Genomic DNA, 143,606 nt, shown 5'->3' with positions numbered 1-143,606 from the left:
AGAGGATACAGGGATCCAGAACAGTCCCTAGGGACACTCAAGGCTGCTGGTCAGGCCATAAAGCCATGCCTTGTACCCACAGCTCTCCCACCTGCCACCCTCCCTAAGCTGTCATTTGTATGCCAACAGCTGCTACTATCAACTAGCATTCTCTAGATTCCTTTGTCTGAGTGACAGCTGAGGCCAGAGTGTCACCTCCTGGGAGTAAAGAACATGAACTCTCTGATAGCTGTCTGCAACTCAGGGGCATATTCGGTTACTTCGAGGTCCTTTAGTCCAGAACCAGTATGACTTCTGCCAAGGTTCTGATGGCCGTGGCTACTACCATCTATGGTGCCAGATCTCCTGCAGTGTATTATATAAGCACTAATATCGGAAGAACAACATGAAGTAAGTTTCACCTTCCTGATTTTGCAGACAGAATGAAAAAGGAGCAGAGAGATTAGAAAGATTTCCTAAGGTCACATACCTGCAAATAGAGCCAGGAGCTGTATACAGACCAAGACCCCCATGCTTAATTCACACATATGTACATTGTATGCATGTAAGGTACATGTGTGAAGACCTTAGCTCTGGAGGCCTGTCACGTGCAAAGGCTCTTTCAATTCGGGAGTGATCAACTAAAATGGACTCAGTTACCCAAGTGGGCCCTCTTTCATCAGCAGGAGCAGCTGCCCCAAGTCCAAAAGTGTGAAAACCACCTGGCAGCCAGAAGCCCAGCCTCCGGGACGTCCTCTGAGGACCTGGCTCCATACCTTGGTGAGAGATGGAAGAGGGAGGATAGCCCTCAGGTCCCTGCTGAGGTAGGTATGTGAGCTTCCTAGAGAGGTCTAACATCTGGACGGACCCCGTCAGGAGTGTTGGTGCTGTAGGAGAGGGCAGACTGCACAAGGCTGTGCCCAACTGCAGGACCATCTCCCAACCTCTGGTGAATCACACCAGGCTATGCTGCTCCACTCAATCCTAGCTAGTTGTAAGGATGGGAAAAGAGTGTGGGTACCGCAGGCTGTAGGACCTGGGCCAGCTCCTGCTCTGGAAGCCTTTATGTCTTCATCTATAGGACTGCATACAGTGCCTATATAGCACTGTGTGTAGAGCCTATATAGAACATGTGAAGTGCCTAGATAGGACGGTGTGGGGTGCCTATATAGAATGTGTGCAGCACCTATGTAGAATGTGTGCAGTACCTATATAGAATGTGTGCAGCACCTATGTAGAATGTGTGCAGTACCTATGTAGAATGTGTGCAGTGCCTATACAGAATGTATGCAGTGCCTATACAGAATGTATGAAGTGCCTATGTAGAATGTGTGCAGTGCCTATGTAGAATGTGTGCAGTACCTATGTGGAATGTGTGCAGTACCTATATAGAATGTGTGCAGCACCTATGTAGAATGTGTGCAGCACCTATGTGGAATGTGTACAGTGCCTATACAGAATGTGTGCAGTACCTATATAGAATGTGTGCAGTGCCTATACAGAATGTGTGCAGTACCTATGTAGAACGTATGCAGTGCCTATACAGAATGTATGCAGCACCTATGTAGAACATATGCAGTGCCTATACAGAATGTGTGCAGTACCTATATAGAATGTGTGCAGCACCTATGTAGAATGTGTGCAGCACCTATGTAGAATGTGTGCAGTGCCTATACAGAATGTGTGCAGTACCTATATAGAATGTGTGCAGCACCTATGTAGAATGTGTGCAGTGCCTATTTGGTAAGGTTATTTGGAAGCCTAGATGAGAAACTGCTCGTCAAATGTTCAGTTCCTGTCTGAAATGGAGTAAGTGCCCAGAAAATGACAGCCAAGAAAAAGAGGACAAAGACAGTGAACAAAGAGAGTCAGGTAATCTTTCAGAGACAACAGTACGAGTCGGGGGTGTTCCCTAGGCGGGGGAGTCTTCCCGGGGATGCCCCCCTCTGTCTTTTGTCCACAGCATTCTCTCTAGCCAAAAGCAGCCTGGGGTGGAGGGAGGCTGTCTCCAGGTGCACAGCAGAACTGACAGCCTCACAAAACCCGAGCAGGGAGAGCACTCAGCTGCAGGATGCTGGGGGATGTAAAAATAGACCGTGGTGTCACTTACAAACCCTGGGGGAGAGTCTCTCTGCAAAGAGATGCCTATTAAGTCAGCATCTAGGGGCAAGAAAGATGGTTCAGTCGGTAAAGTGCTGGTGGGTGTGCACAGGGACCTGACTTTGTACCCCCAGCACCCAAGTCAAAAGCTGGGCTTAGTAGTGCACCCCTATCATCCCAGTGCTGTGGGGAGAGGGGCAGAGACACGGGGATCCTTGGTGCTCGGTGGCCAGTCTAGCCAAGTCTTCCATGTTCCATGTTCCAAGTCCGACCTCCACATTCAGTGGGAGACCCTGCCTTTTGTGGAGATCGACTAAGGAAGACGTCTAACTCTAACCTCAGGTATTCACCCACACATGCATGTGAGTGAACGTGCACCCTCACACAGTCACTCTCACACATGACACACACGCAATGTGCACACGTGTGCACAGGTATTTAGGGTGGTTTTTGTTGTTGTTGTTGTTTTGGGGGGGATTTTTTTTGGGGTGGGTTGCCACCACTATAAGAAACTCAGGACATTAACTTGACACCTCGGCCCCTGGGTGACAGCCACTGGACTTGGCCAAGATAAGACGAACACAGTTCACCCACACACACAGGACTTATCGAACCCTTCAGTGTGAGGAATGTCAGCTCCTGGCTTTGAGCCCAGGCGAGGCTGACCACAGCAAACTAAGATAACAGAACGGACTGAGACGAAAATTGGGTGGGGGTTGTGACATTCCGCCTGTGGTCCTGTTGTTCGATGGACCCCCTGGCTAGCCTTCCTTACTCCCTGCTTTCTGTACATAACTCCAGAGCATAGGTTTTAATTTTGTTTTTGTTTTCTTGGCCATGACCCTGGCCAAGCAGGGAGGGGTCTGTCGGTGACAGATGGGGTCCCTCCCTACCATTTGGCTCCATTAGCCAAGCGATCAGGTTCGCTAACACTGGCTCCTAATTGAATTCGTCTGGAGACATTACAGGCCAGCGCTGCCGGGAGGAGAGCAGGGCCCCACAACACAGCTCCCCGATTAAATATTCAAATGCATTGAAAGCTGAGCATCTTTATGGCTGTAATTATGGTGTCTCGGGCCACTGCCAGCTCTCCATCATGGCCTGGAGGTTTACATCCCGGCTTGGCCAAGCCGCAGGGCTCCACGGGGAGCATTCGTGTCCGGCCTTAGGTGTTGAGTCCTAAACACACGAGGATGCCAAAGCAGTGGAGAGCAGAGCCAAGGCCCTGCAGGGGCTTACCTTGCCCTTCAGGGACCCAGCACCACCAGACAGGCAGTGACCATGTACAGATGCGCCAGGTTCTTCAAAGAGCCACATTCACTGCCCCAGCCTCTGCCTGCAGGGGGTGGATGACACAAGCTCCTCCGAAGGCAGCACCGTGGACTGCCCGGACCCAGAGGAGATCCTGAAGAAGATTCCTGAGCTGGCAGATGACCTGGACGAGCCCGATGACTGTTTCGCTGAAGGTACAAGAGCAACGGACCTCCCCATGCTCATGTTAACCAGGGTCAGCATCCCGTCCAACACTTACCTAAGAACCTCTGTGTCAGGAACCATGACCCGGCATCCACAGGAACCAAACAAACAGGCTCACGACAGTTGGGACATCTGTGCCCTCCTCCCTCCTCACCCCAGGGGACGGCTTGAGAGATTATAAACCAGCCCCCTTGAGCATGAACTGGCTGGGGATGTGAAGGACCCCCAGAAGGGCCATGGGTGTCTGCTCCCTTAAATCTTTGGTGTCATCCTATACAGTGGGTCTATACTTATAATGGTAAATATTAATCAATGTAAAAAGCACCCAAGCACCATGCCACACTAGCGCCAGCTACTTTCTAGACTCATGGCATTCTTGCTGCCATGGCTAGACCCCAGCAGTGACTGTCCATCTACTTCCTATGCCCAGCCCTTGCCACACCAGCCCCAAGTAGAGACTGCCTACCTTACTATATTGCGGCTCTCTTGCTGCTGACTCTACTCACATTCCCAGCATCCCTATAAAAACCAAAACTCTAGAGGCTTGTAATTTATCAGATTTATATCAGTAAATTCTCACTCCACAAAGCGTCCACACAATGAACTCAGAGCCAATTGATATTGGTATAAATTGCCCACCTAGATTAAGACAAATTGTCCTGTAATTATCCACCCCTCATAAGATATTCATAGCTATTGTGGCTATTTAAAGCCACATGGGGGTGGTTTATCCTTCTCTTCCTCCATCTTGGTTTCTTCTCTATCTCTCCCGCCTCTCAAAAATTCTGCCCGTCTTTCTTTTTCACTGTCCAATCGCAGGTCCTGCCTTATCTTGTGCCTGCCCTCACCTGCACATAGACAGCAACCCACAGATACTGATCCACTTTTCCCCGTAGTATTTACAAAAATGAGGCACATTATGTTCTCCGTAGACACTTGTATGGTGGGTGGACAGACAAATACTTCCACTGTGATGGTGATTATGGCCTTGGTGGTGGCTTTAAATACATAGAACTTGTGGGACCAGCATTCCGCTGGGGTTCTACCTCCACTTGAATTTAGCTACGCTGGATCCAGGCCCTATCCCAGCTGTGTGGTGGTTCCCCTGTCCAGCATGGGTCAGGGCTGTAGCCTCCCAGATGCCATCAAATTCAGGGCTTAGGAGGCTCCAGAGATATAGAGGCATGAGGATGGAGACAACTAGGCTCATTTAGAGTAAAGAAGGAACCTAGGGAAGGCATTTGAACATCAATACCATGATGAGAAGTCCCCCTAATGGGCTAGATCAGAAGACATGCTCTTGGATGCCTGAAAAGGAGTCTTCCCCAATGGTGCAGAAATGCGTTTCCCAGCACAATGGTTTCTCTTCAGGCCAGAGCAACATCCTAGCACATCATTTGTCACTTTCTATTCTAGTTTACTTTCTGTCCTGCGGAAAAAAACACTATGACTAAAAGCAACCGAGGGCAGGAAAGGATTTATTTGACTTCCAAGTCACAGTCACTATTGAGAGAAGCCAACGCAGGGAGTTCAACCATGAAGGAATCATGAAGGAATACTGTTTGCGCTCGATCACAGACTCATATTTAGCTTTCTTATAGAGTCCAGGACCACCTGCCTAGGGAAGACTGCTGTCCACAGTGCTGGGTCCACCTACATCATTGATGGTGAAAGCTAACCAGGGCCCTGTCCACCATCTGTTCCCCCAGGCTGTACTCGCCGCTGTCCCTGCTGCAAAGTGAATACCAGCAAATTTCCTTGGACCACCGGCTGGCAGGTGCGCAAAACCTGCTACCGCATTGTGGAGCACAGCTGGTTCGAGAGTTTCATCATCTTTATGATTCTGCTCAGCAGTGGAGCACTGGTAAGGAGGAAGTGGGGCCCCTGCCTCAATGGCCTCCAACTGACCTGGACTTCCATCCAAAGCCATTGGCGCTAGAGCTACCTCAGTGGACTCTCAAGGCTTGAGCTGAAAGTCCCCAGCTATAGATGGGGGAGAAAAGTTTTAGCCTGCTCACCTCATGGGAGGTGCTCAGCGTCCCTCACATGGTGGTCTAAACCTACATACAAACTGTTCAAGCAATGAGGGCATGTCTCCCACTTAACAGATGGAAAAACCAAGATTCAAATGATCAGAGGACTCTCCCAATGTCACCAACTGAGCAGTAGCAAAACTTAATTTCACCCATAGTAGATCCCTAAACGCTTGGCTTTCTACCCCCTAACCTCCAGGGCACACTGCCTTTTCCTGAGGATCAAGACCATCTTCCCTTGTCTTAACCAACTGCGTGCCTGCCACATCTTCAGGTCTCACGGTTCCTTCCAGTGGCATCTCCTCGTATCTGGTTATCCAGGAATCTTGTGGAAATGCAGGCCCAGTCTGAGAGCTTGGGGACTGAGCCTGAAAGAACAAGGAAGAAAGTCTTTCTCCCATGCCCTCTTCCTCAGGGCAGTGTTGTGTGCCCATCTTACATAAACAAAGTGCACACAGACACCAGAAGGAACCTTCTGTCCCCGGCTGGTCATGCTTCATACGTGAGGACGCTGGCACCAAAGGCTTGGCTGGGGTCCAAGCTAATCTGTTTAGGGGCCTGGACTAGCACCCCACTCTCCTGCATCTCTACCCACACCCCTGTCTGTGTGTCTTGCTTTTCCTGTGTCATTTGCCCTCTAAAAGGAAAACAGTCTACTGGATGCTTGAGTCTGACTAAATGCCAGACCGCCCGGGAGAGCCAGAACTGTTCCATGTGCGGCCTCCTGGCTGTAAGGAAGGGCATTGGGAAGAGACAGGAGGGGGAAGGGAAGAGAAAGTGTCCAAAGCTGCTCAGTGGATCCCTTCCCCAGCACCCCATAGCTCCTTTCTTCTCACAGGCATTCCCCCAAAGGTTCCCCTTTTTGTTCTCTGCACCCCATTGCTGCAACCTCCTTTCTCCTCTCTCTACAGCTGGGCGCCAGCCTCCCTGTTCCCAAGGGGGTAACTCCAAACCTGAAACAGCTGTTCTGCCCCAGCCCCACCGCCAGCAGCTTCCCAGCAATCCCCGGCTCTTTTTCCTATGGGACCAAACAGACATGCACCAAATTTAGGCTTCTGTATGCTTTTACTTTGAGTGCTTGGGAAAAAAGAAAAAAGAAAAAAAAAAAACATGAATTTTCATCTGACAAAGTAAAATGAAAAGAAAAGAATTGGAAATTATAGAAAAAGGTAAAGGGGAAAAATCAGCCATTTTCCTGTCACTCAAAGAGAAACTCACTTTGAAAACAATTTGGGGTGGCTCTCCCCAGTTTTCTCATGAGTAGAATATATAAATATTATAAACGTATGCGTGCATTCTCTAATTTCTCAGGAAGTTTCCTCGGGAAATATGCTCATACAAACTCACTTAACAGCCACAGCATTATGGGAATGCGTCCCCATTTATTCGGTTAGCAGTCATATTCACACCTCACAGGGACCACACGCCTTCAGCACTGCCTCGGAGAGACCGAGTAGTCATTGGAGATTTTTGAATGGCAGTCAGAGAATGATTGCCAGAAATATGGAGTGAAACTGAATGAAGGTCAGAGATATTTAATGGCTGCCAGGGATAGCTAATGACTGTCAAGGATATTGACTAACATAGCAAGCGATGACCAAAGATGCTGAATGACTGTTGGAGATGTATGAGTGCCCGGCTGACTTAGGTTTGGTCCAAGATGCAGATGTTGAAGCCACGTCTCCCAATCCATCAGCTTACGGAGGAGTACTTGTGGATGAAGCACAGAAGGAAAGCAGGGTGGGGCAGGGGAAGGAGCTGAGAGATGGTGTCCAGCCTCAGCTGATCCCACAGGAGTCACCATCCAGGGCATCTCAGTGTTGTCCTGAATGTAGACAAGCCCAAGGCTCCCTGTGGATGCCTTGGACGGTCCAGGTGGGCATCTAACCTCTTAAATAAACACTTCCCAATGTGGATTCAATTTGATCCAAACCAGGAAGCTGCTCCCAGCAGCTGGGGACTGAAACCTCAAGTGAAGAGTCATGCAGACACCGGTAGTGCCCAGTGTCTTTAGCACAGCCTTAGAGATAAGTTGACTAGCTTCCTGACACCCATTTGGCTCCCAAAGACTGGCTGTCTTTCACTCCCATCCATCATCCCTGAGAGGGAAAACCCAACAGACAAATACGCCAGTGCTGGGACTCTCTCCGTTCTTTTTCATCTTTACCCCCCCCCCCATAAAAAGAAAAATTGGCGTCTCTCTCTTTTTAATATTTGAATTTCCTTGATTACCCGTGAAATAAAACGCTAACTTTCAGAAGTTTCCTGTCAATTTTTCCCTCTCCGGTGGACTGCCTGCGGATATCCTTCTCTGCTTTTATTTTTAAAACAAGTCGCCGTGAACATCCCTTTGGTTTGCTTCCAAAATTCAGCTTGAAGTTTCTTTTCTCACTTACACTCAGCCCTGTGAAGTATCGGGGCTAGATGTCCCTGCGGGCTGCAAAGTCTCCGTTTACAGCCCGCTGCGCCTCCTCCACTTTCCTGCTGAGGCTGTTCCCTGGAGGCTGTGGGCAGGATGGGCTGGTCCTTGCTAGGGGTCAGGACTCCTGTAATCCTGATCATTCTTCTCCCTTTCCTGCAGGCCTTTGAGGATAACTACCTGGAAGAGAAACCCCGAGTGAAGTCTGTGCTGGAGTATACAGACAGAGTGTTCACCTTCATCTTTGTATTTGAGATGTTGCTCAAGTGGGTAGCTTATGGCTTCAAAAAATATTTCACCAACGCCTGGTGCTGGCTGGACTTCCTCATCGTGAATGTGAGTGCTGTGGGGGTGGAGGTGGGAATCTCAGCAGAGGCAGGTGGCTAAGGCTAGAACAGATGCAAGGCTGACTGGTCTCCTATCAGGGGCTGCTTTGAGCACCGAGTGAGAAGTCAGGATAACATTGCATGTCAGTGAGTGGGAAGCTCCGGGAAGCTCACAGTTCAGACATGATGGTGACACTCAGGTGAGCCTTCAGGTCTCCGGCTTCTGCTGACAAAAGCTACTACGGCAAGATAACGTAGGCATCCGGGCTTTCGTCTTCCTTTACCCATCGCCAGGGATCTGGATCTCAGAGCCCTGTGGTCTTCAAACAGAACCCGTCTGCCTGCTAACTTCATGATCTCCATGACTAAGCTAAAGATACCCATGGAACTTTTACAAACCACCCTGGGCAGGCAGGACATGAGGAGAGTCTGGCCAGTCATTTCCAAGGTGCAACTATGCCTGGGAACCTCTGAGCTGAGGACACTGACTCCTCTTCTGTGGCAGAAGCAACAGAAGGTTTCGTTGGAGCTGCTATGTAGGGACTCTAACTGACTGCTAACCCCTGCCTCAGTGCACCGGCCACGAGCTCTGCACGCAATCCGCCATCAGTCCACTGCTCCGCCCCGTTGCATCCCTTCTTGGCTTTTCAATACGCCAAACCGTGCCATTTGCCCACTGCTATCTAGAGAGTTCCTGTGAGCAGAGAAAGCCGTGGGTTGTTGGTCTGTCTCCTCCTTCAGCATCCCTACCTGCACCAGGGCCTTGCACATCAGTGATATCAGGAAACATGTCTGTGTCTGGTATTTGCCTCCTGAATCTGGCTGGGCTCCAGGACAGAGCATTCTGTCTAGCCTAGGTTGGCAATACCTCTGTAACATGCAACTTCCTTCCTTCCTCATGCCAGTGAGCCAGTGGCCACCGTGCATAGAGACCCACTGAGAGGGCCAAAATCAAAGTCACAGGTGACAGTTCTGTGCATGTGAAATGATTATTCACAATAAAAAGGAACTGTTTTCTTCTGGCTTGCCACCTTCTGAGAGACCTCCATTATGTAGAGTTCATTGTTTTCCAGTCCTGGTCACCCTAAAGTCTCTTCTTAAGCTGGGTGTGGTGGCATACACCTTTACTTTTCTGTTGCTCTGTTAAAATTCCATGTCCAAAAGCAACTTGGGGAAGAAAGGGTTTATTTGAGCTTATGGTTCCAGAGGGAGAGAGTCCATTACCGCAGGGAGAGATGGCACAGGAACAGGAAACTGGATGGTCACACTCTCACTCTCACACAAGAAGCAGGGGTTGTGTTTCCAGGAGGGGAGAAACAGGAAGTGGGGCAAGGCTGTAAACCCTCAAAGCCAGCCCCCAGTAATCCAGGTGATGCATTTCCTCCGGCAAGGCTTCTCCCTTCAAAGGGTCTGTAACTGGCCCAAACAGCATCACCAGCTAGAGACAAAGTATTCAGATACATAAACCTGTGGAGGGCACTTCTCATTCCAACCACCATGATGAGCTTTACCACAGGCACAATGAAGGGACATCAGCTCCCCAGATCTCTGAAAGTCAATCAAAATGTTAAGGTTCTTAGGGCCCTTGGAGGGGAAATGACATTCAGTGGCATGTATCTAGGGATAGCGGTGATCGAGAATGAGTTTTCTTGCCCAGAACTCCATGCACTTAATGAATAGGTCTTGAGACCATCACAGAAGATGGGGCAGATAGAATGTAGATCTGGAGGAAGGGATGGCACGCTGTGGAACGCTGTCTTTTGGGCATGCTGTGGGCTTTGCTCATGAACTCCTGGCAGCAGTGATTACTTGCACACCATTGGGCCCATTGCTACCCTGTCATGATTAAGGAGGGGTTCAGGAGGCCCCACCCATCCCCAGGGATCTATAGACAACTAGTGGTTGAAGGAAGAAGGAGACACATGTTCCTGGTGGTGTAACCACAGTTAGATGCCCAAGCTCCTGTAAGCAACCGTAATGAAACTCACTGGGTGTCTTCTAAAAATAAGATATGAAAATAAAAGGGACTAATTTGATGAGGGAATGGTCAGTAGGAGGACGCGGGAGACAACAGAGAATCATGGGAGGCAAATATGATGTGTGTGTGTGTGTGTGTGTGTGTGTGTGTGTGTGTAAATATAAAATCCATCATTATGTATCATTAATAATCACTCATAGACATCTTAATTCAGTAAATGAAAAGGACATTCAGGGGTTCAGAAAAAAGGTGGGAGCCAGAACCATGGGCTAGCGAGACAGAACAGGCAGGAACCAGGAGGCTGGGCATAGAGTTGCTGTCTCTTTCCACCAGATGGCAATTCTAGAACACTAGGATAATGCTTTGGTCTCTGCCTGCACCAGATCTCTCTGACAAGCCTCATAGCAAAGATCCTTGAGTATTCTGACGTGGCATCCATCAAAGCCCTTCGGACTCTCCGCGCCCTCCGACCACTGCGGGCTCTGTCTCGATTCGAAGGCATGAGGGTAGGACCCGTTCTGGAACTTCTCTGATTGGCAGAATTTTGCAAACCTTCTCCACCTTTCCCCCAACCCCCATGCCCTCCATACTGCTGACCCAGAGTAACAGGTCCCACTTCAAGATATCAGCTCTGTGTTGTCCCTTCCTGATCAGACTCTGGCTGACGTGACGGCTAACTCTCTTGTCTCCCTCAAGCCTGATCTTAAGAACCTCTTTTCTTGTCACCCACAAACGCCACCCCTTACACCCTCAGGGAAGTGGTTCTGGTTTTTCTCTGCCTTTTGGTCTTATTCCTTAGTAAGTCCAGAGCTCCTGTTGTCCCAATTCAAGTGACTCTTTTCTCTGACAATGGAAATGTAGAGAGAACCTCTGCCTAGCACTTCATGCCAAGTCTACCTGAAGGTGTCCTGGCTCCAGACACAGCCTTTATGCCCTGTGGCTCTTTCTCCACCCACGCCGCCCTTAACTGCCCTCAGTCTCCTCCCAGTCCCACAGCCACCAGTGCCTCCAAAGCTGTCACCATAGCTTTGCAAATCACAGTGGAATTTTTAGATCATCTGTGGGCTGGAGAGATGGCTCGGTCAGCACAGAGCTCACCTTGCCAAAAAAAAAAAAAAAAAAAAAAAAGAGGATCTAACCCAAACCCCAGACCCCATGTAAAAAGCATAGTTTTGAAGGGCAAGCGTGGAGGTGCATGGGATAACCTCAGTTGGGAGGTAGAGGTGCGCGGATCCCTGGGGCTCATTGGCAGCCAGCATGAGAGACTGCCTCAGAGGAGGTGGGTGGGGTTTCTGAAGATGACACTGAAGGCTGTCTTCCAGTCTCCACATGCAGGTATGTGTGTAAGCAAAGACAAGGAACACTGGGGAATTTCAGGTCCTCTTCCATGTCCCACCAGGTAGTGGTGGATGCCTTGGTGGGCGCCATCCCCTCCATCATGAACGTCCTCCTCGTCTGCCTCATCTTCTGGCTCATCTTCAGTATCATGGGCGTGAACCTCTTTGCCGGGAAATTTTCGAAATGTGTCGACATCAGATACAACCCATTTTCCACCCTGAATTCAACAATCGTGAACAACAAGTCTGAGTGTCACAATCAAAACAACACTGGCCACTTCTTCTGGGTTAACGTCAAAGTCAACTTTGACAACGTCGCCATGGGCTACCTCGCGCTTCTCCAGGTGGTAAGTTGTCTGAGATCGGCCATGTCTGTTCCTGTAACTGCTTAGTAAATGGAGCGCCCAGATTCTTCCAGAAGGCACTGCATAGAGATCCTACAAGAGTTAGCACTGAGTGTGAGATGAAGCCGTTCTATGTTTCCACAGTTGATAGCGCTAACTGAGAAGCTCTTACTAGTGAGTGTGAGCTCACAGGGCTACCGCTGGCTGAGTCTGACTAAGATAAGAAGATGGATCATCCATGAGACTATGTTGAGAGATGGCTTATGATAGGGTGTACAGAGCAGGCATGCATACACAGCTTTACCTTTCGCTTCTTGTTATCTCCCGTATGATAATCAATCACAGCTAATTAAGTGTGTGCAATGATGGATAACTACTGGTGGCAATGGTCTAGTGTGCTCAGGCTGTACACTTGTCTATAGTCACACTTTCATTCAGTCCTGTGTTCACTGTAGTGTGGTTGCTTATAGATCTGTTACATCTATTTGCCTGTGAGTTCCTGTATTCCACCCTTTGTTCATCCACTCAAGCAACAAGTACCCTCTGTGTATCTGTGCTCTATCCGGCACTATGCTCAACCCCTGGAGATTATAGTCAGGACAGGATACAGGAGATGGGCCTTATAAGAAAACTGGACAAATACGTTATTCCAATAGCCTATCAAATGCTATAACAGGCTGGAGAGAGCAAAGTCTCTTTCATGCCTGAGATATGTTAAAAGCACATCTGCTTTTGAGGCCTCAAGGATGCTGAAACTGGGCTGGGGAGGTGGCTCGTGAGCAATTACTATGTAAGCATGAAGACCTGAGTTTAGATCCTCAGTGCCCGTGTAAAACTCTAGGCATGTCTGCACTCGCCTCTAACCCCGGTGCTGGGGGTGTAGAATCAGAAGCATCAGGAGAGCTGGTTGGCTGCCATCCTAGCTGAAGAATGAATCGTGAGCCTCGGGTTCAGTGAGAGAGCATGCCTCAAGGGAATAAGGCAGACAGCAATAGAGGAGGACGCTAGACAACTTCCTCTATCTTCTACACACACACACACACACACACACACACACACACACACACACAAATGCTATAACAGGCAGGGGGACTAGACGGGGAGGAGGGAGAAGAACTTGGGTTCAGGATGTAAGTATACAAGAGAAGAATAAATTACATTTTAAGATAAATGAATAAAAAGTAGATTTTAAAATCATTGACCTTTCCAAAAAAAAAAAAAAAATGTTAAAACTGGAGAGAAGAGATGCGGCCTTGTTCCCACTTTCAGATGCGTTTCTCATCCTTATGTCTCGTGACTTAGCGGGGAGGTGATTGAGGAAGTGTAGGCCCAGCAGAGCACGGAGCAGCCTGTAGCTGTTGTCCCTATAAGTGACAGCAGGGTCCCGGCTCAAGCTGTATTCTAGGAAGTTCCATGTCTTCTTCACTGCGCTGTCTGGATTACTTGAAGTCATGTGAAATTAGTCAAGTCACCGAAAGACTTTTCCCTCTCTTCCCTTGCTGCCCGAGCTCTCTCCTCCCCAGCCTTCTTGACTCAGTGTCTGACTCTCTCCCACTGAGCTACCGTAGAGCCAGATGGTTCCGGTTAAGCGACTGACACTGATTGTCTTCTGTCTTCTTGTTTCCAGGCAACCTTCAAAGGCTGGATGGACATTATGTATGCAGCTGTTGATTCCCGAGAGGTGAGTCCCTGCTCCCCTGCCTTCCTGTCTGTGCACCCTGCATGTCTGCTGCTCACTGTGAGAATCTGTGTAGAGGTGGTTGGATTTGTTACTTTTCTTGTTGCTATGACCAAACACCTGACAAGAAGCAATGTAAAGAAGACATTTCTTTGGCTTACAGCTCAAAGGGCATATGGTCCCCCATGGCCCGGGAGGCATGATAACAAGAGAGGGAGGCAGCGGGTCACATTTCTGTCCTAGTCAGGAAGCAGAGTAGACAGGAAATAATCCTTGTCTTCCAGCCAGTGTTTCCATCACAAACGTTCTACAACCTTCCTGAACCACCGAGGAGCCCAGTATCCAAACACTAATGAACCCCGGGGGAGACAGTTCACATTCAAACCCTAACCACGGTGCTGCTGATGGGACACAACTGATGTCTTGCCAGTGTCCCCTCGCCCCTGAGTCCTCTGGGATTCCTATCCTGTTGGAAGCCTTTCTTCACCTCATCAGATCCTCCTCGGTGGTCTCTACCAGGCACAGGGGTGGGATGTTTCTGGACAACTCTTGTTAGGGGTTCATAGACAAGCATCACAACTTCCTGACTCACTGGCAGTCCCACTGTGGGGTACGTTCTCAATCAGGGTGGAGCTACAGTGGTCTAGGGCAGCCTAGTTAAATAATTCCCCCTTCGGCCTTTCTCTTCTGCAGCTTCCTCCCAGCCCCTCATTCCCGCTTCATGGGATAAAGTACCAGGGTCTTGTCTCAGCGTTGGCTTTTAGGGAAACCTAAGCCAGGAGCCCTCCTTACATCTGTTTTGTTTGTCCGTTTTTTCGACCACAGATCAACAGCCAGCCTAATTGGGAGGAGAGCTTGTACATGTACCTATACTTCGTCGTCTTCATCATTTTCGGTGGCTTCTTCACGCTGAATCTCTTTGTTGGGGTCATAATTGACAACTTCAATCAACAGAAAAAAAAGATAAGTGGACCCCTGGTGTGTCCACAGCAGTAATGAATCTCATGCTTCCCATCCCTCGGGCAGCTGTGGCCTCATGGCTAAAAGCCAGTGATACTATATTGCAGCCCTTCCTGCTGTAGCACCAAGCTGATATTCCACCCTTGGGTTTGGTCCTCACAGCTGTCTGGTGCCTGCTGCCACTACTGCTAGGGGAGCTATATTTGCAGTGTTAGCAATGTTCCCCAAAGTTCCCATCCTCCAGTAAAGTGACCTCGGTCTCCTCAGCTGAAGCCAAATATCACAGATGAAGCCTTAAGAAGGGAGAAAGAGCTCTAGCACCTGCTGCTCTAGAGCTTTAAGTCCCCAAGGGACAGAGTCAGGACATCTCATCAAGGGCCAATGGCCTTAGGCACTCTCAGAATTCCCAACCTCCAGGAGAGAAGAACCTTCACACTTCACATAGCTTCACAGGAACCTGATCCCAATGATTTAGCTGTAGTTACAATACAAATTATGAATGTTAAATGTGTAAAATGATTTCCCATTGTGCCTGAACCTTCTCCTGGAGTCCTGTCCCCAAGCCCTCTCCACCCTCAGTACTGCAGAAGCTTTACTTGAGAAACCCGAGCTCTGGATTTTATGGGCAGAGGCTTTAGTGGGCATAGCGCTGTGGTAGAGCATTTGACTGTACAAACAAAGCCAGGCAGGGAGTCTGCAATGGGCCATTCCCTTTCAAGCCAGACATTCCCTGATCCTTCCTGCAGAAGAGATGAGAAGGCTGGAGTGATCCTTCCTATACAGAACACTCAGGTTTTGGCTTCTCTCAGGGAGGGAGGGGAATCTTGTTATTTTAATAACATCACTGTGTCCCTCTCCTCTACCTAGGGGGCCAGGACATCTTCATGACGGAGGAACAGAAGAAGTACTACAATGCCATGAAGAAGCTGGGCTCCAAGAAACCCCAGAAGCCCATTCCACGGCCCCTGGTGAGCCCCTGGGTTTCTCTCTCCCTGAGCAGGTTTGTGAATTAATTCAGCCTAAGCCTGGGCTGAATGGAAGCCGGGCCAGCACTGTATGGGGGAGATTTGGGACAAGTTTAGAGGTGGAAGCGATGAGGCTCCCAGGCCCCAAAAGTGAGAAGTTTAAAGGAAGTGAACGCAGCCCTGGTGGACACTTCCAGCAAGCTTGTCTGATGAACTCTGCATCTCCCAACAACCTCAGGCTTCAGTGGTGGCTTTGGAAACAGTAAGGGTGGCTAGATTTCTAACCCGTGGGGTGCCCCTCATACAGGTTACTCCAGAGAGTCCAGACTGTCAGGACATTTACAGGGAGGAGAAGAGCTGTCATCTTCAATACACGTGTGTCAATAATGAGATGGAACGGTTGCCGTCTAGATTCTGTTCAGAAGTGTTGGGTCAGGAATAAATGGCAGGGGTTCCAGACCCTGGAAGGGCAGGGGGTGGGGGGGGTTCCAAATCCCATAACTGGGTTTGGATGAGTCTGAACAAGAGTGTGCAGGGCTTCCTGAGGATAAACACACACATACATACACACATGCACACACACACGTACGCACACACACACAGGCATGGACACACACAGGGCTGGGGAGGTAGCTATTGCTGAAGTACTTACCATAAAAGTATAAGGACCTGAATTCAACCCCCAGAATCCACACTTATAAGGCTAGGTGTGATCATATCTCTTGTAATCCCACTGGTAGGGAAGCAAAAATGGGCAGGTCCCTGGGGGTCATTCAGCCAAGCCTGTTTCAAAAGCCCCAAGCCACGAAGAGACTCTGTTTCAAAACAAGGCAGATGGCACCTTAGAAACAATACCTGAGATTGTATACACACACACACACACACACACTCACACATACACACCACATCACATACACATGTGCACAAGCACCCCCCCACACACACACACATAAATGGGTGGGAACAGTCTCAAAGTGAAAAGATTCGGGTCAAAAGCTGAGTCCAGCCAGTGGGATTCAAGTGAGAAGAAGCAAACAGCTCAGTTCCGTGGCCTTCGCTGGCCTCGCACCATTGCTGGGCTGCGGGGGAAACCACGGTCCTGGGTTGGAGCCACTCTTTAGACTCAGCAAGCCTCTGCTGCCTCTCTCCAGCCTCTTGCCACTTACAAAGCAGCCCCAGGCCACTGGAGCTTCTTTCTCTCATTATCCCTGGGATAAAGTGGACTCCATCTCCAAACTCACCCTGCAGATATGAGGCATGGAGAGCTACTGTTGAAATGTCCAGGCAACACAGTCAGAGGGGGAACTGTAGGGGAACGCCGTTGCTTCCTGTGAAGTCTCAGCCAGGATTCTCCACATCCTTCAGCGGTGGCATAGGGTGGATATCCCTCGGCCATGAGGAGGGAAGTGGCTTCACTGCCTGGCTCCGTGCCAGGATCCTGGGATTCTCCATCTGTTTGGAGGAGAGCTTAAACTACTAATTGACTACACCGGTAATCTTAGTGGGGAGGCATGACTCTCTCCTCTTATTATGGTCCAAGGCTGGTGCACATTAGCGCTTGTGTTTCCTAATCAAGAAAAGCTGAGGCAAGGTTGGGATATTTCAACAGTGCCTTGAAATCCTAGGAATCCGTTAGAGTCGTGTCTAAGCAGAGACTGTAGATGGATGCTCTCCAGGGCCCACAGTCCACGGTCTGTGCTCTGGCAAGCATTCATAATCTGATATCACCTGCCCAACAACATAAGCCTGATCCTCCCTAATGTTTAGAACCAAGAAGGAAACACAAGGGAATTTTTTCCCCTCTACTTTATCTAATGTTGCTGGAGATTTTAGGGTTTAGTGGGGCTCGACCTCCCAGCCCAAAATGCCAAGAAACAAGTGAGACTGACAACCAGAGAAAGGATATTATTCAACATGGCCACTTGGGTAAGAGGAAGGAATAAAGAGGTTCCGGATGCCCAAGTCTATCTTCCGAGTCCCGATGCGAGCTTTAGGTTTAAATAGAGAGACAAGCTCCTGGTCAAGTGTGGTCCTGCCTGTCACTGGCCCATCATTAACTCCCCTCCAGTTTATCCTGCAGGGAGCCTGACCAGTTACCAAAACTGTGAAAAATCTCTTCCTGGGATTCAGGCTCCCCTCTGGCTGGTACGAGGCTTTAATCTTCTATTTCTTCACCCAGTGTGAGATTCCTCGGGAAATTCAGTTGTTCAGGGTCTGTTGTATCCGTAGTCTGATGGTCCAATGGCGGGGCACGAAGATCTCCACTCCTGCCAGGACAGCTGTACTAATGCTCGGTCCTCCCAGGACCAGCTTCCTTTCCATCCGGCATCTGTCCCTGGAGTGTTCCACCGATGTGTTGGGAGTCAAGCATGCACCCCCACCACTTACCTCTGGTAAAGCCCACACTTTAGATCCTGTCTTAACCGTTGGGAAAGGCTAAAGGCTCTACAAGACTGGGTGGTTTCGTTCTATAGTGCGCTCTCTCTCACAGAAGTCACTAAGAGCAGGTTTCACATATTCCACATTGTAAGAAAAATAATAGACTCCAGGTTGTCATAAAATCAGCCACCTGCACCATCTGAGGGCACAGAGGGTAATGGAGACGTGAGCCCTGCCCACAGGCTGAGCTGGGAACAGACAAAAGTTGGAATGCCTCCCCTTATCTGACACTCGCCTGGTTTGATTAGAAGTCGTGTAACCGTGAATGGGACTCTCTAGTTTTCTCTGCATTTTCAGTGATGACAGGGAGGAGCTTAGCAGCTCAACAATACCCCTCCACACAGAGCCAAGTCCTCCCTGGTCTGAGTCTCTGCTCTAACCCAGCAGGGTAGCAACCCCCCCCCCCCCAGTGAAGGATCAGTAAGGATCAGATTAGCAGCAGCCCTTCCCCCCACCCACATGAAAGCTTCTGGAAGCTTCTGGTATAACTGTGGCAGCTTCTTTTTCCAGATCCTTGTGGCCATACACGTGGGACCCTGGACACAGTATCCATCCAATATGTCCCTCAGTACAGAGTGAGGTATGATCAACGCCAGTCGGTGGCTATCAGATGTTGAGCTGTCTAACTCACAGCTGCTCATCCTACCTTCCAATTCCCTCAGGTTCCTGAGGGCCTACTGCACAGAGGGCACTGTGCAGATGCTAGGATTCAAACTGTGAGAGAGGTGGACCGGGCACAGGAACTGCTGTCAGGGAGGCTGCAGTTTGGTGACAGAGGCAAACGACTAGCAAAACCCACACACACGTCAGCTCACATGGTGGAGAGCTTGCAACGGGGGGGAAGAATGGAGGGAGGAAAGACGGGAACCTGAAGGGCCTCCAGTCATGGCTAGGAGTCAGATGCAGGAGACGGAAACAGCCGGGCCTGATGCTTCCCCTCTCTCTCTCTCAGAATAAGTACCAGGGCTTCGTGTTTGACATTGTGACCAGGCAAGCATTTGACATTGTCATCATGGTTCTCATCTGCCTCAACATGGTGACCATGATGGTGGAGACTGACAGTCAGGATGAGGACAAGACGAGGGTCCTGGGCAGAATCAACCAGTTCTTCGTGGCTGTCTTCACGGGCGAGTGTGTGATGAAGATGTTCGCCCTGCGCCAGTATTACTTCACCAACGGCTGGAATGTGTTTGACTTCATTGTGGTGATTCTGTCCATTGGGAGTAAGTGGCAATGAAATTTCCCCCACGCTTTGGGGTGTGTGTGTGTGTGTGTGTGTGTGTGTGTGTGCAGGTACATATGTACCATGATGTACATGTGGAGATCAAAAGACTTCTCTGGAACCAACCCTCATCTTCCACATTGTTTGAGCCAAAGACTCTTACTGTTCTCTGAATTTTACACCCGGCTAGCTGGCCTACAGCTTCTGGGGATTCTCCTGTCTCCACCTCCCATCTTGCTGTCAGAGCACATGATCCCAAAGCCCACTTCATAAGGAGTCTTACCCACAGAGCCACCCCCCCCCCCGGCTCAGCTCACAATTTCTAGCACACGGTCTAGGTTAGAAGAGCCCGGTGTGTGCAGCCCTCAAAGGCAGCAGACTTCAAATACCCCCTGGATGTTCCCAGAAGAAAAAGGTGCTCAGTGGGCTTCGCCTTGTTATCATGAGCGACAAGGTGGTGGATCATACATTGAGATCAATGAGAGCCATAAAGACACTGGGTGGTGGCCAAGACTACATTTTGGGTGCAATGGTATCTGGGGTTGGAATCTGATGTGAGAAATGAAGCCACTGTAACTGGCTACTTAAACTAACCTTCTTAAAAAGGGACAACATGAAGTTGGTGAGACCATAAATATACACTGATCAGTTATACCCTGGGGCCACCTGCTTCCTGTGGGTGTAATTTCCCATTGATTTGCTATCAGGACCTGGCGGCCTCTACATACAGCCGACAGCAACCCATCCGCCTCAGACTCCAGCACTAAAACAGAATCTTGGGTGACGTTTGTTTGGGATTTTAATTTTGCTTTATTTCATCCTGGTATCCCTGCTGGGTTGCTGCAGGGATTTTTAAAACTGTTGTTTAGTTAAGATCGACATACAAAAAGAAATACTACAGGAACTTAACAGACACAAGCCGTCGGCCTTGGGGTTTGTCGATCCATGAAAGCACTTCTGCAGCCCACACCGGAAGGGGACCCACGGCCTCTGAGCGTCTTCTCCCTTCTAATTAGACTGCTCAGTAGTTGTTCAGTGCTAAGATTTGCACTATTAGCTGGGTATGGCGTCCCACGCCTGTGATCCAAGCACTTGAAAAGCTGGGGCAGGAGGAATATTCTGATTTTTGAGGTCAGCCTGGGCTACAGAGAATTCATAGCCAGCCTTGGCTACAGAGTGAGATTTCCTTTAAAATAAATTATACAGCAAACTAAAGAGAACCCTCCCTCCAAGGCTTATGTGGCTTAGCACAACAGAAGATTTTGTGGTCTAATCATTGGTAGGATTGGGGGACATAACTGACCCTGAAAATGCCTGTCTCTGGGCCCTAACATAGAGTTCAAGTACAGCTGGACATGAAAGAGATCAATTAAAACCATTGTGTAGACAGCTGGCCATTCAGAACCTATCTTGTTCATCTGTCAGCAAGTTACCCAACTCCTAGCCTCCCTTATAATTAGTGTGAGTTCCATACAATTATCTGTAGGCCCGTGTGCCAGGAACTGAGTCAATCTTCACAGTAGGAGAATGAATCATAGGGGGTCCTGGCCTATGTGGAGCACAGAACCAAGAAGGAGCAGTGGGCATGGTGGTGCTGTCAAGTGGGAAGCAGAGCATTATGGGTATGTGGACTGGACTGCAGTTACTTCCAGCTGGACTTGGCTATGAAGGAGAGGGGGTTTGTTGTGATTATTGATACATATTAATTGAACAAATGATATTCCTACACAGGCTTGTAGGAAATGACTGAAGAAGACAGGGTTTTAACCAAACCATAGAGGCTAACTGTCTTAGGTAGGGTTTTACTGCTGTGAACAGACACCATGACCAAGGCAAGTCTTATAAATGACAACATTTAATTGGGGCTGGCTTACAGATTCAGAGGGTCAGTCCATTATCATCAAAGTGGGAACATGGCACCATCCAGGCAGGCATGGTGCAGGAAGAGCTGAGAGTTCTACATCTTCATCCAAAAAAAGTAAGGAACAGGCAGCTAGGAGAAGGGTCTCCAAGCCCATCCCGAGTGACACACTTCCTCCAACAACCTTCTAATAGTGCCACTCCCTGAGCCAAGCATATGCAAACCATCACACTAACTAATAAGATATTCTGGGTAGGGAGAAAGAGAAGAACATAGTAGTGAAGTAAAATAAAAACCACCGAGGGAGGAATGGTTACTGCAATGAATAGTATGTTGGACCAACTCCTAGACCAGGCTCCTAAAGCCCGACTCCTGGGATATGGATGCTTATACTGAGAAGTGTGATCACAGCCAACTTAATCAGAGCTCATGGCTTGAGACACTAATTAGATCATTCTCTGCCCTGTTTCACAGGTCTGGTGTTTTCTGCAATCCTGAAGTCACTAGAAAACTACTTCTCCCCGACACTTTTCCGGGTCATCCGTCTGGCCAGGATCGGCCGCATCCTCAGGCTGATCCGAGCAGCCAAGGGGATTCGCACGCTGCTCTTCGCCCTCATGATGTCCCTTCCGGCCCTCTTCAACATCGGCCTCCTCCTCTTCCTCGTCATGTTCATCTACTCCATTTTCGGCATGGCCAGCTTCGCTAATGTTGTGGAGGAGGCCGGCATCGACGACATGTTTAACTTCAAGACCTTTGGCAACAGCATGCTGTGCCTTTTCCAGATCACCACATCGGCTGGCTGGGACGGCCTCCTCAGCCCCATCCTCAACACAGGACCCCCCTACTGTGACCCCAACCTGCCCAGCATCAGTGGCTCCAAAGGGGATTGTGGGAGCCCAGCAGTGGGCATCATCTTCTTCACCACCTACATCATCATCTCCTTCCTCATCGTGGTGAACATGTACATTGCAGTGATTCTGGAAAACTTCAATGTGGCCACAGAGGAGAGCACGGAGCCCCTGAGCGAGGACGACTTCGACATGTTCTACGAGACCTGGGAGAAGTTCGACCCAGAGGCCACCCAGTTCATTGCGTTTTCTGCCCTCTCAGACTTTGCAGACACGCTCTCTGGCCCTCTTAGAATCCCCAAACCCAATCAGAGTATATTAATCCAGATGGACCTGCCGTTGGTCCCCGGGGATAAGATCCACTGCTTGGACATCCTTTTTGCCTTCACAAAGAATGTCTTGGGAGAATCTGGGGAGTTGGATTCTCTGAAGACTAATATGGAAGAGAAGTTTATGGCAACTAATCTTTCCAAAGCATCCTACGAACCAATAGCAACCACCCTCCGGTGGAAGCAGGAAGACATCTCAGCCACGGTCATTCAAAAGGCCTATCGGAGCTACATTTTGCAACGCTCCTTGACATCCTCCAACCCCCTGGATGTGCCCAGGGCTGAGGAGGATGGCGTGTCACTTCCCGGGGAAGGCTATGTTACATTCATGGCAAATGGTGACGGTGGGCTCCCAGACAAATCGGAAACCACTTCTGCCACATCTTTCCCACCATCCTATGACAGCGTCACCAGGGGCCTGAGTGACAGGGCCAACATTAGCACATCTAGCTCAATGCAAAATGAAGATGAGGTCACTGCTAAGGAAGGGCGCGGCCCTGGGCCTCAGTGAAGACACTCTGGCATGCATGAGGCGGGCTCTGCTGTCTTTCTCTGCTGTGCCTGCTCTTTCCCTATAGAGGTGACACCAACCCACAACCTCATTGATGCATGTCACTGGTCATGGTGTCAGACCTGAATGGGGACATCCTTGAGAAAGTCCCCAAAGGATACTGCTCCACTTTGACGTCTATTTCAGATTTCCAGAAGATGCCATTGCTCTGTTCTCTTTGTGACCAGAGATGTGATTCACCAACTTCTCAGAGCCAGAACTTCCAGAGACACATGGCAAGGACATTTCTGATAGTCTCAGGCAATCTTAGGGGTGGCACTGCTAGTTAGGGTTTGCATGACTGCATGCTCACAGCTGCCAGACTATACCTGTGAGGCTGCCATTAAAATTCATATTTTTAAAGGTATAGCAAGAGTAACATATCTTTTATGTGTGTGCGCGCATGCACACATGCGTGTCTTATGTGTACACATGTACATGTGCATTTGGAGACCAGCGGTTAATTAATCGCTGGTGTCATTCCTCAGGCTCTTCTTGAGATGAGGTCTTTCATTGGCCTGGAGCTGTCCAAATAGGTTATGCTGACAGGGCATGAGCCCCAGGGATCTACCTACCTCTGCCCTCCCCAGCTGTGAGATTACAGGCACACTCTCCAAATGCCTGGCATTTTTATATCGGTTATGGGAGGTCAAATTTAATTTCCTCATGCTTGTTTACAAACCAAGATATCGCCCAGACCCCTAGCATTATACCTTGAAGTATCATTTTACATCCCCTCCTTACATGTATGATACTGACTTCTCTTTTACTCTCAGGGCTCCTGGTGCTCTACGGTCAGAACTTGAAGATGCCGACCCAGGAGCTGGAGAGCCGAGTCCTAAATTTTTAAAGTTTTTTAAAATGTGCATATACATGGGAGTGTGTACGTGTGAGCACCAGTGCAGAGGCCAGAGATGGCACTGGGTCCCCTGCAGCTGGAGTTTACAGATGTTTGTGAGCCACCTGATGTGGGTGCTGGGAACCACATTCGAATCCTCTGCAAGACTAGAAAGTGCCCTAACTGGCTCTATCTTAACTCTGTACTGATTACCTAGCTAGAGCTAAGACCTTCCCCTGTGGACCTCAGTTTTTCCACTTTTAAAGTTTGTAGGAATCAGAGACAGATTAGGCAGCTGTCAATCCCATGCTTAAATCTCAGTGGTACTCCGACCCAGTGGATGGGGAGGATAGCATTCCCTCTATGTCTGGCCAAGGCAGATTTGAACTATGTTCTCGATTCAGTTTTATATCTCATAACAGAACTTTGAGAAGGCCTTCATAGTCCCATGGGATCAGGACTCCATAATTAGTATAACTAAAAGCAAATGGATATTTCAAGAAAATTCTGGTGGATAAAATATTATAGCCAGTAGGTTTTCATCTATCCAACGAATGTTTGGAAGTACCTGTTACATGACAAGCATTGCCCTAAGAACAAGGAATGAAACAGGAGCTAGGCTCCATAGATGAACTGCAGCTTCTTTGGTGTATATCCTGGTGTATATCCTGGTATATCAACTCGACACCACCAGGAGTATCTGGGAAGAGGAGGTCTCAACTGAGGGACTGCCCAGATCCAACTGACGTGCTGCCATGTCTGTGGGGAATTATAGTGATGGATGACTAAGAGTCCGTCCAGCCCACTGTGAACAGTGCTGTCACTGGGCAGGTGGTCCTAGGTTATGAGAAAGCTGGCTGAGCATGAGCCAGAAAGGCAATCCAGTAAAAAACATCCCTCCATGGTCTCTGCTTCAGTTCCTGACTCCTGGTCCCTGCAGTGGCTTCTCTCAATAAAGGACTATAATCTGTAAGCCGAATAAACCTTTTCATCTCCAAGTTGTTTTGGGTCATGATGTTTATCACAGCAATAGAAAGCAAACTAGGACAGTGTGTTAGACTCTTTGCTTATTGGTGTAACAAAATACCTAATAAGACCACTCAAGGAAGCACCATATGTATGTATGCATGCATGTATGTATGCATGTATTATCTGTATGCATGTATATTGGGTCACAGTTTTAGGGCACACCATCCAGGCATGGGTCACATGATATCCACAATCTGAGGCAGACCCAGGTGAATGTCGGTGCCCCACCTGGTTTCCCCACATTTGATGTGAGACTTCCCTCCTTAGTGAAACTTCTCTAGAAACATCCTCACAGGCACACTCAAGAGATGTGTTTTTATGAAGACTCTAAAACTTGTCAAGTTGACAGTGAAGATTAGCCATGGCATGTCAACATGGGACGTAAGACATAAGGAATCTTCACAGGACTCTTGAGATGTTCCCAGCCGTAATCAAAAGCTCAGGACGATTCACTGTGGCCATGTTCTGTGCAATACTATTTACAGTTGGGATACTTACAAACCACAGAGGCTGATTCACCTTACATCTCTCACAGATGCCTATCCCCCTTTTCTGACTGACACCGTTGGCCCAGCAGTGGCCAAAAACTTTTAAGGTTCTAGCAGGGGATTGCCAGCACCCACAGGTGCGTGGGAGCACCCACAGGTGTGTGGGAGCACCCACAGGTGCATGGGAGCACCGTGGTGACAGGAGAGTGGAGAACGAGCCATCCCAGCACAAGCCAGACTCTCACATCACATCTGAAAGATGAGTTCAACCCAGCGGCGCTTACTCCTGGGTGCCACTGATCGGGGGACACAGACCGCAGAGTACACTGTCAACATCTCAGCCCCATGCGGTCAAGGCCAGAAGCTATCTGAAATTACATTCGCACAAGTGTTTACAAGACAGTCGGGTAGACAGACAGCCTGGGGACTGGCTTATTTTCACAGTGTAATATGGAAGAATTAGAAGTAGCCAAAGAGCAGACTGGTTTTTATTTTTACAAAATCGATGATGTTATTCTCGGAGGTATTTGTTCTAGTTTGCGTCTCTGTTGCTATGATAAAACACTGATCAAAAAAGGCAATTTGAGGAAGAACAAAGTTATTTCGTCTTAGCCTTTCTAGTAAGTTCCATCATCAAGGGAACCAAGGCGGAAACTCAGCCTGGAAGCAGGAACTGAAGCAGAGACCATGGAGGGATTTTGCTTTATGGCTTGCTCAGCTGTCTTTCTTATACAACCCAGTCTGCCTGTGCCTACCCAGGAGCGGCACCACCCACAGTGCGCTGGATCCCCTTACGTTAACTAGCAATCTAAACAGTATCTTACAAACATGGCCACAGGCTGGTCTGATGGAGGCGGTTCCTCATTCGGCATTTCTTCTTCCCGGATATGTTGACAACTGACACACTGTCTCTGACAGTGTTTCTTATCCTACCTCCTACCCCAACCTGTAGATTGAATTGTATCCTCCCTAAAGATCTACTGAGGCCCTAACCTAGGAGATCTGTTAATATGGATTTATTTGGAAGTGGGTTCTTTGCAGGAATAACCAAATCAAGATGTGGTCATACACCAGGTCCTAACGCTGTGTCTCGTGTTGTGATAGGAGGGCGATTTGGGCATCCACAGAGGGAAGGTTCAACAGGAAAATGCACAGGAAAACTCCATGTGAAGACAGATCCAGCTGCTGGCAGAGGGTTGTAAAAACTTGCGACATTCCTCAGAAGCCCAGAGATGGTTAGAGAGACAAGGGTTCTCCCCTAGACATCGGAAAGAGTGTAGCCGATGCCTTGGTGGTTGATGTCTAGCCTCCAAAAAATGCTAGACATAGGAAATGCATGTCTGTTCTTTAAGCCACCTAACCTGTGGTACTTTGCTAGAGCATCCCTGAAAAGAAATGGACCCTGTGTTTATTCCACACAAAGGCATCTGTCAAGGTTCAGTGGGAACCATTGAAACAGGGTCACAGCATGAACTGAGTCCTTTACAGTTCTCAGGAATGTGCTCAGTGCAGATGCAGAAACATCTCTTTAAAGGTTCATGAAATCTTGCCTCAGTGAAATGGCTCTGTGCACTAAAGCACTTGCTGCCAACCCCGAGCGGCATTACCCAGGACCTACCTGGGGGAGAGAGACAACCAACTCCTGGGTTGGCCTCTGACCTCCACAGGTGTGCTATGGTACATTCACCCCCTACCCCGACCTACGAAAAATAAACCATTGTAACTTTTAAAACATCACTAAACCCATTTCTGAAGTTTTCCCAGCCGCCCTGTTACAAAATAAAAGCTAGTCTGAGCAGACAGGGAGAATGCAGACACATGGAAACCCAGCCTCACACCACACAGGAGATAGCACTAGAGCATCTTTGAACAGAGTATGCGAGGATCCCTCAACTCTGGAGGAGATCGGACAGAGCAATGGTGCTGACCATGCAAACACCCATAAAACCTGCATCTTTTTAATTTTTTTGTTTGTTTTTAAAGATTTATTTATTATATATATCTGTCTTCAGACACACCAGAAGAGGGCATCAGATCTCATGACAGATGGTTGTGAGCCACCATGTGGTTGCTGGGATTTGAACTCAGGACCTCTGCAAGAGCAGTCAGAGTTCTTAACCACTGAGCCATCTCTTTATTCCATCTTCCTGAGACACAGCTCTCGCTCTCACACAGCTCTTGCTTTGGCAGCAGGAACAGACCATTAAAAAAACCCACTAATGGCCAAAACCCAGAGAACAACTGTCGATGAGCTGTCCAATCCCAACTGATACATCTACACCTAAGGCTCAGGGAATATCTCAGATGAGGAAGTGGAAAGATTGTAAGAGCCAGACAGCCAGAGCATCTCACAAGCATGGCTGCCTAAGCAAGATTTACATAATATTAACACCAGTTGGCATGCAGGGGTGGATGGGGGAAATCTTAAAAACCTCCACCCTAGATGGAGAGCTATAGGCCATTAATGGCTGCTGGGAGCAGGAGGTACAGTCCTTTCCAGGGACACCCGCTCTTTGGTAGGTATCCAGCCCCAAAGGGGTTAGTCCTAAAAACATATATATCGATACGACACTGATTGGACTTAGCAGGATATAGTTGTGTGTGTGTGAGAGAGAGAGAGAGAGACAATGACAAAAGAACAAGACAAAGGTTAAGACACCTCCCTCCGTTCTATGGTTGCACCATCCAACAGAATCTGAGTGACTTGTTGGAACATGGGCTGAAGACTTCACACAGGCAAGTGAAAAGGCGGCTCGTAGGTTCCAGGAGGGGCGGGGCAGCATAGTTAAACACTCCTGCCCCCAGAGCGTCGGCAACACTAAACACCAGACAAGCAACAAGTTGGGAATGCCCTGAGTATCGCTCAGAAAGCCGAGTTGTTAGCCAGGAGGAAAACAGCGGTTTTTATTATGTTTAGACTCGGGGAAGTTAAGTGTGTGCGGCTTAATTACTAGAGTCACCACTAGTGAGCGGAGAGAGTATATAATTTCCAATAAGACAGGGAGGAGTACACTAAGAAACAATTAGAAAAGAAGCTAAGAGGGCTGAGGAGATGTCTCTGTGAATGGATTGCTTGCTATGTGGGTATGAGGGCCAGAGTTTGATCCCCCAAAACCTACATTAAAAAAACAAAACAAAACTCCTAGGCATGGTGGCCTATGCTTGTGACCCCAGCAATCTGGAGGGAGAGGTCGGGGACAAGGGGTGCCTGGGGCTTGCTGAGCCGCCAGCCAGCTTATCCTAATAAAACTAGTGGTAAAGGTGAGAGAGCCCGTCTCAAGCCAGAAGATGAAGAGCAACTGAGGAAGACACCCGAGATTAATCTCTGGCTTCCACATGTATGTGTACATATGTACATGTGTGCCTTCGCACACATGAACATATGTACACACACAATATGGTAAAAAGAAGAGGAGGGTTCATTAGAAACACAGATCAAGAGCAACAAGAAGAAAAGAAAGTTATGTAGTGTTGTGGTACACACGTACTGCACATGGGTGTGGGAGACAGAGGTGTTGTGGTGCACATGTATCTGCACATGCGTGTAGAGGCTGACAGAAGATGTCCTCCTGCCTTAGAGTTGCCATGCTGTGATAAAACATACTAAGGGCAACTTGGGGTTGGGAAGGGTTTATTTTATTTGCTTACAATTCTATGCCATAGTTCGTCACCGAGGGAAATCGAGGCAGGGGCTGATGCTGAGGCCAAGGGCGTGGTTTGCTGACTTTCCCCCCATGCGTTGTTCAGCTGTTTCCTTGTGGCACCCTGGACCACAGCTCAGGGGTGGTGCTGCTCACTGTGAGCTAGGCCTGCACCTACCCCCACCCCCAAAAGCAGCTTGGGTTTGTCCATGGGCCAGACTGGTGGTGGGTATTATTTTCTTAACTGAGATTACATCTTCCAAAAGAGCCATAGTTGTGTCAAGTTAACACAAAAGCAGCCAGCACACATTTTCAGCTGTCTCTACCTCATTTTTTGAAACACAGTCTCTCACTGTTTGGGGGTTATAGATACACACCGGGTGCATCTAACTCTCTCATAGGTCCTGAGGATCTCAACTTGGGTCTTAAAGTTCACACATCAAACACCTTACCAACTGAACTATTTTCTCAAACAACTACCTAGTACTTTTATATACAGATATATCAATGGTTCCATTAAATAAAAACAAGCTAACTGTTCCAGAAAATAGGCAAATAATGTCAGACAAAACCTTAACACTTCATATAAAGGAGGCTGGAGAGATGGCTCAGTGGTTAAGAGCACTGACTGCTCTTCCAGAGGTCCTGAGTTCAATTCCCAGCAACCACATGGTGGTTCACAACCATCTGTAATGGGGTCCGATGCCCTCTTCTGGTGTGTCTGAAGATAACTATAATTATACATAAAATAAATACAATCTAGGCTCAGCATGGCTTTGGCAGGCATGAACTCACAGCTATAGCCACCTGCACTGGGCCCCCACAAGACTGGCCCGGTTGACCATCAGTGGTGAAGGGGTGTGACCTGTGGGCTGTATCCTTCACTGCTGGACTATTGATAGATATTGAGAAATCATTGTCTTTTGTTGTGTATCCACCACTGAGCCCACCAAAATCCAATGATAGCTCCCAGGCTGCCCAGGCCGCCCTGTTTAAACCTAGTGGTTCATAAAACAAAACCAATACGAATGTCCAGGAGAAAGAGATGTTGAGGAAGATGAGAGAGATCTGGTGTACTAGGGAAATGGGGGAAAATGAGGGTAAGAGTGGTCAGTGTGCTTTATATACAAGTGTGATTCTGTCGATGAACAAATTTAATTAATAAAATAGAAAAAAATAGATTTGAAGAGGCCCTTCATAATAAAGGAAATCTGAATAGCTAATAAAATATATAAAAGGGTGCATAACCTAATTAGCAATCAGAAAAATATGCAAATTAAAACCACAGTAAAATTCCATCATGTGTCGACCGAGTCTACGAAAAAAATGTTAGAGTCTAATAAAAACCAAATGTTGGCAAAAACGAGAAAAGATAAGCACTCTCATGTACTTTGGGGAGCATGTAAATTGACACAGCCGGTTTCAGAAAACAGTGCCGCTTTATCTAGAGAAGTTGAAAGCATACAAGTTCATTTCTACCTTGAGATGGGCACCCAAACACATCCATAGACACACAATTCAAAAGATGTGTGCACTGTGGCAGTTTGTATATGCTTGTCCTATGGAGGTGGCACCATTAGGAAGTGTGGCCTTCTTGGAAGAAGTGAGTCACTGTGGGGGTGACCTTTGAGGTCCTGGACTTTGAGGTTCAACCCAGGGTGGAAGCCAGCTCTTCCTGGCTACCTGTAGATCAAGATGTTGAACCCTTGGCTCCTCAAGTATCATGTCTGCCTGCACACTGCCATCCTCCCTGCCATGACAGTTGTGGACTGACCCTCTGAAAGTGTAAGCCAGACTCAATTAAATGCTTACCTTTGTAAGAGTTGCCTTGGTCATGGTACCTCTTCACAGCAATGAAAGCCTAGCTAAGACACACACCAAGGTTTCTTATGAAGCCAGGCATAGTGGTACATGCCTGTAATCCCAGCACTTCTGAAGCTGAAACAGGAGGATCAGAAGTTCAAGGTCATCCTCACCTTTAAGGCTTAAGGACAAACTGATCTATATGAGATCTTGTCAAAAACACAAATAAGCTAGAGAGGTGACTCAGCAGCTAAGCCCATTGGCTGCTCTTTCAGAGGACCTGGGCTTAATTCCCAGCACCTACATGGCAGTTCACAACTGACTGTAATTCAGGCCCACCCTCTTCCAGCCCCTATAACCAGGCAGGCATACATGCGGTACAAAGATATACATGCGGTACAAAGATATACATGCAGGCAAAACATTCTACATGTAAAATTTCTTTAAAAATTAAGACAAAAAATATTTCTTGTGGATTTTAATAGACCTAAATTAGAAGTCATTCACCGTCTGTCGGCAATAGAATAATTTAATAACGTGTGTCGTTTTTAAGAGTGCAGTCTTCTGCAGCAATAAAAATGACTGAGGAGAGGCTCCCCGAAAGTCTATAGATGAATCTTCTAAGAGTAATATTGAATGAGAGAAACAAAACTATACTATACGACTCTTGGTGATTCTGGAACAGGCTGAATTAAACTGTCCTGCGTAGGAACAAATACAGAAGAAACAAAGATTAGTTATGAAAGCCAGGGAGGAGTTCCTGCCAGGAAGAGGGGTGCTGCTGATGGCTGGCAGCATTCTGATTACACCTCTCTGTGAGTGTCTTCATGTCAAGCATGTTTGTCTAGTGGGTTTTCTGTGTTTTCACCCCACAATTGCAAAAATAAGAGAGAAACTTCAAGTGGCTGGGCTTTAGCTTCTCCTCCTCCCTCTTTGCAGAAGTAATTACTGTCTACTGTTCTCTCGTGGCATTTACATCCTGGACTTAGGTTATCTGCACCTGGAGGGCGAGTTGGAGCTCAGGAGTGGGTAATTAAAACAGGAAATTCTAGGGAAAGTGAATCAGAGCTGCATTCAGCACGGGAGATGTGCAGGCAGCCGAAGCTGTTGTGAAGCAAGCCTGGCAGAGGGAGGGGGAGACTGGGTAGAATGCTTCTGGTGCGGATGAAGTTTGGTATCCCTGGGTTACTTCAAACAGCATGGCTGCCACATGAGACACCATTTACTACCCAGGATGAGATTGCAGGAGTACTTTACACAGCCCAGACATTCTCCGATGGTAACCCTCAGTTATGTGCTTGACATGGTTCTGAACCACACGGAAGAATCTCCATAAGTGATTGTCTAGACACACACACCAAAAAATAAAATAAATCCTTTAAAGACAAAATCTACCCTAAATTAGTTCATGGGGGGGGGGGAGAAAAAAAGGAAATATATTTTTCTGACTAAATAGAAAACCCAAATTAACTGATTATATTGTTCTCTCGTCTCCCATGAACTGTTTTCTTCCTTCGCTCTATCCCCGTAGCAAAGACACCCCATAAGCCCTTTGTGTCTGTGATCTCTGAATGAAAACTTGACTTTTCCCCAGTAGTCCCAACCCAAGTCTAGGGCTGGGTAGTCATCATGCACCATGAGTGAATATATCATAGCCCCCATCCTAAACAAATATTGTTCCCAACGCAGCAGCTTTCTAGGATCATGACGTCAACCTGGCAATCTGGAGCTATACTACCAACAGAAGAGTTCTATGACCATTTGAAGAAAGAATGGATACTGGGCATGTTAAAAGAATACCTACCAATCCATCCACCCATCGGCTGCCTGAGTTGGTATACAGTCTCCTCACCAGACGAGCAAATAATTTCCTAGCGTAATAAATACAGCTATTTAAGTAAAACCTCACCCACGCTCTCCTGGGAGGGAGAGACTCCTGAGCCCTGTCCAATCGCTGTGTCTTTCTTTAAAACGGGCAACTCTGTTAACCAACCACTGTTTCTTTCTTTGAGACAGGCACCTGTGCTTTCAAATTACAGGTGGGAGTCACCAGGTCCACAGCCTTTATGGAAAGTGCCAACACGATCCAAGTGGCCATCTGCTTCTATAAGTATTATTTTGATTTCTTTCCAACCAGGCCCATTTCCACTCTTGTCTCCGGTAGTCTATTTTCAAATAGGAACCCTATTCAAACCTCACTGCTGGTTCTGAGGGGCTGTCAATACAATGGCTTTACACATAATCTGTCCCTCTCTCTTCTCTGACCTTCCCCCCACGTTCTCTTCACCCTCCTCCTTGTTGGCTGCTTGCTGTTCCTTAAACCAGACATGCTCTTGCCTCAGTGCAGAGGTTCTTGAAATGCGCTACACCCTCAGCAGAACGTGGATGCCCTCCTCCCACACGGTCTGTGGTTCCTCCATGACCAACCCGTCCAAATACAGGCATCTGGCTGCGCTTACCATCTTCCCTTGAATAGCAGTTTAGCAGCCTGTCTGTCTTTCCTTTTAGGACATAAACTCTCAAGCACTCTGCCGTACTCTTAGACATATCACTAGCAATGATGCCGGAGTTAAGGTCACCGACATTTGTCAAACGGATGACAAATAGCTGGCTCATAAATAGCTCCTCACAGCCCAGTACCCCAAGGCCAGCTATCTAATCAACGTGCAAAAATATAGGAAAGATATTGGTCTTGCTGCGTGGAGGAATGTCTCCTTAACCGTCCTTCTCTTGTGAGACGAGAGCACAGAGAAGGAGTGAAGAGGTTAGGGGTGGAACCAGAGGGAAGAGGAGAGCAAACAGAAAAAGAAGGGAAGGTGAAGAGAGGGGAGGGGAGGGGAGGAGAGGGGAAGGGAGAGGAGGAGAGGGGAAGGGAGGGGAAGAGAGGGGAAGGGAGGGGAGGAGAGGGAAAGGGAGGGGAGGAGAGAGGAAGGGAGGGGAAGAGAGGGGAAGGGAGGGGAGGAGAGGGAAAGGGAGGGGAGGAGAGAGGAAGGGAGGGGAGGAGAGGGGAAGAAAGGGGAGGGGAGGGGAAGGGAGGGGAGGAGAGGGGAAGGGAAGGGAAGGGAGGAGAAGAGAGGGGAAGGGAGGGGAGGAGAGGGGAAGGAAGGGGAGGGGAGGGGAAGGGAGGGGAGGAGAGGGGAAGGGAAGGGAGGAGAGGGGAAGGAAAGGGAGGGAAGGGGGGAAGGGAAGGGAGGAGAGGGGGGAAGGGAAGGGAGGAGAGGGGGGAAGGGAAGGGAGGAGAGGGGAGAGGACAGAGGATGGAGGAGGGATCAGGGGGAAATACAGGGGGGGAGGGAAAGATAAGGGAGACTAAAAAGATAAAGAAAAGATAAAGAAAGATAAAAAATAAAAATAGAAGGGCCTGGGAAGGGAAGAGGAAGGGGAAGGGAGGGGAGGGGAAGGAGGAAGGAGAGGAAAAAGAAATTTAATGAAAGAGGGACACTGGCTAGACCCAGTTTCAGGACATTACAAGTTACCAGCTAGATTCTTGCTTCATAAGAATCTAAATTCTGGCAACCATGTAAAAGCCAAACAGATTGAACTTGGAGTGAGGGATGCTGTAAGCATTGTGCCTGTGAAGACCAGAGCTATGGCCTCTGGTTTGTTGGTTGGTTGGTTGGTTGGTTGGTTAGGGGATTTTTACAATCTCAAGCAAACTGACTAAAAATAATGAAGCCTGCTCAGAGAGGATGTTCCTGGCACAAAGCAAGGCGCCCACACCTACATTCTTCTATGGTGAAAGTCAAGTCTTTTTCTTCTGGGTAAGTGCTTCCCTGACTATCAGCAATGAACTCTGCACCAGAAGATTATTCACCCATCCCCTCAAGTGGAAATACTCTGAAGTGTGTCCTCTTGAAGCACTCTCGATGAGTCACCCCCGAGTGAGTCCAGGTAGAAAAGCAGGATTCACCTGTACGCATCAAAGATGCAGCCCAGACCGTCACGGCCACTGCTGACATTTAAACACCATTCCAACAGCACAACCAGCAGCCAAAGCTGGCCACTGCCCTTTTCTGTGAGAGAGCTGTGGAGGCTGAGGATGGAGAAAGCTCATTTCCAGAGTCAAGACTCCGTTAATTGATGATTAGAAATTTGGCTGTTCTCTCTTCCTGCTTCCAGATGTAATTATATTAGAAGGTAAACTAGAGGTGTGTGTGTGTGTGTGTGTGTGTGTGTGTGTGTGTGTGTGTGTGTATGCATTGTGTGTGTATGCAGTGTGTATGTGTATGTATGTGTATATGCAGTGTATGTATGTGTGTATGCAGTGTGTGTGTGTATGTGTGTGTGTGTTTGTGTATGCAGTGTGTGTATATGCAGTGTTTGTATATGCAGTGTGTGTGTATGCAGTGTGTGTATGTGTGTGGGTATGTGTGTGTGTGTGTGCAGTGTGTGTGTATGTGTGTGTGTGTGTACATTGGGTAGTGATGCTTCCTGTGTTTGGAACAAGGAGCCTCAGGAACACTTGGCAGCTGAAACTGTCTGAAGATGATCCTGCTCAGCTCATTGGCTAAGCCCTGTGATGCCCTGGACTCCCTCTGGGTGAGAAGGAAGAATGAGCCAGTTTGACTCTAGGCTTCAGTCAGAACCTGGACTTTCACTGGCTCTGCACTAGGAGTAAAAATGTCTGCTCTGTAAGCTTCTTCTGGTTTCTGTTTTAGTTTGCTTCTCTGCTGCTGCAAGGCAACAATGCTCAGAACCAGTTCGGGGGAGGCAAGGGTTGATTACATCTTACAGATTAAAATCCATCATCAAAGGAAGCCAGGCCGGAGCTCAAGCAGGAACCTGGAGGCAGGAACAAAAGCAAAGACCATGGAAGGATGCTGCTCACTGGCTTGCTCCTCATGACTTGCTCAGCCTGCTTTCTTATGGAACCCAGGACCACCGGCCCAGGGATGAGATGGGCTCTCTTACCTCGGTCATTAATCAACCCCCAACACCCCCCTCCCGCACACACACCTACCTACAGGCCAATCTGATGTTTGCAATTCCTCAGTTGAGGTCACTACTCTCCAAGTGACCCTAGTTTGTATCATTTCCATAAACCAAACAACATACACATCAACCCACAAAAGATTCAAGGAAAATAAAACTGCTTTATAAGTCTTATGGGGCTTGGGGTGGGGCTGGGAATGACTCCTCTGGTGAAGCAGTCACCACATGCACAGACCTGCACACAAGTTTAAGGGGGTGCTCTTTCTTTTCTTCTTTTGCATGTATCTCTGCATCATGTGCCTGCAATGCCTGCGGGGACCAGAAGAGGGACTTGAATGACCTGAGGCTGGAGTTACAGATGGTTGTGAGCTGTCCTTTGAATGCTGGGAATTAAAACCTGGGTCCTCTGGAAGAGAAACCAATACTCTTAACTACTGAGCCATCTCTCCAAACACTCTTTTTTTAATTTTGAAAATATTTATTTATTTTATTTATATGAGTACCAGAACAGGACATTGGATCCCATTATAGATGGTTATGAGCCACCATGTGGTTGCTGAGATTTGAACTCAGGACCTCTGGAAGAACAGTCAGTGCTCTTAACCACTGAGCCATCTCTCCAGCCCAAATCTCAAATGCTGTTTTTGAGCTTGCATGAGCCTGACAGGATATCCTTGAATTCATCAACATGGCGGCTCAAGGGCTTCATCTTTGTTCTGGACCCAATGGCCACAGATCCCAACACATTGGCAACGTCTGTGGATTATCAGCTGTAACAGGTGTGTTCATCAAGGCCGAGGTCTCTAGCTCACGATCCATATTTCCTAGTTTGTGGATCATTCATCCAATAGACATAGGTTCTTCACACCCAACAATTGTCCTCTGCCCAGGTCCTTGTGTCCCCTGTTTACTGGAATTGCCCATCCCATTTGACATTTATTGTCATTATTATACGTTTCAATACTAAAAGGTGTGCCACAATATGTCCATTACAGCATTAGTTTGCCCTTCCCTAACTATCAACAGTCAATATATTTTCCAGGCTGGAGAAATATCATGGCAGCTGAAAGTACTTCCAGCTCTTCTAGAGAAACTAGACTCAGTTCCTACTCCCAGCTTGGGGCCAGCCCTGGACTGCCTCTAACTTCAGCTCCAGCTGATCTGACACCCTCTTCTGGGGCCCAGGGGCATCTACACACACATGCGCATACACACCCACAGACACATGTTTGAGAATAAAAATAAATCCTTAAAAACAGTGAGCCCTTCGCCGGGCTTGCCAGAATTCGGTAAAGCCTACCCGTGTCTGCTCCACGTTGAGGTTAGACATTACTTCAGTTATAGATGGTTGCCTTTCACTCGGTAGGTGACCAGCAATAATCCCGCCTCGATCTTGTTTGCCATGTCTGCCTCTAAGCAGAGCCTCCCACAATCTCATGGCAGTGGGTACCACTTGCCAAGCTTCCCTTCTGTGGATCATGGTTTTGGCATAAAGCCTGAACCCTAAAGTTTCTCCCCTTTGCTTTTCTACATGTCTTGAGGCTTTTTGTTTTACACTAAATCATGTGGTCTTTTGAGTTCTTTTGGTTTTTGACAGCTCTGGGGATTGAGCCCAGGGCTTCTGCATGCTAGCCTCATGCATGCTAGCCTCATGCATGCTAGCCTCATGCATGCTAGCCTCACGCATGCTAGTCTCATGCATGCTAGTCTCCTGCATGCTAGTCTCATGCATGCTAGCCTGGTGCCTCGCTGTTGAAATTGTGTTTAGTGCTTCACCGTTGAAGGTGAGGCTGGGATCCTGTTCTTGCCTTTAGATACCCAGCCACTCTTCATTTTGAAACTCTTACCTGTGTCCATTAAATTGCTTTGAAGATTTTTGTAGGAATTCAGTTGGGTCTGTTCTGAGCCTCTATTCTGTTCCTTAGATCTGCCTGTGTTTTTCGTCCCTGAGGCTGTACTGTCTCAAACTCACAGCCCAGTGTCAGAAATGTTAATGTTGAGTTGAGCGATTCCTCTCAGTTCTTTCTTTATCAGAATTAACCTAGATATTTAAAAAAAAGCAGTTTTTATTGATTCTTTGTGAACTCTACATCATGCGCTCCAATCCCACCCAGCTCCCTGTCCCTTCATATCCACCACGTACCCTTGCAAGCTCCGTCCCAAAGAGAACAAAAAACTAAAAATTAAATTAAAAAATAAAAAATAAACAAAAAATAAACCAAAACAAAAAAATCTCACTGTTGAAGCTGCAGTGTGTCATGGTGCACCCTTTTTCCCAAACACACACACTCTCTCTCTCTCTCTCTCTCTCTCTCTCTCTCTCTCTATATATATATATATATATATATATATATATATATATATATATATATACACATATATAATTTATTTTTACTTTATGTGTATTAGTGTTTTGCCTACATGTGTCTGTGTGAGGGTGTCAGATCTTAGAGTTACAGACAGATATGAGCTGCCATGTAGATTCCAAATATATTGTTATACATAAATATATAGACATATATATACATATATGCATATTGAACATGTCTAAAGTACAGGTAAAGCAACTGAAATTGGGGATGGAGAGATGGTTCAGTGGATAAAGTGCTTGCTACATAGCAACAAGGGTAAAACCCAGTAATTGCCTGGTGGGAAAGGAACCAGGCCTGCAATCCCAGCCTCAGAAGGCAGAGAGAGATAGGATCTCTGAAGCAAGCTGCCAGGGAGGCTAGCCAAACCAGAGATCTCTGAGTTTAACTGAGAGACCTTATCTCAGTATGTAAGGTGAAAGAGACAGACAGAGAGCACACACGCATGCACACATGTGAGACAAACACACATAGGCTTGCACAGCACAAACACACATACCAAAAGGAAAGATCTCAGTAAATGGAGACCTATTATCATGAACCGAAAGGCTCAACACAACTAAGAAGTCAATCCTTGTCTGACATACTCTGTAGATTCAACAAACTCTCAATTAGAATCCCAGCATGAGTTTTTTTAATTGACGGAGATCCACTTGACAAAGACTGTGCATGTCCTTAACTCTAAAGCCTAGAGTCACAAGCCTCATGGGAGAACACAGCTTTTAACCTTAAATTAGGCAAAGCTCTCTTAGATGCACCATAGAAAACAATGTCCATAAACACTGGGGGCTGGAATGGCTAAGTTGCTCCTCGTTCTTGCAGAGGACCTGGGTTTTATTCCCAGCACCCACATGATGGCCCACAACATCTGTAACTCCAGTTCCAGGGGATCCAGTGCCTTCTTCTGGCCTCTGTAGGCACAAACATACATTCAGGCAGAATGCTCATACATATAAAATAAAGAAATCTAGAAGAAAAATTAAAAACACTTGATACATGGGTCTTCATTAAAAAATTAAGTGCCAGGCATGGTGACAGAGGGCTCTAAACCCAAGCGCTTAAAGGAGCCAGGCAGGAAGGTAACAATGTTAGTTCCAGTCAAGGGTATGCCTTAGAAATAAATAAATAAGAAAGTTTCTGCAAAAGGTTCTGTTAAGAAAATGGAAAAATCAGAATTGGGTGTAAGGGCTGAAGGGATGGCTCAGCAAGTAAGAACACTGGCTGCTCTTCCAGAGGTCCGGAATTCAAATCCTAGAATTGGTACACACCTGTAATTCTAGCACTTAAGAAGCTGAGCTATACAGTAAGTTCGAGACCAGTTTGGTCAAAGCTAGACTTTGACTCTTAACAGCAAGCATGTGTGAGTACAGAGAGGGAAGGAGGAAGAGAGGACAGGAAAGGGGGAGGAAGAGAAGGGGGAGGAAGAGAGGGCAGGAGAGGGGGAGGAAGGAGAGGGAAGGAGGAAGAGAGGGCAGGAGAGGGGGAGGAAGGAGAGGGAAGGGGGAAGGAAGAGAGGGCAGGAGAGGGGGAGGAAGGAGAGGGAAGGAGGAAGAGAGGGCAGGAGAGGGGGAGGAAGAGAGGGCAGGAGAGGGAAGGAGGAAGAGGGGGCAGGAGAGGGGGAGGAAGGAGAGGGAAGGAGGAAGAAAGAGCAAAAAATAAGAAGGAAGACACATCTATGGGAAACGCATTGACAAAGGATTTGAACTTGGGAAACACAGAGTGTTCCCAAAGCCTTGGGTCCATTAATGCATAGTATAGATGATATGATATAAACATGAACTATGATAAATATAAAATCTATAATGATAGGTATAGAACATAAAGTGTATAAATGATAAATACAGAAAGAGTAAGTGGGAAAAGGGTCGACATTCCATTCACTGAAAGTAAACGTGCAGAGCTAATGGCTGCATATTAACCAAGCTGCTGGACTGTGTGCGTGTGAGTGGTGTGTTAATATAATTCCAGTCCTTAATTACTGACCATAGTGGGTGTTGGGGGCAATGAAGGAGTTATCTCTGATGGTGGGAGTTACGTAACCACTTTCAAAGACACTTTGAACTGCTTTTCTTTTATATAGGGTCTCACTTAACACTTAATGACCCAGGCTGGCCTGGAACTCACAGAGATCCACCTGCCTCTGCCTCCCAAGGACTAAGACTAAAATCATACATCACCACATCCACATTTTTTGGGGGGCGGGGAGACAGGATCTCACTTTAGCCCTGGCTTTTCTGGAGCTCACTATGTCAGCCAAGCAGGCTGGTCTTGAACTCGACAAAATCTTTCTGCCCACACCTTCCAAATGCTGGGAAAAAGGCATGAGCCACCCACACCATAGTACTCAGTATGACCACGTCTTTAGACCAGACAGACATCTCTCTCCAGATCAGCCACTTGGCTGACAGGTACTCAGACAAGAGGAAAGCTTCTTCATTCAGAGACCCGAGGAGAGCTTGCTGGGAACAGAAAGTCGTTGAGGGCAGCCTGCTGGTATCCATCTGCCTGGGAGGAGCATCCTAGATTGCGAGGCTGGCTTTGGAGCGGTGGTTCTCAACCTGTGGGTCGCGACCCCACCAGAGATTGACTATTAGATATTTGGTGTCTCTGATGTTTACATTACGATTCACAGCAGTAGCAAAATTAAAGCTATGCAATAGTCTTATAGTTGAGGATCACTATAACATGAAGAACTATATTGAAAGATCTCAATATTAAAAAGGTTAAGAATCGCTGGTGGGCGCTTTTGAAAGAGCAAAAGCCATGTGCAGAGTTTCACAGAGTCCCTTGGGAAGACACGCGCGTAAGATGTGGCCCTGCGGTGGGAAATATAGTTAAGCTGGACCCCAACACTGCTTTATCAGAAACGCTGACTGCATTCAATGAAGAGTTCCAGTGTCACGCCAACCACCCCCTCCAGACCTTTCCCCAGGGTTCCCGCCACAGCACTGCCATTGAAAGGCCCTGGGCTGGCCTCGCATGGGGCGGTGGCTATGGTGTCAGCACGTCTGAGCCTAGACAGCTGCGCGGGGGAGAGTGGGAGGTAGCGCTTCTGTTCTGTCAGTGCTCACTTGAGAAGCCTGCTCTCCAGCCTCTTCTCTCATCTCCTCACAGCCCGAAGCGCTCCAAGACAAGAGGCGGCTTTTGTTATCCGATGCCAGTTCTGAGTGTTTTCTGGCTCTGAGCATTGATTTCCGGGGGTGGGGGGCAAAGTCTTCCGAATTCGCCGGTCCGGCCTGGCACCTGGCTCCCCATTCATTCCTTTAAACATGCCGGTCCAGGGTGGGAGGAGACACTCGGGACTCTGCGCTAGACTGAGATGAAGGGAGTGGTCCTGGAGCAGGGAGGGCACTGCCGAGAGGCCAGCGAGCTTCCTCCCAGTGTTAAGGCGACACTCTTCCTCAGCATTAGCTGCGAACAGCCCACCAGAGGATTTTAGAATCGATTGGATTTTTCCTTAGGCACCAGGCCACAGAGGCCCAGACCAGCCTTCCAGGGAATCAGAGAGTTGTGGAAGTTGAAGGCACATTTGTCCTTTACTGCCTGCCGTGAGGTCTAGGATTTAGAAAACATTGGGTTCTGTGCTTCTCTGAGGACCACACACCTCACCAACTTCCAACAGGGCCTCCCCAGAAAGCATGGACTTATGCACCCACACACTCTGACCAGGAGCGCCATTTCCATCCAAAAGGGCAAAGATGCTTACATGTTTTCGTTTTTTATTTATCTATATTTTAACTGACACTCAGGCAACTTTTTGTTGTTGTTTTGCATACACGCATCCGTGAGTTCCGAGAAATACTCAGCAGTGTGTTCAGCATCCAGCCCCCTGAGACGCTCCCGCCCTCAAGCCAGTGGTCCTGTTATCTTCACCGGTCCCTGGCAACCGCACAACTACTTCCTGCCTGGCAGCTCCTGAGTGCGCAGGACTGAAGCCACACACAGACAATCTTCTCATGCTGGCTTCTTTCCCCTAGACTTATATCTTTAAAGACTCCTGTGTGTTCTGCATATACAGAAAATGCTTCTCTGGGTGTGCACGTGTGCATTTGTGTTTGGAGAGGTCTACACTGGTGTGTAAATGTGTGTGTATGTGTGTGTGTGTGTGTGAGAGAGAGAGAGAGAGAGAGAGAGAGAGAGAAGTCAGTCTCTTTCGTTTTCCTTTTACCTTAAGATACCACCTCTCTCTAGATCGGACCTTGACGTATAGTTGATGTATAGGTTATCCAGCCAGCAAGCTTCCAGGACCTCTCTCTCTACCTTGCTAGTGCTGAGAGTCACCAGGTCAGGCTTTTCTAGGTGGGTTCTGGGGTCAAATCTAAGTACTTTACTGGCTGAACCATCTCCCCAGCCTCCCACCCCTTTAAAAAATGTTTCTTAAAGGTACAAAATAAAACTCTTCTGGGAACTCAATGTCCACCCAGAATTTCTAGCCTCTGGCATCCCCCTAATTTCCTCTACCTTCCAGTAATCCTCAGCCCAGCCCCATCCCTGACCCTCTTGCTCTAATTGCACATAGCCTACCCAGAGCTCCAAATCCTTCCTCCCAGGATCCACCTGCTCTGAGTACAGCTACTCCGCATGGCCACACCAGGTGCTCCAGGGTCCCCGAAGGCAGCTGGCCCCAATCCAGGTAAAAGGGTGGACATGGCCATTATGAGAGCCCACTAATAAGCAAATGCAATCTGAAGAATGCTCATTGCAGGCAGTCAGTCACATGACCATGCAATGTACCTGACACACACACCCCAGTACATCTGTGGGCTGAAGTCCGGCGCCAGCACTCCATCTGCAGTCTGACCTCTCACCCTGACCCTCTTACTCTGAAATACAGCGTTAAAGTGAAACAATACAGTGGGACCACAAGGTGACAGAACTCCGTGTTGATGGCAGAGTCCGGGGTGGCTGTGTGTCCCCACTGGAACATGGAGGACCATGGGGACACAGGTGCCTAGCATGGGCTTCTGTGGGCTGTGGTTGCTGAGAAGAAGGAACCCTGGGAGAAGCCAGCAACCTGTCCCAGCATCCAGCGCTCTCAACCACAAAGCCAAGCCTGAGAGGCATTGTGCATGCAGAACCATTTTCTGGTTCTTGTTTCTTCAGGCTGCTGCCACCAACGGCAGCTCAGTCTAACCCAGACAAGGGCTGAGGATAGGCTACTGAGAGATGCTCAGAACCCTTGTTGGCATCCAAGTGCTCTCGGTCCTCCAGCCTTTAGCTGCCGGCTTCCAGATGAACCTCTTCCTTCACAGTGCCCTTGCTTGAAACAAGACATGAACCCTGACTGACAACCCCTCCTCAAGAGCATCACAGTGCCTGCTGGCTGGCTGCAGGAGAGGTACAAAGGCAGCCCCATTCCTCTTAGGCTTCTGCTGCACTAAGGGGTCAGCTCTGGCTCACAGGGCTTCCTTGGAATCTTGGATACCGGTATAAAGAAGTGTTTGTTGGCCTCCCCCTCTTCCCAACCCTGATACCTTCTCGGTGAGTGTGCTCAGGAGACGTCTCTGTGTAACGGGTGGGGATGTAGCTCAGCTGGTGAGTGCTTGCCTAAAACAGGCACAGAGCTCTGGGTTTCTCACATCATAAACTAGCCACAACTGTGCACACCTGTAATCCCAGGACTTAAAAGGAGAAGGCAGGAAAATCAGACATTCAAGGTCTCTTACATAGGTAGTTGAAGGCCTGCCAAGGCAACATGAGATCCTGACAAGAAAGAAAGGAAGGAAGAAAAAAGAAAAGTAAAAAAGTGTGTGGTGGGGAAGAAAGCTTACAAACAAATCTCTTCCTGAGAGTCTGGGGTTTGTTTGTTTATTGAGTGAGCGGGCTTTAGGTACCAGGATGGTCAAATTTGATCTGTAAAACATGTATTCCGTCTTTAAAATATTTTGCCGTCTTACTTCATTTTCTCTCACTAACTCATGAGGCAGGTAGACAATTATCCTGTCTCCTAAGTGAATAGAAGATGCAGAAAGATCAGGCGCCTGACATAAGCTCACATACCCTGCATGAGATGAACTGATCTAAGCCCCTGTCCTTCCCCCTCAAGCTCAACACTCTGGTTACTGCAATAGACACAAGGCAGGTAAAACTGAGGCAAAAGGCAGAGCTCGCTACACTGACTGGATGGTATACTTCTGAAGTCAGAGCTTGTCTATTTTCTCTGGAGTTCACAACAGGTCACCATGGAATCTTGAGGAAGAGGCATCCTCTGGGACAAATGGACATCTGTAGACATATGTGTCTGACTTGGGTGTCTACAGGAAGTAGTGCAAGCTTCCTCCTTGATAATGGTCTCTCAGATAAAAGCATACCTGTATCTGAGAGATAGGACTAAAAGGGGGGGGATCAAATCAGCATTCCTCTCTGGTGGGGAGACATATTCTTGTCCTTGGCTGTGAATCCCAGGTCCTCTCTCCCTCCCCCTCTCCTGGCTGGGAATGAAGCAGGAGTTGGATAGCTCGAGAGGATAGCATCCACTGACTCTGTGACGTCATCTGGACAAGAGAGTGAACTGGGTGTTGCAGTAATTATTAAAAGGAATGTTTAACCTTTTATCAGCCCCCAAAACCACGGATTCTGCTCTAGTGTGGAGCCAAGCACACAGACTCTGTCACACGGTCTGCAAACCACCCTCTCCATGTGGTTCCCTTCCCAGGAGGTTCACTCCATCTACCCTGCTGCTTCTGTCCTGGGTGGTTACAACTGCCCTGGTGTGTTTCTTTCCTCCACTGCCTAGTACAAACATGACTCCAAAGCCCAGAAGCTTATCAAGCAGGTTTATATATTAAATTCTCAATCCACAAACCCTCTACACAATAAGCTTACAACCAATGGACAAAGATACAAACTGCCCTTCTGTATGAGATAAAAAGACTATAGAAACCCTTAAAATACTCATATCTACCTATCCCAATTAAGTCCACCTGGATCTAGATCCTCCTTCTCCAGCTCCATCTTGATCCCTTCTCCTATCTCCTCCTCCTGCTTCCTCCATTTTCCTACCTTTTCCCCGCCTACCTCTCCACTGTCCAATCATATATTACCTTAGCATCAACCCACAGGAGGGCAGCTTTCAAAACCAGTGGCATCCAGAAACCTCTCTAAGATGACAATGAAGTATATCAACGCCATACTAACTCTTTGTGGACAAAACAAAGTGGGGGCTGGAGAGATGGCTCAGCCTGTAAGAGCTGGCTGCTCTTCTAGAAGATGAAGGTTCAATTCCCACCACCCCCACGGCGGCTCACAACTGTCTGTAACTCCAGTTTCAGGGGATCGAATATCCTACAGATACAGGCAAAAAGACCAATGCACATGAAATAAAAATAGATCGTTTAAAAAAAAAAAAACTAATGGAAGAGAGGGCCAGAAAGATGGTCCAGAGCATAAAACACTTGCTACACAAATCTGACCACCAGAGTTCTCTACCAGGAAACCCTGGAGAAAAAGGACATAGAGAACCAACCCCACAGAGCTGACCTCTGACCTCCACACACGCACCGTAGCATGGTGCCACCCATGCACGTCACATACACAGCCCCACACACTAACAATAAACAACTTTAGAATTCTATCATGTATATGTACCATGTTGAATAAGAAGAAGAAAAAAATGGAAGAGGGACCAAGGGCAGAGGAAAAGGGAACCTTCTGGATGTTTGAATCAAAATCTCCAAGGAGGGAGAGACACTGGGTCTCTGGAATGAAGTTTGAAGCTCAGTCTCAGTGGTATCAGGGTCTTTTCCCATCGCCTGGCAGGACCTTCATGTTGGAGAGGCGTTGTCAGCTCCAAGCAGGAAGGTTGGGCAGAGGGAGGGTAACCAGCTCCACAGCTGAAGGGCTCCTCTGAGGGAAGTTTCCTTCTTGGCCAAGGTGTGCTTTGGACTCCACCCTCAAGTTCCATGCCAATACCGAATCCAGGGTGTCTAAGAGCCAAACTCCAGATGCTTCAGCCTTCGTGGGCGGCATGGGCAAGAAGGGTGTGGGTGGAGAGGGCAGCACTGAGTGTCCAGAGCGCTGCCGAGGAGAGTCACCAGCATAAGAGGTCTTTCCCCACCAGCTGAGCTCTCACTGTGCATGGGAGTACATGTTAACCAGGGGAGGTGGCTTGGCAGTTAAGAGCACTGGCTGCTCTTCCAGAGGTCCTGAGTTCAAGCCCCAGTGCCCATATGGTGGCTCACAACCATCTGCAATGGGATCTGATGCCCTCTTCTGGTGTGTCAGCAACAATATACTCATTCATAAAATTAACTAATGAATTAAAAGAACCAGGCTTCTGGGGCTGGAGAGATAACAAAGAGGGTTCTGTGCAAGCATGGGGATCTGGGGTCAATTCCTAGAACCCATGCTTAAAAACATAATAAATCCAGATGTAGAGTATTTATTTGTGAGCCTAGGACTGGGCAGGCGGGGACAGGAGGATCCCTGGGCTCACTAACCAACCAGTTTCAGGCCAGTCAAAGATTTGTCTCAAAACAACAGCAACAATTTTTAGAAGTCAGATGGCTCATGAGGAACAACACCTGAAATTGTTCCATAGCCTACACACACACACACACACACACACACACACACACACACACGGTGGAGAGTTCTGGCACCCAAGAGGAATCATGGCATTCAGAGGTCTTACTAAAACCCCTCCCTTCCAGGACAGCTCCTGCCTCTAAGATGCTGACAGCCCATCCAGAGCTCAAACCCAGCAGGCTTCATTTGGGAGAACTAGTGCCGGACATCAAGTCAGTGCAGCCACTGCCTTGTGTGGACCCTGAGCTGGCTGCCACCGTGCACTCCTTCTTCCAAAGCATCTGCTAGGGCGGTGTTCAGGGTTCTCAGACTCAGCATCCGCACTTCTTAGCCTTTCTGCACCTCTTGAATTAGCAAGGAGATGGAAACAGACACAAGACGGTTGCTGTTCTTTCATCCTTGAGACAGCCCGAGCCTTGCAGTCATGGGATGGAGAGAGAAAGGGACATAGAGGATTCGCACATTGCAGCCAAATGAGGCAAGGAGCTAGCTGCCCACACAGTGCCATGGATTGAGCTCAAAAGCAGAACACATACACACACACACACACACACACACACAGAGAGAGAGAGAGAGAGAGAGAGAGAGAGAGAGAGAGAGAGAGAGAGAGAATAGGGGTAGCTAAGAAAATAATGGAATCTTGAACAATGCCCATTTATATAAATGAAAAGTCCAAACACACAAATGGCCAACAAACCATGAAAAAGTGCTCAGTTTCATTAGTCACCAGGGAAATGTCAATTAAACCACAATTCAAAACCTCTGCACACCCACTCAAGCAACTAAAGCAAAAAAAAAAAAAAAAAAATTTACAAAAATACCCAATGCTAGAGAATGTGGATGAACCAGAATAATCACTGTGTGGTGTGGACCCCAGTAGAACAAGTTTGAGAAACTGGCAATGTCTACAAAAGGCAGTCAAGTTCAAGGGCACAGGTAGTCACCTCAATCCATGTCCCAGAATGTTCATACTAACCCTAAACTAGCAGCCACTCAAACATCCATTAGCAGTACAATGATGAATGTATTAACACCCAGGGAAGGATCGACAAGAGCAAAGACAAAATGGCAACATGGATGGTCTGACAGATACATACTGATTTCGAAAGGTGAGACATCAAAGACTTTGTACTTTGTGGTCCTTTTCAAATACAAAGTCAAAGCAAGACAACTTCCGGGGGGGGGGGGTCCTCCGGTAAAAGCCTTGCAGCTTCAGCCTGCAATCTGAGTTTGTCTCTCTGAGGCCATATGAAGGTGGAAGGAGGGAGACAACTCCATAAAGTATGCTTCTGACCTGTACAGTGGGCCACGCCCTCTTCACCATCATCAATAAACATTTTTACAGCAAACAGAACCGACAAGATGGCTGAGTAGTTAAAGCCACCTGCCTGCCACCAAGACTGGGAACCCAAGTTCAAGCCCTGGGACTCACTCACATGGTGAAAAGACAGCACTAACTCTTGCAAGTTATCCTCTGACTCTCTCTCTCTCTCTCTCTCTCACACACACACACTCATGAGAAAAATGTTTTTTAAAAATAATAAAACTAACCAAGAGAATTTGATGTAGTTAACCCTGGGGCTAGAAGTAATGACCTTAGAAGACTGTGAAGGGATTTCTGGGGTGTGGTAGTGTTTGGTCCCCATGTGCTGGTTATAAAGATTTATTTGGGGGGCCCTAATATTTAACATTTAAGGCGTGTGTACTTTACTATGTGTAGGTTTGATAGACAGGGACACAAAAGCTAGAGCCTGGGGCAGTGGGACATAAATCAGAAGCTCCTAGCGTGGGCCCTATCGAGAGAATACCTTTTGAAAGGGGCATGTGCTTTCTTGGGAACTCCCCTTTCTATTAGGGAGGATGCTTGGGGAAGGGACAGCAGTGAGCCGGTGGAAGCAGGGGAAAGGGAGGAAGCCCCTGTGTGGGTTAGTTGTCACTGTCAATGTGGCAGCACCTAGAACCACCTAGGAGACATACTTCTGCAAATGTCTATCAGTATACCTAGAAAGACCCACCCTACGTGTGGACAGCATCTTTCCCTGGGGGGAGGGGTCCTGCAGCGAACTAAGTAAAGAGAGCAAGCTGACCACCAGCCTCACTAGTCTCCGCTTCCCGACCGCAGGTGCAACATGATCAGCAGCCACCTTACACCCCTGCCCGGGCCTCCGTCATGGCGGGCAGACGCCACCCTCACACTGTCAGCCTTCCTTAAATTGCTTTTGTCTGGTGTTTTGCTTCAGCCATGAGACAAGAGACCGACACCGTCATACAAGAGAACAGTCTGGAAAGACAGTGTGTCCGATCCAGCTTTGAACCTGGGGAGGGGAAAGAGCAGGATTTTAAAAACAATGAAAAAGAAAAGGCCTTGCTGCCTCCAGGTGCTCAGCGCATAGTACTCGTTCACTAAATAGCTCTGGACAAAGAGGGGAGTGTGTCCTGGATCTGGCAGGCTTTCTGGCAGGTGATGGTGGCACCAAATACTCCAGATACCTGCTGCCCCTTCTCACGCTGTGCATCCTGTCTCAGAGGCCCAGATGTGTGTTCATGACTGAATCTCCAGTGGGTCTGTGTCTGAGTCAGGGTTTCTTTTCCTGCGCAAACATCATGACCAAGAAGCAAGTTGGGGAGGAAAGGGTTCATTCAGCTTACACTTCCACATTGCTGTTCATCACCAGAGGAAGTCAGGACTGGAACTCAAGCAGGACAGGAAGCAGGAGCTGGTGCAGAGGCTAGTTTCTTACTAGCTTGCTTCCCCTGGCTTGCTCAGCCTGCTTTCTTATAGAACCCAGGTCTACCAGCCCAGGGATGGCACCACCCACAATGAGCAAGGCCAGGGATGGCTCCACCCACAATGGGCTGGGCCCTCCCCTCTTGATCACTCGCTGAGAAAATGCCTTACAGCTGGATCTCATGGAGGCATTTCCTCAACTGAGGCTCCTTTCTCTGTGATAACTCCAGCTGTGTCAAGTTGACACAAAACCAGCCAGTAAAGTATGGATTGTCATTTTTCCTTCCACAGGCTTCACACACACACACACACACACACACACACACACACACACACTGGGGGGGGGGAGTTTAAACCTAGTGTATTGGTGTACTGTGTAGCCCACCTCTCTGGGTAACATCCCCTGGCAGGAACTGAGGAGAAAGGATAAAACTGCTCAGAGTTAGAAGGAGTAAGGGAGACTGCCCTCTAATTCCCAGTACCTTTAGTTTCAGCCTCTCTCCGTTCCGAAAGTCCGTTTGAAATTCTGAATCTGAATTCTGGATCCAGAAGCTGATGGTTAAAGATGTCAGGGAGGGCGAGTCGTTCTGGCCCTTGATTTGCCTCTCCGCTCCGCCCCTGCACCATGGGTCAGCTCCAGCCCGGTGAAGGTGAGTCCCACAGAGGGATCAGCAACGGGATCATTGAGTGCACCTCTCACTTTGACCACTAGTGGGAGCTGCTGGCCAACTTCAGGTCTGACAGGAGGAGCTAGAGGCCAGCAGCTGAGTGATGATCGATCAGTGGTCCATCTGTTAGACCCTACAGAGTCCATCCCATTCAGTCTGGACCGTCGCTGTATACTGACTTCTTATCTACCCTCCAAGGCACCAAAAACTCCTGGAGCCACAAATGGACACTCAAGTCCCAAATGGACAACACCACTAGCCCTCAATCACCTCTTCAAAATTCCAGTAAAGTTGCTGGGCAGAGAAGAGGACACAAGCTTTCAGGACTTGGGAGGTAGAGACAGGCGGGTCGCAGTGAATTCAAGTCCAGCCTGGTCCTTATATCAAATTCCAGAGTTACATGGTGAGACCCTATCTTAAATTAAGTCTGCCTCTGGTGTGTGTGTGTGTGTGTGTGTGTGTGTGTGTGCACGAGCACATGTATGTCCCATGTGTGTCCTAGCTCCAAAACTCAGAACCTCAGTCCCTTTGAAGGGCAGCACCGGCTTTACCTTCCCAAGCAGGGTATTTGTTTCCTAGAAGCCTGACTATACCGCCGAGAAAGAAAACTCTCGGGACAAAGGACAAAGTGTGTGTGTTTGTGTACACCTCTGCGTCCCTGTGATAGCCCTGGACACTGAGGCACTGTCCTTCACAATGGTCCCAGTGGGCCTTCCCCGTGGGTCTGCCTGGCTATCCGAGGAAATGTATGACTCTGCACTAACATGTATGAATCATGTATGAACGTATGGATGTGGTTCTAAGTGTTCCCGTGTCAATGTGTCGATGGCTGTGTCTCTAAGTCACATGGTAAAATTAGGTTTATCAGTATGTGTTCCTCAACGCCACTGTGTGTCAATAGTGACTATGTCCATATCTGTGTGTCAATGTCTGTATGCATGTGTGTCAATGTAGGGTACATGTATGTCTCAGCATGGATGTCAAGGCTTGCCCATGTCCACGCACGTGGATAAGTAAGTGAGATCTAGGGTAGGGTCCCCAGATCATCGAGGAGGGGCGTGTCTGTGTACTCTGGCTTGGGTGGTGTGTGCCAACGTTTGTCGGCGTGTGCCGGTCCAGGTCTGCGTGGGTGGCTTTCTGTAGCGAGGCGTCCGCAGGTCGGCGTGCGTCCGCGTGTCTGTCTGTCCCTATCCGCGTGGGCGGCCGTCTCCAGCAGGGCGCGCCCGGGGTCAGAGTGGTGGGCGTGCGCCCCGCCGGGCAGGGTGGCTCTCCCCGGGAGCCAGGCGGGCGCAGCGCCACGTGCGGAGCCCCGGGCGCGTCGCTCTGGGGCGGAGCCAGCCCGGGGCCCCGGAGCCCCAGGCCGAGCCCAGGCGGGGCCCGCCCCCGACCCCGCCCCCAGCCCGAGCCCGCGCCGCCCGCCGAGCCCGGGAGCCCGAGCCGAGCGGCGGAGCCGAGACGGCGGCGGCGCCCGTGGGATGCGGGGATCGCGCCCCCGGGGCCGCTGAGCCTGCGTCCGCTGCCCCAAGCCCTACGCCGAGCGGAGCCCGCGCCGCGCTGCAGCCGCCCACCCCGGGGCGCGGGCCGGGGACGAGCAGGTGAGCGATCACCCCCGGTGTCCCGTAGCCCCCCGCGCCCCTCCGCCCGCCGCCGCCGCCCAACTTTCCTCCCCGATGGCCCGGAGCCGCCCGGCCGGATCCCCTGCCCCCGCAGCCGCTGTCCCCGAGGGGGGAGGGGCGGGAGAGGCGCAGGTGGCCCGGGCCGGGGTTCCCTTGGTCGTCTCTGATCGCCGCGGGTCTCCTCCCGTCCCCTCTCCTTCCGGGTTCCCCGTGCGCTGTCGAGGGCCGGGGGATGGGGAGCTTCGGCCCAGATTCCGGGACCATCGCAGGCGCAGGCTCGCCGAGGGGCTGGAATTGGGACCCGGATTCCCGAGGCCGGAGACCCCAAGGTCAGAGCAGCGACAAGGCGCGCAGAGAATGTGGCTCTAGAGAGCTGAGGGTGAAAGGGCTGAGCGGGCAATGACCAGGACTAGGGAGCAGGCCGAGCGCTCGTTTTCCCTGGGCCCCAGTGGTGGAGGAACCCGGCAACCGGGTTGTGCCCTCGGTTAGACGAGATCTCTGCACCCTAGGAAGGAATCTGAGCGCTCTATTGGGGGTCAGATCTAAGAATGTGCCCTGTCTTTGGGCACTCCCACTACGCCGAGTCTTGGTGCCCCGTTGTCGTTGTCGCCTTAGAGCGGTCGAATCTCCTCTTGTCTCTCTGTGCACGCTGAGAGGGGAGAGATCTCTGGACTTGGAAATTTGGGAGAATTCTCTTTCCCTCCTTACTATGGCCTGGACAGACTCGCGCACCTGGACGGTTCTTCTGCGTTATTTGGTCGACTTTGGAGGTGCCCTGAGTGGAAATAGAGGTGCCTAGCCTCGTCTCAGTACTGGTGGGGACAGGACAGCGATGTTGTGGAGACTGCTAGTTGGATGCTCATGGTGTGAGGAAATGCTCAGGATGAGGCCTGGCTGTGGGCAGGCCTTCCAAACACCTGTTGGAGGGCAGTTTACAAGGAACTCACTCTTGTCTCCTTAGCGACTTCAGTCTAGTGGTACTGTGGGATCAGTGTGCCCTTGGGGCCCTGAGCTGCCCCTTCCAGCAGTGACCCCTAAGCACAACCCAGAGAGGCACAGAACAGGACCTCCATGAACCCCAGACAGTAGAGCCACTGTTCAGAACTAAGGCCCTGCGAAGCCCTACTGTGGACCAACCCTTCACTCCTCTACCCGCCCCTTCCCACGTAGAATTGGCCTGGTGCACGTAAATCCTGGTAATCCTCAGGAGAGGAAACTGAAGGTAGTTCAGGCGGCTGGAGCATGGGACACTGGGTCTTTTCTAGAATGTCCAAGGTTCTGAAACTTTCTGTCTTTTACCTCACTACCACCACATGTACTGAGGCCCAGAGGGGTCAAGAACTTATCCAAGGTCACACAGAATCACTGGACTGGAGGGTAGAGGGGAACCCTCAGGGTAAAAAAAAATCCCTTGGAGTCTATTTCTTGGGGTCCAGATTGGCCAAGAACTGACCTAAGCGGGTCTAAATAGCAAGAAGAGTGGCCCTCGGGTGCTAAGAACCCATCTCCAAAGCCTGATGTGACATGTGGCTGTCATCCTCTGTGTCCTGTGTGTGGTGGCCATCAGAGCTCGCCTGGAAGGAGTCCAGGGTTGACTCACTTGGCATGAAGAGCAAGCGTGGGGGTGGGGGACAGTGGGAAGTACCAGAGACAGCTGGGGATGGGAGAGTGGAGAAGGCCCAGGCAATCCACAAAGAAGAGGCTCCTAGGGCAACCTGTGTCCGTGAAAAGCCATGGCCCCTGTCACAGGAGACTCATTCCTGTCCTTGAGACAGCTTTTGGAAGAGTGCAGAGGCAGAGATGTCTCCCCAGAAACACAAATGTGGTCACAGTTTTGATTAAGAGAGTTGGGAGTGTTGTCCTAGCCTATAGAACTTTCCGCCTGGGCTTTGGCGCATGCACAGAAGTTTTCAGGTGAGGACAGTGAAGCCCTGCCCTAAGTCAAGCGGTACAAACTACAGAGGGATAAACCAACACGTAGTCTAGAGATCTGTTGGGTCCCATGTTGTGAGGAGAAGCCGTGGCCTTGGTCATGGGGGCCTTTGCAAACTCTTCTCATGAATTGGGAATTTATCCTCAGTAACGCTTCTAAAAATAGCTAGAGGCACTGAGTGCTTTCTGTAGACCAGAGCCACACCAGGTGTTTCCTAGGGTTCACCTCCCAGAGTGTCCCACATCAGCTCAAGAGTGGGGACCTCAGTCACAGCTATTCTGCAGATGATGACACTAAAGGCCAAGGAGAGAGCCCCTGGGTCATGGCACATGCCTCCCGAGTAGCCAGGCTTTGCTGCAGAGAGCCACTGGTGACACCCTGTGGTGTCCCCCACTGGGAAACGTTCCCCTGTGCCACCCATGCCTTTACCCTGTGTATACAGTGAGGGGCATGGCTGGGTGAAGTCTGGGTCGTCAATCTGAGCAACTTGACTTCAGTTGGGCATTAGAGGGAAGGACCCAGGAAAGAAACTTCCTGAAGGAGCCTGAGGCTGGAGGTAGATGCTCTGGAAAGGTAGCAGAGGCTGTCTGTTAGAGCCAGGGCCACCACCACAGGACGTCACTTCGGAAGCTTTACATAAAAACATCTGCTTGGAGCTCCGCCTCCAGGCATGCTAATTCTCCTGGTTCTGGGGTGGAGCAGGCAGTGTCCTTCTGAAAACAAGACAGGTGGTTCTGAGGGTGTTAGAGGCTGGAGCAGGATGCTCAGAGACACTGGACAAACTGGTCAAAAGGGAAGCAAGGAGGGTAGGTGGCACCGACCAAAGGCAAAAAGGGCCCCTCCCCCAGGAAAGGGAAATCCCCCATTTCTGCCGAGAGATTTTTAGAAGGTACCGTCTGCGCCGTTCATGGACAGATGAGCAAGAATGAATAATTTAGAGAGAAGTGCCCATTAGATTGAGCCGCAGCAAGGGCACTGGTGACCTCGGCAAGAGAAACAGCACTCTCTGAACCCCCAGGATGCGGTGCCCTGCGTGGATGGGTTCTGGTGAATGAACACACTGGGCATGTGAGCTGGTTTGGAATGGGTTAAGGCATGAAAAGATGATGATCTGGGGGAGCACGGTAGACAGCACCCTGGGGGGGTCGATGGTTGGAGAGGGAGCACGGGAGGGGTGGGTCCAGTTTGGCTTTAGGTAGAACCTGAGTAGATACTGTAGACTAGGCAGTCCTGCAGTGCATCATGGGCCAGGGCTTATGGAAAACATCTGAGTAAGGGACCTGTGTCTGTGTCTCAAGACTGCGCTTGAGAGGTGCACACACCACAGTCTGCCCATTGGGCCAGTCAGGAAGGCCAGGGCAGGGTGACCTCTGCAAGGAAGGTCATGGCAAGAACTGATTCCCGCCTCTACATGGAGAGTGGATCCTTTCTATCAAGGAAAAGGGGGAATCCCAAAAGCTGTGTTTAGAGACAGGGAGGCAGGATGGGCTTGCCTAGAGCAAGGTGTCCATGGCGACAGAATTTGGACGAGAGGGGCTGGAATCAAAGTTTCAGAGCTAAATCCTGGGAGGGGGGTCAGAGAGAGAGAAAAGAAGACACAGAGAAGAGAAGACATTTTGGGAGCAGGGCAGGGTCTGAGAGCCACCCCTTCTGACAGCCCGGCGAATCACACACCAGTTCAGAGGCGGTAGAAGCCAGCCTGGACAGTGGGGTGAGCGGCACAGGGAGAACATTCAGTGTCTGCTTATCTCGAAACAGGGAGAGGGTCATTTTAGGCAGTGAACCAGGATTCCTGCTGAGGGGCAGTGAGTCCATGTAGCCTAGCTGACCAGGGAGCTTCTGAAGGAGGCAGCTCATCTAGGACCAGAGTAACAAGAAAGATGTGGGGAGAGCGCGCCGAAGAGGAAGCTGTCTGTGCAAAGGTCCTGCGGCAGGAACTAGCTCAAGATGCCCTGTGGCTGGAGCCGAGATCAAGGAATGGGAATGAAGAGGAGGAGGGCTTCCCTTCTAGCCCCACCCCCTCAGTGGACTGCCCCTTCTGTGTGCCTACACCACTCTCCTTGGGCTGGCGCTGGCTGCAGTTCTTGGGAATGAAGCTATTTTTAGATACGACTCTCCTCTCCTGTGGGCCCAGAACATACCGTGTCTTTTAAAGATGATCAATATGTGCTGGCACTGTTTATAGGGACCCCATGTCAACTCCCGGGGCCTGGGACCCCCAGACTTTGGGGACAGGCATCACAGCACAACCTTAGAGACGTTGACATAGTCTTCTACTCTCAAGGGGCAGACAGGGGCACTGAGGACCTTGGAGACTCCCACTGTCACCCCTGAGCCCGAAAGACCTGTCCAGGACAGACAGGAGACAAGCTTGGAGGCCAAACTCGCCTCTCCAGAGTTGGTCAGTGTGGAACAACAGGAAGCCTGCCTGGAGGAAACAGGCCGGGAGTCTACTGGGGGAAGCTGCAAGGGAGGGCTGGGTTTAGTTCTGGCCTGTAGTCAGCGTTGGTAGGGAGAGGGTGTTTATGCTCTGGGCCCGAGTCCTTTCTCTCCTCTTCAGTGCAGTCTCATTAAATCTCCTAGGGAGTCAGTGGAAAGTGGAGTCCCCCAAGGGGTATTTGCTGATGGTAGGGGTGGAGCTCTTCCCTCAGTGTCTGTGGTCCTGTGTTTCTTTTGCCCATTCATAGAGCCCTGTGTACTGAGTACCAATGGCTACTCTTACACCCCCGGAAACAGGGACAGCATTGGCTACCCTGAGCCACCCATGGGGGACACAGTCAGGCCTTAGCTGGTCAGGACCTTGGTCCTGTTTGCCACTTTGTGAACAGCAGAGGCTCATCTCGGACGGGGAAGGTTGAGAACGCCTCTCCGGCAGGGATGGATTCTTGGAAGGACCTGGTGCTGGAGGTGGTTCTCAAAGAGATTATAAGGCAGGCAGAGGCAGCCTGGCAACAGAGTCATTTGTAGACTGTACCTGAGGCAGACTGGGTGGGGAGGGCTGATCTCGGGGCAGGGGTACCCTGCCAAGGGAGCAACCAGCCTCAACAGTCAGTCCCTCTGCCTGACATTAAAGCCCAGCCTCGGTGATCCAGGCAAGTGACTAAGGCCAACCTCTTGGGCGACCCAGCTCAGCTAAGAAGCCCAGCTTATTCCTTCCCTGACCGGGGCCCCACCCAGTTAGCACAGTAGTGCAGGGAAGAGGGACAGAGGCCAACCCACACAGCCAGAGCCCTGAGCAGAAGGCCCAGGCACCCAGCGCCCACCCCACAGCGCACTTGGGTCGGATGCAGCACAGACTGCCAGTTAAATAAAGAGACAGCTAGTTGCCAACAGCGCTGGAAACCCAGGGAAAGCCCCCACTCCCTCACTGAGCCCGAGTGCCGATTAGATGTATAATTGCTGAGCTTCCGTTTCAGAATCTGTCCAAGGCAGGGAGACAAGGGGGGAAAAAACCCTTCCTAAGGAGGCTCTGCCACCTACCATCCCCAAAGAGAGCAGACACCAGGCACCTTCTAGTCCTCCTTCTTATTTGTGCCCACATGGGTCACTTCTAGTCTCCGTGAACAGGTCGTTTACCGTGTCCTCACCCACAAATGAGACACAGCTTGCCAACAGCCCACATGTATTTGAGATGCTCTACAAGAGGCTGCGTGAATCTGTATGCCAGGCATTAAACAGCCGACTGAAAGGGTCAGAAGCAGGGACCTTAGGGGACAAGAACGTCTTAGTTGGGTAGCAGCACACACCTAACTGTGCACACTTGATGCGTGTGCTTCCTGAGTTTAAATTGTACTTGGGTTGACAAGTGCGTTCAGTGCATTCTATGGTTATAGTATGTACGCGCTAGATGCCTTTGTGGCATAGATTCGGTGTCTCCTGGGTTAGTCTATCTCTCTCTGGGCAGCAAGACACCCCAGAGGGAGAGCCTCTCAGGTTTCCCCGGGGGCAAGAATAGTTCCTTCGATGTACACAGTAGGTGCCTCATAAATGCCTCGGTTGCCATAGCATCAGTACACAGTTCCCCTGTGAAGGCTTTTTCAGCTCAGGTATCAGAAAGATGAGTTGTGAGACACTGGGCAGTCGGGATGCTGATGGCTGTCTTCTGGCAGGGTGCACTTTGAGGGTCTGCAGGGCACTGTGTGTGTGTGTGTGTGTGAGAGAGAGAGAGAGAGAGAGAGAGAGAGAAAGAGAGAGAGAGAGAGAGAGAGAGAGAGAGAGAGTGTACTTACTCTGAGTCTGGGATTGACGGCCCCTTTGTGACTAAGCCAGTCCTCTAACCCTGTCCCTTTATGGTCACAGGGTGTTAGATCATCCAGCTCCCTGCCCTGGAGATCCGGTGGCTGGACGGTGTTGGGCCCTTGGAGAACAGCACTCCGACACCTGTCTTAGAGCTCCTGTGTGCACGAGCCCATGAGAAGGCTGACAGGGAAGGCTGGGCATAGGGGTGCTGTGTTCACTGGGTGCTGCAATGTGCGTGTGTGTTTAGGGGAATTCTGCAGATTCTGTGGTACCCCAGACCCAGCATCTAGACTCTGTCAAGCAGGTGAGGGAGTGAAGGGGTCATTGCCCCATGCTTTCTGTGGGGGAGGGGGAAAGAAAAGGTAAGGTTTAGAAGGGAAACGCCTAGCTTGACTTTGGCAGGTGGGTGAATCCAAGGTAGGACCAGATGCATCAGACTCCACCTCTCGCCCAGCCCTGGACAGAGCCGGGTTCCATCCCGGCCAGGGGCTTCACTTCTGTGGAACTAAAGCTGATAGGGTTTTCCTGTCAGCAGAATTAGCTGGCTGCTGGAATAAATGAGATGTAAATGTGTGTAAATTAGGGCATCCCCATAAGCTGGGGTGGGCGTGTTCTCCTCCGGAGGGATGGGGGGTGATTGGGCAGGACTTCCCCCGAGATTTTTGGAGGTGAGGGGGAGCGGCTCTGACTTGCCCTGCTCCTCCCCGTGGCTGGACCTGACAGGGTTAATGCCTATGCTGCAGCCTCCGGAGTGGAGCCTGCATGGAGCAGGTTAGCTGAGGCTCGGGTACAAGGACCTGTCAATGCGCCTTTGATCTGGGAACAGGGACCTCTGAATGCAGAGGCCCGGGCACCAGCTGGCACCCCCGTGGAGCCTTTGTTGAAGCAGTTACCCTGGAGAGCTGGGGTTGTTCGGATAATTGCCTGGGCGGAGGGGCGGTATGAACGCTCTGTGGGCCCTTCCCCCTCCCTCCCCCACCATCCCAACCTGTGGCTTTAGCTTCCGTGACCACCTCCTAATCACTGCCAGAAACCAGGTGGCTACTCTCTGGTCTACCAGTACAAGTCTTTCTCAGCAACTTCTGTGCCTCCGTCCCCACCTCCAGGGGCCTGATGGCCAGAGCACGCGGGGCCAAAGTAGATTCACTTTGCTGAGCAGTGATGTCCTGCTGAATGGGACAGTACCCCTGGATGCCAGCCACGGATCTGGGTGGGGGAGGTCCTCTAGTATTTATTTATTTATTTATTTATTTATTTATTTATTTATTTATTTATTTATTTGCAAAGTGAAAAAAACCCAGAAGTTATTTTAACATGTTTTCTTTTGATGCAGTGTTTTATCAAATTAAATACACATTTAACAGTAATCAACATTAGAGATGATTGGTGGATGGGTCAGCATTCTTTACCTCCTGTTAACTAAGCCTTCACAGTGGGTCACACACAGGGTCTGTCCACTGTAGCCCTGTCCTCGGCCCTTAGAGCCACACACAGCGAGGGAGTGACAGTTGGGCAGTGCCAGAAGCAAAAGAACTGCCAGAGGTTCACTTAGGTCAGAGGAAGTGCCAACACTGGGCACAGGCAGAAACCGACCAAGTCTCCTTAGGTGCATCCACCCAGCCTCCTAGAAGTAAACTGGCCCTCTTTACACACACCCAGTTCCACTGATATCCCTTTCAGCTCTGGCCAAAGATGAAGGAGACGGGTAGTGCAGTGGTTAGGGGCTTTCCAATGTATGAGTATGAGATTTCTCATCTAGAAAGGAAGGATAATGCCCTCCTCCCTTTTCAAGATTGTAGTAAGAATAAAATAACCATGTTCTAAAACAGCACGTGCAGACACTAATGAACATGTGCACACTCACTCGAAAACACACATGCACAATGCCAGGCTCATAAAGAACACCAGACAGACAATTCTGGCACGACTCTTAGCCCCATGTCCACCCCCCCTCCAAAAGGGACCAGAGTCAAAGCGTGGCTTCTTGAGTGGACAGCATTTACCCAAGTACTTGTTCCTTCACCCATCCAGTTCTGTTCGCTCTTCTCCGAGAGCTTGGGTTAAATGCTGGGGGGAAGATGTGTGTAGAAATGAATTCTCTGCCAGGTGATGTAGGCAGTCAGGTGGATCAGGGACTTAAAAGGAAAGAGACAGGGTGGTCTGGTGTGGAAGGAGGCGAACATTAACTCAGCTACTTGCTGTGTAACAATGTAACACGATACTGAAGGGCCACACAGAGGACCATGGTCTCTGGAGATTCTAAGAGAGCTGCAAAATACCTTCCACCTAGCAATGCTGTAGCTATCCTAACCTCTCAGCGCAGAGCTGTGTGTGTGTGTGTGTGTGTGTGTGTGTGTGTGTGTGTGTGTGTGCTCTCGAGTGTGTGCACACGTGCTGTGGGAGTGGACCTATATTGTGAGCATAAAGTATATGTGCAATTATGAATAGTGTGTGATATTTGGCAACAGTAAGCAACTATGTTATTAGCTTGTGTGTTTTATCATTTGTACACAAGGGTATGAGCCTCTGTGAGCTTGTTTCTGTATGCAGGAGCCCAGGGAGACCAGAAGAGGGCGTCATCACATCTCCTGGAGCTGGAGTTCCAGGCAGTTGTGAGCTACCCACCATGGGTGCTGGGAACCAAATGTGGGTCTTGTGCAAGACCAGAACACGCCCTCAACCAGCTCTGCAGCTCTGCCTTGTGCACCTGCTGTGCTGTGTTCTTACTGTAACTGTGCAGTGCACTCCTGCTTACACAGCCGTGTGCATCACCGCTCCAGACCGCACCGAGGCTGCACTGAGTTTAGGGGTATTCTGCTCGGGGAGCTGTTGTGTTGCAGAGTAAGTGCTCGGCGTGGGGAGAAAGTAACCACATTAAGTGACGCATTTGCATCATATAGGACTGTGCAAATGCACACTCATGTTCACAGGACAAGTGGGCCTAAAGATGTAATTTTTGCTTTAAATGACAGCAAAGACCACAGGGACAACAGAACTAGTGACCACTGCATTTATACTGTGGCCAAGACCTGGGGCAGGAACAACGTATGTACACAGTGCAGAACAACCCTCTGAAATAGCAATGTTCTCTCCACCTCTCTCCCCTTCTCCGTCGTTACCTCTGTTTCCCTCTCATTCTCCGCCCCTTCTTGATTTTCTTTGAGACGTGGTCTTACTAAATCACTGTGTAGTCATGGAACTTCCTACGTTAACCAGGCTGGCCTCAAGCCTACAGACTGAGTTTAATTAAAGAGCTGAAACTAAAGGTGGGCACACCTGGTCTCCAGGAACAGTTTCTCCTCTCGACTTAGACATAGAGAAACAGAGAGTAACTCACCCTGGGGCATGCGGCAAGCATGTACCAGGGCCCAGGCTCACCTGCATGGGCTGACTTCCAGCCCACAGCCCTGACCACTTCCTCATCCCGTATAAGAACAAGACATCTCTAAGAAGGAAATGGGGGGGGGAGGAGCCATGGAAGAGGAGACCAAAATGGATATGTGAAAGGCTCTCTGGACAGTCTCAGCAAATCTGGAGGGGAAAATGTCCTTTTGGGTCAGCCTGGAGTCTGTGCTGGCAGACTATCCGACCACAAGCAGTTTGTTTGAGAACCATGATCTGGGGAAGAAACGTTCCCTTTAAACCATTGGGAGACCATGCATACACTGGGTGCCAAATGCGTGTTCATTGGATCAATTATCAAAATGAGCAGGCAGAGGTATTCATTAGTATGTTCTCCTGAAGGAAGAAACTAAGTTGCCTGGTGCATGCATGGGCCACAAATCTTGGGTGGGGGCTGTCACAGTGGACAGGGGGACATCCTACGTGAGTGGAAGACAAGGGTCTGGGGTGTGACTTGTCAATGAGCCACGGTGTCCTGGCCTCCCTGTCTGGGGTGTAAGTTCCTGCTCTGAGGTTACCGACACCTTTCTGTAGACATATTCTTTAGCACCTAGGGGAAGGCAGCAGGGGAGTGCCTGGATCAGGAAAGATGAGCCTGGGTAGGTAAGATGGCTGCCAGGGGTAGTGGGTCACCCAGCCAGAGGTCATGGCACTGGGAAGCAGGAGAAAGAGAATGCCAAACAGAGGAAGCAGGCAGAGGTTTCCCAGGAAGCCTGGGAGCCACTTCCACTGAGGGCTGCGCATAAATTTACATGGCAAAGAATATTCTTTGCATGCTGGGTTCCAGAGACTCTGATTCCACAAAATGCCAGACATGACTCAGGCAGGAGGCTGGAGTGAGCCTGCCTTCAGGCTCTGGGATTGAAGTAGGCAGGGAGGGGCTGCACGAAGCTGGAACCTAGAGCTGTCTCCTCCTCACCCCTCTGTGGGCATCCTGAGAGTTCACCATTAAAGCAGGCCAAGCCCCATGCATACCAGGACCCATGAAGCCACCTGACATTGCCCTCCTTCCCTGAGGACAGGGCACAGTACCCACAGCTGCATTCTAGGTTGCTAGGATGTGTGTTCACATCAGTTGTCTTTGGCCGCTGGCATGAGCTACATCCATTCGGGGAGGCTCAGGAAGCCCCACGCACAGGGTGGTCTCCCACACAGTATCTCCATCTTAAACACCGCGGGTTAGGGTGAATCCCTGCTTGGGACATCCGGGCCAACTGGGCAAGATAGACTTATGAGTGACCAGCCAGGTCTTGAAGGGGAAGGGGTCAGGCTGGAAGTGTGAAGGAGGAAGGGACGTCACATTGAACACAGGCCATGCTCGGTAATGTCCGTCACAGACTGGGATGGAAGGAGAGGACGGTGGCCGAGCAGGGACATGGCCATTGCACTGGTTAATGCGTTTGCTGCTGTGGTGGTGAGTAGGGAAGAAGCAGGGCAAGGAAGGAAAGAAGGGATAATTTTGGCTCACAGCTCATGGGATACAGCTCATTTCAGAGGGGGAAGCGCGGTCACAGAAGCAAGAGGTCACTGGTCACATTGCATCCGGAGCTGGGAAGCAGAGAGGTGGGGTTGGGGTGGAGTGGGGTTCTGGGGGATCCCCACTGGTGTTCAGCTTGCCTTTCTCCTTTTTATCTAGTCTAGAACTTTATCCCCTGGGGTGATGCCACAAGCATCCAGGGTGGGTCTCCCCGCCTCAGTTAACTCAGTGTAGAAAATCACGCGTCTCCTGGGTGATTTTAAATGCCGTCAAGTTGACAATATGAACCGTCACAGCAGCGATCCAAGCAGGGGTTAGGAGCCTGTCCAGGGCTGTGATGTCGGGGATGGAGGTGGGAACATTGAGTGAAGGTGCCTGGCATATGGCCAGAACAGACACCAGTATGAAGTAGTTGGGAGGAGGGCTGAACCATTTGCTCCTGCTAACTCCAGAGTCAGTGGGACAGAGGGAGACACGTACCCGTGACCTGAGGTAGAGGGATGTAGTTTGGATGAAGTAAACTCCTGGGGGCTGATGGGGGGCTGCCAGGACAGAAGGGGCAGCTAAAGGACTGCCCTGCTGACCAGTAGGGACCTCCATCTTAAAACCAAACCTGCCACAGCCTTCTGGCATCCGGAGTTGAACGATGGAGGCTCTGCTGTTTTCTTCCTGTCCTCCGCAGCCGTGGAGGCCCCCACAGCCTCAGCACACTCTGGTGCCCACCTCATCCGGGCAGCCTGGGATCCTGCGGCTGGGCTGCACCAGGCATCGCAGGGTGTGGCTCTGAGCTGCTGGGGGAGGGTGTGGCTCTGAGCTGCTGGGGGAGGGCGGGGCCAGAGCCAGGTGCAGACGAACTGGAGAGAAAGCCGATCCTTGCCCGCCCACCAGGAGTAGCCCAGAACACAAAGGCCACTCTTGGCAGGTTTACTTTGGAACCTGAGGCATCGAAGCTTCGTCTGGAATCTAGTTTCAGACAGGCCTCTGATGCCGAGGGCTTCCAGGCTGTGAATGCTAACTCTCCCTGGGACCCAAAACCCTTGGCCAGATTGGGGCGGAGGGGACAAGAGCAGGTGGCAATGCTTAGACACGTCCTTTAACCGTAGGCTGTTCCTGAGGTTCCCTATCTCCCCTAAAGTGCTCTGTCTCTCACTGTGGAACCAAGTTCAAGGGTGGGGGGCGGGGCTTCCCAGGCTGTCCTTGAGAGTCAGCAGAGCTGATCTCCAACCCTGTCCCCAAATCCCAGTGAGTCACAGAGAGGCTGACACTCACCATGGTGGATCCCAGGAGGACTCTCAGGGTCCTCCTGCCCACTGCAAAGGAAGCCGGACTCCAGGCTGAATCTTGGAGTTCTCCACCCACTGAGATCTCAGTTTTAAAGATGTAGCATCAAAATGGAAATCAATCGTATTGAATAAAGTTGTTGGTGGACTTAAAGACCAAATTCCAATAGTGCGTGAGCCTCTCTAACGGGATCAAGCAGGAACTGGAAGCATTATGAGGTTGAAGTCGGGGCAGCAGTGGTGTCTGACAGATGCACAGGCGCCATGTGGACCAAGGATGTGGGGACTGAGTCTCTGGGTCACTTAGTCACAGCGGTTCACGCCGCCATTACAGATAAAGGAAGTACTGCTGTCTCTCCTTCCCAAATTGTTTCTCTGTCTCTCCGAGAACCCCCAAACTCTATAAACAGGCCACCTTTGGTGTCGTCTTCTGGAGGGGCACACAGGGTGAAGGGTGTGTGAAATTTCACCCACCTGTGCAAGCCCTGGCATCTGTTTGCATTAATCCTCTATTTCAACAGAAATTACAAACACATCCTTACCGAGGCAGATGCATGAGCGGGTGCACGCTTGTACACACACAACAGTGCGTGCGCATCCCTGGGCTCCCACGTGTCTCTAGAAGCCCTGCAGGCGTGTGGACGCAGGTGGATGCCCTGATCCAGAGAACACTATTTTTAGCAAATCGTCCTAAGCTGAGGGGTGGCTCCCCGTTTACAGAAGGAGCAATTGCTCACCATGGAGAGGGTTGTCCCGCCGGTTGTCCCGCCGTCCTCGGGCTGGGCTCTTTGTTTCTCACACGAAATGAATAATGACTGTATCGTTTTGCAAGCTCATCACAGCAGATTCAAGCAAAGAGGGAAGGTGCAAAGAAAGTTTTAAAAAGGCCCAGATCCTCCTCAGCTGGGAAGGAAAACCAGCACTCACGTTTGCTCATAAGCGCTGCAGAGATGCCTTTTGCTCAGTCAGAGGTGGAGGCTAGACAGGGAAAGGCTCTCGTGAAGTGGGGACCTACTCTCGCCTGCTATTTTTAACAAAGATGGTCCTTTAGTTTCGTGTGAATCAAACACAAAGCCACAGAAGGACAGGGAGGCTGGAAAGGGCATCTCTGTCTTTCTGGTTCTATGGCATTTATTTCATACTGTACTTGCCCGGTACACACACATGTGCAGACCACATGTGCACACACACCAGCATACACATGCACATATGCCACGCACATAGATACATATACACCATACACATGAACAATACCACACACAAAAACATAAACTACACACACACACCAGCATGCATACCCTTGCACACACATTGTACACACACTGTACACACACACACTATACACACACACACATATGCACCATACACACATACCATACACCCACACACCATACACCATACACACACAAAGACCCCATATACACATGCACACACAAACCACACACACTAGCAAGCACACCCATATACACTCACATACATCATACACATAGATACATACACACCATACACATGCACATACACCATACACACACACACACACACCATACACATGCACATACACCATATACACCATATACGCACACATATATACCACACACACACACAAACACACACACACACCATACACACTGTACGTTCCTGTCTGTGTGTGTGTCCCAGTGCAGAGACACATATGTGCCAGCATGTGAGACCGAAGGTCAACTTGCAGTGTCATTCCTCGGGAGCTGTCCAACTTGTTTTCTGAGACAAGATTTTTCTCACTAGGACCTGGGGCTATGATGGTGACCCAGCGGACCCCAGGAATCTCCCTGCCTCTGCTTCCCCCCGAACTAGAACCACAGGCAGGCACTCCCTCGTGCAGCCTTTCAACTGAGATCTTCACACTGACGGCAAACACTGTACCAACTGAGCCACCTCCCCAGTCCCTAGAGGTCTCCTCTCTATTTTCTTCGTTTATTTACATTCTCATGTGTTCTCCCCCCACCTGCCTCATGTGTGTGCATGTATCTCCAAACATGTGGAGGTCAGAACAACCTCAGGAGTTATATCGTTCTCTGCTTCCACTAATCTTGTGGGGATCCAAGGATTGAACTCGGGTCGTCGGGCTTGGCAGTGAGGGTTGGAGCATCTCGGCAGCCTGTGCCGTGTTTGCTCATTCTCTCCCTGGTGTTCGGGCACCTGAGTCGGGGGTGCTTGTTGGCCATGTGCTGGTATAGGTGCTTCTAGGGGTCATTGATGACATGTTCCATGGAGTGAGATCAGGGCAAAGCCCTTGGCTGACAGGAAGGGAGTGTGTCCCTGGCAGACATCTCTAGCAGGTGTCCAGTCTGCCCTCTTGAGCCGGTGCCCAGCCATTCCAGGGTTTGATGTGGTAATTAGCGGTGCAGCCTCCTGGCTTGGTGTCATAGTCAGGAGCCCTCTGGCCACATCCTGTTTTGGTGAGCCCGACAGAAATGCATTCTTCTGCCTTGCTGTCATAGACAAAGTGTGTTTGCACCAGGTTCTGAATCCTTTGAGGCCACCAGGGGCCACATTCTCCCTATTTGACGTCACACACATGTGCCTGTTGGAAGTCCTCTTCAGCCGTGGTCACCGTCTTCCGGTGCTGCTGTCCCCTTGGGGTTTGCGCTTGTTTGTCCCCTTTTATGGGAGAAGAGGGGACAGTGTGATGAGCCAGAGACCCACCTGTCACATTTCCCATCTTTAGAATTACTCTAGCTAGGGATGGCGCTGCACCCAGAGGATTCCTTTGAGGTCCTCAGCAGGAGGTCTGCACAGTTGGGCACACCAGATACCAACATCTGGATGCCAACTCCTGTGTTCCTGTCGGGCCGTCCAGCCATTTCTGAAAACCCTGCGTCCCTCCAGTTGCCGCCTCCTATGCCTCAGGTTTGGTTTGCTTCTCTTGTATGAGGGCACGGGGATTGTGGGGAGACTGGACACCACTCGGGCTGGGAATGTTCTCTGGAGAGGAGGGGTAAGACCCTGTCCCATGCAGGGCCAACTCCTGACATATACGTGTTTCAACTTTTATTTGGTCAGGTCTGGATAAAATGAATGTCATCTCTTTCCTGCCCTGTGGAGGCCAGGGAGCCAGATGTGGTAGAATGTCTTAAAGGGGGATCAGCTGAAGTGTTTTCTTTGGAGTGAGCAGGGTAACCCCATCATGATGGTACAGTTTTTCTTGACCACTGATGTTCATACGCACACACATTGGGACAGGAGTGCTCTCTCTCTCTCTCTCTCTCTTTCTCTCTCTCTCTCTCTCTCTCACACACACACACACACACACACACACACACTCTTTCACACACACACACACACACACACACACACACACACACACACACACACCTCAGTGGAGGAGAGCATGAGGGTTTACCCCAGCTGCTGTCAATCATGTGTGCCTGTGCAGTGATTGGCAACAGGGGTAACTGTACACTTTTGTGTGTCTTTTTTTTCTGCCCCAGCCTAGCTGCCTGACTACCCTGCCCTCTGACTGTGGCACCCCATCATACCCCCCTGTCTTTGTTTTCCAGCTTCCTTCCAGGCAGCCTGAGGAGAGCCTGTGCCCCCAGAAGCAGGATGAGAAGATGGCAAACTTCCTGTTACCTCGGGGCACCAGCAGCTTCCGTAGGTTCACCCGGGAGTCACTGGCGGCCATCGAGAAGCGCATGGCTGAAAAACAAGCCCGAGGTTCGGCCACCTCACAGGAGAGCCGTGAGGGCCTGCCAGAGGAGGAGGCTCCCCGGCCCCAGCTGGACCTGCAAGCTTCCAAAAAGCTGCCAGATCTCTATGGCAACCCACCCCGAGAGCTCATTGGGGAGCCCCTGGAAGACCTGGACCCTTTCTATAGTACTCAGAAGGTGACTGCCACCCCCTCATCACCCTCCCCACCCTTTTAGGTAGCTCCTAGGAAGCCAGCAGACAGATGGAGCTTTGCTTATGTGGAGCCAGCTCCCCTGAGCCTTGCGGGAATGATTCACCATTAATCTGTATTCTAGTCGCCTTAATTTTGGAGTTCTGGGGTAAAGACATAAATCATGCTGTTTGAACCCCTAACTTGGGGGTGGGAGGACTACTGATAGGTTGTCTTCATTTGTAATCCTCTGGTACACACCTCTAGGGGATTCCCCTGGGTGGTCCCCTCCTACTAAATGTAGCATGGGTTCCTCCAGTCCCTCTGGCAGCTCAGAGAATTAGCCAGGCATCATCCTCAGAGCCCGCTGCCTCAAGCTGAGCCACAGTAGTAGTTTCCTGGGCCTTATGGCCTTCCCTGAACCACAGAGGTCATGGGAAGGCTGAGAGGGTGAAGAGGCCCTGACTGCGAAGGCATGGAGTGTGAGGAAGACACAGGTCTCCCACGGAGGGACAGGTTGCCCACAGAGCTGTCCACACTTCTGGGCCTTTCCAGGAAGACAAGGCACCAGAGACCAGGGTGGCCACTGGAGTTCCCGTGGCCAGCTCCAAGCTGAACTCAGGGCAACAGGAGGACCAGAAGGATAAGTACAGTCAGTATATTCTTTTTGTCAGTGTGTCTGTCCATCGCCATGATGGTTAGAGGCAATGTTCAGGAGACTAAGAGTCTGAGGCGCATGTGTGATTAGCTATATGTGTGAAGGGACACACACACACATTCTGTCTACACAGACAGCAGGAGAGCTGACCTGCTGACCTGAACTCTGAGGGACACACATACATCCCCCCCCCCCCTCTCTCTCTCTCTCTCTCTCTCTCTCTCTCTCTCCCCCCCCCCCCCCACGGTCAGGAGAGGTCCTGGGTCTGGGTCCTGAAGGACACACACACACTCCATCTACACAGACAGCAGGAGAGCCTATGTGAGCCCTGAGGGACACACATGCACACACACACACACACACACACAATCTACACAGACACAGAACAAGATTGCTGATCTGGTCCCTGCTCTTAGTCTGAGGATCCAGAACTTCTCCCTGGATCAGGTGACTGGAGTAGGGTCAGGGTGGGGTGTGGTTTGAGTTGTGTAGGTTTAGGTCATGCTTGTTCGGAGCTGACAGAATTGGGAGGAGGGTTAGGGACACGGCTGAGGGTGAGTCTAGATCATGGAAGGGAACAGAAAGGACTAGGTAGGACTCAGATGAGACCAGTAGTTAGCACAGCAGGTGGATCGAAGGACCGAGTCCAGGCTTAGATGCCTTGCCCCGAACTGAGCACAGGTCATTTGGGTGGAACCAAGGGCACCATCTTTTCTGTCTGTATATCCGGGATGCTTTGTTTGCAGAGTGCCCTGAGTTGCATCCTGTTTCCCTTGCTCTCCCTGCTGGCACCACATGGGACTTCTAGTTCTGATGTGTCTGAGCACTTTGTCCCACCAGCCAAGGTTAAATCCACTCAGCCCGTGCAGATGAGTGCTCTCAGAGCCTGTGGCCGCCATGCCTCTGGTGTGCAGCTTCCTTTGGCTCTGACTCCCACTCTGCAGTCTCACAGGAGATCTTACAGCTCCCCTGCCCCTTCATGCCAGACACGCATATCTTCTAGAAGCGAAGGGAGATCCCCAAACCCCAGGTCATGAGTACCATTCGATTCGGACAGAGGCTGACCTTTGACCTTAGGCAGGCAAGGTCCCAGGGAAAGCCTTGGGTGGGTGGCTCTTTAGCTTTCCCTCCTCAGCCAGAAGTCTCTGCTGACCTAGCTGTGAGCAGGACTCTGTTACAGTTCTATGCAGGGAGGGAGAAGGGGTGGGAGAAGAGGTGGGAGAAGGGGAGGGAAAAGGGGAGGGAGAAGGGGAGGGAGAAGAGGTGGGAGAAGGGGAGGGAGAAGGGGAGGGAGAAGGGGAGGGAGAAGGGGAGGGAGAAGGGGAGGGAGAAGGCCTCCCTGGGCCTGACAGACTTCTGCTGCAGAAGCAGCAGGCACAGAACTGGGGAGTCTTCTTGCCTCAGCCTCCCAGGGGCTGGCGAAAGGTCCCTCGTTGAGAGGTAATCCTGAAACTAGACCAAATATAAGCCAACCTGACATCAGCCAGACTCCACCTCCCCGTTCTGCACTCATAGCCCAAGCATGGGTATCCCTCTCCCTTCCCTCCTTCCTCATCCTGTAGCCGTGTCCTGCGGGCTCTAAGATGACAGCTGTCTCCAGACCTAACAGTCCCCTCTGTCCACAGACCTTCATCGTGCTGAATAAGGGCAAAACAATCTTCCGGTTCAGTGCCACCAACGCCTTGTATGTCCTCAGCCCCTTCCACCCGGTGCGCAGAGCGGCCGTGAAGATCCTGGTACACTCATATCCTTTGCCTGTACCCCCTTTTGTCTTGGGGTGCACACAGGTGCAGAGCTCAGGCCAGGGTGGTGCGGGGTCCCCTCACTGCTCCCACGACCAGCGGCCATTAGAAAAACAGAGCCCTGACCTCCACCCTAGACACGCTGAGTCAGCGCCTGCATTTTAACAAGATCCCTAAAGGGTTCTCGGGGTGTAGAGAAGTTTGAGAAGCCCTCATACCTCCTCTGCTTCTTCAGGAGGAAAAATAGCCTTGAAGCCAAGGAACTGGGGTTTAGAAGAATTGATTTCCCCAGCATTCCCTAGTCTCTGGTGGCTCCAAAATGTCCCACCCACCACCACCCCTGGGCTCTTGCCTCCTGCTGCCCCTTGCAGAGACTCAGCCAAGGAAAAGCCATTTCTTGTTTTTTCTTTTTTTTCTTTTCTTTTCTTTTTTTTTTTTTTAATGTCTCTAGTTTTTTTCTCATGGGGGCATCTTTCGAAGGAGGCAGCACTTTGCTTCTGAACTAGGTGTTGACAAATGTTTGCAGCTTGAGAGCTTCTCAAAGAACTCTGGTTAGCGTCCAATTACATAAACTGCGGCCCAAAAATGCTTCCCGCCTGCTGACAGGGCTGTTGGGATGAAACAGCAGGAAAACAGTGCAGAGCCAGGGAGCCAGCACCGGGGTCCTAGTTCAGGCAGCACCTGAAGAGGGTACCGCCTTCTCTGGGTCTCAGTTTTAAGATTTTGTGTGTGTGTGTGTGTGTGTGTGAGTGTGAGTGTGAGGACAGGGGTCAGAGGGCAAGCTGCAGAACTCAGTTGTCTCCTTTTGCCATGTGGGTTCCAGGGTGGTCAGGCTTGACAGCAAGTGCCTTTGCCACTGAGCCAACTCACTGGTCCAGTCATCTCTGGATATCAGAGAGGCAGACAGACAGACAGACAGAGTCACAGAGAAGGATGGTACAGTCCACCAAGGCAGAGGACCTGGAAAACCCTTTCTGTGGCCACCAGTGACCTGAATGAGGGCATGCTTGTAGAACGTGCCCATTGTCCTTCGTTCTTTGATTTTAGTTCTCTGATGTTTTTTTTTTAATTTTGTATTGCTTTATGCCATTATTTATGTGTGTATTCACTTATATACTTGTGTTGTTGGGGGAAGTATGTACAGATCATGGTGTGTATGTGGAGGTCAGGAGGCAGAAGTCTTCTTTCCTTCGTGTGGATCGAGGGATCGAACTCAGGTCATCAGACTTGGCAGCAAGCACCCTAACCCGCTGAGCCAACCCCAAGAGCCAGAAGTACCACCGCTAATCTCAGTCATGTTGCTGAGCTTCAGACGATGCTTGGTACTAGTTGTGGGCATAGTGGATGGGCTGGACAGAGCTCCTGAAGCCCTTCCCAACCACCTCCACACCCACTCTGAACGGGCACTTCCCCTTCAGAGAGCCCCCTAAGAGTGATAAGTCAGCTACTGAGTTGTCGTTCCCTCCAGAGTGTGGTCACAGCTTTGTAGAAAGAACGGAGCTGAAGCAGGAGGGAAATGGTTTCCTTAGTGCTCCGAGCTGGTCTCTAGCCTGCTGCAGGGGTGTGGCCACCCTGAAAGCATCCTCCGCCCACATTCAGGGCTGCTTCTCCAGGTATCTAACCAACCCAGCGCTGTTTGGCAGCCACAGAACTCCCCGGAGAGACTCTCTCCAGATGCTGGCTGTGACTTACTAGGCAGATGAGAGGCTGGGAAGCATGTGGATGAGGATGACAGTGGGACATTGGGGTCCTCAGCCCAGCCAGGGGTGCATTGAGGGTGACCTCTGAGGCTGTGACTTTCTGGCCCTGTCTGGTAAGACCAGCCTTGAGGGCCCTGAGCTGCCTGCCTGCCTCCCCCAGGGCAGCCACCCCAGGGAAGTGATCAGGTCTGTGAGGCCCTACCCTAGGCTTCGTGGCTGCCACAGCACTTCTTTACCTGGGGATGGGCGGATGGCCCCAACGGCGCCACCTAGTGGAAGAAGGGGCTGAGATTGTGGTCTTTGGAAGCCCAGCTCCCAGTGTCCCCAGTCCCCTCAGTGTGGTGGAGCACCAGGCCTCCAGCATCACTAGGATTTTGTAGAAAGTGGGAACCTACATTTAGTTGTTCCACCTGTCACCTCTGGGCCCTTAAAGTTTATTTAAAAGTAAGATGCTTAGGGTTTCCTAGAGCAGAATCACCGCCGAAGACCCAGGCATCTGCAAGCTGTCTGGTGACTCCTGGTAGGCTGGTGTCTGCCTCACATGCCAAAGACATTGCACATTTGTTTTTATTATTTTTAAAATTTTCTGTTCCTATCTCCATCTCTCAGTTCCTTGCTCTCTATTGTGTGTGTGTGTGTGTGTGTTGTGAATATGTGTGTGAGAAAGAGTGTGAGTGTGTTTGTGTGTGTATGTTGTGAGTATGCGTGTGAGAATGTGTGATTGTGTCTGTGTGAATGTATGTATGTGAGTGTATGTGAGTATGTGTCTATATGAGAGTGTGAGTGTGTATATGTGTATATATTGTGAGTACATGTGTGAAAGTGTGTGTGTGATTGTATGTGTGAGTATGTATATTGTGTGAGTGTGTATGAGTGTATATGTATGTGTGTGATGTTAGAGTGCATATGTGTGTGAGAATGTTGTGAATATTTGTATGAGAGTGTGAGTGTGTGAATGTGTATGAGTGTGTATATGTGAGTGTGTGTATGTGTGTGAGTATGTGTATGTGATTGTGTGTGTATGTGAGTGTGTGTATGAGTGTGTGTATATATGAGTGTGTATGTATGTGATTATATGCATATGTGTGTGGGTGAGTGTGTATATGTGTATGAGTGTGTGCGTATGTGAGTGTGTGAGTGTGTATATGTGAGTGTGTGTGTATGTGAGTGTGTAGGTGTGGGTGTGAGAGTGTGTCCTGAGTATATGTGCATGTGAGAGAGTGCATGTGAGTCTGCAATATGGGGGTAAGTGCTTATGGATGTCAGATCTCCATGGAGCTGCAGTGACAGATGGTTGTGTGCTCACCAGTGTGAGCACTGTGAAATGAACACAGGTTCTTTGCAAGGACACTATTCATTCTTAATTGCTGAGCCATCTCTCCAACCCATAAAACTTACTGTAAAGTATGTGATTCAGTGATTTTTAAAATGTATTTCTAAGGCTGCACAACCATTACTGCTACATATTTCTAGAAGATTCCATCAGCCCCCCAAACTGGGCTGAGACTGTGCCCCTTAGCAACCACACTAAAGTTCTTTATGAGACAGGGACTCATTAGGTAGACTAGACTGGCGTCGAATTCATAGACATGCACCTGCTGTGATTAAAGGTGTGCATGCCACTCCCTACAACACAAAGAACTTCTGCTGGGTTTTTAACTTTATGTTGAGGGTTTTACCCTCTAACCCAGGTTGGCCCAGAACTCAGAGTGTCCTCCAGCCTCCACATCTAGAGTACCAGGAGGAGGTCGTGGGTCAATGTGCCGGGCTCAGCGTGAAGTCTGGACTCATGTTTTCAATGGTAAAATTTCACTGTGTTTAATTTTCACATCCATTCAGAAACCCACTAAGTTTCTACATGTGCAGAGCTGTATGTGATAGGTAATTTAAAGAGAAACAAGAACGCATCCCGCTCTCCTGTGACAGTTAGGCTCCTGGTGTGACATGCAAGTGCCAGCATTGTTTGGCTCTGGTCTTTGTCTTGAGCTTGTGGTGTGGCCCTGGAGAATGGCTGGGAAAGTAAACATGGGCATGTAGAACTGACTTGTCCCTGTGTATTCTTGTCATAGTTCTGCAGAATGTGCTCCTGCCATGATTAAATCAAAGAGCCCAACGGACTCCGAGTTCCCTCGCAGTCACATTCAGAGACCTAGTGTTCATGCCAAGAAGCAGTTTGTCTTCTTTGGAGCCCGGGAGCTCACAAAACCCTCCCACGTTTCTCTACCAGATTCAAATGGGCAATCAAATTAAGTGTGTGTGTGTGTGTGTGTGTGTGTGTGTGTGTGTGTGTGTGTGTGTATACACGTGTTCACTGAACAGCAGAAACCATGACAGTACCCACCCATGTCTAATTACCTTCTCTTTAGGAGACTTAGTAGCCCAAGTGTCAGCAGTCTCTGTGGTTGCACACAGTCTCCGTGGTTGCACACAGTCTCTGTGGTTGCACACAGTCTCCTTGGTTGCACACAGTCTCTGTGGTTGCACACAGTCTCCGTGGTTGCACACAGTCTCCGTGGTTGCACACAGTCTCCGTGGTTGCACACAGTCTCCGTGGTTGCACACAGTCTCCGTGGTTGCACACAGTCTCCGTGGTTGCACACAGTCTCCGTGGTTGCACAGGCAGTATCTGGTGGCATTTTAATTGAGGCTGGCAGTGGGTGTTCGGTACAATGATGTGAAAGGGTTGAAGATGTTCTGCTGTGCACAGGGCTATAGAGCTGACCTTTGCCTCTGCCCACACAAAGGACCAGCTTGATGTTGGTCTGAAACTAGCAAGCAGCACAAACAGATATGTCCTGGCTGAGAGTTCAGGTGACCCCTAAGTCTGGTATTGGCCCATGTTGAGTTCCTTGGGGTCTTGGAGTATTTAGTGGAGGCTGAAGACCAGGAGTTTGGACTAGGTAAGAGAGATATCTCTGGTCGTACACAGAGGACTAGTGTCAGAGCAACCCCTAAAGCCAGGGAAGCCAGGTAACACTTCTAAGGTGCCAGATGCAAGGACATGAGCCTGGTTCACCGCAGCTCATCTGCAGACCTGGGAGACCCAGACAGTGTCCCACAACTTCCCTCATGTTCATGTTTAAGTTTGAGTTCATCTCTCTAGCTGCATCCTCGGGAGTCCGGCCACTCTCTGGAGAGAAGTCTTTTTCCCACTCTGCAAAATTGTCAGTGGTCCACGCAGAGTAGAAAAGTCCTGGCTTTAACACAGAAGGGTGTGTCCCTGGGACAGTCTGGGCTGACCGGTGGCTGGAACAGCCATGAGTGACCTTAAATATCTCTTCCAGGAAGCCCTCCCGCTCAGCCCGACTGGAGGCACAATCTCCCAATTTACTGTGTGTCAAGGACAGGGCTCTGCTGTCATGCATCCATGGCCTGGTGACATTTGCTCTTTAAAAGACACATAAAGGCTGCAGAGGCGGCTCAGTCGTACTCGCTTGCAAGCATGGGACCAGAATCCGTGTAAACAAGCCATGCACGGTGGCACACAATTGCAGTCTCTGCACCAGGGAGGCGGAGACAGGAGGATTCCTGGAACTCTCTGGTCAGCCAACCTAGTCCGCTTGGCAAGCTCCGGGCCAGGGAGATTCTTTCTCCAAAAGAAAAGGTGGAAGTTCCTGAGGAATGATGCCCAAAATTGTCCCCTGGTCCACCATGCATCATGCATACCTTCACACATATATGCACGCACAGGATGACGCCGTGTCCTTTGCTGTGTGACACCCTCCTGGTCTGATTTCCATCCAGTACCATGGGTGGTAAGGAACAGTATGCTTGTTGTCAAAGGAAGGTCAAGACGCTGTGACTAACATCAAGTTCTCCATTCTGGAGGCAGGAGAGCCGACTAGATGGTAACTGAGTTCCTCCTAAGAGAGAATGCCACAGAGGGCTCCTGAACCCGGGAGGGGTACACATGGGGCCAGCTCCACTCTCCATCAGTATTGTCCCTTGGGTAACTCCTGGTGCCACCGAGACGCACGGCCACAGGCACACTAGCTTGGAGGAGTGCGTATCTATCATTTTACAGTTCCGGAGGCTCCCACCGGGTGGAAATGAAGGTACCTGCAGGGCTTCGCTCCTTTCTGGACGCTCCAGGGGTGAGACGTGTTTCTAGGGTTTTTTTCTCTTTTTGCAGTACCGTCTCACACTCCTGAGCTTGTGCGTTGTCTGTAAAGGAGCAGTGACCCGGTCAGGAGCCCCAGACTCTCCTGCCTGTCTCTGGCATAAAGACCCTGTGCTAACCACCTCAAGTATTCAAGCAGGTCGCATTTGCAATGCAATGGTATCACGTTTACCGTTCAAACGCACAGTGATGGTTGCCTGCTGCAGTGACCTTCAACTTGACCGACATGTATACTCATTTTCTTATCTCTTGGACGGAAGCAAAGCTCAGGATTCTTAGGGTTATTCAGAGAGTCAGGTTGGTTCATGCACTGCCTGGCTTCTAGGAGGGACTCGGCAGATACGTGCTACAGGCACCTGTACATACTTCAGAAACGTTTTGAGATTCTCTACAGTTCAGCAGTGGATCCACACAAGTGGAGGAAGCCAGCTGAGGGGCTGGTAACTGGTTCACCCAGTGAGAGAAGTTTTATCCCAGAGTCTGGCTGTGAAGAGGCATCGGGGATGGGGTGAGATCCTTCAGTGAGTGTCTGAGCCCTGGAAGACAACACAGGATGGTAGGCCTGGTGACTGTCTGACCAAACACAGTATACAGGAGGAAAGGGTTTATTTCAGCTTATGCGTCATTGAGGGAAGTCAGGGCAGGAACTTAAAGGCCTACAGAATGCTGCTTGCTGGTTGGCATACAGGCTCTCACTTAGCAGCTCTCTTATTTAATCTGGGACCAGCGCCTGCCTAGGGGATGGTGCTACCCACAGTGGACTGGGCCCTCCAAAATCACTGATCCATTCACTGGCCCATAGGTCACTCTGATCTTGGTAGTCCCTTAATTAAGGCTTTCCTTTCATGACTTGGCTGTGTTAGGTTGGCAACTAAAGCTAACCGGGACCCTGCTGTATGGCACAGGGAAGTAAAGACCCCCCCAGGTCCTGGAGTGGTGCCCTCCCTAACTGGGCAGGGCACCACTGTAGGCCAGCCCTGAGTTGATGAAACAGCCTAATCACCTCTCTTTTTTATGAAAAACTGGGGGATTAATTATAAATGAGGCTGCTTTTCTAATTAACTGGGTTATCTAGGAGTCTGGAGGTAGAATGGATATTCACCTGGCTTGACTCCTCATACACATCCCAGAGCAGGCGCTGGTAAGTGGCAGCCTGGCATCAGGAGAATGGAATTGTATAAGGAGGGAAAAGGAGGTCCCGGGAGCTGGGACCACCCTTGGGAGTCACCTTTGGCAGCCATGTGCTCAGGGCTGAGGCTGGGCTGGGGTGTCTCGAAACCTGGAGGCAGCCACAGGGAGTGGTCAGTGCAGGTAGGGAGGGGGATCAGTGAATGTAGCCAGGTCCCTGGGGCACCTCAGCCCCTAGGAGGCCCAGAGTCTGATTCTTCCTCTACAGAAGCAAAGGAAAGAGTGAAGGAAGTCAGTTAGAGCTTTGTCCGGCCTGAAGCAACAGCTAAGATGCAGCCAGAGTCGGGGATGGTAGTTTAGCTAATACCTGAGATCCACAAAGATACCCAGGACACAATGCTAGTGTTTGCAGAGTCCCCTTTCTGGCAAGCAGACTGACGGGTTGACATTCACTGGGGAGCCACAGGCTAGAAGGGGGATGTCTGGCCTGTGGGGGTATGAAGCAGCAACAACCAAGGAGCTGAGGTGGTCTTCAGGGGGAGGGGGGCTAGGAATGGAACTAGGGTGAGAGCCAGCGTACAGGACAGAAGCACACCGGAAATGCCCCCCTCCGACCTGGCAGCTCCTCTCCAGGTGTGTTCGAAGCTAAAGACTGGGAAAGGGAACTTAGGACCTTGCCTAGCTTCTTGGCCTTGACTCCATCCCATGTGACTGCAGGCAGGAGTCAACCCTAAGGTCTACAGTGTCCCTTCATTCCACACTGGGTCCCCCAGAAAGCCCTGCGGAATATGTGGTCTCCAGTTTGTCTGGTGTCTGCTAAGCGATGGAACAGGCCGGGCTCCGGCAGCAAATGCCTGGATGGCGCAGAGAGCAGACCGCTTGGACTCACGTACTGGGACTGTACTGATCTGGCAACATTTGTCCTGCAGTGACATCAGGCCCAGCCCCTTGGCAGCTACAGTGGCTTAGCTGACCTCCTCCCGTGGATTTGTGTGGCCCTTCGTGGCTTTCCGAGGAAGGCCCCTTTGTGGCTACATGGGTAGAGTTTTCTAATGGTTTCTTGTGCCCTCCCCCCATAGCTTTCTGAGAGATTGTGGGTAAGCCCCTCCCACGGCTTCCTCTGTGGATCCCCTATGTAGGTTTGTCGCCAGCCCCTCCCACGGCTTCCTTAACTCCAGTGTCACGCTCTTTAGCATGCTTATCATGTGCACCATCCTGACCAACTGTGTGTTCATGGCCCAGCACGACCCTCCGCCTTGGACCAAATATGTTGAGTGAGTATCCCTGGGGCCTTTCTTCCTGCCCCATCCCTCCTTTCTGTCCCACGCCACGGCCCTGGAGTTGCCTGAGACAAAGGCTGTGCCCATGCCTGGAGTCCTGCCGGGGAGGGTCGCCTTTGTCAAGCCTATTGGAGCCCAAATGACCTGACATTGAGCTGGGGGACACAGCAAGAGGAAGACAAGGGTGGTTGCCTCCCCCACTCTGGTACTGTTGCCTTGGCCCCAACCCGAGTCCTCCCTCCTACAACTCTTTTTGTAGAACCCTGCCTCTGAGTCTCCCCTTCCTGAAGAAATGTCTAATTCCTCCAGGGTCTAAGCAGACTTGGTGGATCCTTACCATACTCAGCTCCCAGTTTCTGGAAACCTCTAGAAGTTACAGCAGCCTCTCTTATCAGAGAACCAGCGCTGATATCGCTGTGGCTGTGCCTGGCTGCTCTGAAGAGTAGGTTACTGCCCTTTCTATGGGCCAGTCATGGGAACAGAGGCATTTTGGATTCCTCAGGCTGCTGTAGGCAGAAAGAACCCAGCAGCCTCACACGCAAGAAGATCTGCATTCCCTCTAGCCCAGGGTAGACAGCTAGGACCCTGGCCCTGTAAGTACTCGAGAGTGTCCCTGCTCCCCACTACCAGTGGCTGGAAGCCCACAAACATGACTAATGGTCACTGAGTCTTTCTATCCATGGGTCCCACTGTGTAGACTCAAAGTCACCATATGCATGTGGACATACCCTCCAGGGCTGTACTGAGGGGGTAGGTGCAAAGGGCTCTTCTAGCAAGGGTGAAAGTGGAGAGTTCCCCAGACTCGTGACAGCCTCTGTGAAGCAAGGGGACAGGTGGAATTGTTAGAAGTTTGACACAGACCTGCAGCTCCTATTAAAGCCTTATCACAGGGCATGGGTCATTGGTGGGGTGAGGAGCTGCCCCGGGCCCACACACAAACCCAGCCCGTAGGCTCCAGTCCCACTCACAGCCCCCGATGGCCTCTCCTCAGGTACACCTTCACTGCCATCTACACCTTTGAGTCTCTGGTCAAGATTCTGGCTCGAGGCTTCTGCCTGCATGCCTTCACCTTCCTGCGGGACCCGTGGAACTGGCTAGACTTCAGTGTGATTGTCATGGCGTAAGTACATGGCTCCTCGCCCCGGGCTGCATCACGCTAGCTATGCAGGGTCGGGGGCAGGGTTTCCCTGCTGTGGTTCACATAAGTTGTAGTATGTCACAAAGGAGTGCCTGCCTTACTCTGTGCATGGCAAGGAGAGGACAGGGTAGACTTAGACCTCATTCTAGCAAGGTGAAGCAGCCCACCAGAGACTCAAAGTGCTTGAGAATCCTGGCTTCACCTGGAGACCATGACAGCCCTATGTTAAAGGGACGTTGTTAATATTAATATTCTGTACCTTGGTATTTGGGCTACGGTCAAGTCAACACTTGGGAGGCTAAGGCTGAAAGTTTGCTGTGAGTTTGAGGCCAACCTAGGCTGCATAGTAGGTGCATATGAGGTGGGCCTGGTTTAACAAGATCTGACCTCAGAAGATGGACAGGGCGGGGTGGATTGATTCTGCTTTAGCAGCCTCTGAGCTATCTGCCGAGAAATCCAGTCCCAGATCCCACGGAGACCAATGGCCTGGCATCCAAAGTAATTAATAGTGAGACTTCAGTAGAGAAGCCTGGGGAAGCAGCCAGCTTGCCCTAGAACTTATGCCAGGAGACCTCCTGTTTGGCATTTCTTAAAAAAAACCACTGACCCAGTTCAAAGGATCCTCACCCCAACCGAGGAGGTGTGCTGGAGGCAGCCAGCCATGCCCGGTCCTTTGACATTGCAGGATGATACAATCATCTATAACGCACGTGTCCCGATCCACACAGTCTTGATAGTTTCAGCAAGTTGACAATTTTCTGCTGAGCCTGGGCCATGTGCATCCACGTGCAGGCCTCTGGGGCTGCAGGTTAGATGTATCCCTTAGTCATGTTTTACCAGCAGGAAAGCTAGTGCCTGGAACAGGACACTCGGGGGCCCACCACAAAGTGACCATTTCCCGAGGCCCCACTGTGGCCCCAGATACAGTTTTAATCCCTTTCCTACGGGACTGTTGCAGAGCACTAGGGTTGAGCTGCTCCCCACACTAATGTCAGGAGCCAGATACCTGTCTCTGTTGCCATAGCTGACTAGGGCAGAAGTCCTGGTCAAGAACTGACCTAGCATCCCCTTTGTTCAAGCGAGGACCCAGTATTGCTGGACTGAGTTCTGCGCCTCAGCAAAGAGCATGCTGGGAGTAGAGCCCATTCCCGTGCCCAACCTGGCCTCCCCGGATACAGAAGAGACTGGTGGGATTGAGACTCAGTTCAGTTCCTACTTCCCTGAACTCTTGGTTGATGTGCCTGAGCTATGCTGTGGAGGAGGGAAACTAGGGGAGGAGCTGGGCTCTCAGGATGCTCTTAGGACACTCTCAGGCTAGACAGAGAGCTTGGTGGATGGTTGGTTTACCCAAAGCTGTTTCTAGGTATTTGCAAACTGACTTCTAGGCCTCCTGTTTTCCAGATGGAGAAACAGGCTCAGAGACAATGCACTACCTACACACCGGGCGTTTAGACCCGCACCTGGGTGGAGCTGAATGATAGGTCATGAAGTTGAAGAGCAATAGCTGGGACTAGACCATACTGTCTGTCCACCAAGGACATGTCAGAGCCGGGCAGGATGAGAACCACTAGGGGAGGGGAGCTGTCAGAGCTGAGAGATGATTGAGCTACTGTGTGGACCACAGACTGGGGATAAGATGCGGAGAGACAGACAGGAGCTAGTGGGGGAGGTGGGCAGTGGCTAAGCAGAGTAGAGGAGCCCTGGTCAGTGCTGGTCGGGCTTTGCTTGTAACAGATGGGTGGGCAGCAGTACCATTGTGGAGAGGGAGGCTCAGAGAGTCACAAGTACAGCTGGGGATGTTCTAAGTTTGGAAGGGTGAAATACGGGGCAGGATCTTCCAGTCTGGCAGAACACATCTGTGGAACACACCAACATCCTGAGGTCGAGAGATAGGGTGGGGGGTGCTCAGTTGTTAAGAGCATTACCTCTCTTCAAAAGGAAGAGCCGGGTTCAATTCCCAGCACCCATTTTGAGTGGCTTACAACCACCTGCAGCTCTAGTTCCAGGAAACCCGGTGCCCTCTCCTGGTGCCCACAGGTACTGCACACACATGGTGCCCATTCACACACCCAGGCGCACACATATCCATGACATGAGTACCCTCTTTTAAGGAGCAGAGGATGGGTGAGATAGCTTAGTGGTTAGAACACTGGCTGCTCTGCCGGAAGACCTAGGTTCAGTTGCCAACACTCGGATGGTGGCTCCCAACTGTCTGTAACTCCAGTTCCAGGAATCAGATATCCCTGGCCTTTGTGGGCATCAGACACACAAGTGGTACACAGACACTCTTATAAGCAAAATACCTATACACATAAAATAAGAAAGGAGGGAACAGGCCAGCAGAGAAGACACCCAGGAGAGTGGTACCCAGAAGCCAGCAAGAAAGACTGTTCAGTGTAGAACATGCCGGGAGGGAGCTGATGACAGGCAATGGCTCGTTAGACTTCGGATGGTCACTGGTGTCCCTGCCAAGGGGTCACAATGGAGCAGTAGGCTCCATATCCAAGTAGGGAGAGTCTGGGTTGGGGGGAAGGGGTTGTGAAATGCAGGCATCTAATTCTTGAAGTTCCTGCGGAAACAAGACAGAAACTGGCAATGTGGCCAGAGGGAAATAGGGGTCAGGGAGGGCCTTTCAGAGAAGAGAGACTAATGGAAATGATCCTGGGGTGAGGGGACCTGTGATGAAGGCAGGGGGGCTGAGGAATTGCAGGAACAAAGCCCTTGAACATCCTGACAGAGTGGGGCTCAGGGCACTAAGGTGAAGAACTGACCTTCAGCTCAGGGAAGGTGGAGTTCTGGCTGGAGGTGGAGGTAGGGCTGACAGAGCTGATGAAGAGCAAAGGGGGAATTTCTCTCCTGATTGCCTCTATTTTCTCCGTGAAATAAGAAACGGGATCATCAGGGAGAATGGGGTGGGGAGACGAGCCTGGGTCTGAGAGGAAGAACTTGCCAGAGACCGGAGACTGTGCTGGCGTGGAGGTCGGTGAGGTGGCAAGCAAGGCTCTGGGTCTGGGGTCTCTGTGGACTGCAGGGGTAAGCAGGAATCTACCGACCATGAAGAGATTCAGGCAGGAGAGTGGCCAGCATCTGCCTGGACCTCGTCTGACTTCTGCATCCTGGACCTACAGAAAGTTACCATGGAAATGCTCCTATTCTCAGGGGAAAGCCATCACCAGGACCAGCTCAGCCCTGGTGCACAGAGAGAGCACCCTCTGTGGCCTCGTGGCTGCCAAGTCTTACAGGGTCCTGTCCCCTTCCTCCATGGCCAACTATTCCTACTCAGAAGCACAAAGAAAATGTGATGGCATCTTCCTAATGAGCCCAGCCACACCTGGGCTGAGAACGGGCATGACGGGGCAGCCAGACTCCCTTCTTGGACAGTCACTGCATTTCTGAGCATCTAGAGAAATGGTCCGTCCACTTCTGCCAGGACAAAATGGACTGCTGTGCAGTGCCAGCCTCCTGCCACAAGTTAGACCTGCCCCACGGTGTTCACTGATCCACTCTGCCTGGTGAAAACCAGCTAGCTCCCACCTCTGAGAAATATTCTGTTATCGTGAAATGGGTCTCGAGGATGCTCCAGGGAGTCTTGGGTGGGGCAAAGTTGGATGAAGTGAAACTCAGCATCCAGCCTTCTCTTTTACCTCCGGGGAAACTGAGGTTCTGAGAGAACTGACCTACCCATGACGATAGACAGTCAGCAACTATGTTGGGACTGAAAGTGTCCTGGCTCCTAGACGGGGATGGATGGGAGAGGCTCCTCCACAGCTCACTTCTGGCCAGATTTCCCTCTCACGCCCCACCCAGTTTAGAAGCTGCTGCAAGGGGTGCTGGGAATCTAAACAGACTCAGATCACAGCCCAACACCCAGAGATTCTTCATACCCCAAACTGGGCATTACCTGCCAATTAACACAGCCTCCCACCTTCTGGGGTTGTTATGGAAACAAGACCTGGAGGGAAAGGAGGGAAGGCACAGAGGAGGGGCCAGCCACCACAGGAGCTAACAGCGTGGGCTCCACCGTCTCAGGATAAGGGTGGAGCAGGGAGAAGGTCAGCAGGTGACATTCCTTGGAGTTTTACAGCTGCTAGAAAGCTGTGTGTGTGTGTGTGTGTGTGTGTGTGTGTGTGTGTGTGTGTGTGTGTGTGTGTGCTGGAGCTGGTATGACAGTGTAGGATTCTCACCCATCACCCTCTGCTCTTTCACAGCAAGCCCATGATCTTACCCAGCTGCCTACCACCAGCCAGCCACTTGGCCAAACTGAGAGGTGGATTGGCTTGTGGGGGAGTTGTGCCCACCCTCACCCTGTCTAACCATGTCGCCTCTGAAGCCAGTACTGCCATCAAAGGGTCTCCTTCGTTCTGCCACATTTGCCCCTCCCCCCAAACGAGGCCTTAGTGGAAGTCTGGTGTTCCCCTGTAGGAGGTAGACAAGTTCTATCTAGGTGTAGCACCTTGTCTTGTCTCACCATGGTCCCAGGCTTCCTGTCCCTCAGCGCTGGCTCCTCCTAGACTTCCTCCAGCCCCCAAGCTGGATTTCCAGCCAAATCCCACCAGCACCCAAGTTTCATTTCCAGCCACATGGAGGTGCGTCCCCTATGCTGTCACCAGCCTGCCCTTATTTCTTGGGGTGCTGGCTCCTTTGCAGAGAAGAGGCAGAACCATTTGCCCAGATTCTTGAAGGCAGGTCAGGCAGGTCTTCCCCGAGACACCAGCAGACAAACCAGGCTATCGGGGAGTAGGAGGGGAAAGCAGGGTGGTCCGTTCCCTTTCTTTCCTATACCTTGTGCTGCTGGAGACATAGCCTAGAGAACATTGAGGGGGGGTGGAGAGCAGGCATCACAGGCCACACCAGGAGACCAGTGATGGGGATCTGAGCTGTGCCTTCCATCAAAGAGCAATGTCAGCTATATTTCAGACTCAACTGCACAGTCTGTGGCAGTGTAGACCAGAGACTGGGAACAGGGATGGGGACAGAGGACGGGGGTGTCTGAGCCATCCAGGAGAAAAGAGGAACTGTAACATTGGAAGAACTTGCATCAAATTAACCATCGTCTGTGAGCCAGAACAAGGGAGGCGGTTTCTGCTCCTCACAGAGGGCAATGGGTCCGACTGTTGCACCGGAATTTATAAACTGAGGCAAGTCTCCAGGGTGGAAGAGAAATCACTGAAAGGCCTTGGTTGGCCAGAGAAGGAAGACGTTGGGAATAAAACATGCCTAAGAAGGGAGCAGACACATCCACAGGACCGTGGGTGGACCCCAAGAGTGAACACAGCCAGGCCAAGCTGGCTCTGCTGGTCCTGGGATATGGTGTCCTTTGACAACCTTACTGGTAGACACCAACAGCCCATGGAGGGATTCCGAAGTCCTGAGCAGTGTGAACAGAGAGAACCATGGTGTTCTTTTCGGGTCTGGACTGTTGAGTGGACCAAGCTATGCAGGACTGATGACCCGACCTGACACCACCCAGACACCTGGGCCAGACACACTTGGTTAAACATCAGACACCCCAGGTTCGACATCCTTTGTTAAACATCAGATTTCTTCAGCTAAATGTCAGATGTCCTGCATGTGAGGCCTCTGGTTAAATATCACAGATCACTTGCCATTGTCCCGATGGCCTTGTTCAAGTTCTGTGCCTTCGTCTCCCCAGTACTTTATGGTCACGTGGCCTTCCCAGTGCATGCATGACCTCACGTTCCACTTGGGCAGATCCCTGCCCCTTCTCCAGACAGCTGCCTTCTATGCCCATAGACATCAGAGACAGACCGCTGCCCAAGTCCAAGATGGGAGTCTCATAGCCACTCAGCCCCGCCAAGCCTCCGTCGGTCAATGCAGGACAGAGCCGGTAGAAAAACTTCCCTACCCTCTTCTAAACCATCTCAGGACCCATTTTCCCCCCATGGATTCTCATGACGTCTCTTGTGAGATCGTAGCCCACGATCGCTCCCTGCATAGAGAGAGCTGTGGTAAGGGAGAGCAAGTGGGGCAGTCCTCAGAGATCCAGCAGCCTCAGCCAAGAGCACAGTGACCACAGATGTTGGAAGATGCAGAGAAACCCTGGGAAAACAGAAGCCTATGTACTTCCAGCATTGCCTCCTGGAGCCGTTTCCCTCTCCACACTAATGTGCCCCCAGCCTCAGACCTAGTTTTGGGGTTTTATGTTCAGTTCTCAGAGTAGTTCCCTTCTAGTGCCCATTGATCTTGGGGCCATCATGGAGAGCGCCATCTGGGAGCTTGCTGTGTGCGTCCTTAAGACTGAGGTCATGTGTCCAGAGGATGGGTCAGGAGGAAGGCCAGGGGAGGGCCCAAGTCTGCCACCTTACCCCACAATGGAACCAGGGAGAGGGGTAGGGGTGTGCACACAGCCAGAGAAGGGAGAGGGGCGGGGCGGGCGCTGTGTAACTTTCGGTAACTGTGGTTTGGTCCCACAGGTATGTATCAGAGAATATAAGGCTAGGCAATTTGTCGGCTCTTCGAACTTTCAGAGTCCTGAGAGCTCTGAAAACGATTTCAGTTATTCCAGGTAAGGCCAGGTCTGCCTGCCGACCTCAGCAAGTGACTCTCTCTCTGTTTCCCTGCCCTCTCCTCCTGTGACCGTGTGTCTCCTGTTGCTGTGCTGTCACTGTGTCCTGTGTATGTGTGTGTGTGTGTGTGTGTGTGTGTGTGTGTGTGTGTGTGTGTGTGTGTGTGGATCTCCCTTGTTACAGATACACAACTGAATTTGTGGACCTGGGCAATGTCTCAGCCTTGCGCACCTTCCGAGTCCTCCGGGCCCTGAAAACTATATCAGTCATTTCAGGTGAAAAAATCAGGTTGAACGCCAAGGCTGGAGGGACACGCCTGGGCCTTTCCAGCCACCTGGGAGCCAAAGCTGTCTCCCAGAAGGCCCTTTAGATGTGCCTGTCACCAGAGTATCTTTGCCAGAGCTGGGGGGCAGTGGAAGAATCTCTCTCCCTGGAACCTCAGAATGGGCTCTAGGCTGTCCACCCCAGCCAAGCCCACTCTCAGACACCAGGAGTTCAGACTAACACACGGCAAGTAGGAACTGATCCCCAATGCTTCCCCAAAATGTGCAGTTCTCTCTCCAACCTGAACTCTGTTTGAGGGAACCTGGCACACCTCTAGCAGTCTTTGGTGACAGCTCCAGAGCCCAGCCTCACGTCCCATATAGTGATCCGTGCCAGCCTCAGCCCCCATCCCATGACACAAAGCATACTCTGTTGACAGGCATCATCAGGGCTTGGCGTCTACCACCCCTCACTGCATGGCGCAGTAGAGGTTTAGTAAATCATGCATGGTAGCCTCGGGAAGAAATCCTCCTTGACAGATGTTGGCAACTGTTCCCGGGAAGCCTCAGCCTCGGCAGTAACCATTTCTCATGTCCACACAGGAAAATACCCAGAAGCCCATCTGTGTGCAGTTTGGTGCTTAAGGGGATACCACTCACCCTGGCCCCAACCCCCCCCCCACACACACACTGTTTATCTCACCCTCCCCAGGTTAGCACTAGCTCGGAATCCCCTATTTTATGAACTTGTTCTAGAAGAGCAGGAGCCAGAACCCAAGAGCCCCCTGTGAGTAGACAGTCCTCAGAATGTGCAAATCACTTAGAAAGGTGGCTGGCTAGAAGGCTGGAAGGTAGCGTGTGGCTCAATGCTTATAGCTCAACCTTGAGGACCTGCCTGTAGATCCCCAGAAGCCACATTTTAAAAGCTGGTCCTGGTGGCATGTTCCTGTGATCTCAGGCTGGGGAGGCAGAGATAGGAGGATCTTGGGGACTCACTAGCTAGCCAGTCTAGCAGAAAATGGCGGACTTGAGGTTCATGTGGGATGCTGTCTCAGAACGTAAGGTGTAGATAGAGCAATAGAGGAAGACGCCAGATCACCTTAGGTACGTTGGTGCCTCAGAGCTGAAGAACTCCCTGGACCAATGATAGCCTCTGCTCCTAGAGCAAAATTCTGCTGACTTCCAGGCCTGTTACTATTCCCTGGCCACAGGTTAATTTTATAATCGTAACTCCTGGCCATTTTCTACTTAGACTAAACCTCAAAATGTCTCTCCTGACCTCGGAACCCACTTAGCATGTCCAGAGTGAGACCATGTCTTCCCAGTGTGCCACTGTGCCCCAGTGTCCCATGGCTGGAACAACCCCTCAGTAACCCCCCATGAAACAGATGTCACCAACTGAGAGTAGTCTGCAGTTGATTTCCGCTGCCTGGAAGGCCGACAGAGTAGACGGAGCCTGCCTGAGCAGGTTCAAGGCCAGACAAGAACCTTGGCTCAGGTTTTTCTAATATGTGAAAGGACTGAAGTATAGATAAGTATAAAAGGTTTGCTTAGGGTGTCCAAGACCTAGTATTCAGAAGACACAAGAAAGACATTAAGAAGCCTTTCGAGGTCACCAGCGGCTAAGAGAGGCCACAGGAAGCAGCCCCCAGGGTGGCTGTAGTAAGTGGTGTCTGCAGCCAATGCAGTGCTGCCTGCAGGAGTCCCCAGAGAGAAGTCAGAGGGGACAGACTCCAAACACTTGCAGCTTGTCTGAAACCTTTTTGACACCAGTGAACTCATCCTTTGTTATGAGAGAAGGGTGACCTTCGCTGCTGTCTCCACGGGCCCAAGCAGGGTTGCTTAGACAGTTCTGAATAGAGTATTTTGGGGCAGAGATCCTTAAGCCTGGCTGTTGGGGTACAGTCCAATGTGGGCGTCCAAGCTCCAGCCACATCCCTGTCACGTACCCCTGAGATACATCTGTCTCCCAGATGGAGGCCCAGCCCCACACCCGTGTCTCTCAGTAGGCGCTCAGCGTGCCGAACGGTAACGGACACGTGGCTCCCTACCTGACTCCCACCCACTGGGCAGTTGTCAACATGTGCCGGATGATTTCCATGGAGTCCCAAGTGCCAGAGTCCTTGGCAGGCAGCAGTGGCGGCATCATTGTGAGGGAACCGTCCGATTCTCTCTTGTCTGTCCATCACTGCTTCTCTGTCTCTGGGCCAAGGACACAATAGTCACAGGCGCTCCTAACACCTTAACTGGCTGGACAGTGGATGGATGGAGCTTAACCTGAGATCTGGCTGCTTTGGGGCTGAGGCTGGGGGCCCGGCTGCTGGCAGCGGAGCCCCTTGCCTCTCTTGCTCTTGCTCGCTCTTGCCCTAGGACAGCGGCTGAGGGTCAGACGGGATGTGTGCACACATGCTTCTGTCACTCCGCTGTATGGGGCTGGCTTCTGCAAGGAGTTGAACTAACAGATCACGGCCACTCCGCTTTGGGAAAATGGGAGGGATGGGGAGGGCCCCAAGGGTCAGCAAACGAGAAAGAGGGGGTGCGGGGGTGTAGCTCAACCTAATCCCTGCTCATAACCCTCACCAAAGATGGTTCTACACTCTGAGGACATCACCCAACCCTGCCACACCTTCCCCCAGAGCCCCATATCTTCCCTTTACACTGGCCAGCCCCAGCCCAAGAACAGACCCTGGCTTCCTTAGTTTTGTTCAAGTAACTGAAACCCCCAGAGTCTCCAAGCAGCAGGAAGACCCTTCCCCACCAGGAGCAGCTGTGTCTCTCCCATTTCCAGATCAAAGTGAGGTCCCAGTCATTGACCTAGAATGGGTCTGGACCTCAGCTTCCTCTGCCATGGCCTATCAGACTGGCATGCTTTAGGATGTAGCAGACACAGCGAGACCTTAAGACATTTTCTATTCCCTCTATCCATGTATACCTCTGCTGGGCTGATGGAGAATAAAGAGTTCTGATCCCCAAAAACACGAAGACGGGCTGGGCTCTTTGCCCTTGGTAGTCAGTAGAGACTCTGCTGATCTTAAAGGCCCAGGAAGCCTCCTTCACTATAAGGCCTTACGGTTGCCATTCCTAGCCACAGCCTATTCAGTGCAGGACTTGGAGAGGCCCAGTACCCTTTCCCAGGCCTAGCCTCCATCCAGAAAACCATAGAGCAGATTATCTGTGGCTCACCCCATGCTCTGTCTCGCTTTCCCAGGCCTGAAGACAATCGTGGGAGCCCTGATCCAGTCTGTGAAGAAGCTGGCCGATGTAATGGTCCTTACCGTCTTCTGCCTCAGTGTCTTTGCCCTCATCGGCCTGCAGCTCTTCATGGGCAACCTGAGGCACAAGTGTGTGCGTAACTTTACCGAGCTCAATGGCACCAATGGCTCCGTGGAGGCCAATGGCCTAGTCTGGAACTCTTTAGACGTCTACCTCAATGACCCAGGTATGGACTCACTATGCCTCTGGAGAGAGGACTGGGAGACCATCAGAGCTGGGTGCCTCCCACCCAGGCTTCACTAGTGGTTAGCAGGCAGGTCTCAGGGACCATCCAACCATGGCTGGGACCCAAGGCAGGCTAGGGGTGTACCCTCCTGGGTTCCCAAGCTATCTGGAGAAATGTCATTCAAAGGATGGGATGAGGGGACAGGGAGATGGTTCTGTCATCAATGTGTTTGCTATAAGCATGAAGACCTGATTTCAACTCCCAATGCCTGCATCATAAAGCAATGTGTGGTGGATGGATGGATGGATGGATGGATGGATGGATGGATGGATGGATGGATAGTGGTATAGACCTACCATTGGGGAGATGTGGGACAGTCACAGAGGCTAACTTACCAACCAGACTGTCCAAATCAGCAAGATCCAGGTTCAGAAAAAGACCGTGATACAGTTTGGGGATAGGCTGAGTTCAGACAGCTGGGGACGGTGAGGAGACCAGCTTCCCCGGAGCCTGTGAGGCTTGAGTGACGTCATGCCTAAGTAAGAGCTTTCACCTCAGTGTCAGCACTGAGTGCCCAGGCTGCTACTCCGATGTGCACACACCCTAGAACCCTTCGAGAAGGGTGTGGCTTGTATGGGCATGTGCACCTTTCATCCCATCTCCTCTCCAGACTGCTGGTCACTTCCTCTTTCAGTGAGTGCCATCCATCCAGATGAAAGGAAGATCCTGGGGCAAGGCCAGATGCCATGCTACAAGGATGCAGAGGGGTCTTCCCAAGTCAGGGCCTCCTTACATACATGAACTAGCAGCACCCACTGGAAAACAAGCAGACAAAGATTGTGGGTGGGTGTGGGTCTGCTTCTGAATCAAGTGTAGCTCGCGTCTGGGAAGCTATGGCTCAACCGGTTCCCAGACACTAACATTGCCCATCTGGACCACACTTAGAGAAATGCTACCCAAGAAAAAGGTGGATCATGGTGACTGATGGAGAGATGGCAAGGCAGGTGGGCCACAGTGTTACCATGGTGATCGGCAGGCATCTCTTCCACAGGTTTATGTCACGGCAGTGGGCCACACAGCAGCCAAGTTGGAGCTCTGCCCAGACCCTTTCCTCCGGCCCAGGGCTTTCTGTGTCTTCAAGTGTGTGTTGCACTTGGTGGACATAGGTGAAGATAAGAACAGTGGCCAAGGAAAGTGAACAGTAATGATGTCTTTTCCAGAAGCCAGTGCAAGGCAGGGCACCCCGAACTGGACCTCCCAAGCCACTCACACCCAGACTTTTTCTTGCAGCCAATTACCTACTCAAGAATGGCACCACAGACGTGTTACTGTGTGGGAACAGCTCTGACGCCGGGTAGGTGGGACAGTCCTCCCAATGGCTTTTGGTACTTCCCCGCTGCTCTGTCTAGCGACACCTCAGTCGTATGACTTTCCCGCCCAGAACCCTGGAAGTTCCTGTATCTCTCCCGGGTCACACAGAGACCAGGAACAATTCTTGAGGGGCAGGAGAGGCCTAGAGATGGGTTGTGGTAAGGAAGTCACTGAGGGTACCCCACAGGGTTCTAACTGGACCTTGGCTCCATCTCTACTGTTCTGCCCTTCCGGGGTGAGTGTGGTCTCAGTCTCCTCAGCAGCTGGACTTTGTTCATGCCAAGCAGAACATGAGCTCGCAGCCTCACATGCCCTGTCTCCAGGTGAAATGTCTAGGGCTCTGTGCATGGTAGTCTGGGATGGGAATGAAAGGTCACAGGCTCACCATGTGGCAGTTGGTTCTGGTGTGAGGTTCCAGGCTCACTTTGGGGGAGATGTCTGCAGTGTCTTGGGTTTGAGGCACCCTTAGGAATATCCTCAAACTTGCCAAGTTTCTCCAACCAGATTTCTCTTCCCTGTCTTTCTCTTCCCCCACATACACACCCTGTCAAGGAGAGAGACTGAACAAGGTGTGTGTGTGTGTGTGTGTGTGTGTGTGTGTGTGTGTGTGTGTTTGTGTGTGTGTGTGTGTGTTTGTGTGTGTGTGTGTGTGTGTGCCTATGTGTCTTTGTGCACACACATGAGCACATGCAGTGGATTAAATAGACACTTTTCCAGGTGCAACCCAGTCAAGCCCTTTACCTGCCTCTGCCTACACTTAGCTAAGCCTTGCCAGTGCTCCTCTCCCTCCAGAGCTCGAATGTTCAGCTCCCCGGGGGTGGACAAGCTAAGGAAGGAACATGGGCTTCCTCTGGAGAGGGGGCACCATCGAAACAGCAGCAGCCACCAGGGAGGGTGTGTCATGTGGACGGAGGGAGACTGGATGTGGGCCTTGGAAATTCTAAGTAGGTCCAGGAAAAAAGAGGATGGTGACCTGGCCAGTCATGAACGTGGCAAGGACAAGATCATGGGTACAGAACTGGAGAAAGTCTGGCACTGTGTTGGTGACGCAGCCTCAGAGCCGTTGCTCATAGGCTGGTCTGCCCAGGGAAAAACCAGAATCTTTCACAGCATGGGACAGAGTGTGTGTGTGTGTCTGGCTATAGGACATGTCCTGAGGGCTATCGGTGCCTGAAGGCAGGTGAGAACCCAGACCACGGTTACACCAGCTTCGACTCCTTCGCCTGGGCCTTCCTTGCGCTCTTCCGCCTGATGACACAGGACTGCTGGGAACGCCTATACCAGCAGGTGCACGGGAGCCTGGGCCAGCAGAGGGGCGCTAGGCAGAGACTCCAGGGCAGGTGGCACAAATGGCTAGCCAGAAATGCCCCCAGTAGCTTTGCGCTGGTGAGGGTTATGGAGAGGGCAGGGGAAAGGGCTGGTGACTAAGTTTCAGTCCCTTACAGAGGACTCTCTATTCTGAGAATGGGATATTCCTTCACCCTGTACAACAGAGCATTCTCTGTAGGTAACAGCAGTTTTCCCGTTAGGTGAGATACCTGCCTCCTTCTAGGTGGGACACTCTCCTGTGTTAGCACGTGACCTTCTACAGGTGGGACATACTCCAGTTCCGAGCTTTAGGACACTGAGCCCTTGGCATAGCCAGACTGATGACTTAGAAATACCGTGACGTGGAACCTCAGTGAGGGTGACCTCTGGCCCCTTGCTTCTCCAGACCCTGAGGTCTGCAGGAAAGATCTACATGATCTTCTTCATGCTTGTCATCTTTCTGGGCTCCTTCTACCTGGTGAACTTGATCCTGGCCGTGGTGGCCATGGCCTACGAGGAGCAAAACCAAGCCACCATCGCCGAGACGGAGGAGAAGGAGAAGCGCTTCCAGGAGGCTATGGAGATGCTCAAGAAGGAACACGAGGTGAGTAGGCAGTGGCTGGAGGTGTGGTGCATGCTGGGTAAGGCTGGTAGGTGGTGCGTTCTGAGGGGAAGGCAATGCCTGCTAAGCAAAGTGGGCCTGTTGGTGTGGTGTGCAGTGGATAAGTTTGGCTCCCCATGGCACTGTGTTTTCTAGGCAAAGGTAATACAGAATGGGTGGGGTGCAGGTGATTGTGTCTCCATAAGTATGGTCTCTGTGGGCACAGCTGGTGCCTGGTACAAGGTTCGTGTCCGTGAGTGTAGCCTTCTCTGGTCAAGGGATACTTCCTGATAGGCTAGTGAGGACAATCCAAGGCTGGACCAGCATGGGCCACTTCGACCTGGCTCCCCACATCCATCTTCCCTCGAGGTAGCTATCGGAAACTGAAGGGGCTGGGGGAATAACTCAGTTATTAAAGTGCTTGCCATGTGGGCATGAGAATCTGAGTTCAGCCCCCAGGACCCCCATTAAAAAGCGCTGTGTGACTTGTAACCCTATCACTGGGGAGGTAGAAAAGGGGAAAACCCTGGCGCTCATTGGCCAGTCAACCCAGACTAAATCAGTAAGTCCTGGGTCCCAGTGAGATATGCCTTAAACACCAAGGTGAGTGGCCCTGAGGAATGGCACGCGGGACTCACCTCTGGCTTACACACAGAAAAAGTAAGAACAAAGAAGCCTGTATGGAGGTATCTGTGTGTGCTTTCTGCCTCCATGCCCCCCAACTGCCCTTCTGGCCAGGTGGACCTGCTAGAAGACCCCTGACCCTTATTCTTCTGTACCTCCTGTTCGCCAACATCCCTCTCTCACCTGTCCCCCACCCCCCCGACTCAGATACTTGCTCTCCCTTCTAGGTTCTTTGCCTTTCTCAAAGCATTGTGGGTCTGCCCGGAATCCCCATGACTGCTACACTCCGAGTCAAGGGTGAAGTCTGATGGGGCAAGCCTGAGGATAGCCAGAGTTCCTCCATGAACAAAACAACCTTTTCCCCATCCTTTTCCAGGCTCTCACCATCAGGGCTGTGGATACCGTGTCCCGTAGCTCTCTGGAGATGTCTCCTTTGGCCCCAGTAACCAACCACGAGAGAAGGAGCAAGAGGAAGAAACGACTGTCTTCGGGAACGGAGGATGGTGGGAATGACAGGCTCCCCAAGTCGGACTCAGAAGATGGTCCCAGAGCATTGGTAATCCCAATGTGGTTCTGGCCTCTGCAAAGCCCGTCATGGTGGCCCCCAGTGCCCCACAGCCCTGAGCTTAGTCTCCAAGACTAAGGGATGGACCCCTCCCATCCCTTCCAGTTTCCCGTAGTCATTCTTAAAGTGAGAGAGAGATAGGGTGGATTTGTGTGTTAATGTTGCCTCCTGCCTGGAACTAGTTCTCAAGTGTGGGGACCAGCACTGGGCGGTCTTGGTGTGGGATGACAGGGGCCCAAGTGCTGGTCATAGCTCTTGCTGCCCAGCCAAGCACCAAGGTCCAGAGCAGCTTCAGAGTCAAACCCAGAGATACAGGGATGGAGTGAGTAGAGACCCCTGAAGATGCAGGGGACACCCCATCTCTTCCTAAACTCCCACCTCAGCCTGCCCAGCCCCCTGTGGCCAGCAGAAGCCTCAGTGCTCTCGGGAGTGAGCTGAGCTGACACCGTGACAGTTTGGCTGAAGCAGAGGCCGAACCCTGTGGGTCACACACCCTCCCTGTGCCCTCAGAATCAGCTCAGCCTTACCCATGGGCTCAGCCGGACATCCATGAGGGCCCGCTCCAGCCGAGGAAGCATTTTCACGTTCCGAAGGCGGGACCAAGGCTCGGAGGCCGACTTTGCGGACGATGAGAACAGTACTGCTGGGGAGAGCGAGAGCCACCGCACATCACTGCAGGTGCCATGGCCCTTACGCCGTCCCAGTTCCCAGGGACAGCCTGGCCTTGGAACCTCAGCTCCTGGTCACGTCCTCAATGGCAAAAGAAACAGCACCGTGGACTGCAATGGGGTGGTTTCCTTGCTGGGGGCAGGTGATGCTGAGGCCACCTCCCCAGGGAGCCATCTTCTCCGCCCTGTGGTGCTGGACCGACCCCCAGACACGGTGAGCCAGCCCCCAGCCTATAAGCACCAGCCCAGATCTGTCTCCCAAACTGGTGGTACCAGGCTCAAAACTACTTGCTGAATGTTGATCAAGCACCTACTGTGTGCCCCATTCCTAGAACATCTCTTCCCTTAAAGTTTCCATGCCAGCTGAGCAGGCAGACAAGTCAAGAGAAGACAGGACAATGTCTGTGTAAACATTGTCTGGAGTAGTAGTGAGGGAGAGAGGGAGGCAGAGATTTCACACCTGATGCAGTGTCCGTGCTGAGGTGTCACCGTTGACCAGTGTACCGGAGGCCATGTGCCAGAGCCATCCAGGCAAGCCTAGGACCAGGACTAGGTGGCAAAAGAGCCCTCAGAGGATGCTAGACCACACTCAGTGAGTAAAGAACAGTCCAGTACTTTACCAACTCGTAACTCAGAGCCCGCCAAGGTAAGTGCTGGGAGTGGGGAGCAGGAAGAGTAGAGGCATTTAAGCAGCAACCACAAGAAGAGGAGCCAGGTTGTTTTCTCCATTGGGGAGAGCAGGTGAGCAGAGTGGTTAGTGCCCAAGCTCTCGCGATTAGTCTGGGTTTGGATTCTAGATCGCAGCTTACCAGCTAGCAAGTCTCTTTGCTCCTGACGCCTTAAGTACCTCATCTGTATAATGGGCAGAAAATACCCAAAGTATAATATAGACAGGACCAAGGACATACAGAAACATGATCAGCATCATTAAAATGTCACAGTACCATGTGTGTCACACGCAGCCTGGGGAAGAGCCTGTCTGGCTTGTGGCACCATGGAGTCAGTGAGGCTGGAACAGAGGCAGCCCACTGGTGACTGCCCAGTTGGCCCCTGCAAGTCCACATACTAGTGCCTGAACTGCCCGCTCAGGAAAGGGCTGAATGTGTGGCTCACACATATACAGACAGGACAGTACCAATGGGAAAACCACTAGACAATGGGAACTTGGTCAAGAAGGTAGAGGCGGTGTGAGAAGGGAGGGCCCGGGCCACATGGCCACTAGCTGTGGGTCTTTATACTGGTTAATCATCTGAGCCTCAATTTCCTGCAAAGTGGAAATCAGATTTAACACGTACGTCAGCAGGTGGTAGTGGGACCCAGGGAGCTGAAACCAGTCCAGGGCTTAGGCCAGATCTCACTGCCTGAGCATGTTACTGGTTACTGTTACTATGTGCTGCTGACTTGAGTGAGCAAAGGCTTCTGGGATGCACTGCCAAGAGTCCAAGTCCTGTATAGGGAGTGAAGGGAAGGAACTTCAAGACCCCTAAGGGCTGTAGAATCATCTGTGTCCTTCAGGACCGGTCACCTGGAGGGTGGGGTATCTGGTTCCAGTCGGGCTCTGGAGCCCGGCCTCAGGCAGGCAGAGCCAGAGAGCTAATAGAATTTCCTAATCCCATTAGGGAGAAAATCATCTCATTGCGCTGTACATGTCGGGAGGAATCCAAGTTCACACACTTCATTACCGGGAACCTTCACCCATTCTCACTTCTGCAGGGCCCATTTGTAACTTTAAAGGGATTAGCAGGCCGAGGCGGAGTCGTTTGTAAGGTTAAAGGAATTAGCATCCAAGATGGAGACATTCGAAAAGTCAAAGAGATTAGCCGGCAGAAGCCCCTGGGAGTGCCTTCCCCAGCCCTGCTGGTCCCCTGTGGGCCCATTTCTAGTCTGCAAACAGAGCCCTGTGTTGGATACATAGGACCACAGTCAGCATGAGGGTGGAGGGTGGGGAGAGGGGGTAGAAGGAGGCTGGAGAGAGTGCCCTCCTGCCCAGCCCACCACCGCCTTCAAGGGAAGCTCATAAAGTGAGCAGGGACCTGTCCCTTCCCACTGTGCCCCGACCCAGTTCCACAAGTCTGGCACGTTGACAGTTGGGTGTTCATTGTCCAGATCCTTGTCTCGCTCTTACATCTAACCCTGTCTTGGAGATGCGCTCGTGGGAGTGAACCCGGGTCAGCTTCTCACTGCTGTCTGCATCAGAGCTCAAGGTTGGGCTGGAGCCATGATTGATTTTAATAATCTTCCCATCGGCCAGTCAGTTCGTTTAGTTACTAGGAACAGTGCCGCCAAGGACAGTGTCTCTCTGCATTTTTGGTGTGTGTGTAAAGTGTTTCTGAGAGTAGGCTGCAAGACAAGGAATCTCGGGACCATTTAAAAATTCTAAGTAAGGGCTGGAGAGATGAGTCAGTGGTTATGGGCACTAGCTGCTCTTCCAGAGGACCAGAGTTTGATTTCCAGCACCCATGTGGAGACTCACAGCTGTCTGCAACCTCAGTTCCAGGAACCCAATGTCTTCTAGCCTTTATGTGCACCAAGCACACACACGGTGCACTGACACATACACTCAGGCAACACACATACACGCAGGCAAGACACAAGTGCATATAAAACATAATCATTAAAAAATTAAAATTTCCTGATTTAGACCCAAGCATGCCTCCTCTGTATGACATGGTCTGCCACCAGCCTCGTCTAAGCACCATACTGATTTTGTGTTTCTAGGAATGTCATCCTAGAGCATGTCAGACCCTTTCGGTCTCTTTGTCACCTTGACAATGCAGAGCTTTGGTTAGGATCACTGTTGTGTGTACTAACGTATGTGGTACTGGTGGGGCCTGAGAACGGGGAAGGAAGGGGATGGTGGTGGACGGGAGGAGCAAGGATCAGGGAGTTGTCAGCTGGAGAAGGGTTGGTTCTCCAAGTCCAGCATCCTTGGAACCCCATCCTTGGGGCTATGATGTTGCTCCGTAGGGAGAGCGGTCAGAATGCTTGCCTGGCACCCATGAAGTCCTGGGTTTGATCCCCAGCAGAGCATAATCTAGACATGGTGGCACACACCTGTGTAACCCTACCTTGGGAGGTAAGGACACAAGGATCAGGAGCTCAAGGACATCCTCAGATACATGAGACCCTGCCTCAAAAAGTAGGGGCTAGTGGGATGGTTCCATGGGCAAAGGTTGCAGCTGCCCACCAACCTCTACAACCTGAGTTCAAAAATCCCCGAGGCACACATAGCAGGGGAGACAGCTGACGCCCACTGGTCGACCTCTGACCTCTGCATGTGCACACACCCACAAGAATGAATGGATAAGTGAGTGGATGTTGTTTTGAAACTAAAGAGCAAAACACAGAAACAAGACTGCCACTCTGTCCTCCCGAGTCCTCCCCAGCCCGAGCCCTGCCCGGGCTGATGCATGTCTCCTGGTTGCACGCAGACCACGCCATCAGAGGAGCCGGGTGGGCCCCAGATGCTAACACCGCAGGCTCCGTGTGCAGATGGTTTTGAGGAACCCGGAGCACGGCAACGGGCACTCAGCGCTGTCAGTGTCCTCACCAGTGCCCTGGAAGGTCGGTGTCCCCCACTCTCCCCTCCCCCTTTAACCTCCATTCTGCCCCCTCAGTGTCTTGTCTACCTGGACCCCCCCCCATACCTCTCCCAGACGTCTCTTCTGGCTGTGAGTGCCCTTTCCTGTCGTCTGGTCTCTTCTCTGTTCTGTGACTTCTTTCCTGGGTACCCCACACCCATCCTGGACTGCTCAGACCCTTTCCCACCTCATCCACCCATCTCCCAAGCCACCCTGTGTCCTGCCTGCCCTTCCTGTTCTAGTCTATTGTCAGACATTCCCATATCCACATACAGCAGTCCTGGATCCATACCAGCCGGCCCCACCTTAGGCAACTCCACACGCCTTCCAAGCCAAACTGGGCACCCTGTCTTGTGCTAGCCTGCCCCAGATGTAGACCCTTTTCTTTAGACCCTATGCCAGCACATCCCAGTCTCCCCTTGTGTACCTTCATATCAGACATGGCTGTTCTTCCTGCCCTCACCTGCCCTGCTCTGAAAACACCCATATGCGTGGGACAGAGTTGTCCTTACATAGACCTACACTCGCCTGATCTGCCATACCCTTGTCTCCCCATATCCAGCTTAGTCTCTTATTTTTGCAGTCCTTACCTCCCACATTTCCAGAGTAACGAGCCAAGGCACAGGCCGTCCACCTCCCTAACCTTCCCTCAGTGTACTGTAGCCACCTAGCACCCTGCTAACCCCCAGCCACCCCCCCCCCTCGAGTCACAAGACCTTTCTAGAATGCCACCAGATGCAGATGACCTGGTGAATAAACCGAGTGAACTCCCTGGCTGTCCCCAGAGTTGGAGGAGTCCCACCGTAAGTGTCCGCCATGTTGGAACCGCTTTGCCCAGCACTACCTCATCTGGGAGTGCTGCCCACTCTGGATGTCCATCAAGCAGAAGGTGAAGTTCGTGGTCATGGACCCATTTGCTGACCTCACTATCACCATGTGCATTGTGCTCAACACGCTCTTCATGGCTCTGGAGCATTACAACATGACAGCCGAGTTTGAGGAGATGCTGCAGGTCGGGAACCTGGTAAGGACCGCCTGTCGTCGGCTCTTAAGTGGGCATCCCTGAAGGCCTTAGCTCTCACGGGGAAGGGATTCTGAACATCAAAGGGGCTTTTTAAGGGGTCGGTCTCTGGAGACACCTTGAAGAAGGGAGTTTTGGAGTCTGGTTTTAAGGAGCAAAGGTGTAGATTTGAGTGGGAGGGTGGAGCTGAAGCTTGTGAAAATGCTCAAATGCTACCAACAAAAGTGAGTGGGCGTGTATGAAATGCGTGGAGAACAGCCTGTGATGAGCAAACACGGGAGGGAAGCACAGGAGGGAAGCGGCTGCTCTGTAGGGCAGGGATCGCACAGATGAGCATCCACTGCTACTGAATGGGAAAGGAGGGGTGAGTGGGTGGGCAGAAGAGAGGAGAGAAGAATAGACAGATGAGTGGATTATTGGAAGTCCTGAAAGATAAAGGGATGGATGATTCAATAAAGAATAGAACAAAAGAGGAAGTGGGGAGATGGTGGCTGTATAAGTATGGAGAAGAGTGAGAGACAAATGGGTGGGTGGGTGGGAGGATGAATGGATGGGAAGATGGATGGGAGGGTGGATGGATGGGTGGATGGATGGGAGGATGGATGGATGGATGGGAGAATGGATGGATGGGTGGATGGGAGGATGAATGGTTGGATGAATGATGGGAGGATGGAGAGATGGATGATGAAAGGATGGGAAGATGGATGGGAGGGTGGATGGATGGGTGGATGGGTGGATGGGAGAATGGATGGATGGGTGGATGATGGATAGATGGATGGATGGAGGAGGGAGGGAGGGATGGATGGATCAACTGATGGATGAGAGGATGATTAGAGAGGAGTGAGTAAGACTAGAAGGATAGACAGATGGATAATTGAAGAGAGAAGAAAGAAAGGATAAGAAGATAGACAAATGATTAGAGATAATGGGATGAGAGCCGGGTGGGTGCGCGCATCAATAATTAGATTGGGAGAGAGACAGAGTAGCACGAAAGGAAAGATGGTTGGATCTGTAGGTGATGGTGAGCAGATAATTAGAGAGCAGCAGAAGTGGGAGCAGGATGGGTGGGTGGCTGGCTATATAGAGAAGGAAGAGAAGAGTATGGATGTGAGGTTAGACATGGTGGCCCGTGGGCGGGTAGAGAGGATGGACAACGGAGTGTGCTTAGTCAGTCACGGACATGCAGAGCCGGGTTTGAATTCTGACTCAGCTCTTGCTGACTGTGAACCTCAAGTGAATTACTTAATCCTGGTAATTGGCACCGTGAGTATTTGCTGAATTTAATAAATGCAAGAATCAGACGATATGAACCTCACTGGAAGCTAATGAGGCTGAATAAGATAATGGCTGTAACCTGCTTCCCTCCAGCCTGCACGAACAACAAGCCATCAGCATACATGATGGCTGGAGTCACTGTTATTAGACAGACTGACCCACATCTTCACTTTACAGAGGGAGAAACTGAGGCGGAGGGTGGCATGGGGGTAGTAGAATCAGCCGTGCATTCGCTGTATCCCTGGCATGTGAACACAGCCTCTTTCGTGGTCCTCAGCAGAGCTGGCCAGAGCCCTGCTCCAGTGGGGGAGGACCCTGGTTGGGTCTCAGGTCTGTCTCACAGCAGACCTGGCCCTCTCTCAGACCCAGCTGCTCCGGCGGCTCTCGCTGGCAGGTAGACGTCACACACACTGTGAGCTGTGGATATTTTCTTCCTTAACTGCTTTATAAACCTGGGACTTTAAGTGGTCATTTGCAGAATTTATTCAACATTTTTCCAGTCATTTAAACCCATTTGGCTATTCTTGTGTTTTCCTTCTTGTAAATCAAGGGAGGTACAGCTAACTCACGCTGTCTCGTGGTGCAGCCGGGGGTATTTATTGAGTGGCCTTTTGGTACATCTCGGCGTGCGGTCTCCTGGTACCTCCGCAGATGTTAGGTGCCCATCGGATGGCCATTGCAGGATGTAAGGGTAGTTTGCTGGATTGGACTGGACGGCGGTTGGGTGTGATTGAGAACCAGCCTGCTCTCCCCAGCTGCCAGCTTGTGACTAACAGCTGCACTAACCAGCAACAGTTGCGTTTCGTGCTGTTTGGGTAGCGTTATTGCTAATATGAACGGCTCGGGTTTCCTTGGATTGAATATAGTCCAAGTGGCTTAAATATTAATGTAGAGAAACAAGATCACCAAAATAAACATAGGTAGGTAACCTTGGGGTGGTGGCAGAATCTTCAGGCAGATTCCATAAAAGAGGAGACTGGCAGATTAAACTCTCAGCCCCTTACATAATGAAAGGCAACATGGGTGAGAAGATAGCCTGGAAAGTCTCCCTTTGCGAGGGGTTGGACAGATGGCTCAGTGGTTAAGAGCACTTGCTGTTCTTGCAGAGGTCCTGGGTTCAGTTCCCACATGGTAGCTCACTAATGTCTGAAGCGGCAGACTCTTCCTGCCCTCTCTCCACAGGTACCTGCATGCACATGTTTTCTCTCTCTCTCTCTCTCTCTCTCTCTCTCTCTCTCTCTCTCTCTCTGTGTGTGTGTGTGTGTGTGTGTGTGTGTGAGAGAGAGAGAGAGAGAGAGAGAGAGAGATACTTGGGGGAAGGGGCAATATTAAGATATAAAACCCAAAGAGTTATGGCCTCTACAAATGTGATCAGTGCTGTAAGACCGCAGATTGGGAATAAGCAGCCCTGTTGAAGAATTAGCTACTGTACTGCAAACCAATGAGCAAAGGCTGAGCTGCTCCACAGAGGATCCTGGGAGGAATGGGTAATCTACATGGGGGAAACCTGACCTGGGCCCCTCTGTCGGGCAATACTCGCTAACTGGATGCGGAGGAGTTGGTTTTGACAGTTAACTGTGATTAAAGAAAAGTTCTTTAGTTTACAGCATGGACAATCACAGTCTCACTCTGTGACCGTGGAAACCGCTGGGAGTTAGTTTGGGCTTACGGTTCCTGTTTACAGTTCCTGCTTACGGTTCCTGCGGGCTAGGTGTTCATAAAGGCAGGGAAGGCCTGGTGGCAGGAGCTGAGAGATCCCATTTCTACCCCAAAATAGGAAGTAGTGCAAGTGGGGCCATGTGACAAGCCCTCAAAGCCCACCCCAACGGATGTGTCTCCTAACCTCACCAAAGAGCCCCACCCACTGAGGACCAAACATTTAAATACAGGAGCTTGTGAGGGACATTCCTCTTTTAAACTACCACAGGAAGAAAAGGGTTTCTTTAACGTATGCTTCCAAGTCACAGTCCATTGTCAAGGGAGGTCAGACAAATGTGCTATATCGTTATTTAATATATTGTTATATTTAATATGCAAGGACACGGATGGATGATACACATCAGATTCAGGGTGGTGATCACCTTGAAGGGATTTTGTGAGTCACCTGTGGTGGGAGATGGGAGCCAAAACCTCAGTGGGAGCTGCCATTTCGGCTGACGGCTTAACCTCTCTGGATCCGTTTGCTTGTGTATGTAGTGGAAATGATAAACATTACATATGACATAGGGTTCCTGTGAGGACGTATGGTGGACAGTAAGAGGAACACCAGAGAATGCCCACTGTGGTGTACGGCAAATGTAGGTTCAGTCTACTACTGCTACTGCTGGTTGCGTGTGATCGTGAATCAAACATCGGCTCTGCTTTGATTCCAGCATGCGGGAGACAGAGGCAGGCGGATCTCGGAGTCGGAGGCCAGCCTGGTCTACAGAGTGAGTTCCAGGACAGCCAGGGCTACATAGAGAAACCCTGTCTCACAAAAACAGACAAAAACCCAGCACATGAAGCAAATAAGGAAGATATTAACATTTTATTGTTTTGTTTTGCTCCAGGTAGGGTCTCATCTTCCCAGGCTGGCCTTGAACTCACTATAAAGCTAAGGATGACCTTGAACACCAGCTCCTCCTCCTGCTTCCGCTCCCCGTTCTGGGATTATGGGAATGGACCATTGTGCCCAGCTCTGAAATTCCTTAACTTATAAAAAAATAAAAACAAATGACAAGTCTGGGAAGTAACAGCAGACTGGGAGATAACGTTCCTAATCTAAAAGGTATATTCGTATACCATTCAGAAATAAGACAGTCAGCGATGACTGTGAACAACAGTTTGTCGAAGGAAGATACAGAGAGATAAAGGAATGGCTGACAAAAACAGCTGCGTGTGAGGAGCAGATTAGCATTAGAGGAAGGCAGTTGTCACACGCCGCTCGTGGGGTTGGTTAGAACCCGTCTCTGAGGACCAGTTAACCATATCAGAATCCCCACCGACGGTCATTGACACCATTCCAAATTGAACAATCCGTCTGCAAAATGGTGCTTGTTATGACAGTCTTTCTAGCGAAGATTGTCTACCGTAGAGAATTACTTGGAATAGTATGGTGCATCTCTGCAGTAGGACCTGTCACAGATGCTAATAATAATATAGAAGAGCAAAGGGAGCTGTAAATTGTACTTAATTAGTCTGGGAAGGAGTCGCGTGTCACCCGCTCAGCTCGGGTTTACGCTGTGCATCATGTGGTCTCACAAAAGGTAAACATCCAGGTCAAGAAGAGTCAACCTTGAGACCCGTCCTGGCCCCATGAAACCTTGTCTCAAAAGGACCCCCCTCTTGTAAAGAATATTCTTTGTGTATGAGTGTTTTGTCTGTATGTATGTGTGCCTTGTGTGTGTGTGTGTGTGTGTGTGTGTGTGTGTGTGTGTGTGTGTGCAGTGCCCAAGGAGGCCACAAGAGGGCGTCAGATCCCTGACCTCAGCCGGTTGTGAGCTGCCATGTGGGTGCTGGGAATTGAACTGGATGCTCTGGAAGAGTAATCTGTGCTTTTAACTATAAAGTCATCTCTCAAACTCCAAACCCCACTGTCTGAGGTTCCCCAAAAGTCCCCCACTTGCTGGGAAGTCTTCATCCACGCTGATAGGGAAGCCTCTTGCTGAGGACTCATAGGAGAAAGAAAGCCATTCTCAGAACCCACTGAACATTCAGGGCTCTCTTTCTGTATCTGAAGCAGCCCTTGCTCAGGTCTGGTGCTCTAAGCTCCGCTCAGGAATTTTGGTACATGCTGCTGACGGTAACTATCGTGGTCCCTCGCCACTCCACACGGAGCATCCATTTTCTATTTCTTAACCCCAACTCTTGGATACATTTGTCCCATCTTATATATGGGCCACTCGAGGCTCAGATAGATGGAGAAGCTGGTCTCAGGTCACAGGGCATCAGAGCCTTCTCTGTATCACACATCTGGTTAGTATTCTGTGTTTCTGTGCACATCATACACCAACATCTGGGGGCTTCCTTAAGGCAGAGTGCAAGAGCCTTTGCTGGGCACTGCCCCCTGAACTGAGGAATAACCCCCACAAGCCCATCTGATAGGCCTTAGAAACATACTCACTCTCACATGCCCAGGGGAAGTCCATGCCTGTGTCCTGAAGGAGGAGTAGCCAGTGGCCTCTCTTAGGGACTCTCGGGGATGCTGAGTGCTTTACAGGGGTCTGAGTAAGGGCTCGGGCTGGGCGCATAAGGTCCCCATGAGACATTGAAACCATGGTACCAGATGGGGGCACGGTAGTCTGCAGGTTAGAGTCTAACTGCTACTTATTCCAGAGAGGGAAGAGTCGATACACAGGCCTGGACGGTGCTGTGAAGGGGGGAGGGGCTGAGGAATGTGCTGGAAGGGCCTTGTAGACCTGTCAGGAAGCACACAGACTCAGTGCTTTTGAACAGACCTGAAGGCAGCGAGTCTTGTGAGCGGAGCGAATGGATGAGGAGAGGCCTGAGGAGATGGGGTCTGTGACGTGGAGGAACTATGGGAACAGGTTTGTGTGCTAGGGATGGGCAGAGGACAGCCCTTATATTTGGGTGGAGCCTGGAGGATTTTGAGGTCCCCTCTGAGAAACAATTCTTTCTAGCCAGTGAGGATGGGGCTGCACGGAGCCTGTGTGCCACGTCTTCCCACAGCCCACTTCCTCAGAGCCCCATTGAACAGAGACGAAAAGCCATGTGGTCTCTGCTTTGGCAGAGTTCCTGAGGGTACCCGGGCCAGCTCACCGCCCTGCTGGATGCTGACCCCAGTGGTGTGTCTTCAACTCCCATGTCTCCATGCCAGGGTGTGCTACCTAACACCCTCCCCTTCCAGAAGCTCCCCAGTGCCTCCTTGGACCAACCACCAGCTCCTTACCATGGTAGAGCTTCCAGCTACAACCTCAGCAGGCATTCCCTGGGGGTCATGCCGGTCAGGGCCTTGGGTTGTGTCATGGCTGCCTGCCAACACCGCAGGCTCTGTATTTCAAGTTCCACAAGCCAAAGTTTTGTCACAAGTCAGGAAACCTGGGAAAGCAGCCATGTTCCTTCCCTCGGGGATGTCTCTGGGAGAGCGTGTCCAGCCTTGGTATTGTCATCTAGGAAGCTCACACTCAAGAATGAGGAAATTGTATTTTTTAATCCTGACTTTTAAGTTTCCTTGTGGTGTTGGGCCTCAGCCACATGTGGGCTACAAGCCATGGGTTGGGCCAACCTGTAACTATGTCCTTCAACAGGCTCTTGAGATTTCTAGCTGTGTGACCCTAGACAGCTACATGGTCTCTCGGTGCTTCAGTTTCCTTACCTGTGAAATGGGGACAGTGATACTCTCCTCCTTTGGCTTTTGGATGAGTGTTCTTAAACACACATGAGCTGGGGAGATGGCTCAGTGGGTAAGAGTGCTTTCTAAGGAGAAAGGTTACGGAAACCTAGGGAGAGGCAGAAGCAAAGGCCGGGAGCTCTGGAGTGTTATAAGGATGCCGGAGCTAGCCTAGCTGCCCCTGTAACTGTAGGTGGCTGTTAGACTCACACGCACATCTGCAGAGCCTGTGATGAATGTGGTTGCTTCTGAGCCAATGAGCCTGGCCAGTCGCCAAGAGACCTCGGGGAAGACACTGGCAGGACAGGAGTCAAGAAGCAGGTGCTGGCTGGCCAGGGTCTTCAGGACCTGCTGATCCCTGCTTTGTCTTCAGGTCTTCACGGGAATCTTCACAGCGGAGATGACCTTCAAGATCATCGCCCTTGACCCCTACTACTACTTCCAGCAGGGATGGAACATCTTCGACAGCATCATCGTCATCCTCAGTCTCATGGAGCTGGGCCTGTCCCGCATGGGCAACCTGTCTGTGCTACGTTCCTTCCGTCTGGTATCTTCCTGGACCCACTGCAGAGGGGGGTGGGGGCTTGGAACCCCTCTCTACAGCTACAGTCCAGATACTCTTGCTTTGCTCTGTCATGTCCTGATGATGTCGAGACACTGTTAAGTGCGCCTGGGTGCCTGCCCCAGTGTGGGAATGTCAGGTGGAGGTGGGCCTTCCTTGGGGAGACAGCCGACAGTTGCATAGCCTTTTGTGTACCTCTTTAGTCCCAACAGGAACCAGGACTGGGGTGCATGTAAAGGCATCCCCAACTCACAGGCGAGAGACAAAACTCAGGAGATAAAGTCCTCCAAAGCCAAAAGCTAATAGGCGCAGCCAGGTCTCTGGGTGGCTTACTTGGGACATTGCTTTTCTTTCTTTTTTTTAACTCGAAGGTGTTTAAGATTACCCAGGATCTTTTGACACTGCAGAGGCAGATTCGGTGGCTCTCAGATGTCACCAAGTTTGCTCTGTGGATTTGGAGCTCAGAATGCCTGAGGTCCACTTGGGATTGGTGGTATGATCAGGAACAGTGTCCTAGAGGACTGTGGTGGTGCCTGTGGAGTATGTGGGAGCAGCAGGCAAAGCCAGGGCTCTGAGCTCTAAGCTTGGCCCCATTCCTGTGAGCCAAAGAACTTTACAGAAGTCACTTCTTCTTTGAGGACCAAAAGAGGGCAGTGACCATGCCAACTTACATGGTTATCTGGAATTCAGATTGAGTCAATCCATTCTAAGCATGGGCCTGGGACAGCCTGGGTGCCTGATAAATACAAATTAGCTGCCATCTTTCTCTGTGCTTACTGAGAAGAAAGATGATGGTGTCTGGGTGAGTCAGATGGTTCGTGCTGGCCTAAAGTATCTGATGGGAACAGTTCTGAGAGAAGGGCACACTAGGCCGGGAGAATCCACTAGGAAGCTCCCAGAAATGAGAGTAACAGGTAGGAGGTTACTGTGGGGCAGAGAAAGGGTTAAGTCGGAGAGATGGGCTCCCAATGGAGCCCAGCAGGCTTTTCACAGACTGTGCCCAAAACTAGAAGGAATCCCGGAAAAGAAACTAGTTGGGGTGTACATTAGAGAAACAGACCTCCTAGGGCTTTTGGTCAAGAGCTGGGGAACAGAACAGTGTCCATGAGAAACAGGAACTCAGATCCACCACAAATGTGCCTCCTCTCCCTCCTTCCTCAGCTACGGGTCTTCAAGCTGGCCAAATCATGGCCCACCCTGAACACGCTCATCAAGATCATCGGGAACTCTGTTGGCGCCCTAGGGAACCTGACCCTGGTGCTGGCCATCATCGTCTTCATATTCGCCGTGGTGGGCATGCAGCTCTTTGGCAAGAACTACTCGGAGCTGAGGCACCGCATCAGCGACTCTGGCCTGCTGCCCCGCTGGCACATGATGGACTTCTTCCACGCCTTCCTCATCATATTCCGCATCCTCTGTGGGGAGTGGATCGAGACCATGTGGGACTGCATGGAGGTGTCTGGGCAGTCGCTGTGCTTGTTGGTTTTTCTACTCGTCATGGTCATTGGCAACCTTGTGGTGAGTCAGCCACGGGCCTCAGAATGCACCCTGAGCCCCCCCCCCCATCTATCCATCCCATCATCCATTTACCTCTGTTTTTTCTCTCTGGCCAGTCACCTAGTTGTCCGATAAACCATCCACCTTCCCATAAGTCTCTGCTCCATCTACCCCTTCATTCTTCTGCTTGCTCGTTTACCCATCTCTTCCTTTCTACTCAACTATCCACCCTCATGCCTGAGCACACACTTAGCCATCCACCTGTGCAGTTATCATGAGCATACCAATTCACAACTCACTTTTGTCTGCCTACATGTCAGAATGTTCACCTGTGTAGCCATCTACCCATGTAGTCACGCATGCACCATCCACCGTCTCATCCATCATCTACCCATCATCCATCCATCCATCATCCATCCATCATCTATCCATCCATCATCCATCATCCATCATCTATCCATCATCCATCCATCATCCATCATCCATCATCTACCCATCATCCATCGTCCATCCATCATCCATCCATCATCCATCCATCATCTATCCATCCATCATCCATCATCCATCATCTATCCATCCATCATCCATCATCCATCCATCATCTATCCATCCATCATCCATCCATCCATCATCTATCCATCCATCATCCATCCATCATCATTCATCATCTATCCATCCATCATCCATCCATCCATCATCTATCCATCCATCATCCATCCATCATCATCCATCCATCCATCCATCCATCATCATCCATCATCCACCATCCATCCATCATCCATCATCCATCCATCCATCCATCATCCATCCATCATCATCCATCCATCATCATCCATCCATCATCCATCATCCATCATCCATCATCCATCATCCATCATCCATCATCCATCCATCATCATCCATCATCATCCATCATCATCCATCCATTCATCCATCCATCCATCCATTTGCCACATCCACTCATTCAGTCATCTGTCTGCTAACTTCCCATTGGCACACACATTCATGCCCACTCATTGACCCACCCACCCATTCATCCCTCACACATCTCTCTCTCCTCTACCTTCCACTCATTCCTTCACAGAACCCATACCTGTTCCTTATTCATCCTTTTCCATTCATTCCTTAATCAGCCTACCCACACCCCCCTCACTCACTGCCCCCATTCATTCATTGATCCATCCAGCAAGCATTTCACACTGACTTGGTCACCCTTCTTTGCAGTTTATTCATGAATTCATCTGCACACCGTGTACACGTGTGCCTGTTATTCGCTTGTTTTCAATTCATCCACTTGCCTATTGATTTGTCCTCCATTGCCAGTGAATTGCCACATGGTTTTTAACTTAGAGTTTCAAGTCTTGTTAAGCATGTCTTGCGGGCCAAACGTTATGGTGGTTGTTGATGAGCTTACAGAGGGAAGCGTGACCTAACCCAAACACTCTTGGCTCTCAGCCAACTTGAGAGATGTGGGGAAATAACCCTCAGACAGAAATAACTGGTCAGTGCTCATAAGGAAGAGTCTGTGGGAGCCATTCCTCCCCCGCCAGGGAAGTTAAGGCTTCGGACTCAGAAGACACAAAGTTAGTCGTCAGCTCAGGATGGGAACCACCTCATTAGATACATGGGTGACCAACACATGACACTTGCATAGTCTGTCCCCACTGTGACTACCATGTCCCTTCTGGGCAGCACAGTGTCTTACCAGCACATAGGCACATGGGGTGTTTAGATCCATTTTCCAGCCTCCTGTGGAACTGGAACTATGGAGCCAGTCCCCAAACCTGCCTGGTTTTAGTGTCCAGGCACCTCAGCCAGGCCAGGTCAGGACCCAACAGATCCTCCTCAGACGTGAAGCTCAAGGTCCCACTGTCCTTGTTTGTCCCCTCAAAAGCTGCCTCTTGGGGCGAGAGCTGCCAGACTCTTTTCTGTTCCAAAAAGAAAGCAAAAGCAAAATGTGCCCAGCGCTCAGGCCGATGCCCGGCTGAGCCGCCCCTCACACAGAGCCCTGCCATTTCTGAGCGGATCTGACTGGGGACAAGAAGATTAGAGGCTCTGGAGGAGGGACGCTACTGCCAGCCCACGCTGCCGCCTCGGGAACTGGGCCGCTGCTGGGGCCAGCCGTGTGGGTGGAAGCGAGCTCGCTGCTGAAATGGGAAGGGACCAGGCAAGGCTGGGAGCCACACATGATTGACAGGGAAGCCCTGGAAGAAACCAAATCTCGGAAGCTGGAGACAGGAGGCCCTCAGGTCCCGAGTGGGTGGACAAGAACTCCTACCTTGCCTGAAGCTTGGATCCAGGACTCCCTAGGAAATCGGGATTTGTGGGTTCAGGAATGGGTGAGGGATGTGAGCCACAAGGAGGAGCAGGAACATGCAGCCTGCACTTAGGCCCAGAAGCCAAAAGCCAGAGGCCAGGCTGGAGGTCAGCGCTGGTAGCAGTTTTGATTAATATTGAATCCTGAGTCCCCAGGGAAGGACATGAAAAAGCTGACCAGGTGTCAGAAGTGGTCACCTCTCTGTAGAGTTGGCCCAGAAGCACCTTTAGCCTTTGCTGGCTGTGGAAATGTGTGTTACTTTATAATCAATGGCTTCTTACTGAGGCCCGGTCTTCACCACCCTCACCAGGATGCTCACCCACGGTTTCCTGGCAGATAGAGGTGGTGGGATGCCTCCCTGAGGGGCTTAAGAGACGTAGGGGCTCGGAGATGCGTGTGGCCACCTGGCCACAGAGCCCCTTCAGCTGAACTCTTTCCTGGGGACTGTCAGGAGACACCTGGTGCCAGTGAATGCTTTTCCAGGCCTGCTGCCATCCTCATTCCCCCCATGGGGCCAGGCGACATACTTGTCCCACAACATCCATCCAGGTGTGCCACACGCCACACTCAGTCAGACACGTGTGTTCCACATCTCCTTTCCCACCGCTGTCCCTTCTCCGCTGGCTTCCCTGTGGCCCTCACGTGGAAGGGTGACAAGACCATCTTAAGACAGGCAGAATGCTCTGTCAGCAGCCACAGATGCCCAACAGGTAACCCACCTTTGTGGGGAGCCAGAGCTAATGACTCCCTTTTTACCCAGGGACTCGCCAGCCCTTTCAAAGCTCTTTGAGTTGGGAGTGGTTTGTCCGAGGACCTTCTGCCTTGTCTCCCCACTTCCCAGGTGGATGCCTGGGGGATTCCTTCCCACTGTGTCCACTGCCTCATTAGTCCAGAGGGGCTGTGGGAGAAAAGGGAAGGTCAGAGTATTGTAGTGCTGGTTAAGGCTTTTCTCCATCTCCCTGTGTAACCCTAGCCGAGCCCCTCACTGTCTGGTCATCTGTAGCCCTCGACACTGGATGGTAGAGGCTCTCCCTGTGACCCTGAGCTGAGATACGAGGGACCTGAATCCGCACTCTGGCTGCCTGAGCCTTCCGGAGAAAGAATTTTAACTCATTTCTCTTTTGTAGACGGAGGAGGAGGAGAGGGGTGGGTGAGAGCCCAGAGGCCTGGGCTCTGTACTTCTGAGCTTTGTCATCAGGAGTATTCAACTCTCTTAGGGCCTCAGTTTCCCCTCCAGACTCCAGCAGTGACTGGGTGAACTTGACCTGTTGCCTCAACAGGTCCTGAATCTCTTCTTGGCCTTGCTGCTCAGCTCCTTCAGCGCAGACAACCTCACAGCCCCTGACGAGGATGGAGAGATGAACAACCTCCAGCTGGCCCTGGCGCGCATCCAAAGGGGCCTGCGCTTTGTCAAGCGGACCACCTGGGACTTCTGCTGTGGGATCCTGCGGCGGCGACCTAAGAAGCCTGCAGCTCTGGCCACCCACAGCCAGCTGCCCAGCTGTATTACCGCCCCCAGGTCCCCACCACCCCCAGAGGTGGAAAAGGTGCCCCCAGCCCGTAAAGAAACACGGTTCGAGGAAGACAAGCGACCGGGCCAGGGCACCCCTGAGGATACCGAGCCCGTGTGCGTGCCCATCGCCTTGGCTGAGTCAGACTCTGACGACCAGGAAGAGGATGAAGAGAACAGCCTTGGCACAGAGGAAGAGTCCAGCAAACAGGTCAGCCACCCCTCCACCCTGTCCTGATGGGACGGCCACCTGCTTGTATGGAGTCCAGAGCACAGCTCCTAGCCTCAAGCAAACTACCTCAGCAGTGGCACAGGAGGGGAGAAGAAACCCCACAGCAGCTGGCCCCTCAGAACGGTGCCAACCCCAGCTTGCCCGTTTATCCTGCTAATCAGTACTCATCCCTGGCTGACCTTACACACAGGGAGCGTGAGGCATGGTTAAGCATTCCTGATGAATACCTCTACCCCTCACCCCACCCCCCAACGCTGCCCATTGTCCCAGCACCAGGACCAACAGAGACAGATGTCCCTGTGGGAGAGGGCTACGGTTTAGTGACCTCTCGATTATCTCTGCCCCGCCTCCCATGCCCTGAGGCAAATTCTGAGATTTAAAAATAAGCATCCCTGAGATGGAGGCGTCAGAGACACAAGCTGTCTTATCTCTCAACCTGTTATTTTTAACACTTGGGACCAGAGTCTGGCCAAAGCAGAGTGTCTGCCCCTCAGGTTTCCCTTGACCTGACCTGGGCTGCATGCAGCCGCTCCTTAGGCCCCTGGGTCGAGGGTAACCGGATTCCCCTCCATGTTGGTGGCCCTTCCTGGATGCTTCTTTGGCTGGTAGTAGCTGGACCCGGCCCCAGGGTCCTGCCTTCTCCTGCCTCAGTTGGCCTCACAGTGCAGCCTTGGCCCTTTTACTCAAGGTGTAGGGCTCTAACAGGGGCAGTTGGGGGAGGGGAGGGTTACTAGGACCAACAGCTTCTAGTGTCTCCTGCACAGGAGATGAGAGTTGAATTCTGGCTGTTCCTTCCTCTCCCCTTCCGCTGGGACCAGGACAAACGTGTGTGTGTGTGTGTGTGTGTGTGTGTGTGTGTGTGTGTGTGTGTGTGTTGTGGAAATCTGTGCAGGCTAACTGCAGTATCTTCAGAACTTGAGAAGTCAGTGCACCCTCCTGAGTAGCGTTGATAGCATTCTTAAGATGAGCATCGTGGCTCAGTTACACCCTCCCAGGGTGTCTTAAATACGCTGGGCTTTGGCTACGGGTCCTTTGCCTATACTTACCCGGAACCTCTTCATTTACTGACCTAAGTCAGCAGAGGAAGGGTCTTTAGTAGACGGAAGTTCATGAAGAGGCCAGGAAGCAGTGGGCAGGGGCTGCAGCCCACAAGGCCAGGGCCCTGGAGACCCTCTGCCTGGGTGTTTGGGCTCTGCTCATGGGGTCTTTTCAGCAGGAATCCCAAGTTGTGTCTGGTGACCACGAGCTCAGGGCCTGGAGCCAGGTGTCAGAGACCTCGTCCTCTGAAGCCGAGGCCAGTACGTCTCAGGCAGACTGGCAGCAAGAGCGGAAAGCGGAGCCCCGGGCCCCGGGGTGTGGTGAGGTAACGGTGGGTCTGCTGCTGGGGCCAGGGCCAGGCCGTGAGAGGCCGCAGCACAGGCGACGTTTGCTAAGGGTGTGTCACGAGTGTGCCACAGACAGCCCGGAGACATGTTCCAGAGAGGAGGGTGGGAGACCAGTGTCCTGAGAGGGAGAGATGGCACCCACACCACGGCCACAAGGAAATTGTGAAATCAATCAGCTCAGGACCCTGAAGCCCGACTAGGCCAGTCCTTCCGCGTGTCTACCCTTCTCCTCACGCTTTGCCCTTGTGTTGTCGTGCTGATCGGCAAGCATCTGTCCTGTGACTCCCCGTACCCAAGGAGTACTTGAATAATCATAAGTCCTCACCACATCAGGCGGCTTATGCCTCCTCCTGTCTTCCCTGCAAAACTTTAAAAAAGGAGCTGGGGCACCTCAGCCTGTCATCAGGATTTACCGTGACCACAAAAAGGCTTCTCTTTGAATTAACTGCCACACACTTGGGAGCTTTTATGTTTAAAAAAAAAATCCACATTTCTTGTTTCTCTCGAAAGCTTGAGAATGGTACTACAGCTGTAGACAGGAGGTAGCCGTTCCCCGGCCTCCCGCTGTAGCTCTCCAGTCTGCTGCAACACCACCTGCCCGGTTACATGTGTGACCTGTCTGGCTCCTCTGCATAGCTGAGTTTTAAGCCCCCGAAAGCCATGGGCTAACCAGTCACCCCGTTCAGCCTCACTTGCCTCAGGCGTGTGGGAAGGAAGTTGTGTACTCAGAGTGCCAGGTGACCTCACTCCTCAGCCCAGGGCTTGTGACTTTGGTCCTGTAAGACAGGCCCTAGGACACTCCACCATCGGGGCTGACCTTGAAGCACGAGGCCCTGGTGGCTCCGTTCTCACCTCACCGTGTGGGTCAGCCTTCTCCCTGGGAGGGAGTGTGAGCTCTGCAGCTTCTTCCCTTCAGCTGCTTGTGGTCCTGGGACAGGAGGCGAGAGAGGTGCTGTGTTGTCCCCAGGGAAAAGATTTCTTACAGGCTGGGCCTGTATCTGGGTTGATGGAATGCTTGCCTACTGCACAAAACCCTCCCTGGGTTCCATCCCCTACATCAACGGGGAGTGTCAGCCCACAGCTGCAGTCCCTGTGCTTGGGAAGTGGAGGCAGGAGGATCAGAAGTTCAAGGTCTACAGCGGCTGCAGTGAATCCCTGTCTCAGACAGAAAGGAGGAGAGAGAGAAAGGAAGGAGCTGCTTCTCTCCTGCAGTACGATCCTAAGAACCCCTTGACTGCCCTCTGGCTCTCCCTCAGCTCTGCAAAACCCCTTCTGGGATAGCCAGCCTCAAGAGCAGGGGCCATCAGACAGAGCCCCACCCCTCTAGCCACTCCAAGCAGGCTGTCCCCTTCCCTGAGACCTAGTCCCTGAGACGACCAGCCTCAGAGTTCAGGAGGTACAGACTCGGGCATGGTGGTTCATTCCAGGAAGGGCAAAGGCAGCAGGAGCCCCAGGGCCGTGCCAGCAGTCAGTCAGAGCCTAGACTGGCCTCAGGCAGCTAGCTGTGAGGAAAGCGGACCGGATGGAAGCAGATGGGAGGGGGGTAGGAGAGTGGGGGTGGGACAGGAGGTTGGGGGAGTCCTTTCTCTACAGAGGCCCTCCTGACTTTCTGCTTGATGCTCTCTGTGCTATTTGGGAGCTACAGAGAGCATCAAGCCGGACCCCTGCGCTGCCCCCTCATTAAGGTGACCAACCCAGCTGGCTAAACTGCTCTGAAAGAGGGGCCAGCTAAGCCGCAGATCTCACAGCGGCAGGACAGGGTGTTCCCCCGACCCACAGATGTGGCATTCCCCACAGCCACTGGGTGCAGGCACTCCCAGGCTATCGACGTCCTACAACAGCGGTCCTCAGCCTGCGACACTCTGATACAGTTTCCCATGTCGTGCGACCCACAGATATAGAATCATTTTGCTGTCATCTTGCTACAGTTATCCATCGTGATGTAAATTTAGGGAGATAGGGGTTTGCCGAAGGGGTTGCAACCCAAAAGATTGAAAACCACTGACCTAGAACTTCCCTGGAAACCAAGCAAGTTATCAAGGTCTAGGACCAGGAAGGACAGGTTCCAGCACTTTCTCTGCCCCAGTTCTAACACCCATGTGGGCTGTGTGGGAAGCATGGTCTGCTGCTAGCATGTTCTCTGCATGTCTGACCTGCTGCTGTGTGCCTGTGTCTTGGTTTTGATGCTGCTCTGGGTGTCTGTGTACCAGTGGATGCTCCCATAGTCCCCCACTTTGTCTGTCTTGTTCAAGAAAGATGTATTTCTCACCCAGAGTTCTCCCAAATCCCCTCACTCCAACACACCCCAGCCCTAAACCCCACAGAGCCACAGGCCCAGGAATCCTGAAGCCCAGTCTCTGCTCCTCCCTTCTTAAGTGGCTCTGTGGCAGGCACAGAGCCATTTCCACCTCAGAGTCACGGGTATGCAAAGAGGCAGCCATCTGGACTTACCCTAGCCTTCCCCCAGATGCTAGGCTGGTTCTGGAGGCTGGTCCTCAGCCCACGCCATCCCTCCCCTCCCCCACAGACCCATGAGGACAGTTACTCGGAGGGCAGCACCGCTGATGTGACCAACACCGCTGACCTCCTGGAGCAAATCCCAGACCTCGGTGAGGACGTCAAGGACCCAGAGGACTGCTTTACTGAAGGTACTGGGCAGCCCTCAGCCACACCCAGAGGGGACAGGAGAACCAAGAGTTCCTCGGCACCTGGGCCGTGCCATGCCTCACCCTGAGATGGAGTCCAGTTTCCTTTACCATTCTCCTGTGACATGGGTCATAATGGGTCTGCCCACGGTGCAGGGCTGGACAAGTTCACTAAGGGATGATAGCCCCGTGCTTGTGGCGTGGCAAGCAGGTGTGAGGAGCCAGCTTAACCCAGGTCTGCCACATCCTGCACGTAGGGTCTTTCCCTCTCTACCCAAGTGCCTGTGGTACACAGCCATGTTGGTGACTGACACCCGCATCTTTGTACATGGGTATATTTAGACAGTAGCTGTGGTTTTCCATCACACAGCCACTGCAGTGCTGGCGGCAGCTTAGGGTTCCGCCATTCCCCAAGGGATCATGGGAAATAAGGATTCCCAGAGTTAGTTGTCAAAGGGTTGGTACCCGTGCCATCCCCAGCCCTGCCCCCTACTCAGTCCAGCCAGCATCCTCTGGAGTGTGTGGCTCTGCAGAGAGTGCCCACAGACCTCCTGCACTCTGACCCCACACCATGTACCCCATCATCCCCACCTTTTGGGCATTCCCCTAAACAGGCGGCCTTTTGCCTTCAGACCGAAGTGTTCACAGGTCCGTCCCCCTCCCCCACAGGTTGCGTCCGGCGCTGTCCCTGTTGCACGGTAGACACAACGCAGGCCCCAGGGAAGGTCTGGTGGCGATTGCGCAAGACCTGCTACCGCATAGTGGAGCACAGCTGGTTCGAGACCTTCATCATCTTCATGATTCTGCTCAGCAGCGGAGCACTGGTACCCACTGGGGATGCAGGGGCGGACAGGGAGGGCTACAGGAGGAAAGGAAGGCAGGAACAGGAGGGAGACATCTACAGCTAGAGCACCTGGTTGGAAAGTGACCATCGTCTCTGCTGATGTGCTCCACCTTGGAGCAGAGCAGGTTCAGAAACCCAACACCCACAGCAGCTACGCAGGTCGGAGCGGAGGTGTTGGCCCCTGCCCTGTGTCCAGCCCACTGCCTTGTTCCATGAAAGGGAAATTATTTCTCTGGATCTCCAGCCTCCCACATTGGAGCTCACCCACCTGCCCTCTACATTAGATGTGCTGTGAGGCCATTAAACTACAGCCATGACCGATTGGGCGTAGCGGCTCCACACGCCACCCATGCCTTTTGTGTGAGCCACAAGCTGAGCCGTGTAGTTCACACATTGTCACATTCTGTGAGTGCATCGGCTTCTACAGAAACACCCGTCACTCGCTTCTACCGTTCAAAAGCCCCGGGTCTGGTATGTGAACAGGTAGATGTGGTCTTAACCTTTCATTTACCCGATGGTCTTTTCTAAGCTCTCTGTGTTTCTGGCCTCAGGGTCTTCCACTTTACCTGGAAAAACCAGACCCCACAGGGTTTGAGATGTCAAAGGTCAGCGCGAGGTAGAAACAGTGAGAATGGAAGGGAGGACGCCCTGGAATAAGCATGGAGAGGCTCACAGTGGAGGGGGCAGTGAGACCCTCCAAAGCTTCTCATCTGCACCAGTTCTGGTCCAGCCCTGGAAGTGGTTGAGGGAGGTGCCAGTGAGCAGGGAGTAGCTCAGAGGAAGTGGGGAGCAGACACACACTGTTAGCAACAGGAGAAGAGGGGGCACTGTGCGGGCCCCTCCCGGCTTTAGAGCGGGCCTGGAGCCATGTCTCTGCAGCGGGGCCCACTGTTCCACCATCTGCAGCCGGAGCCAAGTCTCCATAGGTTTTAGAGAAGTATGATTTGACAATATGTTAACAAGTTTTGTTTTTAAACAGTCACAAACAAGGGCAGCCAGAGCCATTTAGTCTGGGCTGTGCGGGAGTAAATCTCAGGCTGGCAGAAGTGAGGAGGAGTTTTGGCAAGCATTTGGTGAATCTAATCAGGGTAGTCAGCCAAGCACTGTTGCTAAAAAACCACGTCAATGATATATTAGGAAAAAGAAGTCTGCATGTGTTGTTTAAAGTTATGGACTTGTTTAAGAGAAAGCAAACTGTATCCCTTCCAAAGTGCTGAGGGGGAAATTTTAAGCAAACAGAGATCTTTAAAAAAAAGAAGAAAGAAAGAAAAGAAAGTAAGAAAAGAATGAAAAAAGACAGAGAGGAAGTGTAGAAAACAGAAATTTATACAGCCAAGCAAGATCAAGTATATTTTAATAATAAATGTAATTGGATAAAATTCACTTTTTAAAAGGAAAAGGACTCAGATTTTGAAAAAAAGTATCAGCCATGTGCAAGAGACTGACTCAAAAATACTAACAGAACAAATTTAAAGTAGTTGAATTCCTTTATCCAAAATGCCTGCGTCCAGAAGTGTTTCTGATGTTAGGGGTTTGGGCATTTGAGACCATTTTCATAAAATTAACAGTTGAGCAGCCTAAATTCCAATTTCATGAATGCTCATATCTGGAATTTTGGTGTCATATCAGCTCTCAAAAAGTTTCAAATATCACATTTTTTTGCATTAAGAATGTATATTTTATTCATTTCTCCTTGATACTTGATCAAAAGCACCTTATGGAAGGAAGGCATGGTGGGGAAGGGGGTCTCACAATGAGCATGTGGTTCATCACAGCAATCCTGCTTTGAGGTCACACAGTGAGAGCGCACAGTCAGTCCATTTCAGCTGGGGAAGCCTGCTTTGAGGTCACACAGTGAGAGCGCACAGTCAGTCCATTACAGCTGGGGAAGCATGGCTGGAGCACAAGGCTGCTTACCCACATCTGGGCTGATCCAGAAGCAGAGAGAAGTGGCTTTCGGCCCTCATCCTGCTTTTTCACCCCCACCCCCAACCTGTGGGAATAACATGGCGCTCTCTTAAAAGTGAACAGATTAACTGCCCAGTTAGTCCTGTCTGGAAACATACAGATGTGGCCAGGGGTGTTTTTATGGTAAATTTAGATCAGGTCAATTTAACAATGAAGATTGTGTGTGTGTATGTGTGTGTGTGTGTGTGTGTGTACCTGTGTGGGCGTGTGTGGTGTGTACGTCTTGTGTACATGCAAGCGCACATATGTACCTGTGTACCTTTCTGTGTGTATCTGTGTCTATGAGCACACACGTGCAAGAGTCAGTGGAGGCTAGCAGGGGTTGTCGGATCCTCCTGGAGTCCCGTGTGGTTGTAATCTGCCCAGTGTGGGTGCCGGAAACTGAACTCTAGTCCTCTACAAAAGCAGTTCTTGCTTGTGGTTCTCCAGCCCCCACATGAAAATATTTTTAATAACAATGGAATTATTTTCTTCTCTCAGAACTAATTATTTTCTCTCCCATTAACAAACATGTCAACAGAAGATAGGGCATTTTTGTTGGTGTATCAATATTTAACAAGGCTTAGTTCAAGGTAAAAAGCTTGAGATAAGACAGTGAAGGCCCCAACCTACAGTTAAAGTACAATTACTGGGGCTGGAAAGATGGCCCAGCAGTTAAGAGTGCTCACTGCTCTTACAGAGGGTATCCACAGCCCCACAAACATGGTGTGGCTCATGGCTGCCCATAGCTACAGCTCCAGAGGATTTAGCAGCTCTAGTCTCTATGGATACCTACATCCACATGCGGATACCCCACACACATATAACCTGGGCTCAATCTCCTACACCAACACGAGAGCTCACACCTACCTGTAACTTCAGTCTCAAGGGACATGCTGCCCTCTTCTGGCCTCCGAGTGCACCAGGCAAACACATGTTACACAGACACACTTGGGTAAAACATCCATACACATAAAAATAAATATGGTCATTTTTTAAAATTAAAATATATTTTGATTATTACTTGGGATTGCGTAGCATTTAAACCTAAAGCAAAAAATGACTGGGGGAAGAAGAGAAAAAAAATCCCTATGGCAGGTTTGTGACAGATCAAATAGAAAGAACAAGGCAGCAAAAGACATTTAAAAAGTTAGTAAGTAATTAGCACTTAAGTAGAACTGCATCTGAGGCACTGTGTTAAATATGTCACAAATATTAATTTCAGTTAATTATCACAGGAGCCCTGGAAGTGAGCACCACCATTAAAACAAGCCTCCAGATAAAGAATCTGCTATAAATACCAAACTGGAGACGGAGGATGCATTTGCCTGGACAGTGCAAGCTTTGCTTTGATCCCTAGCACAGAGATAGGTAGACAGATAGATAGGTGCATACATATACACATATGTACATGCATACACACATACATATATGCATACACACATGTACATACATACCTATGTACATGCACATATGTACATACATATAGGCATACACATATGCACATGCACACCTATATGTACACACATGTATATACATACAGATATGTCATACATAGACACATGTGTACATGCATGTGTACATACACACACATACACACACACACGTGTGCATATGTGTGCATATATACATATACATGATGCATGCATACATATGTATACACATGTGTACATACATACACACATACATATATGCATATGCACGTGTACATACATACCTATGTACATTCACATATTTACATACATATAGGCATACACATATGCACATTCATGTCCATATGTACACACATGTATATATATACACATATGTACATACATACACACATGTGTACATGCATACACATATTTATATACACACATACTTGCATACATACCCACATACATAAGAGAGAAAACTGACTGGGGGAAAGCTTGGATAGAACACACTGAGAATAGTGTGCGTGAAGCATCCGGTGCTGTAATCAGGGGGAAATTCATAGGAAAATATTTTCATCAGTAAATAAAAAGAACAGATTAAGAATTCTTTCTATTTTTTTAAGACATATTTATTTATTTTATATTAGGTACACTGTAGCTGTCTTCAGACACACCAGAAGAGGGCATCGGATCTCACTAAGGATGGTTGAGAGCCACCATGTGGTTGCTGGGATTTGAACTCAGGACCTCTGGAAGAGCAAGCAGTGCTCTAACCACTGAGCCATCTCTCCAGCCTAATTTTTTCTATTTTTATCAGATTTTTTTGTGAGTGTTTTCACAATCGTTGAGACAATTATATGTTTTAAAACTCATTGTTAGTTCACAAACAGATTTTCTGACGTGGCATTGTTCTGACATTTTAGGATGTATGTATGATGTTATTTTAAATCTGTTACTGAATCCTATTGGCAAGGTTTTTTTTTTTTTCCAAGAGTTTATGAGTGACAAATTCTTGCCAAACAAACCTGGCATCTGAGTTTCTTCCCTCAAATTCATGTAAAGATGGGAGAAGAGAAGCAACTTTATAGGATTGCTATCTGACCTCCACACACCAGGTGACCTTCCACACACACCAGGTGACCTCCACACACACCAGGTGACCTCCACACACCAGGTGACCTCCACACACACCAGGTGACCTCCACACACTCCAGGTGACCTCCACACACACCAGGTGACCTTCCACACTCCAGGTGACCCCCACACACACCAGGTGACCTCCCACATTCCAGCTGACCTCCCACACTCCAGGTGACCTCTACACACACCAGGTGACCTCTACACATACCAGGTGACCTCCACACACACCAGGTGACCTCCCACATTCCAGGTGACCTCCACACACTCCAGGTAACCTCCACACACTCCAGGTAACCTTCACACACACCAGATGACCTCCACACATTCCAGGTGACCTCCACACACTTCAGGTGACTTCCACACATTCCAGGTGACCTTCACATACACCAGGTGACCTCCCACACTCCAGGTGACCTCCATACACTCTATGTGGCCTTCACACACACCAGATGACCTTCCACACACTTCAGATGACCTCCTTACACACCAGGTGACCTCCACACACACCAGGTGACCTCCACACACACCAGGTGACCTCCACACACACCAGGGCATGCACACTCACCAACCTCTCTTCCACTCAATTGTCAATCAATTTATTGTTTAAAAATTATAAATGTAAGGACAAGACAATTCTGAGTGAACCAAAGGATGTGATTAATGAAAAAAAAATATTGAAGGAAGGAAGGAAGAAAAGGCCTAAGGGAGTGCTCATTGCTCTTATAGAGAATCTAACTTCAGTTCCCAGCACCCACGTGACCACTCACTACCATCTGTAACTCTAGTTTCAAGGGATCTGCTGCCCTCTGCTGGCATCCTTGGGCACTGCACACACAATGTACATACATACATACATACTTACATACATACATACATACATACATACATACATACATACAGGCAAAACATATATGTAAAATAAAAATAAATATTTTTAAGAAAAAGAAAAATCTGAAAATATTCCACTGTCTGAAAAAAATATGGAAAGCACGTGTACTTTTAAACATAAAGCCGGTTTCACAACCTTCAAGAATATTGAAAAGAAGAGGCAGTTTTCAGACCTCAGACTACATACTCAGAAATAATGGTACAGGAATCTGGTAAAATTCAAGTGCGATCCAGTAATAGATCTTAAAGATTAGGCATATCTCAAAATCTGCTTCTGTGAGTAGAAAATCAGATAACACACAATTATTTAGTCGAGGAAATAAAATCCAATGACGAAAGAAATGAAAATTTCCTTAGTTTACTGGAAAACCCAAGCTTCTGCCCTCATTAGAGATAAATCACTGAGTTCAATTCCCAGCAACCACATGGCAGCTCCAGTTCCAGGGGATCCAGTTCCCTCTTCTGGCCTCTGAGGGCACTGCATGCATATGGCGCACAGACATGCATTCAGGCCAAACTCCCATACACATAAAAATAAACTATTTTTAAAGGGGAGACTGGAGAGATAGAGAGATGGCTCCGGGGTTAAGAGCACTTGAAAGCACTCTTCCCAAGGGCCTGGGTCTGAATCTCAGCACTCATGGTGGCCCTAACCATCTATAACTGCATTTTTGTGGTCCATAGACATGCAAGCAAATACTCTCACACATAGAATAAAAAGTAATCAGATGGGGGCTGAGGCTGTAGCTCAGTAATCAAGCACCAAGCAAGGCCCTGAATTCACTTCCCAACATGGCAAGAAAATATTGAAATTAATAATAGTGTTTATTTGTGGCTAATACGGTCACACAGGGAGATTAATCCCACTAAAAACACTACAAGGGCCAAGGAGATGTCTCAGCTGGTAAGCACTTGCCGTACAACCCTGAGGCCTGGATTCGATTCCTGCAGCCCATTGGAAGATGGACAGGAGCCGCTCCACAGACCTGTCCTCCAACCTTCACACACATGTCACACAAACAACCTTTTAAGGCAAGCTTTTAAATTAAAAGACAAAGGGGGGTTCAATTTGCTCATATTAAAATAACAAAACAAAACCATGGCCAACTGTAAAACAGGATTCAAAGAGCTGTTGCTGTTGGTATCGTATTGTTGGGATGGAAAAGGATATACTCCTCTGCTGTTTGCTATTTCTTATTTTCCTCTTGTTAAAAATGACATCAAAAAGATCACTGATATCAGATATAACGAAAATGTGAGAGAAATCTGCTAAATAAGTAGAAAGTATCGCAAGGCATGAAATAAAGACAAACTCCACACTGTGGTCTGAGGTAGGAAGGCTCTGGAGTAGCCAACAGTTAATTCCAGGCTGAGATGGCCCAGTGAGCAAAAGCTGCTGGCCACCAAGCCTGAGGGCTTAAGTTGCCACTCCTCCCCCACTCCTCTCCCTCATTCCTCTTCTGCCCCTCCCCCTTCCCTCCCCATCCCTCTCCTGTTCCTCCCCCTTCCCTCCCCATTCCTCCCCATCCCTCTCCTGCCCCTCCCCCTTCCCTCCCCATCCCTCCCCATCCCTCCCCCATCCCTCTCCTGCCCCTTCCCCTCCCTCTCCTACCCCTCCCCAATCCCTCTCCTACCCCTCCCCATTCCCACCCCCACCCCTCCCCCTACCTCCCATGCCTGGCTTACATGGTGAAAGGAGCCAACCAGGTCCCTACAGTTGTCCTCTGACCTCTGCCACGTCCACGTCCCCACCCTGCAAATAAGTGAAAATAACACTTAAAAAATGAAATAGTACCTGGTTCTAATAATGATTTTGAATGAACTTGATAAAATACCACAAAAGTTTATCTTCAAAACAAACCAAAAAGGTCACGGAACAGACAGCATCCCAGGAATGGCAGAGGGACTTGGGGTGTGGCTCGGTGACCAATAGAAACAGGTCAGGCTCTAGGAACAAAAACAAAACAAAACAAAACAAAACAAAAAAAAAAAACCTAACACCAGGAAGGTGTGGGGTGGATCCACATAAATAGAGAAATGTCACACACAGGAAGATTGACTTCTGATTAATGGGTTTTATGTAGACTTTTTAATAAAATGTTGGAGCAGTTGACAAACCACTGAGAAATTTTTATTAAAATACATATTTACTCTTTACCAAATATATATTAGATTCTTTTTTTTTTTTTAATCATAAACCACCGAACTTTAAAAAGGAGGAAAGGAGAGAAATCTTTTTTCTGGTCTCAGAATAGGTGAGGACTTTTTAAAACGGCTTTCTTTTCGGTGTCTGGTTGTTCTGCCCGTGTGTGTGCGCACGCACCGTGTGCGAGCCTGGAGCCCGAGGAGGCCAGAAGCAGGTGTCGGATCCCTTGGAGCTGGAGTTACACATGTTGGTAGACCACCATGTGGGGGCTGGGAATTGAACTCAGGACCTCTGGAAGCACAGCCAGCGCTCTTAACCACTGAGCCATCTCTGCAGCCCCCAGGTGTTGGCTTTCTTAATACAATACCAAAGATTGTGCTAAGTGAACATTAATTATAACCAATGACATCACTACATTGAATATGTGGTAATGGACGTTTAGCATAGCAAACCAGACTCAGAGGCACACAGCAGACCAGCATACTCCATGATGAAGTGTCAACTGGTCTCCTCTGGGGCTTGCTTACAGTGTGTCCCAGACCACACCTTTGCTCTGACATCAGGAATCTAGAACTGTGTCCTCAACAAGTAGCACATTGTTGGCCTCGGCGCTGCCATTGGAAAGACTGACAGGGATTAATGTGTTCGTGTTAGTTGGTGAGCCAAGGTTCATAACCTTTGCTGGAAATTTCTGTGATGGAAAAAGTAATTTCTTTGGTTTTCTTACTTGTTTCATTTGGGGGTTTGTTTTTGCTTTTTAAAGGATTGTTTTAAAATCTTACTGCATTGGTTTGCATGCACACATTTCATGGAGAACTTGCAGGAAGGTCCATCTTGTAGCTCCCAAGGATCTAAACCACCTATAGCCTCTGAGCCATCTTGCTGAGCCCAGTTGGCTGTTTTTTTGAGACAGGGTCTCGCCATGTAGCCCCACTTTAGTTTGGTAAGCCTCCTGTCTCAGCCAACCCAAGTTCTGGGGTTACACCCAGCTTTTTACTACTCTTGCAGAGGATCTAAGTTCAATTTTCATGTCTCACAACTAACTATAACTCCAGCTCCAAGAGATCTGACGCCATCTTCTGGCCTCAGTGGGCGTTGCACTTGGCATGCACATACACATAACAGGTGACTAAAAGATTTAAAAAAATGTTAAAGCCAATGTTTAATGTGGCCTATAAAACCACATTGTGCCTGTGTGCATGCACACACATTCATACACGAGTTCTCACAAAAAAAAAAAAAAAAAAAAAAAAAAAGTGGTATCTGAGTGTTAGCAGCCATTCCAGTATGTTCATGAAATTGGAAATGCCAATTTTGATCATTTCTGGTTGGTTGGTTGGTTGGTTGGTTGGTTTGTGTGTGTGTGTGTGTGTGTGTGTGTGTGTGTGTGTGTGTGAATTTATGTGGGGCTCTGGAGCTTGATCCCAGAGCCTTGTGCTTTTTACTGAGCTATGTCCCCAGGCCTTGTTTGAGTCACAAGAAGCACATTATTTTTTTTTTCAGTAAAAATAAAGACACAGGCACGAGTACAGCCGTGAGTCTCCTTTTATTTTGAATGTTCCCAGGTCTGTCTGAGGGCCTAGATGGCACTGCCTTGCTGCCCACACAGGCCCAATTAGCCACACGGAGGCCTCAGCTGTGCGTCCCCAGGCGCTGCATACGGTACTCACCCTGGATCACAGCAGAGGCCCTGAAGTCAGACGGGGGCCCGGGGGTGACAGAAGGACGCAGCTCCTCAGGATCCCCGGTGACAGGTTGCCTAGACAGGGAGGCTCAGAGCACTCTGGCTGGAGAGGAGTAGAGCCGAGGAGGAAGGCAGCCGGAAGCCCCAGCCACTTCCCCCGTGGCTCAGAAGGGATGCTCTGGTGGAGGGAGGCAGGAACAAGGAAGGGGGAAGGGACCTTTTCTCATCCTTACAGTCCTGGGACAGGTGGTCCCTGAGCCTCAGCTGCGCAAGACAGGGGAGATTCTGGGGAGAGCCTGTCTGTCTTGAACCTCAGAGCTTGTTGAAAGGCTTGTTACCCCACTTTAGCTGGGCGTGGTGGTGTGCTCCTTTAATCGAGTGTGGGAGGCAGAAGCAGGTGGATCTCTGTGAATTCAATGTCTGCATGATCTGCCGAGAGAGTTTCAGGCTAGCCAGGGCTATATAGTGAGAGCCTGTCTCAAAACAAGAAATAAGTAAACCGATTAATTAAAAAATAGTAGGTGCTGTGTGGCTGATATTTGGGGACTGTCTGAATATGTGTTTTTTAAAAGAAAGAAAAACTCTGCTGTGGATCAAGTGTTGCTGGGTTTTTGTTTATTAAGTGTGTTCATTATAAGGGGACAATGGTCTTTGTTAGAGTGGAGTCCAATATAAATCCCCCCCGGAAACAGGGTAAATATACAAGTAGAAAAAATGCAAAACGGAGGGGAAGCCAGAGGAGGTTTGCGCCCTGTGTCCAGCAGAGAACCGTGAGCTGCCCCTGGTCCCTCTCTCCGGTTTAAATGAGCGTGTTTGGAAAAGCGTAGTTAACTGGTCTACATCTTGTTTGTTTATTTAATGCAAATGATTTATTTTATTTTTGCTGTGGTGGGAATCAAACTGTGACTCTACATATGCTAAGGAAGGGCTGGAGACAGGGGCACAAGCCAGCATTCATTCATTCATTCATTTATTACTTTTTTTTTTATTTTGAGGCAAGACCTCACAAAGCTTCCCCAAGCTAGCCTTGGTAGCTCTCCACCCCCCCCCCCACTTTTTTTTCTCTCTCCTCTTTCCCTCCCCTGCCCCATCTCTCTCCAGCTAAGACGTGTCTCATGGCATCCCTGCCTCAGCCTCAGCTGGGATTATAGCTGTCAGCCCCAAGCCCAGCAGGAGAGTGATTCAACAGCATGGGACCAATGCTTACTCTTTGGTGCAGAAGGGGACACCCTGCCCAGATAGCCATCTGTAGTGAGGACAATTTCCTGACCCATCTGTGGCTGAAGGGGAACATGACAGTTGACAGTTGTGAAAGGAGCCATACCTCCTTAACGGGTGTCTGGCCTCAGTTTCCCCACTCCTGAGCCCTCTGTCTGCCTTGCCTGCAGGCCTTTGAGGACATCTACCTGGAGGAGCGAAAGACCATCAAGGTTCTGCTGGAGTATGCCGACAAGATGTTCACCTACGTCTTTGTGTTGGAGATGTTGCTGAAGTGGGTGGCCTACGGCTTCAAGAAGTACTTCACCAATGCCTGGTGCTGGCTTGATTTCCTAATTGTGGATGTGAGTGGACACATGAAAGAACTCAAGAGGTGGAAAGACAGGCCAGGCAGATTTGCCATGTGGAATTGGGGGGCGAGGGGGCTTAGCTGTGTTGTAGGGCAGGTGAACAGAAGGAAGCCAGTAGTCTGAAACCTAGAACTTGGGTCAGGGAGGAAGAGACAATGCTCAGGTGAGGAGCATCCCTGGGAAGAGGGGCTCAGGAGCCCAGGTGTGGGTGCATCCCTGGGAGGAGGGGCTCAGGAGCTCAGGTGTGGCTGCATCCCTGGGAGGAGGGGCTCAGGAGCCCAGGTGTGGCTGCATCCCTGGGAGGAGGGGCTCAGGAGCCCAGGTGTGGGTGCATTCCTCGGAGGAGGGGCTCCTAAGACCAGATGTGAATGCATCTTTGGGTTGGGTTCTGCAGGAAACCATGGCTATCAGGATCTGCAGTCACTCTCCAGAAAGTGTGAATTTGTTGGTGGTCTTTGGGCTTAGCGCTGGGGTTTATATACCACAGGGCTGACTCATTGGCAGAGAAGAGACTCAGCCCCAACAGGCTCAGCCAAGACTCAAAGGAGGCCACCACCTAGGGTGGAGATCAAACCATGGTGTCTTTACATTTGGAGGCCCAGTGGGATAGAGAATACATGGAGGACCAGGTGCCCAGGAGGACTGAGTGTGTGGCAGTGGGCTGGGGTGGGTGCAACCTGGCCCGGCTCTCTCCGCCTGAGGTAAAGGTTCTGTTAAGAGGCCAAAGTAGGGCCTAGGATCCTCCCAGAGCTGCCTTGAGAACCCCTGGCCTGCTTTTCCTGATGCTTTCTTGGGAAGCAAGCTGAGGGATAGATACTCAGTCTGGGGAAGGCTAAGGATTTCTTGGGAAGCCCACTAACCAAATCCAGGCAACCCAGGGTTGAGGGGGATCAGCAGTGCTTCCCTGTGGAGAAGCAAGCTAAGGTCACAGCAGGAGATGACCCCACTGCTGCCATTCCAGCCTAAGCCACACTAGCCATCCTAGCCTAAGAGAGGTGGTCTCAGCCACAGATGGTCTCCCAGGTCTCCAGGCAGTCTCAACCTTAGGTGGCCCCTTGTCTTAGGAGGTCCCAATCTCCAGGCCGTCCCAGGACTCCATGTAGTCCTGGGTCCATGTTCAAGGACTATTGTAAGTCTACAAAGTCTCAGCTCACCTAGACAGAGGCGACAGCAAACAATAAAGTGAACAGAACTAAGCCAGTGAGGGCTGTCAAGATGGCTTAGCAGGTAAAGGCGGCTGCTGCCAAGCGTTGAATTTACAGCTCCTACAGGTTATCCTCTGATCTCTAAACATCCACCATGACACACGTGTGCACACCCAGTAAATAAGTGCCTGTAAAGGTGTTTTTAAGAGAACCAATAAGTAAGCACACGCGATAGCAGGGCCTGAGGGCACAGCCTGTACCGCCAGCACTGCGGAGACTGGGGCAGTAGGATCCCCAAGTTCCAGGCCAAACAAGGCTCAAAAACCTTGTCTCAAAAAGGAGAGGGGGAGGGGCCAATTTGGTATTGTGTGTGAGGGTGAATAGGGAGGCCCTAGAAGTCTAGGAACCAGGGCACAGGGTGGAAAGATGGTGCAGGGCACAACTTCAAGTAACCTAGCTCAAATGGGCTGCTGAGCTGACTGGTCAGATCTGAGGGTTTGCCCCTAGGGGTTTACCAGAGCTTTCCAAGTCTGACACTTTTGAGCAATCACCCCAGAGTGGCCGGGCAGAAGGAACAAGAGGGGAGAAAGGCACATAAGGCCTTTGCAAAAACGTGGACTCCCCCCGCCCCATGGAATGGGAGAATAGGCCTATATCATGCATACTCACGCTGAGGCAGGAGGATTACAAGCTCAAGACCAGGTGGGTAACTTAGTGAGATGCTGCTTCCAAATCAAAAAGGGAGAGGGAAAGTGTGGGCTCGGGGGCAGTGTTGGCTTAGCACGTGTGAGGCCCTGGCTTCAGTCCCCAGCACCACCTGAAGAAGGAAAAGGGAGGCATCAAGGGCTTTAAGTGGAAGGACACGGCACACTGGCTTTGCTCTTAAAGGGCCCCGTACTCTGCAGGCAAGGGGGAAGTGTGGGGGACCCTGACGTAGGGTAAGGAGGCTGTCGGTGGGAAGCCAGGAGGTGGTGAGGCATCTCCATAGATGGCTGTGTTGAAGGCAAGGCCAACAGGAAATCCCGATGGCTCCGGTGTGGCATCAGAGCAGGTGGGGATGGTTTCAAAGCTGCAGCCAGAACAGCTGGAAGGATTGGGGTGGCCTCCTCTGAGACAGGGGGCCCTTAGTCCAGACATAGAAGCATCTGCTGGAAGGAGATGCCAAAGGTGGCTAAAACAAGATAGGCAGACCCCAAGAAGAGTTGCTCCGCCCCGGGGAAGGTCACCAGCATCTTTTGAGGGTGGCGAAAGCATCTTGGGAACTAAGCTGGGTCTTGTCGGTGCTCTGTGACCACCTAGTGCTTCCCAGCTTAGGAGAGAGCTCCGGGACCTCGGCTCCTATGCCCTTCCCATCCATAGCACCAGGGCATAGGAGGTCCAGGTTAGAGACCTGTCCCAGAGTGTGATCATGAGGGGATAGAGAAGTAGAGGCATCAGCCCTCGGACATTTGGCATGATGGGGTCCACAGAAGGGGGGTGCTGGGTGGGGATGGAGGGAGCAGAGAGCAGAGTCCACTCCAGTGTCACCCACCCTGTCTGGGTCCTTAGAAGCTGTCAACTGTTACAAAGTACAACTTAAGAAAAATGCCCCATGACCCTTTGAGGCTTGTATGCAAACCAGGACCGTCCTTCCTTCCCCAAAATAGAAGTTTCAGGGAAAGGAGGGAACCAGCCCTAAGGTCGGACGTAGAAGCCCAAACTCTGTCTCGGCTCAGCCACACAGGGTAGAACAGAAATGATACGTCCCAGGTCACAGGGTTGGTGGTTGTAACATACATGTAGTGGGTTCTCTAAAGGGTCTACAGTCAGGATTTGCCCCAGGCCTTCAAGGCTCTGGGAAGCCTGACCTAGCAGTTCACGGGCTGGTAAAGAAAAAGTGTCCAGCTTCGTCTAGATGAACCGATAGCCTACCACCTGTGTCTGGAGCTGTCCCTGCCTTTCCACCCTTACCCCTTCTCTGTAGGTCTCGCTGGTCAGCCTTGTGGCCAATACCCTAGGCTTTGCCGAAATGGGTCCCATCAAGTCACTGAGGACACTGCGTGCACTTCGACCCCTGAGGGCCTTGTCACGATTTGAGGGCATGAGGGTGAGTGGAGCCTCTGCCATCCCAGGAGGTGGGGGGTGGGGGGGACACACGCCCAGCTGCCAGAACAAGTGGCCTGGTCTGAAGCTCTGTGGTCTCTTTGCTGACTTTGAGGAGTGTGGTCCAGAATCTCCAGGAAGAGTTTAAGCCCTCAGCTTCAGGTAGGAAGTGTGAACTCATCGGAGCACAGTCTTGCTCACACCCAGGCCCATCAGCACCATGGCCCTCTGCCTCTGCTCTGCCACAGGACTCCAGCACCCTGTGTGTCACTCTGCGGGTTGGCCTGAAGTCCCTCAATTCCTGGCAGTCACAGGATGCCTTTCCCGTGTCCTTATGTGATGGTGAAGGGTAGTGTAGCAAGAGCCAAGAAAGGTGTTGTGGAGTGAGCTGTGTTCTCACCTTCGGATGACGGTTTGCCGAGTGGAAGTTCATGGCTTAGCAAATGCCTGTTTGATCCCATAGACTTTTGGGGGTGTTACCACATTTTATCAAAGAATGTGAGCATGTGAGGCAAATTTTAATATCTTTTAAAAATGTATTTGTGTGTGTGTGTGTGTGTGTGTGTGTGTGTGTGTGTGTGTGATACTTGTGAGCATGGGGGCCAATATACCACCAGATGCATTTGGAGAATAGGAGACAAGTTTTAGGAACTGGCTTTGTCCTTCCACCCTGGGTTCAGGAGGTCAGACTCATGTCCTCAGACCGTCACCACCTGGACTGCTTCAGTAGCCCTATTTCTTTTTGAAAACAATGATTTAGTTAGCATGCAGAGTAACAGATTTCTTTATGACATTTTTATGTATACTTAGCTCCTGTTGGTTCACCCATATCCCATCTCCCTGCCCCTGGCCCTTCTTGTCCGCTCTCCCCTCCCATAACCCCTTTTACAGGTCTCCCCACACTCACTCCCACATAGATATACATATATAAAAATTAGGAGCTGGACCACATATGAGGAGAACAAACAGCGTCTGTCTGTCTGAGCCTGGGTTACCTTGTCTCATATCTTCCAGTTCCATTCATTTCTAAGAGATGAACTTTAAAGTCCTCAAGAAAAACAGTCCAAAGGCTGGGGAATGTGGGTCTCTGGCCCAGCATTTGCCTCGGTGTATAAGGTCCTGGGTTTGACACCCTGCCCCCAGCACTGCAAAAGAATTAACTATGATAGTCAACAAGAAAGAAGGGTGTGTGTGTGTGTGTACATGTGCATGAGTGTTTGTGCATTTGTGTGTTTCTCTGTACATGTGTATACACACACATGTGCATGTATGTGTCTGTGCTTTGACATACCCAGTTCTTCACGGCCTCAGAGAACACCGTCTGTCCCACCCCTTCAGCAAGTACTATCACACAGCTCATCATTGGCTCGATGGCTTTGAACCTTGCCTGCACCACCAATTAGACTGCTTAGTCCTGGCAAGGACTCCCACCCACAAGGGAGTACTGAAACCAGAGTTAAATGTCTCTTTGGGAGCCAAGGACACTTGATTCCAGAGGGACCCGCGGAAGCCAGGTGCCAGGAATGCCTCTGATGTGGCTGTTGGCTGCAGTGCCAGCCAAGGGCAAACTCTGCAGAAAGCTTGGTGCCCTAGGGAGCACTGGGGAACATGGTTTCCCACCTGCTCCAGGGCTGTGCTGGCAGCTTCAGAATGTCATCCTGTATGACAGTGGACCCTCTGTGTCACAACAGAATCCCAGCTTCACCCCATCTGTGTGATAGACAGCTTCCTGGCTCCTGGGCAGCTAGCTTTGCCCGGACCACGTTCGGACTGGAGTTCCCCAGAAGTATCTGTCAGGAAGCCACGTGAGGAGACTCAGGAACAACAGCCTGTAGACATAGCACATGGGTCTCCTGGGTAGACTTCAGGGGATCCATCCTCTCTCTGCAGCAGCAACCCGAAAATAAACCGGAAGTTTGGCATGGAGAATTAAGAACTCATGGGACTGACACAGGGCCTATAAGCCTTCGCTTGTGTCTAAGCCCATCCTTTCCACTGGACCCCTGGCAGCCTTGACTAGCAGACAGTTTTTTATGAAAATGGATTGAGAGCAAAAAGAGGGCCTGGAAGGGAACAGGCTGGTATGTTCTGGAGTTTAGGGCAAGGATAAAAAGGCCTCTTAATTCTCTCTGACTCCCCCTCACTTGACACCAGAGCTCTAGCCTCCATAACTGCACCCCCACAGCCACCAAGTAGTTAGGGCGAAGTCTTGGAAAGGGCGTGTTCTTGTCAGACTCAACTAAGTCTCCTCTCTGTCCACCAGGTGGTGGTCAATGCACTGGTGGGCGCCATCCCCTCCATCATGAACGTCCTCCTCGTCTGCCTCATCTTCTGGCTCATCTTCAGCATCATGGGCGTGAACCTCTTTGCCGGGAAGTTCGGTAGATGCATCAACCAGACCGAAGGGGACCTGCCTCTGAACTACACCATCGTGAACAACAAGAGCGAGTGTGAGTCCTTCAACGTGACCGGAGAGTTGTACTGGACCAAGGTGAAAGTCAACTTCGACAACGTGGGGGCTGGGTACCTGGCCCTTCTGCAGGTGGTAAGTACAAAAGAGTAGGGACCCCCTTCCTTCCTCTATCGGTGCCTCCGAAATCTGCCCTTCGCCCTGCTGTGGGCAGGAGCCGACCCTGTAGTCGGGTCACAGGGCCCAGGATAGTGGCTCTGTGTAAAGCCCTCACTGTCCAGGGTGTCTGGCATGGGGGCAAGCTAGCATCAGACAGGACCCCTTCCCCAGCCATCTGTTCAACCCACCTCTTTAGGCGGCACAGGCTAGGTACAAAAGACTGCTGAACTGTTACTGAAATTGTGGCTGACCATCCTCTGTTATAAAATGTCTCAGGCTGTTTGAAAGACGACATTTGGGGTGGGGATATGACTCAGGGGTAGAGCACTTGCCCACCACCTGCACTGCCCTGAGGTCAGCCCCTTGCTTTGGATGCATGGTGAGGCAGTTCATGGCCAGTGTGGCAAGCTGCTGTACCTCATAGCCAAGAAAAAAATAAGGAAGAAGGAGCTCTAGCCCCATTCTCGCCAGCAAAACAGTTTCTTCATGACCCAAAGACTGTTCACCAGTCCCCATCATCACCTGAGTTCAATTCCCAGGACTCAAGTGGTAGGAGAGAACCAGTTCCTGCAAGTTGTCCTCTGACTTCTAGACATGCAGCATGGTATATATGCACCTACACACACACACACACACACACACACACACACACACACACACACACTTTAGTAAAATATTAAAAAATAAAATAAAAAAGGACTCTTAGCCAGGTGGTGTTGGTGCCGACTTTAATCCCAGCACTCAGGAGGCAGAGGCAGGCTGGATCTCTGACATCAAGGCCAGCCTTGTCTACAGAGTGAGTTCCAGGAGAGCCAGGGCTACACAGAGAAACCCTGTCTGGAGGTTGGGGGAGAACTCTCAGACATGTGTGGGACTAGAGAGATGTCTCAGCAGTTGAGAATGCTTCCTGCTCTTCCAGAGTAGCTGGATTAAGGTTCCAGTACCCATGTCAGATGGTTTGCTATAGCTCCAACTCCTCCACTGGAGCCAACACCCTTTTCTGGCCTCTGGGGGGAGGGGGTTACCCTATGTATGTGCTCAGACCCAACACATACACACATGCACATACATAAAACAAACCTTAAAATAAGTGAGAAAGAGAGAGAATAGCAGAGCCAACCCTGTGGCTCCAGAGGGGGTCTGGGGAAGGTCAAGTTTTGCTGAGGACACAGTGGGAGTCCCCTGAGAAGCAGGTCTCACCACCAAGAATGTCTCTTGAGCTCTTTTTGAGCTCACCCATCTCCTTCATGCATCCTCCTTAACTTGGCTGCAGCCTTGGTGAGGTGTGCTAGGTTCAGCCGGTGACAGCTCACTGGATTTGAGAGTGTGCAGACATGTTTCAAGTTGGTTGTTGAACCTTTGCTAGAAAACTAAACTTTATGACTAAGAGATGCTGAAACACAAAAGCCTGGTGTGCCTGTTTACCACCCAGGCTGCCCAGGTGGCTGCCGTCTGCTCTGCCCATGCTGTGTGCACTGTGACACTGTGGGTCTTGCCTCTCTTCCCTTTGGTCACATCACAATGCTGGGAATATTCACACCAGAGAATTTGGCAAATACGTAAGGGATTTTTCTTTTCCTTCTGGAGAGCAAGTCATTAGCCCCTCACCCGAACAGTGGTAAAAAGAATCTGTCGTAACATACAAGATGCTGGTCCTCTGAGAGGCAGGACACAGCTCACCAGCTCAGCCTGGGGGTCTAGAGTCTGGAATGTGTGTTTTTGAGGAGTGAACATTCTCCTGGCCTTCCAGACACAAGGCCTCGATTGAGAAGCCTAACATGGCCTTCTTGGGGTTTCTGCTAAGCACCTTCTCCTCCATCCCCACCCCTACTTGAAGCCTTCTGGATGCTACTGAACAGGTGGGCTGGGACCTGCTTTGCTTCTTGTAGGAGGCTGTTTCCTGGCCTAATTGAGACGAGAGTTCTTTGTAGTTGAAGCCAAGTGCCAAGTCTGATGACCTTCACGGTCTCTTCCTCACAGGCGACATTTAAAGGCTGGATGGACATCATGTATGCGGCTGTGGACTCCAGAGGGGTAGGTTTTGCCACGAGCTTCTCCCAACAAGACCAGTATGCGGGCCTCCTGGCCTCGTGGCCTGAAAGGCCAGCCTGTGGGCCGAGCAGAGTGCTCCAAGGTTCAGCTTCCTAGTGCTCAGGCCTGGCCTCTTACGCAGTCCCCAAATTAAACATGCTTCAGATCCAGCCAGATCTAACCAGATCCAACCAGATCCAGCCCACCGTGATCTGTTCATTCTCACTCAGGAGAACAGGTGGAAGCAGCAGACAGAGATGAGTTTCTCCTTGGTCCTGGTGCTTCACCCAGTCACACTGATGCTTGAGGGGAGAAGACTGAGAGAGATCTCAGTGTCACACAGGCTCCCACTGGCCCAGGGCCTGGACACACACTGATATGAGGTCACCCCTTAGCCTGTCATTGCTGGCCACCATCCTCTCCACTCAGGTTTACCACACACACACACACACACACACACACACACACACACCACTTGATGGCCTCACTGCAGACACACACACACACACACACACCACACTTGATGGACTCACTGCACAGACACACACACCTTTGATGGCCTCACTGCAGACACACACATACACACACACCTTTGATGGCCTCACTGCAGACACACACATACACACACATCTTTGATGGCCTCACTGCAGACACACACACACACACCATACTCAATGGCCTCACTGCAGACACACACACACACACACACCACACTTGATGGCCTCACTGCAGACACACACACACACACACACACACACACACACACACACATACACACACCTTTGATGGCCTCACTGCAGACACACACACACACACACACACCACACTTGATGGCCTCACTGCAGACACACACACACCACACTTGATGGCCTCACTGCAGACACACACACACATACACACACACCTTTGATGGCCTCACTGCAGACACACACACACACACACACACACACACACACACACCTTTGATGGCCTCATTGCAGACACACACACACACACACCACACTTGATGGCCTCACTGCAGACACACACACACACACACACCTTTGATGGCCTCACTGGAAACACACACACACACACCACACTTGATGGTCTCACTGCAGACACACACACACACACACACACACACACCTTTGATGGCCTCACTGCAGACACACATGCACACATGCCAGCCCCACTGCTGCCCCACCCCACCTTGTGACCGCCCTGCCTGGCTTCTCCCCCACAGTATGAGGAGCAGCCGCAGTGGGAAGACAACCTCTACATGTACATCTACTTCGTCGTCTTCATCATCTTCGGCTCCTTCTTCACCCTCAACCTGTTTATTGGTGTCATCATTGATAACTTCAACCAGCAGAAGAAAAAGATACGTAGAGTATTGGCTCTGCCTGGAGAGGGAGGCAGAGGAGGATGGGGAGCCAGAGGCCCCCATCAGACCTTGGGGATGAGCCTCTTCTGTATTTGGATAGAATATGGTGGGGAGGGAGGTGGAGGTGGCCTTGAAGAACAGAGGGGACCTGCCCTCATCTAGCTGAGATTCAGGGGTGAGAATGTGAACTGTTAACCCGATCTGTGATCAAGAGTCCTGGGTGTGGCTGTGCAGAGCCCCAGGGAGATGCACCAGAGAAGCCATGATTAGTGGCAGCCAAAGCAAGTGATGCTGAGAGAGGAGCCTGAGCTGAGATAAGGGAGAGGTGAACACTGGATCTGCAGGCCACAAAACCAGAGAACGGGGAGGGGGAAGTACCCTGGAAAGGCAGATGGGGGGGGCATGAATCTCTCCAAATATACCTTTGAGATAGGAAGTTACAAAGTGGTTGAACCTGCCACCTTCACTCAGGAAGCAAAGTTCTGAGAACCCCAAAATTATGCGGGTGCTGTCTTTCTATACTTAGGGGGCCAGGACATCTTCATGACGGAAGAGCAGAAGAAGTACTACAATGCCATGAAGAAGCTGGGCTCCAAGAAACCCCAGAAGCCCATCCCACGGCCCCTGGTGAGCCAGGCTCCCTGGTAGAGTCAAGGAGGGTCTCGTAGGAGCCCCGGGCTCCTCCATCAAAGACCTTCCCATCAAGGGCTCTTCGGGCTGCTGCTCAGCTGAGAGGCACTCTCAGATTGCTCTCCCACACAGAAGTCTGAGCTTCATGCAGATAGAGGGAAGGCACGAGGACACAGGTGGTGACATCTAGGGCACATTGCATACTCACAGGAACTCAGCTGCTTTCAATGGCCCCCTTCCTTCCTTTCAGGGGTACATGCTCTTCCCAGGCAGTGTAGTGGGCATCCACATCCCTACTCCCACTCACCGTCTCATCCTCAGACCTTGAGTAGGTCCAGGGTAGGTGCTGGGCTCTCTGCTAGTTAGACTTTCTTGAAAATGGAATGAGGAGTTGGGTCATGGGGGTACCTGCCTGTGATTTCAGTACTTGGGAGGCAGAGGCAGGGGAATCTCTGTGAGTTCAATTCCAGCCAAGGACTACATATTGAGATCCTGTCCTGAAAATAAACCAGCAAACAAAAACCAATGGAAGACAAAGTACGTAGGTGAGCTGACCCTGAGCCACCAGCTGATTGGACAAAGCTTTCCTTCTCCTTACCCACCCTATTCCCTCCTGGATTGGGGGTGACAAACAGAGGGGGGCGGGGAATGAATGCATTTTTAATTCTCTCTCTCTCTTCAAATAATCTGGACTCACAATTAATGGCACACAGAAGAGCTGGAAAGACAGCTCGGTGGTTCAAATCGTGTGCTATTCTTACAGAAGACCTGACATTAGCTTCCAGCACCCACATCAGTGGCTTCCTCACAGCTGCATGGAACTCCAGCTGCAGGGGTCCACTAACCCCTGTATCCCACAGGCACCTGTACTCACGTGTGCACATACCTACATGCACGCACGCATGTGCACGCCTTAAAAATAAGTGTACTTAGAAACACGCAGATATAAAATACCTTAGTCCATAGAATAAATAATATCTACTCCATAAGATAACATGGAGAAAACATATTAGTCTGAAGGCTCATACAAGTGCTAGGATTGAAGCTTAAATTTGACCTTGAGCCTCCAGATTGTGAGACAGAAGAGCAGCACATGGACAGTGTGCTGAAACCCAGGGTACACATCTACCTGAAGGTGCACCAGGGTGGCCTGGTGGAGGAGGATGCCTTGTTACTTACTGGGCCTCTGCCTGGAGGGGATTGCATATACAGGCAGGGGGGGCCATCTGGTCTACCTCCATGGTTTCCTCCTCTACATGTGTTGTGCAGTGGGAGTTGGGGGCGCTGTAGTCTCACAGGTGAGTAGGATATAAGTCATCTGGGCTGACTGGTGAGTTTACTGGGATCTCTGTGCGCTGAGCTCCTTGCCTTTTCTTCCAGAACAAGTACCAGGGTTTCATATTCGACATTGTGACCAAGCAGGCCTTCGATGTCACCATCATGTTCCTCATCTGTTTAAACATGGTGACCATGATGGTAGAGACGGATGACCAGAGCCCTGAGAAGGTCAACATCTTGGCCAAGATCAACCTGCTCTTCGTGGCCATCTTCACAGGCGAGTGTATTGTCAAGATGGCTGCCCTGCGTCACTATTACTTCACCAACAGCTGGAACATCTTCGACTTCGTGGTGGTCATTCTCTCCATTGTTGGTGGGTATGCAAGATTGCTGGACAGGAAAGTCCTGCCCAGGCTGTGTGTCTGCTCCAGCCCTCTGCACTCTACTTTATGCCTTAGCTCCTCATCCAGCTCTCTGCACTCTACTTAGTGCCTTAACTCCTGATCTGCTCTCTCTTCTTTAGTGTCCCCTTACACACACACACACACACACAAGCATGCACACACCCACTCACATGCACGATTTTGCACACATACACAGAGCTACACATCACTCTAATAAGAGCTTGTCTGGGATGGCCCTTTCAGGCCTAAGTGGCCACCCTGAAGAGAACTCAATACTCCATCTTGACCTGACCCTCCCTAGGACACAGCTCTGTGACTGTTAAGAAAATTTTAAGGTTGAGACTAGAAAAAGGAATGGCCACTACAAAGCCTCTCCTACCCTCCAAACAGAAGCTTGCAGCCTAGGCTGAAGGAAGAAGAGGCAAGTTGGGTCCCTAAGGATTAGAGGTAGATAACCTGATAGTGTAGAAGACACCAGTCATTTCTTGGGATGGAAAAACTATAGTCCAACACGTGTGCTAGGTTTCAAAACCTCCTGCAGTTCCCCTGAGGGGGGACAACATGGGATGAGAGCCTAACACAGACAAGGTCCTCACCATGTCTGTTCAGCCCCAAACCCAGATTCTTTGGGGAGGGAGGAGGTTCTAGACAGGGTTTCTCTGTGTAGCCCTGGCCATCCTGGAACTCACTCTGTAGACCAGGATGGCCTCGAACTCAGAGCTCCACCTGCCTTTGCCTCCCTAGTGATGAGATTAAAGGTGTGTACCGCCACCACTCAGCTAGAATCCAAATTCTTATATGACAGCTTTATTGAGATGTGGTTCGTGTACCATAAAACTCACAGGTTAACTTAAAGTTCACTTGACAGTGTGCATTCTGTGGGTTTCGATTTCATTAGGCATTGCTTAACCGGGGAGATGTTCTGGAAAATGTGTCGCGAGGCAATTTCATCATTTTGTGAACATCACAGAATTTACCTAACACAAAGACAACTAGCTACTAGGTCCCTAGGTGGTGTTGACCCTGTAGGAAGGTCTACACTACAGTCTGCCATTGGCTCGATGATGGTTGCATGGAACATGACTGGATCGTCACAGAACTGAGTAGCCATCAGCAGTGTATGTTAGAACACCCACTTGGCAGCCTCTCTCCATGACCACTCCTCCTCAACCCCTGGCAACCATTCATCTGAAATATTTAAGAGTTGCCAAACCATTTCCCAGAGTGGTTGCACCATTTACCTAGTCACTGGTGGTCAGAGCTCCCATTTACTTACCTCATCGCTGACGTATGGCTGAGTTTTTAATAATACTTACAGCCAACCTGCAGATGCAGCACCGCCTCGCTGGCGTCGGGGTTTCTAATGCCCTGGTAGCTAATGACACTGAACGCCATTTTCCTACGTTCACCAGGTATTTGCGTGCAGAATGGCTATTAGAAACTTTTATTCATTTTTTAAAATTAGAGTAATTAATCGTTTTTATTGTCATGTTGTAAAGAGCACTTAATCTATTCGGGATTCCAATCCCTTATCAAATATACAAATCAAACTTTGCTGTCTTTGTGATGCCTGTTGAAGCAGAAGTGTTTTGTTTTGTTTTAATTTTAATGAAGTCTAATTTGACCACGTATATCTGTCTTTGTTGCTGTGCTTACAGCTCAAATACTTGAAGCACACACCCATTCCTACAAGTGCACATCTGCCTTTGGGGTCATTCTGACTTTGCTTTTCTGCCATAAATGCCATCTACCTCTGGCAAATCCAATCAGAGGTTAAGGCAAGACACTCATTTCCCTGGGGCAGGCGTTTAGAGCATGAAGTAGGCTCAGAAATGTCCCAAGTCTCCAGGGGAAAGTAAGGATGGCAGTGTCCCTTGTGGGGCTGGAAAGCACTGTAGGGGGGTGCAGGGTGTCAGCTAAAGTGACCACTGACGTCTTGGAGGCTTTGAGAGGTACAGCATGCATTTCCAAGTCACCTGCTAGTCCTGGTGCTGGACCAACCCAGAGTGTGGCTAAGAGCTGTCATGGAGCCAGAGTGTCTGGGTCTCGTCCCAGCTTGTCGCTTGGGCCAGTAAACTTCTCTCGGCTCCATCCGGGAGGGAGATCATGCCTGTGGCTAGCTTTCCCAGGGTTCTGGGAAGTCTAATGAAATGAAGGCTGAAAGGGGCATAACCCAGTGCTCTTGGCACCTGCCAACCATCAGCACTCCTGACAGAGCCAGGAGAGGTCCCTGGACCCGCAAGGGGCAAGTTTGCTCCACTCTCTCCTGTAATATACCTGTGCCCTCAAAGTAGAGACCCCAAAGTGGAAAAGTCTGGAGCCAGATAGTAACAGGAACCATTACAGAGACATTCTTCCTGTGTGTCATGGCTCTTTGTACGCACCTGCAGTGTCTGCGTTTGTTAGGAAAAGATGGGCTAGGGGTGGAGGTGAAGCTTTGCATTTCCCGTGAGTGTCCAGGAGATCCCTAGGTTTCTGATCCTCAGGGCATACTTTGTATAGTGAGGAGCAGGAACCCTTGAGCTGTGGCTCTTGCTAGGCTGCTGCAGTGCTGAGGACCTTCTGACCTCAGAGCCCATGTATAGCCGATGTTCTGGTATACCGCCACCGGGCAAGTGTGTCCTTACAACTAGAATAATGGAGCTGAGAAAACACCTAGTAGAATGTCATCTTCATCTCCAGGGTCATAGAGAAAAGAGGAGGCCACGTCCTAGAATGTCCCAATGACCCTGTCTTCCTGGAAGGCCTTTGTCCTTTACAGTCACGCTTGTCCTCAGTGCACCTGACCTGGAAGGAGGGCAGGAGCTACAGTCTTCTTGTTTCCCACAGGCACTGTCCTCTCCGACATCATCCAGAAGTACTTCTTCTCCCCGACACTTTTCCGGGTCATCCGTCTGGCCAGGATCGGCCGCATCCTCAGGCTGATCCGTGGAGCCAAGGGGATTCGCACGCTGCTCTTCGCCCTCATGATGTCCCTTCCGGCCCTCTTCAACATCGGCCTCCTCCTCTTCCTCGTCATGTTCATCTACTCCATTTTCGGCATGGCCAACTTCGCTTACGTCAAGTGGGAGGCCGGCATCGACGACATGTTTAACTTCCAGACCTTTGCCAACAGCATGCTGTGCCTTTTCCAGATCACCACATCGGCTGGCTGGGACGGCCTCCTCAGCCCCATCCTCAACACAGGACCCCCCTACTGTGACCCCAACCTGCCCAACAGCAATGGCTCCCGGGGGAACTGTGGGAGCCCAGCAGTGGGCATCCTCTTCTTCACCACCTACATCATCATCTCCTTCCTCATCGTGGTGAACATGTACATCGCTATCATCCTTGAGAACTTCAGTGTGGCCACAGAGGAGAGCACGGAGCCCCTGAGCGAGGACGACTTCGACATGTTCTACGAGATCTGGGAGAAGTTCGACCCAGAGGCCACCCAGTTCATTGAGTATTTGGCCCTGTCTGACTTTGCGGATGCCCTGTCTGAGCCGCTCCGCATTGCCAAGCCTAACCAGATCAGTCTCATCAACATGGACCTGCCCATGGTGAGCGGGGACCGTATCCACTGTATGGATATCCTCTTTGCCTTCACCAAGAGGGTACTCGGGGAGTCTGGGGAGATGGATGCCCTGAAGATCCAGATGGAAGAAAAGTTCATGGCAGCCAATCCTTCCAAGATCTCCTATGAGCCCATCACCACCACCCTGAGGCGAAAACACGAGGAGGTGTCGGCCACAGTCATCCAGCGGGCCTTCCGGAGGCACCTGCTGCAGCGGTCAGTGAAGCATGCCTCCTTCCTCTTCCGCCAGCAGGCGGGCAGCAGTGGCCTCTCTGATGAGGATGCCCCCGAGCGAGAGGGCCTCATCGCCTACATGATGAATGAGAACTTCTCCCGGCGCAGCGGTCCACTCTCCAGCTCCTCCATCTCCTCCACATCCTTCCCCCCGTCCTATGACAGCGTCACCAGAGCCACCAGTGATAACCTCCCAGTGCGTGCGTCTGACTATAGCCGCAGCGAAGATCTCGCAGACTTCCCTCCATCTCCAGATAGGGACCGAGAGTCTATGGTGTGAGCCTGGCCACCCGCTGGCCAGGGCGGACACGGTTGTAACCTGAACAAAACCCTATGCAGTTGAAACCAGTGTCAGCTGAGGCCTCCCTAGCTCTGGAGGTGAAAGATGAGCCTCCAGGTGGAGGAACCACAAGGCAGAGTTCTGTGTCTCTGTGTCGAAGCTAGAGGCAGCTGGAGGAACCCCGGCTGGTAAGGACCTGGCACATCCTAGTAACCAGGTCTGGCCAGGCAGCACAGCA

At 50.7% G+C, this 143,606-nt stretch overlaps 2 protein-coding genes across 3 annotated transcripts in view; both read left to right on the top strand.

Annotated features, from left to right (window-relative positions):
- The window catches only part of SCN10A (sodium voltage-gated channel alpha subunit 10), a gene marked incomplete at both ends in the record, with an annotated part of 82,065 nt that extends 59,257 nt beyond the window's left edge, over positions 1-22,808 (top strand). The window contains 11 exons of one of the 2 annotated variants that reach the window (XM_080934460.1): positions 666-803; positions 3,422-3,545; positions 5,265-5,419; positions 8,170-8,343; positions 10,695-10,817; positions 11,711-11,995; positions 13,620-13,673; positions 14,496-14,637; positions 15,498-15,598; positions 18,987-19,257; positions 21,592-22,808. In XM_080934460.1, the coding sequence (XP_080790586.1) occupies positions 666-803; positions 3,422-3,545; positions 5,265-5,419; positions 8,170-8,343; positions 10,695-10,817; positions 11,711-11,995; positions 13,620-13,673; positions 14,496-14,637; positions 15,498-15,598; positions 18,987-19,257; positions 21,592-22,808 (2,784 nt within the window). Of the gene's footprint in view, positions 1-662; positions 804-3,421; positions 3,546-5,264; positions 5,420-8,169; positions 8,344-10,694; positions 10,818-11,710; positions 11,996-13,619; positions 13,674-14,495; positions 14,638-15,497; positions 15,599-18,986; positions 19,258-21,591 lie in introns of both variants that reach the window. The other variant, XM_080934459.1, reaches the window with a different exon arrangement.
- Positions 22,809-67,409: 44,601 nt separating this feature from the next.
- Positions 67,410-143,368, top strand: SCN5A (sodium voltage-gated channel alpha subunit 5; the record flags this gene model as incomplete). The annotated part of the gene is given in 28 exon segments (XM_080933998.1): positions 67,410-67,682; positions 69,959-70,069; positions 78,202-78,206; positions 78,208-78,297; positions 79,295-79,423; positions 85,876-85,967; positions 89,440-89,670; positions 90,961-91,024; positions 92,187-92,328; positions 92,756-92,953; positions 93,951-94,130; positions 94,650-95,021; positions 98,239-98,371; positions 99,174-99,412; positions 106,387-106,560; positions 107,737-108,093; positions 111,670-112,110; positions 113,345-113,494; positions 116,044-116,164; positions 116,831-116,985; positions 127,614-127,787; positions 130,902-131,024; positions 133,284-133,565; positions 135,570-135,623; positions 136,846-136,987; positions 137,513-137,613; positions 138,997-139,267; positions 142,128-143,368. Coding segments are annotated over 28 exon segments (6,045 nt in total).
- Between the last annotated feature and the right edge of the window lie 238 nt (positions 143,369-143,606).

The sequence above is a fragment of the Micromys minutus genome, assembly GCF_963924665.1.
Source record: "Micromys minutus genome assembly, chromosome: 21".
Lineage (NCBI taxonomy): Eukaryota > Metazoa > Chordata > Mammalia > Rodentia > Muridae > Micromys > Micromys minutus.
Note: the sequence above shows the minus strand (reverse complement) of the source record. Positions and strands in the feature narration are given on the sequence as shown.